The following is a 131,807-nucleotide window of genomic DNA, read 5'->3' as shown; positions in this document are numbered from 1 at the left end:
CAGGATGTGCCAGACTCTGCATTCCTTTCTTATTTTCCTCCCTGACGCTGCTGCTGGGGCTTTAAACATCAGGTTAGAGGGGAGGACATCCAAACCCAGAGATGCAGCAGTGCCTTCCCCAGGGCCTCCCTGGGATGGGGCAGCAGGGCAGGGACCTGCAGGGGCTGGTGACAGTCATCACTCTGCACTCAGGGGTACCCAGGGGATGGCTGGGGATGCCTGGTGAGGGCTCTGGGCAGGGGGATTCACCTGCACCTGGAGCCTCAGCAGCTCCTCGCCCCCAGAGCTGAGCTTGCACCTGGGCTCTTCGGAGCATCCCTCTTAATATTTTCAAGTCAGGCAAGTGCTGGCCCCTGCTCATGTGTGTTAATCAAAATGTCCTGTTTGGTGAGGTCTTTGATGAAATTTTATGAGGGAAAAGTTATTTTCAGAAGGCAAAAGATAATACTTTTAAAAAATAATTCAAATTTTGTTCTGGAGTGGTACATTTCATGTGTATAACTGTGGAAAAGCTGCTCCAAGCTGAGATCTGTTTGTGGCTCATGAACCTCAGTTCCTGTGCTCCCAGCTGCAGTTTCACACACTCAACGCTCAGACTTAAATTAAGTGTTGGTGAGAGCAGCCTTTAGTTTTGTTTTGACTTTTGCAGCCATAATAATTTTAACCACAGATTCACCCTCAACTCTCTTCTCAGCACTCAGCCAGAAGAGGCCAGAAAGGAGCTCTTCCGTCTCCACAGCAGCACAACTTCCCAGCAGAGCCTGGCTGAGGGGTGGAGCACTGATGGAAGTTCACTCAGTGGTCACCTGTCCATCAGATGCTTGTCCCCCACTTAAAATAAATATTGTGCTTTGCTTCTGAAAGAATTCAAGTTGGTCCAGAAGAGTGAAAACCTGGGAACAAGCATTCATAAAAACATCTAGAAACTCAGATTTTTTTTTTCCCTGTGTATCTACTTATGATGAAATAAGACCCTGGAATCTGAAGACCCTGGAATCTGAAGACCCTGGAATCTGAAGATGCAATTTGAAGAGTTGGGTTCATGGTCATAGAGGAAGAAACATGCCTTTCCATTGATTGCCACCGTTACTCATTCTTTTACTGTTATCAACAAGACAGGAATAAAATGAACAGACAGCTAAACAATAAGGCAAAGTTCTGCAGCTGCTTAAAGCCAATAAAGTAACTTGTATTGACGAGGTTATCAGAATGTCAGATGTGCCAGCTCAGCTGGCATTCTTTTCTGCCTTTTTATTAAAATCTCATAACGAAGCAGAACAGGCAAGCAGAGAGTTCAGCGTTCGGAGCCTTTCCTGACCTATTGGTTTAGGATCTCTTTTTAAGGATTGGTTTTCAATTTGCATCTGTACATAAATAAAATGCACAGATGCATGGGCACAGTGATTTGGTTTGGGGGTTTATTTGGGGTTTTTTGCTGTGCAAGAATCACATCTCTGTGGCAGATGCACATCCCCACTGTCTCTTCCCCATGGTCCCAAAGGAACAGCAGGACTGGGGACGAATTCTCTGGGTTTGGGCTGTTTGGAATTGATATTGCTGCTGTGCACAGACACTCCTTGGATGAAGAGAGGTGAGGGAAGGATGGATCACACTGTGCTCCTGCCCCTCTGCCTAGCCCTGGAGTGCTGCCTGACTCTTCTAAAGGAACTTGGCTGGCTTTTCCAAAGGCACCTGCCTGGCTCTTCCAAAGGAGCCTGGCTGACTCTTCCACGCTTGGTCACTACCCTTACCAAAATAAATGGAAACCCCCACCAAACCCAACCCAAGCACCAGCCCTACAACACCTCCAAGCTGAAACAAAGCTGCCAATGCCAAGAACCCCATCACGCCTCTGCTGCTCTCGTGAAACCCCAAAATGTGCAGTCCCAGCCCAGGTCTGGCGAGCGCCGGCACCGGCTCTGGCATTGCCTTGGCAACATTTTTTATGCTTTGATGAAGGAGCAACTGATGCAATATTTCAGGAGACAGGGGAAAAAAAGGGTTTGATACTGAGAAAAACATTCTGGCTGTTCTGTATTGTCCTTGAGGACTTCGGCGTGTGCCGTCACCGAGTGCTTAGCAACAGATTGGTAGTGGCTGCAAATCAATCTTTTCAGAGCAGAAAGCACAGTTTACAATGCAGCGTGTTCCAATTCAAGAGATGCTATTGGGGAGCTATATAAGCATCAATTATGGTTTTTTAGATGGAGTTAATTATAGCAGGGAGAACTCTGATCAGAAATCAGCTTTCCATACTCCCCCTTCTGCCTTTTAAGAATCACAGGAGAATTACTATAGATTAGCAAATTAGAAATTGCAAAAATGTAATTATCCAAAATTAAGATGGGTTGTCAGGCTGTGTTTCTGAATGGATTTCTGCCAGAAAAGTGAAGAAAAATAAACTTGCCATGCTTAAAAAGTTTTAAATTGAATTGTAATTATTCTGTGGATTTTTTTTTTTTTTTAATGTACTATAAAAATTTTTTTTTAAATTAAAACTATTTTTAAATAGGGCTCTATTCCCAAAAATATACGCAGACATCAAAATAGAAAAAAAAGTGGACAGCACAAAGTAATGTGGAATGGAGAGAAGTTAGGGAGAATAAACCCATCAGAATCAGATGTGTCCGTGAGGAGCCAGCCCCAGGCAGGGCAGTGCAGGGACTCTCCCCGCTGGTTTGCCCAGGGATGAGGAGCTGGAGCAGGCAGGGCCTCCATCCCAGGAGAGTCACAAGCTCCCACCACACAGTTCTGAGCAGTGCCTTGATCTGTATCAACATTTATCTTAAAATGGGAATTCTCAGAGTCCTGGAAGAGCAGCAGGGCAGTGAATGAGTCCCTGTGCAAAGCACCCGCGGAGCTCCGTTCTCCCTGGGCAGTGCCAGGATCGGCATTTTGGGTTTTCCACCCCGGCTTTTTTGGTGCAACTGCCTCTGTGCAGCTGAGGAGCTGCTGCAGGAGCAGAAAGGCTCCTTCCTCCCTCGGGAACCCAGAGCTCAGACACAGCTCTGCCCTCACTGTGTGCTGCTGCCTGCAGCAGGAAGAGAAAGGCTTCGAAGGAGAGGCTGGAGAGCCCTGGGGCTGTCCCTGGGGTCCCACAGGACGGGCTGAGGTGGGGTCCCTGCTGCCCAACAGCTCCCACACCCTATGGACAACACAGGGCATCCACAGCCCTATGGACAACCAGGCACCAAGTAGGATTTCTCACCCCTCTTGCTTTTGATGGGGTGAAAATAATGGAATGGTGTTTGACACTTTGAAGTCTCAGCCAGTACCTAAAGAATCCCACAACATGTGAGCTTACAAATACTCCCCTGTGACTTTAATCCCCAAAGGCTTACTTGGTTGGTTCACATTCTGGCTGATTAATAGTTTGACAGAAAGAACAAAATAAGTAGAAATTACAGTGCGTTAACATAAAGGAATCTCACTTGTGCACATGTATTCAAAGAGAATTTAATTTCTCTTTTGGAGTTTCTCCTGGTTTAAAAGCTTGAAATGGAGATTAAAAGCTTCCCTTTCCTGGCTGCATCTTATCAAACACAATTTCATATCTCTGCAGCTTTCTGGAATCCCTCAACTATATCCCTTAAATTCTGTGCTAATTGAATTTAAAATTAGTCCCCAGTGGGGACTAAGTACAAGCCAAGTAATTTAATGGTCAGACAATTAACAGCCCTGCATTAACCAGAGCTCTGAACAACAACTGTGTTCGGTTCCGCAGGCAGGCTCACACTGGGCAGGCTCTGCCTTCCTTCAGAGGAGGGACACTCACGGCTCAGAGCTATCACTGAAAAATGCCACTTTTACTGCCACAGGATGATTAAATGGTGGTTTTTTCCCAAACAGAAGCAGCTTTGTGGGCCCCCTCAGGTCGACTTTACCTTAGCAACTTCTTGCTCTGTTTTCATGTCTGATAACCATATCTGCGTCATTTTGAAGGGTTTTCATTGCAGGCTGGGCAAAACGTGCTTTTGTAGCAGACAAATGTCTGGTGATATCCTGGTATTAATTCCAGTCAGCTTTGGAAATGGAGTTTCCATCTACACTGAGCGTTCTGGAGCCATGGAAATGTCAACATTTTTAAAAACAGGAGACATCCCACATGGATGCAAATATACCAGCATCACTGCCCCTCATGTGGGTACACAAAACCACCTCTAAAACTTCAAATAAACCCTCCTGGAGAGACTGTTGCTAAGAGCTGCTCCTACAACAGAGGGTCCCTCACATCTCTCAGGGACCACGACTTTCCACACCCTCCATTCACTCCAGTTACCACCAGTGAAACCCAGCAAGCCTCCAGCCGCAGCTGAGATCTCACGGAGGATGGGACCATTCCTTTTACCCCTTCCTTAAAGGCTTCCCCATTTGAGGCACGACTTGGAATCCCAGAATGGTTTGGGTTGGAAGGGGCTTTATAGGTCATCTCATTCCACTCCTATATAGTGGTATTTAGATACCTTACAGCAAAATATTATTTCCTACCGTGGTTACAGCTTTTTATTTGCTGGGCATTTGGGTTCAGTATTGCAGCCCCTGGTCTGGGACCCTGCAGATCCCCTCAGACCACGCTGTGCCAGACCCCCCGGAGGCCACAGCTTTCAAACACTCCCAGGAATTTCACTTTTTCTTTCATTACTGCTCTCATTTATTTGGAAGTAATGAAGACAAGACACGTGCTCAAGAGCCTGAAGGGTGGAAGTCTTGCAGCTTAAAGAGTTATTGGAAGTGATTTACAGCCTCCTCCCTGCCTGCTCCACAGGAACATCAAATTCCCCTCCCCTCTTCCCAAAGTGTCAGAAACACCTTCAGACAGTTCCTTTCCAAAGCAAGGATCCAGCAATAAAATGGGCAAACCTTCAACACAGTCATCTCTGACAGCATAGGCTGCACCCCACTATAACCCTCCAGCTCTGACCACAGACAGCAAAAGTCGAAATTACTGAGAATCCTTTCATGAAATACATTTTTAAAGTCCTATTCAATGCATTATGGCTTCACCAGAGTGAAGGTGCCTTTCACACACCTGACCCATTTTCCCCCACTGACACCCCTGTTCCGGTGGCTCGGCCCTTGCTGCGGGTGTGTTCCCTCCCTGGGAGGGCAGACACAGTCCTGGGGAGCAGGAAAGCTTGCCAGTTTGGGAATGGCTGTAGAAATAGAGGTGGGACACTATCAAGGAGAGCAGCAAAAACACAACCCCTTCGAGCTGCACAAGAACTTGTCAGGGCAAGATCTCAACTGCCTCAATGCCAGAACGAGAACGTGACTTGCATTATTTTACCCAGGTAAAATAAAACTCTATTCTTTTCCTGATATCATTATACTTTGAGAGACACCATAATTAGTGATAGCAAAATTATAAATAATGACTCATTAGGAGGGGGAACAAAACAAAACAGAGCTGCCACCTCAGTTATTTCCCCCTCAGAGCCCACACGACATTTGTGGTGACCCTGCGGCAGGATCACTCTCTGTGCAGCTGCTTTTGGTTTCAAAAGAGGCAGGTTTGGGTGAATGTGACACCACCTGAGTGTCCCAGGGTCTGGGGACACCCACACGGGCAAAGAGCTGCGGTGGGCAAGGCTGGGGACATGTGGGGAGCGGGGCTGGGGTTTGTACAGCCTTGTTGCAATCTAAAACATGAAATCCCATTCCTCAGCCACCATCAGCCAAACCTTTGCTCTGTCTGGGTGCCCGAGCAGCTGTGGCGCAGAGCAGTGGCTCTGGTGGCACAGGAAGATGAGATGCCTGAGGGGAAGAGCTCTGCAAGGCCGTGCCCCACACAGCCCTCGGCCACCACATCCACATCCACATCCCACGCTGTGCTGAAGGAACAGGACACATTCAGCTGCTGAGGCAGATCTGGCAGTTAACTGCAGTCGTTCTTTAATTAGCTTAACACCTTCCATCCGTAATTAAGCAGTATGGTAGGGAATGGACGTTAAGCTCCTAGTTGTGCATGTTCACAGGAGGGGAGATAATTGAAGCACAAATGAAACAGGCTTTCCTTTAAAAAAAAAGTAAACCACTATTTTTTGTTACCCTGAAGCTCTGTCAAAGTCAGAACATGTAATTTCTGAATGCATTTATTCCCTAAAAACCCTTCAGTGCTGGCTTGTGAAGATTTCTTCTTTGCCCAGGCACAAGGAGCCATTCCTACATCCTGGAAAGGCAGTTCTCCTTTCTCTAAAAGTAAGTAGGACATCCCTTAGATACTGCCACAGAGCTGATTATTTCCCTTGCAGACCCCACACAGTAGCAGGAGGAAGAAGAGGAGGAGGAAGGAGCAGCTTGGTCCTGCTGCCCTGGACCCCCTGCCACCTTTCCTACATCTCTGCACACCTTGCTGCCAGTCCTCGAGAGGGGACCCAGCCTTTCCCCCTGAGCAGGAATAACCCCCCAGCCCAGACTCATCTGCTCAAGGCCACCCCAGGGAGCGTCCCCTGTTCTGCCCCCCTGCCCTGTATTGATTCTCCTCCCTCTGGGATTACAGCCTGCCCCCTGTAATACACTTCACAGTTACAATGCTGTTCTTCCATCCCAGTTCCACACAAAGTGGCACCAGATCGTTTCTCAGCTGCCTTGTAGGTCTGAGTGACCTCTCCCAGCCCCTCTTGACACGGATTTCCACGGTTCAGTGACCCTTATTCCCTGGTGGCAGCAGCCACTCCGAGTGCTGGGAACAGGGCTGGCACGGAGGCCCCTCAGGGACAAGCTCTGCACCTGGAGTGCCAGGAAGCTCCAGACAGGTGTGCCAGGGCTGGAAATGGTATTTTCCATAAAAAAAAACCCTGCTGGGGTTTTAGGAAATGATAAGAAATGGATTATTATTCAATAAACACCCCATAGGTCAAATCTGTGTTATGGCAGAGCCCTCGCTGTTCCCCATTCCCCATTTCACCAAATCCTTTCTCCTGGCTCCCCATGGCAGGAGCTTCGTTCCTCACGATTTTTATCCTACTGGCAGCAAGTGCCATTTATAACTCAGACAGGCTGTTTCCATTTTTACTTAGACCAAACTCCATTGGTTTCTGCAGAGAAATCCCTGAGCTACTTAGGCAAGAGGAAAACGGAGCATCTCCAACTCCAGAGATGTCAACTTACACAACCAGAGGGTTTGACCCCTGTTTTCCTTCTCCTCTTTCATCCCCTGGGCTCAGGGCTGTGAGTTAAACTCTTGGGTTTTACTGAAATGTTTATTCATTTTCCCCAGTGCCGCATCTCTTGAATGGTGCAAAATGCACATCTGAGGAATAAGAAAAGGCAAATGGAATGAGCTGAGTGCGAATGTAGGAGGTGATAAATGGGCACAGCATCAATTTTGCAGAAGGAGGAATGATCTCATGCGATGCTCTGTGCGGGCCCAGGTGGTGCAGCTTCATTTAAACCATGCAAACCCCTCTCTCCATTCCCCTGCAGTGTCCCCTCACCCTGGTGCCTCGGGGTGCAGAGCAGCATCCCCCACCCTGGGACGGGCACAGTGTTTGGGTGGGGAAGGTGCAGAGCCACCAGCGGGTCTGGCCTGGGTTTGTCACCTCCCCCAGCAGCCCCCCAGCCAAGCTCTCGGAGCAGCAGCCTGTGGTGAGCACGAGGTACATCTGCATCTCATTCTCACTGAATCCTGCATGGGCACCATCCAGCTCCAGAAACTGCCTTTGAAGCTGGAGCCTCATGATTTTATGAGAGAAGTTGGAAAAAATTGTTTCACTCCTTTGAAAATTAATGAAGATTTTGCATTTCATGCTAATGCTGGGTTTGATCAGCGTGTTCCCAGCCTCTGATAAACAGCTCCTGGTGTCCATTCACTGGAAATCAGGAACATTTTGGAGCTGCCCCAGAGTGGGTGGCCCTGCAGGGGGGTCCCCTTAACCACAGGGAAAGAAGGAACTGGAGAGAAGGAACTTGAGGGCTTTCCAAGACCTTCATAATTGTTTAATGCTTAAACAAGCTGAGTGAAACGAGCTGGGAAATCAAGGAGGAAACCAAGCTGAGTGTGCACGAAATTAAACAGGACCTGGGCTTTCTCCCCAGATCTGCTCTCTCCGGAAGAGTGGGAGTGGAAGTGCAGCTCCCCGTGGTTCTCACGGATAAATGGCAGCAGCTTTCATTATCAGAATGACTATATGCCTTGGTTGGAGATAAGGTGCTAGTGCATGAAAAATAATAGAAAACATTTTATTTAAGAGACTTTTTTCAGGTGAACTAATTTCCTTTTGCATGGCATTAATTTTTTAATCTCTCTGCTGCTGCTTTTCTTCCACTTCTCTTTACAGCACAGTTATTTAAAGCTTCAGTTTATGGTTACAATCCCTATGCAAAATTTTAAATAAATATTAATGCGTCATTAAATACCAATTAATAAATTCTTTCCACGTATCATTGCTATTAACTTCCATTTGAAGTTAGCTCTTCCCCTCTCTGCATGTAGCAAGATTTTGCATTGCAACAGCCCTGATTCGCATACGGAGCCATCTGTTTGTGCTGCTCCATTCGCAGTTGGACTGGGCAGAAAAATTCTGCAGGTTCAAAAAAATCAAGAGCCTGAGCACTGGAAGGCTCTGGGAGCCTGTACTCACTCAATATTTCAGTCCAGAACATTCCTTGAAGAAACAGCCTGTACCTGTATCCTTCTGCCTGAGCAGACAGAAAAACTTTTCCTTTCAACTGCATCGTAGTGAAACATTCTGGAATTTCCATGCCTTGGCAAGCCTATTGATCCAGAGAAAATACAGCTTTTGCAGCCAAAGTACGAATTTTCCCCTTACTCCAGGAGAAACTCGCTCCCTGTGGGGAGCTGGGACACCTCCAGCTCTTGGAAGAGCTCGTCCAGCCCTCAGAGGGTCCCAGGACCGGAGGGTCCCGGACGCTCCCCTGCAGCGATGACCATGCACAGAATTACTGACAGAAAACCTCTCTGATTACCGATCAGCCACAAAATCTGCCTCAAGAATTCTATTCTTAGCACCTCTGCTGCCAAGCTTTATGCTCAAGTATCTGTTCTGTTTTCTGCCTCCCAGCTGACAATCCATCAAGGGCAGCAGAGAAAATCCTGTAGGAACTACAACAAGCCTCATGCCAACAATAATTGCTGTCTCTGTTAACACAGGCAAATAACGCTGCCATTCATGCTGGGAAATGCAGGCTTTCGGCTGCCCTTTAAGAGAGGTGCCTTGCAGAAGCTTTTTCTGATACACTGGTTTTTAGTTGAGCTACCAGTGCAAGGAGATACGTTTACAGGAGTCACATTATTTGTCCTCCAGGGATACAACACAGCCCAATGAAAATCCTCTCCCTCTCCCTCTCCCTCTCCCTCTCCCTCTCCCTCTCCCTCTCCCTCTTCCTCTCCTCTCCTCTCCTCTCCTCTCCTCTTAATTTTTGTTACAAGACTAGGGGCTCTTCAGGCTGAGTTCTGCATGAATATAAGATTTATATGAACAGCCGCATTCCACAGTGTTGACTCTGTAAAGGTTTTTACTCTTTTATTCCCTTTGCTTTCCTCCTCCTCTCCACATACGGAGAGATCAAAGCTGTGCTCTAAGATAAATTATGGACAGTTGCTTCTCCTGTTCCAAACACAGAATTTCTGCAGTGACATCAGCAGTGACTGATGTGTCACTTACACTGTTGACAGCTCTGAGAGTGACACTACTTCAGGAATTCCTTGTGGGCACGTGCTGATGGCTTGGGGAGTTCTCCCTCCTCTGACATCCAGGACTTCAGCCGCTGTTTTCACTTCTGGTCTAATTAACTGCATCCAGTTAAATGGACCTCAAACCCTGTAGCTGTAATTTTTAGTTATTTTGCCTTCGAGGAATGGGAAGCAGAGCTGGTTGTCTGTACCTGCCATGGAGCTCTTCTCACAGGCTGTGGTTGGGATTTCAAAGTTTGGATTTCAAAAGAATTACCCATGGGGAATAATTCCAGCCTGAGGACTCAGAGACATTAGTTATTTTTAAGTGAGGTTAGACTGTATCTGTATTCATTTTGTTGCCCTTGGTAGTCAATATTTTACAATTATATTTTGGAACAATCTGTGCTCAGTTTACATGCACACAGCTTTGGGAAATGATATTTCCTAAGGGGATGTTTTCAGCTTTGACCAGGGAAACCCCTTTGTGCAGTGACCCAGAGGAAATCCAGGGTGACACAAAGACAGTGGAGCCTTGTGGAGCTCTCACTGGTGCCTGCGTATGGAGGCCAAGGCACACTCAGTCTCTGCAGGGCTCAGGTAACTCCAGCATTTATTTTTACATGATCTGGAGCAGCTGTGAATTGGGAAAATGCAGCAAAGCATGTGGCAAAGCCCAAATGGAAAGAGCAGTTTCCTCTGAATCAGAGCAGGGGAACAGAAAAGCTGCTGAAGGGTGAGGGGGGATGAAATGGGACCTGTAGGAGCAGAGCTGCAGTGACCTGGGTGTTCTGCAGAGGAACCTGCCCCAAAAGGTGGATTTGGGAGAGGGGGGGATAGACCAGGGATGAGCACTTGAAACAAAACTCCCACCAAAAACGAGCCACAGCTGAAACCCAGCCCTGGCTGTTCCTTGGCCTCATACCCTCCACTCCTAGCTGTCGCCCTCCAGAAGGAAAGGGCACAAGGGAGGCTGCTGGGGACAGTCCTGTCCTTTGGCCAGGGGAAGTGATGTCCCTGTGGCCAAGAGGGAAACAGCCACGTCCCCTGGGATCAGGGCAAGGCGAGCACCCAGCCCCCAAAGGCCAGGCAGAAGGCACAGCACGGAACAGAAGTGGTGCAGAAGTCAAATCCAGCAGAGTTTTATGCATCTGCTCTCCGTCTGTCTGAGCTAAGAGATTGTTTGCTGATAAGACAGCTTCAGATAAAGGAGCTGTGCAGCCAGTGGGGCACTTGGGAAGCTCAGCATGATTGGAAATGATTTCAGGGGACTGTAATTCACCCCACAGGAGCTGAGGGAGCACTCGGAGCACAATTGCCATGGTAAAAAGAATGCACGGGAAGTTTTCAAGCCTGAGAAAGAAACGGGCACATTAACATTACCTAAAACTGGAGTGGTTTCATTTGCTTTTAAAGACTTTAGAGGCGAGGTACAAGTCAAAGGTGAGGTACAAGTATTGCAGGGTGCCCCATCTAACCAAGCCATGAGCAGAAGAGGAAGAGGAACCTGGAGAAGATCCACAAAACTCCTGTCACTCGTTGAGTGGCCCAGGGAGATGTTTAAACATTTTACAGCTGCAGTCACTTAGCCAGGAGGGATAAATGTTTGCTCCAGATCTCATGGAAAAGTCAACAGCTTAAGACAAAAATCCAGGTCTCCCTGATTGCGTTGTCGTCAGCTCCGGGATCAGAGAAATCCCAATCTGGGCTGCTGCTGGAGCAGGGCCAGGGCTGGGGCTCAGAGCGAACGAGCTGCTCACAGGCAGCCCGGGGGAGTTGGGGGCTGTGCTGCATCGGTTGCAGGGGGCAGGGACCCCCCCGGGCAGTCGGACACAGGGACACCTCTGCTTTCCTGGGTTTGCAATTCTCACCGCCACTGGGTAACGACTTTTATTTTAATTTGAACTAAATACTTTATTTGACCTCAAACTTTGGAATTCTTTTTCATTTCAGGTGCTGATTGATAGCTAAATCCATATAAACTCTGGAAGAAAACCATTTTCAAATAGATTTTTGTGTATTTTTTTAAAACCTCAAAAGCTAAACCCCTCTCTAAAACAAGCAACCCTCATTGGGGTTTTCTGAAAGTTTTGTCCCTTTTTTTTAAAATGAAAATAGTTGGTAGCTTAGGTCCCAAACAGGTTTTATTCTCTTGAATAGAAACTTCCCACCTGAGGTTGAACAGATATTCACATATTTCTATATATTATAGAAGAAATGAGTTAAAAAATTAGTTCAGGCTTGTCCTTTGTCCTGGAGGGGGATAATCAGGGATTTTAAGTGCAAGAAAGGACCTTTCACACTTCAGCTTTTTAAATCTTTTCCCTGTAAGGACAAAGCAGATGTTTTTCAGCAGTTCAGCCTGGACACTCCATTGAAATCAAACAAATAATATCAGTTTCAGGATATATGGTTATTGCTCAGCCTGGCATGAACTCTGTACAGGGAATTGTGAATTTAACTCTTAAATAATGGTCTGAAGAGCCTCTTTTCCCAAATCTGAGGTGCACCCAGCAGGGCAGGATATAAACAGAACATCTGGGAGACACGGATAAACTCCTGGTCTACAACACATAAATAAACTTCTTTTGGCCTTGGAAGCCATTCTTCCCCTGTCCCTGCAGCCTTAGCCAAGGGTCCGTGTTATTCAGAACACTCCAAACTAGAAATCAATGTCCTTTAGGTAACCTGAAGACATTTTGATGCCAAACCATGTAAGAGAGAGGCCCTGGCAGCCAATCCTTTGGAAGGGCTTGGCATCCAGGCTGGTTTTCATGGCGTTTTTGCTGATCAGTAAACACAGTGTAATTTGTGTCACGGAGATGATTTGCAATTAAAAACTTATTAACAAAGTGCAACGATAACAAGAGGAATAAAATGCCAAGATGTGGAATTGCTTAATTATGTGAAATAGTTCTACCAAACCCAGGGCTCCACGGAACATTTTTTCCCCTCTCTGATGAACAATCAGTTCTCTCTGAATTCTAATTAGCCTCAATAATGTTGATCCCGCTCAAGTATTAAAGGCAGAAAATGCAAAGTGTTTCATTAAACCACTGCCTTCAGGTAGCAGGAGCTGTGCAGAGCTACAGCCAGAGCAGTGATGTCCCAGGCCAGCTCCCAAAAAGTCCGGGAGAAGCAGAGTTCTCTTCCAGGCCAGAGGCACCTGTGATCTGCAGGGAGCCACTGTCACGTCAGCCTCTTGCCCAATCTGTACTTTCCAAGCAGATTAAGTCTGTGAGCTTATCCAGACCTGTTTTAAAGCCTATTTGATCTTGAAATAGGACTGAAGAATCCAACAAGAAGAGGCTTGCAGGAGATTTTCTTGTTTAATCGACACTGGAAAGGCAAGAATTGGAAACTCAAGAATAGACCCCCTTCAGCACCTTCCTTTTGCCAAGATTACAAAGTACTGAAGCACTTGAAGACAAGATGACAACTGCTCTGATCTGCCAAGCCTGAACTGCTCCCCAGCCCCAGCAAGAACGAGCACAACAAAAACCACTCTGGAGAAAGTTCTGAGAATTTGGGCATTACGGATGCAGATCCCTCATCCCTCTCTCCATGTCACGTCCCCTCCTTGCTGGGGGAGATGAGCTCTGCCTCACTAATTCTGTGAATTCCCTTGGCTTTGGCGTGTGCTGCACCGCCCTCAGCCCCTCTGCTGCCCTTCCCTGTGGCCCCGGGGGTACCACGGCCCAGGGGCACGGCCAGGCTGGGACCCCCAGCCCCCCCTCGACCCCGGGGCTCCCAGGGATGCTCCCACAGCCCCACACCCCGGTGAGCACAGCACGGGCAGTGCCAGCAGCCCCGGAGCTGTGAAGGAGCATTCACACCCTTGTGCTCACACTCAGAGCTTGCACACACAAAGTTCCAGGCCAGCCTGGCTGAAATTTGCTGCTGCAAAGGAACTTCCTTCCTCTAAAGCCCTGGTTGTATTTGAGAGTCCCTAAATTCTCCTCATGCCTTAGAAAGCAAAAGCCTCACCCCCATTCTCCCAACCTCTTCCTTGTGTCTCCCCACACGGAAGGGAAATAAAATGTTGTATGAAGTGGGAGAGGAGATCTGCAATATAGGCTGCAAGAATGAGAGAAGCAAGAAACGATCATCTGCTCCTGTGAAATCCAGCACTGGTTTATTCCTGAGAGTAGGAGGGAATTTAATTAATATTTCAGCTGCCAAAGTCCAGTGTATCCATCTGCAAAGCACAGAACCCACGGGTGGTTGGTCATGTCCATGGCAGTGGGGGCTGAGTGTCCTCAGGAGCACAAGAAAGTTTTCATTTTGCCAAATTTATTACTGTGACCACCTGAGCTGGCGTGTGAGATCGTGGATGGAGTCCCACACATGGGAATGTTTGTGGAAAGGGTCTTCCCACGTATTGTGCTGGTCACCAGAGTTATTAAATCCCAAACTGAGCCAAGAGCAGATCCCATCCCTTTAATGGAATTCCTTGTGCCTGTAGGAAGAGCTGAGTTGCTCCCTCTTCCCTCGAGCACTCCAACTGGAACAAAGCTCTCTCTCTCTCTCTCTCTCTCGATCTACTTTCTCCCACTCCTCCTTGCCAGCCTGTGCTTCTTTTAGAGCACTCAAGCATTAACCCAGTGCAGATTCGCTGCTTCACATGTCCCAGCAGTGAAGAGAAATGAGCCACGTGCTAAACGAGCAACAGAATCCAGCTCAGGCAGAAGTCTGTGAGAGGACTTCAGCATTTAAAAACAAAGGGAGGGAGGACCAGCCCCTCTTGCTGTGACAATCTCTGGCAGGTCAGAGGACAGCAGTGGAGCGGTAAGAGCTGGAAGTCCCCAGGATATGCAAAGACTTGACACAAAGCTGGGAAGGAGCTGATTGTGTCTAATATCAACCCAGCCCTGCCTGCCCAGAATTCAGCCTTTGTTCTCTGGCCCAGCTGCCTCCTCCAGCCCTGAAGTGCTGCACCAGCCAACATTTTTTAGTTATGTAATGACACCAATGAGATGTAAAGCAAAGTAACTCTTTGCAAGTGGGGCTCAGAAGCAGTGGTGGGGCTCAGAAGCAGCACAAGATGAAGCCATGCTGTTCAAAGCCAGTGGACGGTGGAGAAATGTTTGGGAAGGGGCTCCCAGGGCATTTGTCCTTGTCCCCGAGGCTGCAGGAGACACGAGCCCCTGCCGTGGGGTCATTGGCATCCTGCACAGACTGCACAGGAGCTGAAAGGGTCTGGCTCCAGGTTCTTTACCTGAGTGAAAAAACAAGGCCAGAGCGGTGGCCGGGTCCTCCCCAGCTCCTGTTCAGAGCTGGAGTTTCTGTCTGCAGGGACTGGGAATGAGCTCAGCTCCCTTCCACACTGGGAATGATTTACTGAGATGGGTCTGTGCTCATTTCTTTGCATATCATTCATGGAGGCTTTCAGACTTCAGACATCCACTCCTTCCTATTGCTTTGCCATTTCAATCCCAAGTGCAATTTTCTTCCTCTCTGGGTTTTGTCCAAAACTCGTAAATTAACGTGTGTTAGCACCTAATCTGTGTCCACCTCCCCCAGCCTATTCACGCTCCTGTTTACATCACCTTGTCCAACTTCCAGCTCATCTCCCTTTCCAAGCCCTTTTACCTTATTTACCTTTCCCTTTCTCATTTTTCTTCTATTTTGAGGCTCAAGATGTCTTTGCCATTCTCAGTTTTACTTTCAACAGTGACATATGGGAAATGGAAGAACTCAGAGAACCCCAAATTTCTTTCACTCCATGTTATTGGCTCAGTCCCCTCCTGACTCCCCTACATATATATATTTATATATAGATATAGATATCAATCATATCAAACTATAGTGAAAAGGAAGGTGAAATGGCAAGGAGGAACATGCCTTTTGTTCTGGCAACTTTATACACATCTGCCAAGGATTTAAAACCACTGTGACTCCTGTGAACTCACACATCAGCAGTGAAACAAATCCCTGGATCATCTACCTTCCTGGCAAAAATTTGTGGAGCCAATTATCCAGGAGGTCAGCAGCTTTTCATTTTCATGTTGAAAAGAAAAAAAAAAGGTGTGCAAACAGTGCTCAAATCAATTATTCAGATCTCTTGACTGGCAAAGTCAGTATTCTACAATATTCATATTCTGCAGCGGCAGTTTCTGACGGACGAAGCCAGAGCAGTTCCTGGCTGTTGACATTGGCTCGGGATGAAAACTCCGAGGAGGATTCAGCCCTGAGCACGGGGTTGAACACACGCTCTGCAGTTCCTTCGCTGCTGTAGGTGACACCCTATCCCCGCTCTGAGCCCTGGCATTGGCACAGTTCTGGCTGGAAACTCACCCAGGGCAGCCACTGATGCAGAGCTGTCCCTGGCACCGCCGAGCACGGCCAGCGCCTGGATCTCACTGCACCTCTGTGCCGAGCCAGCAGCAGGGCCTCTCGGTCATCTGAGTCGGTGTACCAAAGGAGAACATTTCCTCACAATGCTTTTTTTGTTATTTTAATTTCATTTTGAGGTCTCACCTCCTAAACCCCCAGCAGAGCTTCCAGGAGAGAGTTACAGAGGAAAACTCCTGCGAGTGGAGACACGGCAGCACCTCATCCTGCAGCCACCTTTCCTCACCCTTTCCTTTGCTGCATGACAAAGCAGCTCCCAGGCTGCTGGATTCCTTCCTGTGCTTCTCTGCCTCCTACTCGTTTGTAAGGATCGTGCTGGACCCTTCAGTAATAGCACAAATAAAGGCCTGGCCAACGCGCGCTGCCTTTTCTCCGGGGCTCTGTTTTCACTGGGCACACGCGATACAAAAGTAAACCAATAACGAGACCAAAAATCAATGACAGCAAAGCCGTTCAAGACACGAGGTCACCACCAGGGCAGAAGTTGCATTTTAAAAGTCTCTGGTGCTGCTGTGAGAGTGCCCCAGGCTCGCCAGCCATGTCCTCCCAGGCTGAGGGGCTCGGAAGTTACTGACGTTCACTTGGAAAGGTTTTGCAAGGTCCCAGTTTCGGGTGGCAGAGGAGAACAGGCACCGACCTTCCCCCAGCTGGCACCCCGACACTCCTGCTCCGCCTGCTCTGCCGGGTGAAGCCTGGTGTGATAAAGCCCTGCGAGGGTTTGGGCTGGAGGGACCCTGGAGCTCAGCACGGGTGTTTCTCACGCTCCAGCTGTTCCCGGCAGCTGTTCCGGGCTGGCTCCCCGCGCCAGCCGGGCTCCCTGCAGGGCTGCCAAGGCCTCGCTACCCCGGGACGCCAGCACTGCTTTGTTTGCAGCAGGGCTGCAGCAGGGAGCACTTGTCAGCAGTTCTGCAGGGCTGCTGCTGCTGCTGCACCGGGGCTGCCAGGAGGTCACAGGCAGGGCGATGCCACTGCTCTGGCAGACGCTCGGCGTCTTCAGCGTCGCCCACGGAGAAAAGCCTAAATTTAAATGCCAAGTAGTGCTTACAGGGATGTCAGCAATGCAGACTCCCACTCTGACACAGTTTAAGGCAGGCTAACGCTGAGTTTCCTGAGATTAGAAGCTAAAACTTTGCCTGGTTTTTCCTGCTTATGCATCACTTTTTTTCCCTGAGCGTGGCTTTGCTGCGCAGAAAACGAGTGATTCTCCACCATGGACATCACGCAACATTATTTGCAGTCTGAGAGCTGCCCCTGCTTTCTCACCATGTGGGATGAATGAGAGTCACTAAAGAGTAAATTGGTCATTGAACCAAGTGGCACGTGGGACCCGAAGGAGCCATGACAGTGGGGTGAGTGTGGGGTCTCCTCTGGGGCACTGAGCCCGTCACCCCCTCGGGTTTGTGAGGAGTCGGAGATGTTGATCAGGATTCTGTGCTGGTTTTAGTGCTTGGTGGGACAGGGCCCTGCTTAGAGACCACAGGCACAGCTGGAGCACCAGCACTGTCCGGGGTGGGGGGACAGACTCTGCTGGGATGTTTAACAGGGCTCAGCTCCCTGCAGCAGCCACCCTCTCCCACGCCAGGGGTTTCTCTCTTGCTCCAAGGACTTGTTTCACTCGTTCAGGCAAAGCCAGCCAGTTTGCAAAGTTCCTGTAGAGATGCTGTGGGGGATTTGCAAAGGTGAAAAGTGATGAGCATCCCCTGCTCACTGCTGGCCCATCCAGCCTGTGGTCACCCCAGTGCTCCCAGTGCTGAGGGGCCTCACACCTGGTGATTTCTGAGCCAGGGCCCTCTGGGCTCCTTCCAGTAACGAGCTCAGCTCTTCACACTGAAACCTGTGCCTTGTTAAGCAGCGCTGTGGCACTGGGGATGAGGCTGTGTGACACAGCCAGTGTCCCTCACACCAGGGGCGGTTGTCCCTACTATCATTCCTAAACCACCCAAATCTTTTAAAGTGTATTTTTAACACAAAACAAAGGCTGGTGCTTGCAGCCAGCCCTGCCAGCAGGACACAGGAGCACAGCGTGTGGCACTGCTGGGGGGATTTTCCCACACGGTTCTTCTCTGGATAGTTCCTTTCCGAACTGCACAAACCAGTTGGTTCACAGGGAAGCACACTGAAATCACAACTGGCTGGGAAACTCCCAGCAAAGTGCACTCACACGCTGCCCGTAATCTCACACGTCCCCTTGGCAGCCAGACAGAGACTTTTCAACACGTCTTTCGTGCACTTATTTACTTTAATTAGGGACTATGTGGCCGAATGTGAAAGCAGGAATTAGAGTGTAATCCCTAAATGAGGAGAATTCAGTTACTTTGACACCTGAGGGCTCTCCCCTCTCACGTTTATCCGATCCCACCTTGCCCACGGAGCCTTTGCTGGGAAGGGCCCTTGGGACCGAGCAGGGATCCTGCATGTCCCAGCTGTGATCCCCCTCCCTGCCAGCACCTCAGCAATTCCCACACTGTCGCTGGCTGTGATCCCTCTCTGCCTCGCAGGCCCTGAGGAACCGTGGCTGTGCAGGACAGAGGAAAGACTCCAAGGTGGATTTTGTGCAGTTCCACAGCCCCTGGGTCCAGGTGCTGCCCTGTGCAGGAGCACAAGCACCTGTTGGTTCAGTTCAGCAAGCACTGAAATAAAACCTAATCACTAAAACTTTGACATGACCTTAACCAGTCTTCTGGAAATCTTGTAATCCCTTAATCTGATGAAGCATTTTGACCTTGGAGCATTGGGCTGGATTAATGCCACCACTGCCTTTGCAATAATTACTCCTCAAAGTCTCACACAGAACAAAAAATCTCAAAATGCAAAGTTTAGCCCGAACTTTTGGGGTTTTCTCTGTGGTTTTCTCTGTGGTTTTTAAACCCACACTTCATATCCCAAGCAGCCCCTACTGGTTTTTTTCTGTGGTAAAAATAAATTATCCTGGATTTTCTTTTCAACACACTTTTCCTTATATGTTACTGCCTACTGTGCCAGAGAAATTATCAAAAAAAACCCCACATGCTCATTACTCCTCTCTTTGCACTTGCATTTTATTTCCAGGTAAACATCTAGGTATTACTGGATTTAAACTCATCATTCCTAACAGAGGGAGCTTGGTTTTGCCAGCAGCAGGTAAGACATGGTTATTAGGACGCCCTTGCAAGGCTTTTGGTTTTCATCGGCTTTGCCCAATGAAAATATTGCTGTGGTTTGGATACCTGCACAAAGGAAACAGAGAGCATTTGCAGCATCCCACTGGCTGGAGAGAAATCCAGTGATGTTATCTTTGCATGGGTTTGCTGTAGGCTAGAGAAACTCAAGGCTGCAATTCAAAAATATATTTAATTTATATTCTCCTTCTTAAACAGGCCTAAGGGCTGGTCCCAAAGGGAGAGAGAACATCCTTGAGGGAGAAACTACATCCAAAAGGGAGAGAGGGCATCCTCAAGGGAGAAACTCTATTCCTAAAGTGAAGACTACATCCCTAAGGGAGAAACTACATCCCAAAGAGGGAGTGAAGCTCCCCCAGCAGCCCGTGCCAGGCATCTCCTTTCAGGGAGAAATCGTGGAATATGGTGACTCCCAGGCCCTGTGAGCTGATGTTGATTACCCCGATGATCCCATTGTTTTGTCCCTCCAGCATTCCCTCATTCCAAGGGAGAAGTGATCACGTTTGAGCACGAACCACTGCTGCAACCCTTGGTCAGCCAAAGGCCTCGTGCACCTCCTGCTCCTGGATTTCCACCAGTCCTGGTCCCTCTCCGGGCCCACAGGCAGCTTCAGCCACCTGCAGCAGAGCTGCCAAGATCCCTCGGGGATGTGTGCACAGAAATGATTGTGGCCACCCTCCCAGCTCCATGGGCTGGGTTCTGAGCTGTGTGATGGACCTGCAGAGCACCAGGCACAGCATTTCACCTCGCTGTGCTCCTGCTGCTCCCCGCAGAGCCAAGATCCCTGCGATTAAACGTCGCTTTGTCACCTCCAAAGAAAAATAGAGAACATTGTAAAATCCAGGCATTGCCAACGCTAACCCACCCTGAAGGATGGCTTTGGGGCAGCCCCCTGCTGCAGCACCGTGGGGCTGTGGGGACACAGCCCTCACTTCTTCCCATCTGTTGTGCCTCTTGTTATCTCGCTGTTCTCCAGGACCCAGCTGGAAGTTGCAATTTCCATTCTAAATTGCCAGGGTGAGCTGGGACTCACCAGACCATTCCTGTCCAGCACCCAGAGCAGCAGGGAAGAGCTCTGTAATATCTGTCTCCACAGCCCTCAGTATCCAGAGAAACACAGCGAGGGAAAACCCGCCCGGCCCCTCGGCCCATCCACACACAGTGAGCAGCCAGAGGGCAAACCTTGTGCCATGGCCCAGCCTCTGCAGCTGGGCTGGTCCTGCTCTGAGCCGCCAGCTCTGACCAGGACTTTAATTCATTCCTGTTTACACCATCTTGTGCCGTTTATAACATCCTTGGACTGCACCCTGGAGGAAAGAGGTTTTGTTTGCCATTGTCGTGCCCGTGGTGCCCAGGCACGTTCCAAGACCACAGCCTCCTTCCCCAATTAATTCCTTGCTTCAATAACTGTAAGGATTCCTCAGTGGGGAATAGCAGCTACAGAAAGATGATCTGATTGATTACAACTTGATTCTTGTATTACAGTGTTTGAAGAACCAAATACACAGCTCCAACAAAATGAAGGTGCACAGAGCCCCAGACTGTTGGATAAAGGCTCACAAAGGGGCTTTTGTGTTATTTTGGCATTCTGCTCATCTCACACAGACCTATTTTCTGTCTAAAGCACCCTTTTATCCCAATCTGATGCAGCACACACAACATCTGGCTTTGCCCACACACCTGGATGTTCTCAAAGCAGTTTTTCACAGAAACATTTGCTTTGCAGCTCCGAGGGCAGTAGGTAAGCTCCTGTGCTCCCAGAAGGAACCTGCCTGTGGGGTGGGGACCCTGCAATCCAAACTGCACCACCCTCTACCCCTGCCTGAGCAGGGGAGGAACTGAAGTTAAACCGGAATTCTTCCACATTCCCTTTGGGGGACCCGAAGTTTTCTCCTACAACCTGAGCAAAATTATTCAGGGAACATTTTCCACTTTCACAGGCAGCAAAGGGGGGATCCTGCGGGCTGTGCTGTGTCAGGTCAGCAGGGATATCTATCCAAGTTATGCCCTAGGAGCCTGTGGGCAGTGCAGCATGTGGGGATCTTGGGGGGCTGTTTCTCCCGACCTGGGCTGCTCGCCCAGCACTCCAAGGTGCCTGTGCGGGGTCACCCTCACCCAGCTGGGACTCAGGAGCATTTTCCATTCTTACCATGCACTTTTCAGCACAGAAAGTAGGACTAAGATCCATCCTACGTGAATGGCTGATTACACCTGGAGACACACCGTCTGTCATCCTTCAGGGATCCCGTAAAATCCCGGGTGCCGTGAGCTCAGTCCTCCCAGGAGCCTCCTGCAACCCTTCCATCTCCTCCTGGGCACAGGGCTTTGTTTCCACCTGTGGAGATCGTCCTCACCTGGGCCAGGTCAACACATCAACCCCGCTGTTCTCACTCCGTCTCTTTTTGGGATCTCCTGGAGAAGGCTGGCAGCCAAATCCAGCCAGGAAGCTCCTGTCCTATGGGAGGCAGGCTGGAATCTTCACTGGGGCAACCCCACCACGCTGGCTGGATTTAGGGATTCGTCTCACAGCCCCTGCCAGGTGCTGGGAGCTCAGTTACAGGCCAGGGAAAGGTGACCCCAGCTCTGGCAGGAGTCAGTGCTGCAGATGGCTTCCCAGATTCCTGCTGGGGGAAAAAAAGGTTTGATCAAACTTTGCCAATGCAGTCTTTGTAATTTGTATTGCAGTGCCCTTACCAAAAGCCCTTGGGAGGAACATTCACAGGTAAAAGGCATCGAGTGCAGATGCTCCTTAAGGAACTTGAGGGCAGAGGGGATTTTTTCCTCAGTGACTCGGTGATGTTTCACAGGTAAATCATAAATGAAATCACAACTTCTGTTGTGAAAGCCCTCTGCAAATGGGGGTTATCATATTCCAGGTTTTCCATGTCAGTCAGTGCTGAGGAAATCTTGTTGCTGTTCTCTGAAAACCCAAAGTCCCAGAATTCATTATTGGCATCAACTTCTCTCCTTGGAGCACTAAGCACCATAATTCACTTCTCCAGGCCCCACCTGGATTGAGTTCATAAAACTTTGAGGAAATATCTTTTAAAATCAAAGAAATTCAATTGAAGACAGTACTTAATTTTTATTACAAGTGGTGTCCTCTATTTGTCAAATTGGGAAGTACTTTCACCCGATACTTTGGAAATGAAGTCATGACCTTGAATAACTCCATTTAGCCTAAATGAATAAATAGAGCTGGGAGTGGATTGAAAGTCTTCCCCAGCGCTAACCAGAGGATATCCTATATATCTTGCTGTCATTAATAGCTGATGAATTCAGTTAATAATGTCAGAGGACATTGTCAAGGTTGATGGACCCAAAACTTGTCCTTGTTTTGACAGTGTTTCCATGGAAGAAGATTTTTTAGGGAAAGCCATTACCCAGACAGTGAGAGTGGTCTCCAAGGAGCAAATTTGGATGGATGGGTACTAGGAGATGGATAAAATAGAAATCTTTTTTTCCCCCCCTTTTTTAAAAATCTCAGATTGTGATTCACCCTGATGTTCAGCTCTGGTTATTTGCCAGGACTCAGTCACACCAGTGTCAGCTCAGGCCCTTAGGACTCCCCACGGTGCCATGAACAGCAGAGCAGAGCAAAGTCCTCCCAGATTTTGTCATGAATTGTTCTCTGCTCTTCTTCTGTCACCAGGCCTTTCTGACACCTTTGGCTTTTCCTGCCTGGCATGAGCTCTTCTCCTTTGCTGAATGTTTACTGCATCACCCCTGGGTTATTTGCAGAACATTTAATACCACTGCAGAGCCAGTCAGTGGGCAGGCACTGAGGAGATCCTCAATGCAGGGTAAGAAAGACAAACTCCCCACAGAGATTGAGCTGAGCCACGACTTGGAAAGGCTGCCCTGGCACCTCTGCTGAGGGGAGCGAGAAATTCCAGTGCCAGTGACGCCAACTCACCCGAGAATGCCACCAGGGCAGTGCCTGCTAATCTGACTTTCTGTATTTATCCACTGACCTGGCTTCAACCAAATGTTCCCAAGCCAGTAAAACCAGTGGGAGCTGAGCCCTGACCTCAGGGCTCCCCTGACTGAGGGGCTGGTTCATATTTTCTAATGAAACTGCATCCTAGTCATTAAATCAGGAACTCTGATTGGAATATGGGCTTCAAAAAACTTACATTAATCTTTAATTTTACAGAAAAAATACATTTATTTTGCCAAACTTTTAATCTAAAGCCACTTCACGTGTCAGAGAAATAAGAATTGTGGCTATAAATCACTCAGCATTGGTGTGGAGAAACAAAGAGATACTGGACATGCTTTTATGTTTTTCATATTATTCTGTGCAAGATAAGGTCTTACTTTATTTGGAATATATTTACCTTGAACTCCTCCATGAAATAAAAAAGCTTGGTGAAGTCAGGAGGAAAAATGTGTTTGTAGGGTGAGTGCAGATGGAAATTTAAAAAAGAACACAAACAATAAGGAGTATCAGCATGGAACCTGGGTTGGTGTTTGCTGTCTTCTGCTTCCCAGCAGAAGGTAGGGAAGGGAGAAAAATACTGAAGTGCTTGGATTCGTTTCAGATTTGCAAATATCTGTGATTTTGCAGGACCCCACAAGCTGGGATTTTTTTTTTTAATAACATCACAGAATGGTCTGGGTTAGAAGGGGCCTTACAGCCCATCCAGTGCCAGCCCTGCCATGGGCAGGGACACCTCCCACTGTCCCAGGCTGCTCCAAGCCCCAATGTCCAGCCTGGCCTTGGGCACTGCCAGGGATGGGGCACGTGGTGATGTCACCTAGAGTGGGGTCACACAGGAAAGAACCCCCACAAACCTGGGAATTTTTTCCTTCTAAGGTGAGGATTCTCTCACATTTTGCCAACAAGAGGGCTCTCTATGGAGCTTTGAATTTTGTGGCACCAGCTAAACTGTGAATACATTATAAAGTGACCTTTTACAAATTAATAATCATTAAATAAAATGCTTTGAACTGTTAAACACCATTACACAACGTGCACTCTAATTATTTAAGTGGCAGAGGCCAAACTCTCATCTCAATACCAGAACCAACTCAAAGCAATCCATTATTTAGTGGAGAATTACTTCGTCTGACATGAGCACAGCTGAGATGGAAACCTGGCCCCTGGTTTTCCAGCTCTAATGAAGTTCAATTGTGCAGAGCCCTTGAAAGCTTTTTTCCTCCAGTCTGTAGTGTGTACAATCAGGAACATTGGTAATTTAAAAGATAAGAAAGTTAAACACCAAACCTAAACATATGTAGATGTTTAGGCCACCGGGAATAAAATTCTCCAATTAAAATACTAATAAATGCAGAATATCCCCTCCCTTAATTAATTGGTTAAATAAACAGTGAGACTAGGTGAAATACTGCCATGATTATTTAACATGGAGAAAAATCAAGAAGGTTGACTGAATAACAATTCCTCAATTAACACACAATGAAGAACATTTGAGTTTTAATTAATCCTTATTGGCACTGCAGTAACTTCCACGGAGAATCTATTCCGACTCATTTCATAGGCAGGCCTTTCAAGTTTAGGTAATTTTAACATTTGGTGTCCAATATAAATCTCCTTATTAAACTGATACAAATACAGGGATTAAACTCAGACCCCAAGGGCACTTGGGGAGTTGTTTCCTCGCACGGAGCATTGACAGAACACGGCTCCATTTCCTGCCCTGCTGATGAGAAATGCTTTGCAGTATTATTATTATTGTTATTATCATCATCATCATCATTTTAAATCCTTTCTTGTGAATGGTCAGGAACAGATAAACTGATCTTGGTGGAGCAGCTGTGGCTGCCCCTGGATCCCTGGCAGTGCCCAGGGCCAGGCTGGACATTGGGGCTTGGAGCAGCCTGGGACAGTGGGAGGTGTCCCTGCCATGGCAGGGCTGGCACTGGATGGGCTTTAAGGTCCCTTCCAACCCAAACCATCCTGGGATTCTGTGCAATGAATAATTTTAGTTTCTGGGGTTTGTTGACATGAACATGGATAATATAATGGAAAAAATATTTAGACATACTTAATGACAAGATTGTTACAAGTAGGACTGGGTAGCAAATATTTTAAAAGCCCTTTCACATAAGGTCCAATAACTCCGTAACTAAATGTTGCCCTTATGAAAAGCACCTGCAGCAGTTTTGCTGTTGTGCTGCATTTCAGTCCTCAAACCAATTTCTGAGTTGTGAGTGAGGGAGCTGACAAACAGCTCCTTGTCCTGCAGTGATACCACAGGTGTTTTTTAGTTTTATATTCTGATTTTTCATAACCTTAATTTATTTTTCTTGCTCAATGAAAGTCTTTCTGTTTGGATTTATAACTATCTCACAGAATTATTTTTGTATTCTTGATCAGATAAACAAAGGGAAACTCATTGAAGTGTGTGATGTATTGTACAGCTGAGCCCATCTAGAGACAGGATCGTGCTGGACAGGGCTGGGAGAGTCTGGACATCTTCTTATCTCCCAGAAACGCAGCAAGGTGAGGGTTGTTCCCTCCTCACAAACAGAGAATTCCTGTGTTTTCCTTGACTGATCTTGGTTTTTATTGTATGTTCACTTAGGGCCAAGACATGCTCAGGCCATTCAATAACACATGAATTTCAACACCATTCGAATTTCATAAACAAGAGCAGGATGAGGGCAACAGAAGAGCAGAGAAAGTCTCCAGGAAAGTTGCAGAGAGCAGATTTTCCCCAAACTGGAATGCTTGGAAAAGAGCCCATTTCAAAATGAAAATCTCTCATTTCTTTAGCTCCCGATGATGCAGCCCAGTTACCTCACTTCAAACCCTCTGTGGAGAGGAGCTGCTGAGTTTATCCAGAGGTCTGATCAGGGAGCAGAAACATTCCCTGGCCTGGCTACCAGCCCAGGAGCACACAGAGCCCGTTTTGAGGGGCTGTGCTGATGTGGTGCTCACTTGTCCTGTTTCACGGACTCTTGGAATGGTTTGGGTTGGAAAAGACCTTAAAAATCCTCTACTTCCACCCCCTGCCATGGGCAGGGACACCTTCCACTGTCCCAGGCTGCTCCAAGCCCCAGTGTCCAGCCTGGCCTTGGGCAGTGCCAGGGATCCAGGGGCAGCCCCAGCTGCTCTGGGCACCCTGTGCCAGGGCCTTGGGCGAAGCCTTGGCTCTGGCTCCAGAGCCCTCTCTCCTCAGCACGGGGAGATGTTGCTCGAGCCCCAGGGCAGTCACTGCGCGTTGTGGCACCGCTCAGAGGAGCTGCCCAGCGCCACGGTCCCCTCAGACCCAGCCAGGAGTCCCGTCCGTGCTGCAGGAGCTCTGGGGGTGGCACGGGCTGTCCCAGCCCTGCCGTGCCCCTGCCGGGAGGGCAGAGCCTGGGGCTGGCTGTGTGGGGTGGAAGCGATGACACCAGGTGGATTTCAGTTCACTTGTTCCAGGCAAAGCCTCGTATTTGCACAGCTGCAGCTCTTTGCTAAATACGAGCACTTTCTGAGGGGCTCAGCATTTTCACCTCACCCTTTTTTTTTCAGGAAACCTAATGCCTAAATGGGAAAGATGAAATTATATCCATAGTGGGGAATGGAAATGCATGAATCGAATCGCTCCTTCCAAAAAAGGGGCTTTTGTACAAGAAATGCCACAGCAGAGTTATGTTATTCGGGCATGTTTACATTAGAGATGAAAAAGCCTGTCTCATAATCAAATGGGAGCCAGAACATGGCTCTCTCGAAGGCTTGTCTAGACAGCCCAGCAGCGGCCAAACCGCAGCAGGGCCGTGGCAGCTGCGGGGCTGTCACAGCACTCCCAGGCTGTGCCCTTGCTCAGCCTTGGGGCTCAGGGAATCACAGGACCTGCAAGGGACTCACAGGGACCATCCAGTCCAACCCCTGCCCTGCACAGACACCCCAACAACCCCACCCCGGACATCCCTGGGAGCTCCTGGAGCTCCGGCAGCCTCGGGGCCGTGCCCATTCCCTGGGGAGCCTGGGCATTGCCCAGCACCCTCTGGGGAAAGAACCTTTCCCTGAGATCCAAGCTAACCCACCCCATGCCCAGCTGCAGCTGCTCAGCTTCTGCACTGAGGGGGAGCAGAGCTCCCTTTGCGCCGCAGCTGTCGGGGCATTTTCTCTGAGATGTGATCCCAGCATCGCTGAGCTCACACGCTGCCAACGCTGCGCTCTGGGCTGGCAGCAGGACCTCAGAACCTTCTCCAAAAAGCTTGAACTTTGTTATTACACTTCATTAAGTGTCCTCAAAACCTAAAAGGAGAGGTGTGTGAAAGGGTTTGCGAGCAGCAAAACACTTGACGTCCATCCTTGACTGAATTTGGTGAAGATCAGGCATGAGAAAAGTCATTGGCTTCTCTGGGAGCACAAATGTTTTAGGAAGGAAGGCTGGAGAAGCAGCCCCATGCCCAGAGCACTGTGAGCCTCCAGCACGGGGCAAACCCCGTCCTGGTGTCTTTATTCCCACCCTGCCTGCGAGGGAGGAGCTGGAGTGGCCCCAGCCAGGAGCTGGCTCTGGCACAGGGAGGAGCAGTGGGATGAGGAGGTGCTGCTTCACCCAGGCCCTCCCAGCCATGCTAACTCTCAATCCTGCTTTTTTTTGGTTATCCATATGCAGCATAGAGTGATTCATTCCACACCCTGCCTTGCATCCTCATCCTACCAAGCTCTGGGCAGGATTTTTACCGAGCACCAGCAGCAGCCTGTGTTGAATTACCGAGTCTAGAAGAGCCTGTTCAACTCATTTTACTCAAATTAGTCCAAAAACTGCACATGCTCTTGGAGTGGGAACCTTTTTTCACTCTGCTTTTGCCTTAATACTGCTGGATACCTTAATTTCAAAGTTCGTTTTGCTTATCCTTTACTCCCAGCTCTTACACCAGAACATTCCCCCTCCTCAATCTCCACCTGGAGCTCAGTGATTTGTTCATTATCTCCTGCCAGTAGCAGAACTGAGAGCTGAACCCGTGCAGAGCTGCTTCCACAGTTTAACACAGTTTGGAGAAGATGAAGTGATAGATTTGTTAATGTCTGCTCTCATTCTGCACCCTTTAAATGTTCAACAACTGGAATATGAGGTTAGGCACATCCAGTTTGGGGGCCCTGGAAAGGGAAATAAAATCACAAAGCTACTTCTAAAAAAATCATCTTAAGGTAGCTCTAAGCAGATGAAGAGATCCCAGGGACTGTGCTCTGTGTTCTGCCCAGGCTTCCAGGCTGCAGAGGAAATGGCTTCGTTCCCTGCAAGTACAGCACCAAAGCCAACAGTGAGGAATCAGGAGGACACATTGGGATTAGAGCAACCAGAAACCTCCTCAGGTGTTATTCTCAGGGTGGTCCATCACCTCCCTCTGGTTTGCACAGGCTGGCACTGAAGGAACCCGAGGTGATGGGGAGTTCTTGGGCTCACCAACAGCCCAGAGCTGCCTAAACACAGGCCTGGCACAGGACTTGTGCAGGTCATTCCCCCGAGCCATGGAAAATACCCTTTCCCTGTTGAAAACACCTGGAACCTGGGAAGTTGCAGCACGGAATAACCCTGTTCAACACCCACAGCCCTCCCAAGGGGAAATGGAATCCGTGTCATGGTGTGTCAGAGCTCCAGAGATTTGCCAGCCTCAGTCAGGTTTGGGTGATGCGTTTTGGGGTGAATGTGGGAGCAGTTTGGGTGTGCAGAGCACTCTGCCTTTTGCAGGGAGGCTGCAGGAACAGTCTACGAAGAGAACATGAGAGTCAGACCCTGGAGATGGAGCTGTGAGGGAAGATTAAATTCCCTTTGTACTTAGTCATGTGCACGAGGAGGGAGGGATGCTCCCGAAGTTTCTGAAGTATTAAAAGAACCTGGGTCCAGGCCCAGCAGGGACCTGTCATTGCTTGCCAGAGGGTCACAGAAGTCAGAAAGGATTTCTCTCTATCTCCCAGCCATCATGATAACATGAAACAGCTTGTGGGGAGGATTCTCTTTTATTTAAGGGTGTCCTCCAGCTGCTCGGCAGCGGCAGAGCCGCATTCCTGCGAATCCTGCCTGTAAATGATGCAGCTCCTTGCGTGACCAGAAATTGTAAAGAAACCCATGTAAGGGCAGGCAGGCAGCACTGAATGCACAAAAGCAGCACCAGATTTTATACCCTGGTTTAAGGCAGGAAAGAGCCTGTGCCTGGAAAAACTTTGTTTGCTCGTGCAAAGCTCTGATTCCAGCAGAGGACCCAGGGACGGAGCCCGGTCCCGGGCACAGCCCGGCAGGCACCTCCTGCCTCCCGCACGCTGCTGCTGGAGGGTGCAGCTCTGTCCCTGCTGTGGTTGGTGAGGACAGAGCCCTTTCCTCAGTGAGCCCATGACACCGCAGCTCAGGTGTCCCCAGGCGCAGCACGGCGGGCAGGGGCCACTGGGGGCACTGAGGGCACTGGGGACACTGGGGACACTGGGGACACTGGGGTGTCCCCTCCTGCAAACAGCCCCAGCAGCTCTGACTGGGGCACCGGCACAGCGGCAACACTACGGCAGTTTTGGTGTCAGGTGACAAACGACTCCCAGAGGAGGCACATAAAGGCATCTGGTGTGCCATCAAAAAGCTCCAGCTTGAAGAAGTATCCCTGGATTTCCCCAGAGGTCTCAGGGTGACTTCTGCATGTTTCCGTGGGCAGGAGTGTTTATGACAGCTGCATAAATCAGAAATAACCGGAGATACTGCAATGCTGAAGCTGAGGAATGAGATATTTGACCTGGATTTGAATGCCAACCATCACATTTAATAACTGCGGGGAGCCTATTTATTCCTTGGGCTTTCCCAGCACCCATGGCAGCATGATCCATCCTGTGTGGAAAAAAGGGGGATGTTTGTGTAGACTCTCAAGCTGTGAGCCAGCAGATTAAATTATCAACCTCTAGTTTTGGCACTGCACCAGGAACGTGAATATTTGTTCCTTCTCCTCTGCTCGGTTCCCAGCGCCGGGCCAGGGGCACGGCACGCACACAGCTGTCTGCATCTGCACAGACCAAACCCTCCCTGCCGGAGCATGAGGACACGCAGAACAGGAAGATAAGGGGGCTTGCCACATCCTTGAGCTGCGTTTAATGTTTCTGCAGAGTCAAGAAATCACGGGGAAAGAAATTGCGACTCAGGTCTGGCAACCACCAGCACAGCTACACCCACTTACAACCTATCACTGCATTTCCAGCCTCATTTCTCCAGCCTCTTGGTCTCATTCTGCTGGTGCACACGCTATCAGTCCATCAATAAGTGTGACTTCTTTCTGTGGTTTGCAAACCCAAAGTCAATTGGTTTTCTCAGCCTCCCTTACCAGCATCTTGCCCCCAAACAGCAGTAGCAGCATCCCCCTCACCGCTGGTGACGGCTGCAACATCCACAGGAGCACGGCCCAGGAGCAAAACCCTTTCGGTAAACAGGGCTGGATGAGTCATTCCTACTAAAGCTTTAATTTAAAAGGAAAATAAATTAAACACCTCCTCAGAAATTAGGGGGTTTGAGGCCCTAGCAACAACAAAGTGCACACGTGTGTTCTGATGTAGAACAATGTTGGGCTCCATCCTCATCCTTTCCTGGTTTTCCTACTCCCAACCTCTGCAGGTTTTGCGGGCACCTCTGAGCGGTGAGCTGGAATTGTTGTGAAATGACCCCGTGTGGCCCTGAGGCACAATCACAGAATTGGTAAGGCTGGAAAAGGCCTTGGACTTCATCAGGTCCAATTGTCAGCTCAGCCCCACCACGTCCACCTTGGAGCTGTGCTCCTACAGTGGAGCGAGGCAGCCTAAATCCCACCTCTGTCCAGCCAAGCCCAGCCATGGCTCTGTCCCTGCAGCGCAATTCCAGCAGCAATAAAATGTAAACCCTGCAGATTTACAGCTCTTCCCCAATGTCATTCTGTTAATTGGACCTTACGTCACCACAGCTAAAATAGTTCTGTGACCGGGCAATTCATTGCTTCAAAAATAATTATAGAAATTACATAGTTTTCCCCCCTATTACATTTCTTGCACACCTGGTGATTTTAACTCCCTGGCAAAACACACCTCAGAAACTTTACTGCGCTGGTTTGGCAATACTTGGAGTCAGATACCAATCAATCTCTTTCCTCAGGTTCCTGTTGGTTTTATTGGACAGTTTATGGCCCCTCTGTCCCAGCTCAGTGCCACCATTCTGCTTGTCATTGTCCCCCAACACCAGGACCAGCACTGTTCCCTTTTATCCTGCTAACAACACATTATCAGTGGCAGCAAAGTTTTTTTATGATTGGGCTTTTTTTATGATTGGATTATACAACCCCAAATGAATTTACATACATTATCCTAAGCCAAAAAGGAAAAATGAAGCAGGATGTCTTCCAGCCAGTTAACAAAGATGATTAATTAAGGAGCAATTGAAGAGTAGGAAAACATCTTTTTGCTAAATATTTTATTCCAGCTGAGATTTTAATCAAGATTCTAAAGAACGTCTCTCCTGAGGCTTCACAAGTTGCTAAAAAGATTTGCATAGGTAAAACCCACCAAAAATAGTTGCTTTTACCTGTCACTAATATAAATATTTTCATTCTTAGCCTTTTCTTTTTTGTAAGGATGAGTTTGTGATGTTTGTAAGACTGTTGTGCCGTGCTTTGAAAGTCAAGAAGGCAATGCCCCTCTAAAAACAGCAGAATAAAAAAAAAAATCTGGCCTGATAAAAGCCCAAACACAAACCAGCACAAACAATTCTGGAATCATCCTCAAGCACCAAGAAATTCCCAGGTCAGAAATCCTCCCATCCCACCTCTGAGCCACAGGAAAACCAGCCCTGCCCGAGCCAGGGCACGCTCTGTCCTTCAGAGAGCTCTCACAGCCTTCCATGTTATTTTTGGGGCTATTTTTGCAGAAAAGTTTGAATTCCCCACAGGTTTTAGACATGAACGTGCAGAATTCCTTCCCCAGGGTTGACTCATGAGCTTTTATAGATCCAGTGGCAACACTTTAAAATAATGGCCAGGCCATTATTCACCGCTATGACATTTATTTTAATAACATTAATCATAATGAACTCATTTGGTATTAATGCAGGTGTCACAAGGCCTTTTATAGAATTCCTCAGGCATTCATTAGGCTGGTCCATTATTTTTATTATTTTTCTAAAAGTTAATTTAACTGTGCCTGAAAGGTGCTGGACTGGCAGAGCCTGGTTGGGTTCCCTGTTTACCCAGGGAACAAATATAAATCACTTCCTAAAGCTCAGAGGCTTTTTGGCTGGATTTGGGTGGGACGTGGGGCCAAGAATCATTTCCCTGCCCAGTGCCCTGCTGTGCCCCAGGCCCACTGTCACCTGCTGGAGCCCAGCACAGCTCCTGGCATCCAGGAGCTCCTGAATCTGTCACTCTCTATATTAATAACCTTTTCTCCCAGGCAGGGCCACATTGCCAAGGAGCTGAGAAATGGTGCCAAATGCTGCATCTCTGCAGGAAGCTGTAAAACCACAGAATTCCAGGATCACGGAGGTTGGAAAAGAGCTCCAGGATCATCGAGTCCAAGCTGTGCCCAAGCCCCACCTCGTCCCCAGCCCAGAGCCCTGAGTGCCATGTCCAGGAATTCCTTGGACACCTCCAGGGATGGGCACTCCAAACCTCCCTGGGCAGCCCCTGCCAGTGGCTGATAGTCCCTGCCATGAAGAAATTCCTCCTGAAAAATGAGCCTCTCTTCCTTTGGGCTGCTCTTTAGGCAAGCCTGTCCTGTGGACTCAAAGCTGGGATGGTGTCTCAGAGCACAGCCAGGGCTCCTCAGAGTCTTTCTCTGAACCAGATAAGCAAAGCAGCTGATCCAGACTCTTCATTCCCTAATGCAAACACTGCCTTGTCCATAAATATTTGTGTTTTAAAGCTCCTCACTTTGCCAGGAGCTCGCAGGGAGAAGGAAAACACTCTAGACATTAAAACTACAGACTAGAAATCCTGAGAGAGAAACCTGCTCCTCAGGGAAACCCTTCTTAAGGAAAAATGTCCCATTTGGAGCTGGATCCCTAAAGAGGAGGGTGCAGCCAGCTAATGATGGAAAACTCAGAAACACAACAGGGGCAGAAGAGAGAAATCAGTGTAAAAGCCACAAAAAGAAACCCCCAGTACTGCTGAAATCTCTTCAGCTAAATTTTAATTCAACAGCCACATACCCCTTGGATGACAGCTCCTGTAGGGTGTAACAAGGAAATAATGTGAATTCTGGCTTCCTTTGCTGCTTTATGGCACATTTCAAGGGAGAGTTTATAACCACCCACATCCTTGAAATTCTCGGATTGTCATAATCTTGGAGAAAGTACCCAAACCTCCCAGCAGTAGCACATTAAAAGACTGTTTTTCAACTAGAAAAGAATTAAATGTGAGGAGAAGGCAGCCTCCCGACTCCTCTGTGATGAGAATCTCAATTTTGGCAGTACCAAGAACACTGACATGGGAGCAGGAACGAGTTCAGCACTCACTCCTGCTGCTGCAGTTGTGGAATTACTGTTGCACAGACAGGCCCTGCTTTTACAACAGGCTCAGCGTTATCTGAGGCAGTTTACAATCAGAATATTTTCAGTTTTATATTCCAAGCCTCTGCAGAAAAAACTTTCCAGTAATAACACAGTGGATAAAATGCCTACATAATCGTGGAATGAGTCACCCCGAGAGCAGCAGATGATAACACAGGAAACCCCAAGTGCTCCCTGGTTAAACCACAGCGGGGCTCCACCTGCCTCAGCCCGCCGGGAGGAGGAGGAGGAGGAGGAGGAGGATGCTCGGCAGCATCAGGCATCGGCTCAGCCTGCCTTCGTGGGTTGGTGTTTGCTCCTTAGGATTCCTGTTTGTGAACCTGGTAACAGCAGCCTATGGCTCACACGGCCTCTACCACACGTTATCCAACAGGAATTCTCTCTCAGGCACTGCAGGGCAGGAATCTGGTGTCCATCCCATCCCATGGGCTCTGCTCAACACCATGGCAAGGAAAGGAACCCCCAGACTGCAGGGCACAGCACACCCAGATTTTAGGCATCAGGACAGGAAGCTGACAGCTTTGGATGGCTAAAACCCTATTTTTCACTCTTGGAATGAAGAGCTCAAATACCAGAGGGAAGTCTGAACCAAAATTTCAGGAAAGGCAGTTTAGTTTCCAGCACCCAGCTTTGAGCTCTGACTTGATGTCTGTCAATGCTGTGACAGGTTTAGACTGGTCTAATATTTTATGGGATTTCAAAAATTCCAACCTCCATGTGCCCATGCAGACCCCTCAAAAAACATCCCTCAGGAGCAATCTGTGCCACTGTGCTAATTTGGATTATTAAAGCAGAGGGGCACATCCATAAATCATTACCAATTTTGTACCCTTCTTTACTGTGGGAATAAAGATACCAGTTTTTGAAATTGCAGCAGGCTGGCAGAAGAAGTTGAGCCAAATCATCAGGCCATAATGAACCCGGCCATGTCATTTCCAGGGCTCGGCAGGAAAGCCAGAGATGCATTAGGTACATTTATGTCTTACATTACAGGAGGCTCAGTATTCTCTGGGTACAAGACTCCCAATACATTTAAGAACTCCATCCTTGAAAAGGTAATGGCTGTGTCAGACAATGAAGTTAAAATAAGAAATGTGAAAGTAATAAAACACTCTCCATCCGGCGCAGCAGGTCCCAGCCCTTTCACCCGCTGACACGCCAAAACGTCTCTTTCCCCCAGAAGATAAGCTGAGAGAGATGACTATTCTGGAAATTACATTTTAGCTCCAATGAATCACATTTTCCAGCTTGAAGTCACTCACAGTGAAAGCACTATGTGCCCGAGGACTCTTGATTTCCAGAAATAATGCTTGGAGTGGCTGGGAAAGGACCCCAGATTGCAGTGGCTGTAGGGATGCAGCGATGCTATTTAGATGTGCCTCAAAATTTCCTCCAAGGACCACGATCATCCCTCTATTTTTAATCCTCCAGGGTCTTTAGCAAAGGACATTTGGACTCAATCTTTTAGCCTCATGCCCAGCACAGGGTTATAAATACCCGGAGGTAACGCCAGCGCCGGGGAGAGAGCGAGAGAGCCTGGGCAGAGGAACACAGACAAATTGTCTTTTCTGGTGCTCTCACATAATTTACCTTCCCACTTTCTCTCCATACTTTGTTTTCTCTTTCTGCTGCCTTCTCCATGTTCTGCTGGCGATGGTAATTACAGTTTTAAATGCAAGATGAAAGGGATGAGTTGGTTGCGGAAAATTATAGCGCTTTATGTACTCACCAAATTGAATGTTTTCCTTTTCTTAGATGTTCACATGAGCTATTAATTTTGTTTTCTTTTAGGTATGGAAGTTGGAGCTTCAAAATAATCACTTGGCTTGTTTATTTGCAGAAGATCCTCTGATTTAATTATTTATAAGAATTATGAATTAAGAATGACGAATAAACATGCATGACAATTAATGGATTCTTTGTTGAATTCTCCTATGGAAGCAGATGGTCTGCCTGATGCATGTAAACAGATCATTTGTTCCATTTGGAATTCTGAATATTGAATAAGAAATTAGATATTTGCAGTTGAAGACCTTACCAAATGCTTAAGCTAATTCAGAACAGAACTGGGGAATGGGTTGTACATGGAAATGAACCCAGAATGACCATAGTTTAACAGGAGCTCATCACAACTGCTCAGTGTGCAGAGAAGGGAAATACTTGTCTCTCTGCACATTTTAGTCACCTCATTTTCCATCAGAAGTATTTGTTCTCTCTCTCTCTCCAGCCATGGGCTACTAATACACAAATTTTGGTGGTGGTGGCTGCCCCGTCCCTGGCAGCGTCCAAGGCCAGGTTGGACGAGGCTTGGAACAGCCTGGGATGGTGGAAGGTGTCGCTGCCCATGGGAACAAGATGGGCTTTAGGGTCCCTTCCAGCCCAGTGTGTGGCTCTGAGATGGCCCAGCTCACGCAGGGCTGTGCCCAAGCAGGGGGATGGGAAGGGCCGGGGCCCTGAGCAGCACCAAGATGTGTCTGCCCCTTGCCAGCATCACTGCTCTGCTTTGCAAGGCAGGTTTTTAAGGAAAGGAAACCACCCTGTCTGTGAAACCACAAGGATGCTGCCGTGACACGTTTGCAAACAACCACAGCAGCAGCAGGCAGCAGATAGCATCGCTGTGGTGTAACGGCCCCGCTGCAGCCGCCTCCGTCATTGATAAATAAACCAGGGATGCACCCAGAGCTCCTTCTCACTGCGCTCCCGCCGAGGGGAAAGAGGTAACTATAGCTGTGACCCTCCAGCTGCGCAGGGCAGCACCAGCACTCTAATTAATTGGCCTGGCTGATTATTCAGAGCCCGTTCTCACGGTGACCCTGGCAGGCAATGGATGCTCGGGGCAGAGGGAGGCAGTTCCCCTCCTGCTAAAGCTGCTGTGGCTCCAAGAGCAGAGGGGCTGAGCCGGGGGGTGGCACCAGCAGCAGGGCCCAGGGCTGCTCTCAGAGCCTCCCCAGCCCAGGGGATGGAGGGACAGACAGATGGAGGGACCCAGGGGATGCAGGGCAGCCCAGCAGAGGGAACTGCCCCCAGCCCAGACACCCCAGCAGATTGATCTGTTCGAATGGTACAGGGAGGAAATGACTCCTCACTAAAGCTTTCTGGAGCCCATCTGCAGTTTAATATTTAAAATGATCCATTCCAGGTGTATTAACACCTCTCAGCCTTCCCAGGGAATAAAGCTGAGGCTGCATTTGTAGCGTAGCAACATCCCTGAGGGCACAACAGGCCTGCAGCTGCCTCGGGTGCAGATCAAACCCTCACCTCGGCTTGCACCAGCTTTTTCCAGGGAAGGGAAGAGAAAAATGCCACTGGTGGGGTAAATCTGTATTGGCTCCACAGTCCAGCAGGGTTAATCTGCCCTTTCCATATGACCAACATAAAGTAATCTTATTTTCTAGGATTTCTTAGCACAAGAGTTTGGTACCTGGTACCTTGTAAAGAACCAGTGACTCTTGAGCCTCAACTCCTGGAGAATTCCTCTGTTCCCATGGCCCCAGCAGGAACCTCCTGCCCTTCCCCAAGGACTTTTCTTGGTTTTCTTTCTGTGGTGTCTTGTGATGTGGGTTAATTCCAACAGCAGAACAACACCCAGTGTCAGAGGCTGCTGTAGCCCCTTTCCTTGCAGCTGCCCAGAACACCAGATCTTTACATCCATCCCCACTGGTGGCACAGCCCTGGAGAGGACAGGCCAAGCCCATGTCAGGGTAAAGGCTGTGCTGCTCTCCAGGGGCAGGAAGTGCACCCCTGCGTTACTGCAAGTGTTAAATCTCCACTCAAAGCCCCTGCAATTCTTCTATCACTAATTATAAACCAGATTTTATCACACTTACTGGCTGTAGCAGCCACTGAGATTCAGTAGCACCTTCCTCAGGTCTTGCCTTTTACTGCCAAGGGAAAAGTTTCTCCACATCAGGTGGGAGGCAGCTCTTGGGAAGAGCCTTTTGTACCGAGGGACTGAGGGATCCCCTGTCCCGGGCACGCGGTGCCGCCTGTGCGGGTCAAGCTGTGACCCTGCAGCAGCCAGGAACTCGTGCTGGTTTTGCCACAAGGACATTTATTCCTGTGCAAACCTCACAGAAATGTGAAGAACAAGACCAGTGCTGACACCAAGCTGACAATTAAACTCTTTGATAACCCCCTTAGCAGAGAGAAAATGCAAATGGCACAAGAAGGGTGAATATCAAGTGCCCCTGGTTAAGGTCTGTCCTCTGCTGACAATGTACAGATCCTAAAATGTTTATTTTCAGCTTTGCTCCTCATCACAGCGAGCTGCATCTGCTCTTCAGCCCCAGCCTGCACTCCTGTGATATGCAATAACATTTACCTGCTTCAAAGACAATTATGACGTTTAATTAAGGACTGTCGAGCCTTGAGATGCTGGATGGCAAAGTTTATTCTTTATTATCAGAATAATCAGCCCTTAATGAGGAAAAAATGCAAACTACTGCCAATAAATCCACACATGCAAGTCCATCAAGCTTTTCTTTGCTGTAATTATTTTGCAGTAGTGCTGGGTGAAGCCTCCTCCAGCCCTGGAGCTCACACACAGCTGTCACTATCCCGGGGCTGCCCACATTCCCCACACCCTGAAGGGAACCCTCCCAGCACTGTCAGGTTCAGAGCCTGGTCCATGTTTAACACCCCCCCTGGGCACACCTGAGAGGCTCTAAAGTGCCTCAACCAGAGCAGCTCCAGCCCAGACACAGCTGGGGAGAGCTGAGGCCAGCCCAGCCCTTCTCTCCATGGCAGGAGCTGACCACGGACCCTGGGTTTGGGATCAAAGAGGATCTTGCCTCCCACAACAGCAGAAATCTCTCCAGAAGCATGGTGGGCTCTGCCCTCACACTGAGCTCAGCCAGGCCAGTCTGGGGAAGGACAGGACTGTCAAGGCCACTGGTAGCAACTGGAGAGCCAGGACAGAGCCCTGGCAGGGCCAGGAGCTGCTCCAGCTGCCCACAGGAGCAAACCTGCTGAGGAAGCACAGCACAGAGCCTCCCTGAACAGGGCACAGACACTCTGTTCCCATTCTGCACCACTCTGAAGCACTTTGGTATCGACTGCAGCGCGATTTTCCTCAGCAATTACTGCAATGAAGCTATTGAAAAAGCAAGGATTTAAAAATAAACTCCCCAGCTATAAAAAAGTAAAATATCAACTAGTTAAAGTATCATTAGTGATATAAGTCACAAAGATTTTCACAGCTTTTAACTATAGATGCAAGAATGAAAATTTTGTCTCTTATTTTGAGGTTTGGGAGGGTCTGAGGTCCAGCTGGGATGATTGGAGTCAGCAGCACCAGTGGAAATCAGCCCCTATTCAAGCATGAACACGAGTTTAAAACAGCAGCATTATTGTTTATTTGACAGCTCATCAGCCTTGGTTTTAAAATTCTAGGAAAGTCTGGGCACACACCTTGAAGCCCCTGTTCCTGAGCCAAGGAAATCTGCCTTTGTGGGACTGTCTGGGCAGGAAGAATCCAACACTGGGTACACAAGTGATTGGTGCAAATGGATGTCCTGGGATCAAATGGTGCTCCCTTTCCCCCCTCCCCACACCCAGCAGCTCCAGTTGTGTCCCACTCTGCCGTTGCAAGAGAAAACCCAAGCCCAGTTTTCCTGTGGGTTTCTTATGGATTATTTTTAGCTGTACAATACAAATGATAAATAGTAGTGAGCAAGTGCTGCATGTGACACCCCCATTAAGTGTGGCTTTGCCCTGCAGTCACACACGGGGTCTGTGCACTCAGGGATCAGCGGGCAGGAGTTCCCTTTAGAGCTGTGCCTCAGGGCACAGAGCAGATCCCAGGATCGCTGAGGTTGGGAAGGAGCTCCAGGACCATCGACCCCAACCTGTGCCCTGTCCCCAGCCCAGAGCTCTGAGTGCCACCTCCAGCCCTTCCTTGGGCACCTCCAGGGATGGGCACTCCAAACCTCCCTGGGCAGTCCCTGCCAAGGCCTGAGCACCCTTTCCATAGGGAAATTCCTGCTGCTGCCCACCCTGAGCCTCCCCTGGCCCAGCCTGAGGCTGTTTCCTCCTGTCCTGTCACTGGTGGCCTCAGAGAAGAGGACAAGACTCACCTGACTACAACCTCTTCATCTTAAAGTTCCTTAATCCAGCAAGTGGAGAAGCTCACTGTGGGGGTTTTATTTTTACCTGTTTCGTTTTCATTTCTAACTTTCCTTCTTGCTGTCTGAAGAACTTCAGTTCCCTTTCAAGCACAACATATCCCAAGCAGCCCTTGGGGCCGTGTCTGTTGCTGCAAAGCCCCACACTGACTCCTGGCTCCCTGATCCCAGATCCTGCTGCCAGAGCAGGGCTGAGCTGGCAGCCACAGCCTTCGGAGAAACCTCAAAACTTCACTGAGGATTAGCTGAGGTGACATTGAGATTCAGCAGCACCTCAGCACCATCTGTTGCCTGATAAAACCCTCCCAGAGGGGAAACTCAGCGCCCAGCTCTGACCTCAGTGCTTCACTCTGAGCTCCCACGGCCAGGGGGTCCTGCCCTGACCCCCACGGGGACCTCTGGGCTTCAGACTGGATTTGGTGCCTCCACTGCAAAGGGAAACCTCAGCCAGGCTGCTGGGTCTTTGTCAGGTGTGTTGTTGTTGCCCTGGGGTATTTGGAAGCTGAAGGCTGCGGGCAGCAGTGCTGGGGGCTGGAGCAAAGCGGTGCCATTATCAGAATTGAAGTGATTAGCTGAGCTCAGGAGATGCAGGCACCTCCAAAGCAACTATGAATATTCAGGTAAATATGTTTAGCTGAAATATTGAGTCATCAGCAGACACTACATGCACAAAATGTACTCCTGCCTATTTGTCCTTAATTTCACCACCGTGCTGGCCAGCACTGCTGGCAGCTGCAGAGCTGCACTCTCAGGCAGGTTTGCCTTCCTCTGGCATTCACAGAACACAGGAGGTACCAGCTCCACACGCAGCACCCAAACCTGGATCTCCACAGAGGGGAAATAAGTGGGGCTTGGAGCCCAAGGAGAGGAAGAAAGAGTTGGATATCCTGGTTTTCCTTACAGAGGAAAGAGTTGTTATTGTTATTGCATATATCCCTCTCAGATCTCTCGTTTCTGCTGCATGGGATCCGTGCTTTTGCTCAGCTGTTGCTGTGGGACCATGGCTCTCTCCCAGGGTGAGCACAGCCCTGGGTCATTCCATGCTCAGATCCCCACAGGAATACCTCTCCCTCTGTGCAAAGCCTGCCCTGCTCTGGAGAACATCTCAGCACCTCAGCTCTGCTGCTCCTCCAAGGGCAGGTCAAAACCAGCTGCTCTGCATTTTCCCAGTAACCCCTTGGGAAGGTGACACCAGCAGAAGCAAAACCATTCTCTTACCTGGTGTCACCTCTTAGCCCAGAACTCTTCTCCCGTGCAGCTGCTGCTCCCTGGTTTGGGAGGAAGGGAGCTGGGGATGAGAGGGAGGGTGACACGTTCTGGATTAGGAGGGGATTGCTACAAAACTCCCATTTCTTTACCAATTCCTAGCACAGAAATCCAGGATTAGGAATACCAGCCTGGAGAAGTGTCACAATCCAGACAAATGGTTAAAGAACAAGCTTGCAACAGAAAAGGGCAAACCCAACACCTAAGCACATGCAAACTTCCATTAAAAGTCTGATTTTATCCAATAGTTAGTAGAAATTCAGCCAACAAAACGGCCAAGGGAAACAAGGAATGGGTAGGAATGGCTGCAGTTTTCCAAGCACTGGTTTCAGTGCAGCACATGGATAGTGCTGCACTGACTGGGATCTCCTCCCCCTTGGCAAGAAAGCTGATCCCTTTTCCTCCCACAGCTGTCAATATACATGACCTGTCCTTTTTCACATGTCTAACGTCTAATTTAATGCCTATTAAGTGTTCTCCATCAGATACCACTTCTGTCACTGCACAGGGGCAGAACCTTATCAAGCACAGTTTGGTCACAGCACCAAATCCCAGAGAGAATCCCAGAGCACCAGTTCCTGGTGGGCTCCCACCTCTGCCACTGGGTAAAGGGGAACTCAAAATGCCTCGCAAGCAACACTTTAAATGTAATACTTTGGTTTCATGCTTTTCCTTTTAACTTAACAATATGAGACAGGATGATCCCCTGGTCCTCACCCTGGGGAATCAGACGGGCCCTTGCCTGAGCTGCCCCCAGTAACCAGCACTGGGAGCACAGCGGGGTTTGGTGGCCACAGCATCAGCCACACTGCCACTGACAAGAGCACAGCCCCAGCCCCCAGGAGCTCCCTCTGGGACAGAACATGCGAGGGGAATGCTCAGAGCTGTGCCAAAGCCCAATCCCGGGGGCACAGCACCGCTCCCAGGCCATCCCTTCCCTGGATTCCCATCCCCTCCCGCCGGGAGCGGCCTCTCTGCTCCGTTTGCCATTTCTCATGCTGCTGCAATATAAACAGCCCCGACTCTGGGTAAATGTTAGCTCTCTCTGACAGCCCCTGTACATATAGATTGCATACAGTTTACTCTGGCTGTTTTGGTTAGAAGGTCACAGGAGTGCTCAAATATTTGGAAGAGGCACGAAATTTATAGCACCTAAGAAATTACAGCACATGGTAAACACACATACACCTATTTATGTGTCTATACACACAGACAGAAACAGCACAGCCTAGGCAGGGAATTTGCTCCTGCTGGCAGCAGGAGCCAGGCAGGGAACTCCTGTTCCTTGGCAGCTCCTTCACTCTGTGGCACACAGCGAGCCGATGCAGATTTCTGTTTACATTATCTTTATTTAATTAAATGCTGCTTTTCATACACACATCCCATGCAGCTGACACTCACAGCTCTCCCTCTGTACCGAGGGAAGTTTCCTCTCTGTGGCCCCTTCTGCAGATGTTTGTCTTTCAGAGGATGCAGGACTCACCCAGCAGGGGAGAAGCGAGTGGGGTGCCCAGGACCATCCCAGCTGCCCCTTCCCCTGCCAGGAGTGTGTTCCTGCCCCAGGGCTTGGCAGGGAGGGGGGCAGCAGAGGGGCTGGCAGTGACCGCAGCATTCCCACGGGGGCACTGCAGCCGGCTGGGATGAGGATGGAAGCCCGTGCTGCCGTGGGAATTGGCCAGACCCACCCCAGTGCCCTCCCTGCCAGGGCTCTCCTGACCCACCTGGCCCAGCCAGCACTGGGCAGCTCCAGGGAAGCTCAATTATAATTAATAAAAGGATTGCAGCTGCAGCTTGGATTTTGACACAAACCCCTCCTCTCTCCAGTGGTTCCAAGAACGACTGAAGTTCACTGATCTCTGCAGCGCAAACGCTGGCCCTGGGCAGCCGCAGCTTCAGCCACAGCAGAGCCTGGGGGTTTTGCAAGGAGAGCAGCTGTGTTGAGTGAGGCCACCAAAGCAAGACTGGGTGCAATTGTTGTTGCTGTTATTATTAAGAGAAAAGACTCAGTTTCAAGAATTGGCTTTCACAACACAGAACGAGTGGGAAAAGCAAAGGAGTCGAAGCTCCTGACCCAGGTGACGAGGGACAGGGAGGGCAGCCAGGTCTGGACATCAGAACAGTGCAGCTGGATGAAGATTCCCTGTAAAGCCACTGGTTGTAGTGCCAAAATGTAATTAATTGTTACCCTTTGCCTACACAAACACCAGCCCAGAGCCAAGTCCTGCCCCAGCACTTACAGATCAGAGAATCCCAGACTGGCTTGGGTTAGAAGAGACTTTAAAGCCCATCCAGTGCCAGCCCTGCCATGGCAGGGACACCTTCCACTGTCCCAGGCTGCTCCAAGCCCCAGTGTCCAGCCTGGCCTTGGGCACTGCCAGGGATCCAGGGGCAGCCCCAGCTGCTCTGGGCAACAGAAACCGAGACATGGAACAGCTTCTGTTGCTCTGGTTGGTCCCAAATTCCAACGTTAGGATTTTCTCAGGAAGATTTTTAAGTTAACCCAAAGATGAAGTTTTTCCCTCAGATGGAGTTTTAGGAGTGGGATATTCCGTTTCTGAGCAGGACCCCCTCACAGACTGAGCTTCTCTCTGTTCTCTCCCAGCTGCTCAGCCCCAGCCTTGCCACAGCTGCTGCCCAGGGCTTCTGGAAGCCTCCCTGCAGTGCCCAACCATTCTGGGCTCAGAGTTACAGACACAAGCAAAACTCACTCATAAACTTCAGAATTCTTCACACAGAAAGCATTTAAATTTCCTCATAATTAAAATAAAATGTGGTCATTTTTATGTACATCATCTTTTTCTCCTTGGTCTATTTTTAGAACTTTAGTTGCCATAACAACATATTTTACCATATAGCACGTCCTGAAATGAGTCTGGGCTTCCTCCTGGTGTGCAGCAGAGCCCTGACCACCCACACAGCCCGAGGGGGAGGGAGCTCCCCTGTCCCAGGGCACCCCTAGCCCCAGCACTGGGCCCACCCAGAGCAAGCCCAGGAGCCAGACACACAGGGAACACGGCCAGAGAAACGGCTCCAGCAGCACCAACCAGCTCTTCTCTGGTTGTCAGTACCACACAGCCCCAGCAGCCCCTCTCTCGCACCCCAACACGCCAGAAAAAGCCCTTACCTGCACCCAGTGCCCTCCCTGCGAGCAAAGCAACCCTCAGAGAAAAAGGCAGAGCCCCCCTGGCTGCTCTGATAAGTGGGAAAGGGTGGGTGGGGTACAGCTGGGGCATGGGAACACCTGTGGGGATGGGGGACACTGGGAACACCTGTGGGGATGGAGGATACTGGGAACACCTGTGGGGATGGGGGACATTGGGAACACCTGTGGGGATGGAGGACATTGGGAACACCTGTGGGGATGGGGGACATTGGGAACACCTGTGGGGATGGAGGATACTGGGAACACCTGTGGGGATGGGGGACATTGGGAACACCTGTGGGGATGGAGGATACTGGGAACACCTGTGGGGATGGGGGACATTGGGAACACCTGTGGGGATGGAGGACATTGGGAACACCTGTGGGGATGGAGAACATTGGGAACACCTGTGGGGATGGAGGATACTGGGAACACCTGTGGGGATGGGGGACATTGGGAACACCTGTGGGGATGGAGGATACTGGGAACACCTGTGGGGATGGAGGATACTGGGAACACCTGTGGGGATGGGGGACATTGGGAACACCTGTGGGGATGGAGGACATTGGGAACACCTGTGGGGATGGAGGATACTGGGAACACCTGTGGGGATGGAGGATACTGGGAACACCTGTGGGGATGGGGGACATTGGGAACACCTGTGGGGATGGAGGACATTGGGAACACCTGTGGGGATGGAGAACATTGGGAACACCTGTGGGGATGGAGGATACTGGGAACACCTGTGGGGATGGAGAACATTGGGAACACCTGTGGGGATGGGGGACATTGGGAACACCTGTGGGGATGGAGAACATTGGGAACACCTGTGGGGATGGAGAACATTGGGAACACCTGTGAGGATGGAGGATACTGGGAACACCTGTGGGGATGGAGAACATTGGGAACACCTGTGGGGATGGGGGACATTGGGAACACCTGTGGGGATGGAGGATACTGGGAACACCTGTGGGGGTGCAGTCATAGAGTCACTGACTGGTTTGGGCTGGAAGGAGATGATCTGTAAGGTCCCTTCCAACCCCTGCCTTGTGTTCCCCTTTTTGCAATGACAAATGGCAATATTCCTTTCAAACCAAAGAAACCAGAGGCAGTGGCAGCAGGTGACCCCCCCTGGCTGCTTCTGCTGTTCCAGATCCCTGTGGAAAAGCTGTGCCTACAGCAGCTCCTCACCCCGTGGGGAAGGACGTGCTCAAACCAGCACAGGGCTGAGGGAAGCACGTTCCGTGTTTGAGCAGCTGAAGCGCTTTAATGAAAACCAGGGGAAAGAGTTTTAAGTATAGAAAACAGTATTTCTCCAAAATTATTTGCTCTGCTTGAAAGCTAATGCTCTGTTTAAAGTCTGGTTTTATATGTCTCTTGGACTTGAGTTACGGCACATTAATTATGGCCAGAGGCAATGAAGAAGTGTTATTTCTTTACAAAGGAGATGGAGAAATTCAGTTAAAAATAGATTATAAGGCAGTGCTGTCAGGCACAGGCATTTTCCTGCTCTGCTGGATTTCTGTTTTCCATCGACCAAGGAGGACTTTGCTTGCAGAATATAAAGAATTTTTTATATTACTCAGCACAATTAAGTGTAGCTGCTTAGATGACTGTGGAGGTCACTAGAACAGCCAGTAACTTTTCCCTGCTAGGGGAAGTGGCAGTTGGCCAAAACCCATTATCTTCTCCACCCCTTTCTGGTTTTTTAGCATCCTTGCACAGGATTTGGAGCTTCTGTTGGGAGGATGAGGAGGAGCCGGGTGCACACAGGCCCTGTGGCCCTGGGCTGCACCCCGGGGTGGCACAGAGCTGCTGCAGGGGCTGAAATCAGACCTGAGTGATCCTCTGGACTCTTGTAGGACCTGGAGACATTGCTGAGCTTTGGTCAGCAGGGACAGAGCCTGGGAACAGAAAGTCTCCTTCACTTTCTTTAACAATGCCATCCCTGCATCAGGAGGGAACTTTGGATAATTCACAGATCAAAGGGAGGCTTTCTTCCCGTATGCTCTGACACACTATTAAATGTCTCAAACACATCTCCAGTGAGTATCCAAAAGCCCCAGCTCTGGGTCTGTCTGCTGGGCTGCTCCCCAGCGCTGCTGAACGGGGGCTCTGCCTTGGTGCCCTCCCAGCTGCTGTCCCCTCCTGCGGCTCCCCGGCCCTGCTGCAGCTCTGTCAGCGCGGAGCTCCTTCGGCTGCGGGTGAGCCCAGCCAAGGCAAAGCAGAGCCGGGCGCTGCAGGAGCAGCTCCTGGGCCGGCTCCCGAGCCCCGCTCCGGCGCTGGCCCCGCGGGGAGTGCCCGGGAGAAGGCAGCGGGGCCGGGAGAAGGCAGCGGGGCCGGAGAAGGCAGCGGGGCCGGGAGCGCATCCCGGCTCCATCGCCCAGCAGCGCCCGGCCGAGCGCCCGGCTGGATGCCCGCACTGCAATGCGCCGGTTGCCATCTAGTGGCACCGAATCTGGGCTCCGAACCCCTGTCCCCAGCTCCGGTGGCCCAGGCTGGGTCTGTGCCTCTCTGCGGGGCTGCTCTGAGCTGCTCCCAGCCCCCGCCTGGAGCAGGGACCCCGCCACTGCCATCCACAGCTTGGGCGCCGAGTTCCATTTGCTCCTCTTTCTTCCCTTGTTAACCCCGTCTTTTAAATGTTCAGGATGGTAGAAATAAGGCCAAGGAGTGCCTCTGGCAAGAAGGCCCGTTGTTGGTGCTGCTTGTCCCGGGTGAAACAGCTCTGAGGCCGGGGATGCTCTGCCCGTACTCTTTGACCACCAGCTCAGGGACAGCCGAGTGACCAAAACCGTCCCGTGTGTGCCCAGCGTGGCCAGCCCTGCAGGGCCCGGCGTGCCCGGGCTCTGCTGACCACTGGGCCGGGCACTCCTGAGCCTGCAGCCCCATGGGAGCACCAGGTCCTGCCCATTCGTGCCTGGTCTGTCCCTGCTCCCAGTCCCGTGTCCCCTCCACCCCGCAGGGATTCCCAAGGGACCCGGGCTCCCCTTCTCGGTCACAGGGGGTGCCTCACCTGGCATTAGAGCTTTAGGATAAGGAAAGAGCCACTGCCTGTAAAGCCTCGGATGAGTTACTCATCTAGGGACATCTGCCCTACAGATCTGTGCCTGACCACGAGAATCCCACTGGAAATGTGCTGAAATAAAGCCTGGAAACAGTGAGGAGTATCGAGAACCACAGCAATACAAAAGCAGTCAGAAATAGCTTCTTGGTTCAGAGAATGATGCAGATGATTGCTGATAATGAGATTAATGAGCAAAAGGTAAAGACACTCTGTTGTGCTGGGGTTGTTTTCCCAGCAGAACTGGGGGCCTGGGCTCAGAGGCCTCCCAACAAACGTTCCCCTTCTCTGTGCCTCAGTTTCTCCCTCTGTCCTGCAGAAATTACAATGACAATTAACCAACACCTCTGTAAGCTGCTCTGCAGGGAGAGGGGTCGGTGCCCAAGGGCTGGAGGTGCTGGGTGGGCACGGGGCTGTCGAGGCTGCCCGAGGAGCTGGGCAGGAGCTGGCAGTGTTCCTGTACCTCCAGCACCTCCAGCACATCCGTGCCCGGCTCACTCCCCACGGAACGGGCACAGCTGGGCCCCAGCTCCCTGCAAGGGCTCCATCAAGCGCTGTCTGAAGACAAACCAGGGCCGTGGCAACCAGGCCAACAGAGCTGGGTGGGATCTAAACACCGAGCCCGTCTGCAGCTGAGTGCAGTGAGTTGTTTGGGGGATCACACTGCAGGTTTCCATGGAAAAAGCTCCCACAGAACAGCCTTCCAGACAAATTACTGGGTAAACTGCAGAGGTTTCAGAGCTTCAGCCTGATGTTTTTAATGGGTGTTATCTCGCTGCTGCCAGCACTTTATAGGTCCAAAATTCAGCTTCCCTCTCTTTCCTCCAGGGTCCAGAATTGTGCCTGTGTTTGCTTTGAAAATAATGAAGGCACAAGAATGGGCCTCTCTGGTTATTCCATCACTTGCTCAGCAATCCAGGAATGTGCAGAGGCAGAAGCAGGGAGAGAGCTGAACAGCAAGCTGAACAGCAAGCCCTGCTGGTCCCCAACAGGAGACGTGCTCTGTGTTCTGGGTGACCTCTACAGCTCCCTGGGCTTGCTGAGGACTCCCCTGGCCCCTCTGTGCCAGCCCCACAGCTTTATTTCCTCCTGGCACCCTCTGGACAAATCCCTGTGATGGCAATAGACCCGAGGAGCAGTGAGGGGGATGCAATCCCATTCCATCCATTGGCTCCGTCCCGGCACAGCCACCCCACATCCTCCCACCCCAGGGGAATTGGGGCCCATTAGTGGAGGCACTGACTGGGTGGAGAAACTGTCCCCAGCTAAGATGCAGGCAGGAGGGTAATTTTCAAATTTAACCTCTACATTCAGGTCTGAAACAACACTAAGAATAGACTTCAGGCAGAATTAGGCCTTTTAAGGTCAATTAAAGCTCAGGCAGAACATGAAGATCATCAGCACACGAGTGAAGATCTCTTGATTGCTGCAAATTTATTCTGAATTAACAGTGGTGGGAAGGAGGGAAGAATTAATCCAATGATGTGGGCTTGGACTGATCAATCATTTGTAATTATTGTCTTCTCTTTTGTCCATATGCACACTGGAAACTTAATTCTGATGCTGTATCCAGCAATGACAGGGAAATCACCAGGGATGAAGTGAAATGAGGAGAGGCCCAAACCATTAAAAACCAACACCCCCCCCCCCCCCCCCCCCCGACCTTGATATTTAAAGCAGATAACTAGATAAATGAACAGAAATAAACTACCCCACGGTGTCAGAATTGTCATCCTGACTGTGCAGACATGTGAATACATCAATGCATTCCAACAGAAGATGCTGAAATCAAGTTCACATGTAAGTCTCTCCAAGCTGTCACTGACTTACTGGGAATTCCCAACTCCAGATCAAACCTAGTTGTTTAGAGAAAAGAATTTAGAATGTAAGAATTCTAGGAGAGTATAAAATACCAGAGAAAACATTACAGACAAGGGCAGCTAATTGAGCAGATGCTCCTTTTGTGGAACCATTTCACTGCTTGAGAACACATTCTGTCAGGAAACTCTTCCTGAGGATCCTTCCTGAGAGCTCACCTGCGTGTGTCACCCAACAGCTGGAAAGGCAGTGATTTACTCAGGGAAAAATAAATTTATGTACAGAAAACAAAGAGACTTCCTGGTCAGGTAAAGATAAAGCTGGTCAGAAATATTCCCTGTCATCCAAAGAATGTGACGTAGCAAACGTCCCCCATTCCTGGGAGGGATCCCGGGCACTGCAGCATCCCCTTCACGGCTGGAATGAATCCCTTCCCCTGCCCAGGGCAGAGACTCAGCTGGATCCGTGCTGTGACCACCTGGGAATGTCACTGCTGTTGACGTGGGACACCAGCAGGGAGGGCAGGGGGAGGGAAAGGCTTCCCAAGTCCTGCTACAGCAGAGCAGCAGCTTTGAGTGCAGCAGAGAAATCGTGGTACTCAGGTGTCTGTAGCACATCATTGCACTATGAATCCAGGAGGAATTTCCTCGTGGAAAGGGTGGTCAGGCACTGGAAGGAGCTGCCCAGCGAGGTTTGGAGTCCCCAGGGAAGGCCTGGAGGTGGCACTCAGTGCTCTGGGCTGGGGGCAAGGTGGGCATCGGGCACAGGCTGGACACGATGGGCTGGGAGGGCTTTTCCAGCCCGAGTGATGCCGGCAGTCTGTGCCCGGGCTCCCCGGAGCACATCCGGAGTCCTGCAGGCCCACCCAGTGGAGAAGCTGCAAACAGCAAGCCCCGGCTCCCGCAGCCCGCGGGCTCAGCTGGAGGCAGCAGCAGCACAAGGGGAACACCACGACATCCCAGAGCATCCCGGTGCGGCCACACCGGGGGCACGGGGGGGCTCGGGAGAGCTGCTCCGGCTCTGCCCCCCGCGTCTGGGCAGAACCCCGGCTGTGGTACCCAAAGCTCGGGCAGTTCTGCAACTCCCACAGTTCCTAAAAGCAGGAACAAACCTTGAACGCTGGTGTCGGCAGAGCTGAGGCACCACGGGAGCAGCAGCAGCAGGAGGTGACCTCTCCCAGCTATGGCCTGGGGCTGCGCCCAGCCCAGCCCTCACCCCTCAGGACACATTCCCAGCTGCAGCCCTTGGAGCCGCAGCCCCAGCTCCTCCATGCACAGAGAATCCAGTGGAAATGTTCCAGTGCTCTCCCTGGAGCCAAGCCTCGGGGTATTCCAGACCCACACAGGTCACAGACAGGCACAGGAGCACATTAAAAACACGGCCTTGGCACAGGATGTGCCCTGGAATTTGCTGGTACAGAAACAGAACCAAACGGAGCCGGGGGCAGCAGCTGCCTCACAGCACAAGGGACCTGAAAAACAGACCCACTGTCACACCATCAACAGCCTGGGGAGACACATGAACAGACTGGGAAAGGTGGCTCTCAACTCTGGCAGGGCAGGAGATGATTTCAAGTCTGGGGGGATAACAAAAGTGGGTTTAAAAAGGCAACTCCAGCATTTGTTTGAGTGCTTTAAACTGAGCAACACAAGAGCCAAAGCAGGATGGGAGAAGTGGTACTGGCACTTCATCTGAAACCCAGGTGAGAAGGATGGGGGGACAGACTATGGGGGAGTTCAGATGTGGAAAGAAAAGTCCTACTAATTCTGAAAGGCAAATGTGGGAGTAGAGAACTACAGTCCAATCCTGACATTCTATGGGATGGGGAGATTGAATCATCTGAAATGTAACTAAAATTGAACCAAAGGACTAGGACAAAACTTCATTACAGAAAATCAATAGGATTGATTTTGGAAAGGCAATAAAGAGTCAATGCAATCACATTAATTAATGTACCAGAAGTTTGGGATATTTAAGACAACCACTCTAGACATAACACTGTTTTTATCAAGTCCTCCATGCAGTCAAGTGTTTGACCTCCTGCTCTCATCTGCTTCTCTCTGCTCCCCAGAGACCACTTAGAAATCCAGTTACAAACTGCTGCATTCTGTGCTGAGGAGCACAAAATGCTCCTGGAAACTCCTGGGTCAAACCTCGCTGCTGGAGCAGAACGTGCAGTGTCCTCCACTGCTGACTTTGTGAGCATTTAAATCTAAATAAATCCCTTTTCCTATGGTTTCTCCAAACTCAGCAGCTCTATTGCCAGGGCAACACTGAGTTGTTTTTCCTGTGCACTGAAGTTTGCTCATGCTGTGGCAAAAGAAAACGTTATTTTTAAGAGTTTAACACCCAGGTGATCACCCTGGAGAGTACCTAATTAGGCTCATTGGTAATCAATGCCATTGATCTGCATGGACACAGGACAGGGGCTCCTTCCTGCTCTTCACTGACTGAAGCAAACACCAAATCCACCCAGTGAATTCAATTTTAAATGTGATTTTGTTTCAACATGAAAGTTTCTATTTTAGTAAGTGAACATCAAAAATAAAGATTAGGAAAATCAAACACCTTTTTCAAAATTTAAGGAAAATTTAATCAATATGCCTTAAATTATTTTACAGTAACTACAATACTGACGAGCATAACGTTTTCCAAATGGTGTTTTCCTTGGAAGTACTGCGAGAGAGATTCCTCTTCATCCAGCAGAATGTGCACCATGAGGGAAGGAACCTCTGTCGAAGTCCTTCAGAAACCCCAGTTAACATAAAGCTACAGACACCCCAGTGTGGTCATGTTTCAAGTGTGACAGAATTACAGATCCCTTTCACTTTTAAGCATCTGTTTTCTACTTCATAATTTAAGTATCTTAAGTCCTGAAATACTCTCATAGCAAATGAACAAATAACTGAAACTGAAGAGCTTAGGAGGATGTTGGTTAAAACACAGGAAATACTCTAATTACTTTTGTTCATTTGTGCATTTTTGGTGAGAGGGGTCAGGAAACAGCTTCCTCGTTCCTGCAGATTTATCCAGAGTCCCCCAAATCCACAGCAGCTCCTTTAACTGTTTTGGATAAAAATCTACCAATTTATAACTGCAACCCTTCGCCCTCCCCTACAAAACAAAACGAACAAAAATCACAACCCTCAAATAAACAACCAAAAGTTACTTTTTTTCTAAAGGTCTAGGAATGGGAAAGAAATCACAGGAACTTGATAAGCATGAACATGTATTAAAGCTCTGGACTCCCCAGGTCATTGAAAACAGTATTCAAAGTCCTAAAAAAGTGAACACGAGACATTTTCCATTGTTCCAGGTGATTCAAACAGGTCTAAGTTTCATGATAGCAACACGAGACAGTTGTTTGCAGCTGTTTCTGGTCCATGTTCCAAGCTGGGATTTTCCTTTTGGCCCCCTGGAGTCCCCCAGAGTCTGTTCAGAAGACGGAGATGAGGGCGAACACTCCATACAGCAACGCACAGGGATAGGCTACGAGCAGCTGCTGGCCCTCCATGGCTAAGGCAGAGATAAAGATCTTGGAAGCAGAAAAGCTGCACCAGCCAATAATTCCAGCCGTGAGAATAATCCCCATCATCCCCCTGGGAAGGCAGAAAGAAGAGAATTCCTGTGAGCCTCGTGTATATCCACCTGTAGGAGTCACACCTGGACTCATCCAACAGCGTGTGCAGGTTCTGGGATGAATTGTAGCATTTGGCAGTAAATGAAATATTCCCACTAAAAGCACTGGGAAAGCACTGGCACAAGCTGCCCAGAGCAGCTGTGGCTGCCCCATCCCTGGAGTGTCCAAGGCCAGGTTGGACAGGGCTTGGAGCCACCCGGGACAGTGGAAGGTGTCCCTGCCCATGGCATGGGGTGGGACTGGATGAGCTTTTCCAACCCAAACCAGTCTGGGATTCTAGAATTTTAGAACAATATCAGTCAATTATGACAGTAGAAAGCCCCCTCAAAATTAACTCTGTGCATATGAAATGTCAAAGCAATGAGTAAAAGAACTGTGCCAAGCTGTTTCTTTTCAGTCTCTAAGCTCACAGAGCTAAGAGGAATCATTCTCATTTTCTTCTATTTGTAAAATCCTAATTTGCATCTTCAATAATAATTACTTTTAGACTTTACAGGTACTGAGACCTGTCAGATTCAGAGCTGGCTGAAAACAAACCTGAGATTGCTCTTGAAGTTTACGTATTCAAAAGATGTTAATTGACTTAGAGGTAAAGCCAGGATTCACCCCCCTTTCCCCAGTAAGTACCTGAAGCCATTAACAATTAATTCTTGCCCTTACTAAAGATTCCTGTCATATTCAAACTACACACACCTTCAGCACTGAACGTGAAAATTCCTTTCAATGATTTCCTTCCCATCTCAGGAGGAATCTCTGCCCAAGGTACAAATGCAAGCACTTACTGCAGTGAGAAGACGATGGCGAAGGAGGAGAGCAGGATCATGGGCAGCAGGCAGTAGCCCAGCACGCTGGCCACGCAGCCGAAGGACACCCCGGTCATGCTCATCAGGTTCAGGAGGCAGAACATGCCCAGGCAGCCGATGGCACTGATCCCATACACGTACCCAAACTGGATCTTGCCAGCCTGCAGCCGGGCACAGGATGGGGTCAGGGAGCAGATCTACCCACCCTGGGACACAGCGGGTGGTGGGCACAGGCACTGCCCCCAGCCCCCTCACTCCCATGCCACAGGGAGTGTTTCCCCCAGCACACCTCACGCTCCAGGAGCCTGGAATTTCTCCTGTCTCTATGGATTTTAATGAACAGGTTCTGATCTGATTGTTATTCTCTGATCTCAGCCCAGGAACTGTTCAGGGTTTAATCAAGGACTTCTCATGCTGATTGATTACTTGCAATAATAATCTTTACAGAACTGGTGTGTAAAGACAACAAAAGCGTAATTCAGGAACTTTTTGACAAACCCAGAGCTGAAGTCCTTTAATTTGTGGCAGAATGCACAAAGTTACAGCACAGGGAAAATTATTTTAAAAATCCCAGAAACAGCTGAAGCTGAGCTGCCAAGCACTGGGTGGGAGCTCAGGCTTAGCTCAGGGAGATTTTAAAAAGCCAAAGCCAAACTTTGCTTGTTCACAAGCACAAGGGAAGCATGTGTGGGTTATGTCTGTGTGTTTAGGTCATCTCCTGGTTTTCATCTCCTGGTTTCTGGCTGAGACTGATGCTTCCCTTACAGCACCTGCCAAGGCACCCCTGCAGGACATGGGGCTGTGCAGCTTCCAGGGTGTCCCCCTCCAACAGCTTCCAAACTGAACGTACTTAGACCCAGCTCTCCTGTTCCCCAGGCAGCACAGGAAGCAATCACACCTGCTGCGACCTTTGTGCCAGGCTCAGCCCACTTCCTTTCACTACATTCCATGGATGTTTTTAAAAAGCACACAGGAGAAATAAATTCTTAGAAAAAGAAAATTCAAACATATCTATTATAAACATGTTCATTAATTTGACTGGCCTAGTTTCCATAAATAAAAGTTACTTACTAAAGTAGGTTTGAAGTCCCCTTGGTACCAAAGTGTGTTTTAACTGTCACAGCAATGTGCAATTTTAGGCAGAAATTAAAAGCAGTGCCTGAAGCATCTAAAGCTGAAACAGATTAAAACCCCTGAAGCTTTCAATGCCAAGGAAGAATTTGCTGTCATCTCATCATTGACACCCATGAGTCATTAAAGCACAATCTTATTCCAATTAAGCTCAATTAGAAAAACTTGTCAGGCTTCAGCAGTGCCTGGCCCATTAAACAATACAAACAGTGTGAAAGCAGGTTTGCTCCAGAGTGACCTGACACTGCAAGTCACACCTGATGTGTCAGTACTCATCCATCCCAGCAGTGTGAGAGGCCCTGGTGCCTCTTCCATTCACATACAAATGGCTGTCCTGTGCAGGGCGAGGAGCTGGACTCTGATGATCCCTGATCTCTGATGATCCAGCTCAGGACACCCCATGAAAGGGATGTGTTTTCCTGGCCTCCACACCAAGAACTGCAGTAACCCTCCGGGTAATGCAGCCCCTGTCCCAGCGTTCCCCAGCACATCCCTGCCCAGCAGCCCCTCTGGCAGCGTCTCACCAGCAGCAGGGTGGCTCCAAAGGCCAGGCAGAAGACCATGGGCCCGGCCAGGTCCGTCTCGTTCATGATGCTGCCATCGGCCACCTTCAGGGGGTGCAGCACCGTTAGTGTTTTCTGCCAGATGTGGTCAAAATTGATCCCCAATTCTGCAAGTGAAGAGAACATGGATTTCATTTCTTCCCTTTCTGGCTGCCCCACTTGCTCCACTCTTTGTCTTCCCTGCTTCTGCACTTCCCATCTCCTCCAGATCCATGATGGGCACCAGAGAATTGAGCCATCCCCTCTTTCCTCCTGCTGCCTCCACACGTTCCGGGTCTCAAGTGCTGGCAAGTGCCCAGGTGGTTTCTGAAGGACCAGGTAAGAGCCCAAGCACAGAGTTCTGGGTTCACAGAGGTCCCTACAGCCCAGTTCCCTGATCCTGTTTCATTTATGCAAATAAAGTAATATTTTTAATAAAAAAGCCCTGAGGTTGGAAGGTATCATGCCTGGGGACAGGTGTGACAGATGCCTGTCTCACCTCCCAGTAAGAGTGAGGGTTTATTCAGCTGTTTGGAACTGAAAAAATAACAGAAATAAGCTGGAAACTGATCCCAGCAAGCCAGACTGTAGCTGAATATCCAGCCTGGCACTTTGCACGGGCTGTACTCCACACAGGCATTTCTGCAGTGTTTAGCATTCCTTGTTAGCAATGAAACATTCCAGGTCTAACCAAGAATCAACTCAAAGGACCTGCAGCCACTTATTTTACAAAGTGGGCAGTTACAATTATTGTTTGCAACAAGAGAATTATTAAGTGTTTTGTCACAAAGTCAGGTCTCCCAGTTAATTGAGTTAATCTGCCTCAGAGCAGCTGGTGTGAAGCAATAAAGTGAAATTTACAACTGCAGAAGTTCGCACAAGAACAAGGATTTCACATGCCAAAATACAGGTTAAAAAAAAAGCAATGAGAATTTCAAATTTACTGAGCACTACCAGCAGCAGGGAATCCACACACTGCTACCAACTTATCCCCAAACTAGGAGGCATTTTGGATTTAGGCCATAGCAAAGTTATACCTTCTAATAGCGGAGGCTCATCCTCAAAATTGCTTCCATAAAAAGACTGTGCTGAGGCTGGAGTGTAGCTCTGTGGTGGCTGGTAGATCTGCCCCGTGTAGGGCTGCTGATGTTGCATCATGTCAGGGGAGACAAAGCCACCCTGCTGGGGGTACTCGTAGCCTCCATAGTGCCTGCAAAGCACAACCCCACATTAGGGCACACCTGAGCTGCTGCTGCAACACCTCCTGCAAGGCAAAGCTTGTTCCAGTCAATACATCACAGCAAACCCTTCCTTCTGACTTAAAAAGTCCCATTACATGGTCCCATACCAGGTCCTCCATGAAAAAACCCAATCAAAGCCACCCTCTGCCCCAAACAGAGTCTTCAGGTATTCTTGCCACTAATCTTTCCCACGTCTAACCACAGAGATTTCCATAAACATCTCCAAAATCTTTAACTATGGAAATAGAAAGAAGGAAAATGCAGAACTCCTTGTGTTAGCAGAAGCCAGCCCCAGCACAGCCCCGTGATCCTGTCCAGGTCACAAATGGCACTGACCTGCTCCGTCCATCTCAGGGATCACACGGAGGGACCAAAGCCCTCAGCCCGAGGCTGGATGTTCACACAGGATCCCCCCTGACCCAGGAACACCCACCACACCTCCCTGCTGCAGCCTGGGAGTCACCTGGACATTGCAGGCTCAGTTAGGTGACACTAATTTCTAGTCCCCAAGTGAGTGACTGGAGATGGAGCGGCAGAAGAACAGTATTTCTTCTCCCAAGGACATGCAGATCACTCACATAATTAAGATTATTCATGCAACTTGTCCTTCAATCATCTAGCACTTGCTCTAAAATCTACCAGGCAGAGAATTCAACACAAAATTCCTTCAGGTCTCCATTTACAGACAGTGAGTTCAGCTCTCCCTCAAACAGAGCAACTGGGACTCATTTACAGAAATCAGCAGTTGGCTGAAGTGCCAAACCTTTCCTGGATACACAGACTGTCCCAGAAGTATCCTAAGGAAGCCTAAAGGAGAGCTGGAGAGGGACTTTGGACGTGAGCCTGGAGTGCCAGGACAAGGGGAATGGTTTCCCGCTGCCAGAGGGCAGGGTTAGATGGCATATTGGGAAGGAATTGTTCCCTGGGAGGGTGGGCAGGCCCTGGCACAGGGTGCCCAGAGCAGCTGCGGCTGCCCCTGGATCCCTGGCAGTGCCCAAGGCCAGGCTGTTCACTGGGGCTTGGAGCAGCCTGGGGCAGTGGGAGGTGTCCCTGCCCGTGGCAGGGGTGGCACGGGCTAAGAGTTCAGGTCCTTCCCCCCGAGATGCCGTGACCCCGCGGGCCCTGCGGGGCACACGAGTTACTTGCTGTACGGCCGCCCGCTGTAGTCGTAGGGCTGCGCCTGGTCCTCGATGCTGTAACTGGTCTGAAAGAACTCGGTGTTGAAGCTGTCGAACCCGGACATCGCCTCCTCTGCAAGAGAACAGCGAGGCGGGTCCCGACCGCTCCCGAGCCGGCACCGCGCGGCTCTGCGCGCTGACCCTCCCGCCGCTCGGCCCCGTCGCGGCCCCGGGACCTCCCGCGGGCCGTGCGCTGCCCCGGGGCGCCGTCCGCCGCTCCGCCCCGTTCCCCGGGCTCCGGCCCGTCTCTGCCCCGCGGCCCCGGCCCGTCTCTCCCCGCGGTCCCGGCCGGCCTCCCCCCGGGGTCCCGGCCCCACCTGCGGCCCCGGCCCGGCCCCACTCCCGCCGCCGCGGCCCCTGCGACGTGTCACGGCCGCGTCTCCACTTCCGGGACAGGGCGCGCGGCTCCGCGCATGCACGGGACCGGCCCCGCCTCAGCCCCGGCCCCGGCCCCGCCTCAGCCCCGGCCCCGCCTCAGCCCCGGCCCCGCCTCAGCCCCGGCCCCGGCCCCGCCTCAGCCCCGGCCCCGGCCCCGCCTCAGCCCCGGCCCCGCCTCGGCCCCGGCCCCGGCCCCGCCTCCGCCTCAGCCCCGGCCCCGGCCCCGCCTCAGCCCCGGCCCCGGCCCCGCCTCAGCCCCGGCCCCGGCCCCGCCTCAGCCCCGGCCCCGCCTCAGCCCCGGCCCCGGCCCCGCCTCAGCCCCGGCCCCGCCTCGGCCCCGGCCCCGGCCCCGCCTCAGCCCCGGCCCCGCCTCAGCCCCGGCCCCGCCTCAGCCCCGGCCCCGGCCCCGCCTCGGCCCCGGCCCCGCCTCGGCCCCGGCCCCGGCCCCGCCTCCGCCTCAGCCCCGGCCCCGGCCCCGCCTCAGCCCCGGCCCCGCCTCAGCCCCGGCCCCGCCTCAGCCCCGGCCCCGGCCCCGCCTCAGCCCCGGCCCCGGCCCCGCCCTAGCCCCGGCCCCGCCTCGAACAGGGCCCGGCCCCGCCTCGAACAGGCCCCGGCCCCGCCTCAGCTCTGCCTCCACCAAGGCTAGGTTTAGCCCCCGGAAGTCGGTTTGCTTCAAGTGCAGCCTTTTCACTCCTTTTCATATGTCCACAAGAAATGTTTTCCTGAGGCCACACAAAAGCTTTGCTAGAGCTGTGAATCTTCTTGTCTTTATTACAGCCCGGCTGTTGGCCCACCCCTCACAAATAAGCTGCAGGAGCTGGGAATGTGAGGGAACTGAGGAAAACATGACTGGCACTGTGAAGACACTCTCATGTGAAGAAGGTCCTTTCGGTGTCACTCACTGTTTATGCCCAGGGCTGGGGAAAATGATTTTAGAAGCCTTTAGAAGCCTGTTAATTAGAATTTGTTTTCAACTCTCTCATGTCCCAGAGCTGAGCACAGGGAAGAGCGACCGTGCTTTTCTGGCTTGGGTGGGCTTTGAGATGACAGGGAAAACACCGACTGAGGAAGTGTAGCTGAAACTTCAGAATGAGATGCATCGGGACTGCTGCTTTATCCTTGTTTTACACCTCACTGAAGGGGTGCGTGGTGATGAGGTTCAGAACTACACCAGAACCAGTTTCCTTCCCATATTTGATGTACCCTGAGCTCTCGCAGTCTCTTGGAGCCGAGCACCAGATGTGTGGGCACACGAGATTTCACAGGCCGAGTCCCTGGTTTAATGTTTTTCCTTTTTTAAAAATTCATTTTGGCTCAGGACACAGTTACAGTCATTTTGTTGCAAACTTGTGTATGTAATATTCTGCTAGTGATTACTGTATTTAAATGACAGCCCTGTTCCAAGCCTCTCCTGCAAAGCAGATCTTACGGTGCAGAGTCCGTGGTACTGCCGAGAACAGGCTCCCGGGAAATGTGTCACTTTGTAGAGCTGAATGGGATAACAGTGGAGAATTACAGCCATGGATAACAGAGATCAGTAACTGTGGCATAAGCTGCTTCATGCAAATTTATGCTTTAGGAGAATTAGTGTTTGAAGGCTGAGAAGATCCCAGCTTTCATGCAAGACCTGCACAGTGTGCGGGCTGCATCTGATGGCTGTGACTTAGTGCCACTTGTCTGAGCTGTGTGACTCGCTGCAGCTCACTGGGCAGGGAAATGAGACCCAAATCCCAGGCACTGGGCTGTGTAATTGGGATCTGCTGGGGAAACACTCTTTGTCGAGAAATCTGTTTGGGTTTTCTTAGATTATTAGAATTTCCTGACAGCTTAGGTCGAGCTTTCATTAATGAGCTCTCTCTGCACCAGGCATCTCAGCACTGCTCTAGGGAATCACGTGTAGGATGAATTCCCAGCCCTCCGGAGCAGGGTGTGCTCTGACACAGCCCGTGGGTTCAAGGGGAGGGCAGGCACTGCAGCTGCACAGCTGCTCCTTCCTGATGGCTCGGGAAGGGCAGCCCATGGACTGCCTGGAGCTGCAGCCTGGGGAGGCACCAAACACCAGACACCATCCCTTTGCTGAGGCACCAGCTCCAGCTGCACTGGTGGCTGTCACACAATGCCAGAATCCCATGCTGGTTTGGGTTGGAAAGGACCTGAAAACTCATCCCATGCATAGCCCAGATTGCTCCAGGCCCCACCTGGTGTTGAACACCACCTGGACAGGGAATTTGGGTGTTCAAGAGGTCTTGAAATGGCTCCAACCTGGGAAGAGTAGAAGTACTCATAAAAGTACTCACTTAGTACATGGGCTACACAGTGCTGGTGTCATGATAATGCTACCAAAGCTTCTTTTTAGCTGTAATGTTAAAAAGCACACTATAACTACACCAGTATTAATAACAGGATAATTTGAATCAGACTGAGAATAAAAGTATTAGTCAAAGAACTTTGGAGGAATGGGAGGATGGGAAAAGGGAGAGGAGGAAGATGAAGGTTGCTGAAATAGGCCTTGTTATGGCAGAACTTGAAAGGGAGGAAGGGAGTCCCTTGCAGAGGGGACACTGAAAACAGCGATTTTTGTTTGATTTTAATCCTTGGTTGCTGATGTGAGTGTCCATGAGGTCTCTGCCTGCCTGCACATGCTGCGTCTATTGCAGGGTCAGGGCTGTTTGTGTAGCAGATTGCTTTGTTGAACAGTGGCCATGGAATTCCAAAGGAGTTGTCAGCACACATGTATCAATTATTCTCCAGAATGTTCTCTGATGTGCAGTGATTGATATGGAGATCCCCCTTAATGTCAGCTTTTGGAAAGCTCAAACCTTGTGCTGTGTATGTGCTGTGGGTGTGGTGTTTGCCAGAAGGAGAAAAGGGATTTCCGTGCAAGAGCTGTGACCCCTCTCTGTGAGATACACGATGGCAAAAAGCGATGTCGTGTCTCCATTTGAGCCTCGCTCCGAGCCTGTGCTCACATCCTGAGCAGCTGGGAATGCTGCTCTTCCCCTTTGCTTGTTTTGGATGAAAATACATTATGCACTTGAGTTATGAATAAAAGATCAAGGGCAAATCTGTGTAATGCTTTACTCTGTATTTATGAATAAACCTGGCTTCATGGCACTCACGCTCTGTGCTGGAAGATCCTTTCTCAGGGATATCCAGCCATTTAGTGTTGCTTTATGCTTTTTCTTCAAAGTGAAAGATTTGTTAGGGCTTCCCATTCCCACATACTGCTGGATTTGAGCAGATGAGAATTTCACTGTGTGTAATTCACACTGCTGGATCAGGGATAATCTCTTATTTAGCTTGGTATCACTTGTTCTTGCCTGGCTTCACTTGCAGGGAGCTCAGTCTCTGGAGCTGAGTGATGAGAGGGCCACTCCACTCTAGGAAGGATACACCCCTGTTGGACAGGTGTCTGTCTGGGTTAAAGGGCTGGAACCCTGCAAGAGCCTGGAACTGGTTCATCTGAGGCTCTGTTTTTTGCCATGGATTGAGTTTGGATTGGCATTGATGTCTGGGAGCACCGGTGCAGAACACGGTTTCTGCTTCTCAGGGAAACCATTGGCCCTCATGAGAGGCCCAATCCAGACATTTCCTTGTTGCTCTGCCATGCCACCATTCTCAGAAACTGCCCTCTTCTCACTGGCCTGATGGAGTTCTGCCCTGGAAAACATTGCCTGGGCTCAGTACTCAGACACGAGCCTGATGAGAAGCACAGAATGTTACAGGGAACAGGGCTGAAGGATCCTTAGGTGGCACCTTGAAGTTGTTCCTGAATCAAAGTGCAAGCCTGGAACTGGAAGTACTGTTCTTCTTTCTCCCTTTTTTATTTTAGCTGTTGTGTGTAAAAATCACACAGAGCGATGAAAGTTCTCATGTGGCTTTTTAGGTGGAGTCTTATGTCCAAAGTCCAACTTGGATATATTTTTTCCCCAGAATTACTCCTTCAGTTTCTGCTACTTTCAATTGCTCCTTCTCCAAGCACCTCAAAACTCTCCTTGGTGTTTGTTGCTGATAAGCAGCTTCCACGTTTCTCACTATGTGTGGGTGACTTGATTTGAATTTCCAGCCTGCAAGTTCCCACTGGAGATGGGAGGTGGTACACACACACACTGCTACTACAGCCCAGCTAACACTGCCCTTCCTTTCTAGCACTAGTTGCTGCTGCTTTTCAGACACCTATTTCTAACACCCACCAAATTCAATAAAGTCAGTTGTTCCATGATTTCCTGAAAGGCCAATTTAGCACTTTGTCATAAGGAATGACCTCAGACCTCTGAATGATGTCACAGCATTCATGGATTGGCTTTCAGCACAGCTATGCTGGGACTTTTGGAACATACACTTTAAGCTCAGGCTAAATTTTCCCTTGCCTGTGCTGAAGGTTATGAAGGCATCTGTCAGAAATGAGAAGTGCTTCATCCTCCTCCCTTTGATGGATGCTGCTTTTCTTTTCCATCAGAACTGTAGCTGCTCCTTGGTCCTGACACATATTTTACATTTAGGTCACCATGTATTTGGCCCAGATTTTAAAGTTTCACTCTCTCAAGCTGCATTTTGATGGATTTGGCCCATGGCTTGTATTTAGCTGGGGAGCATTACGTGATGCTTTTACTACTGAAGTCATTTCATCAAAGGAAATTGTGTTACAGTGAAATAATTGGAATGTCCCATGTAAAGAAATAAGAGCAGGTGCTGAATTGCTTTCATTATTATTTGAAAAGTGCAGACGCATTTCTAAAGCTGTTGTGATTAAAATTCTAAGGTTTTTGTTCTTTTCAAAGGGCAGTTCTGATGATAATGTTCCAAAATGACTTAGAGCTTAGAGCTGTCTGTATTGGCTAATCACACAGAATCTGTGCCTGATGCTTGGCAGAGCTTGTCAGGAGTCACAGGTTTGGGTAACTCCTGCCACCCCCGTTCACTGAGCACCTGCACATCACACTCGCTGTGGTGTCCTGGCCCTCAGAGCACCGCCCGGCTGAGCTCCACCCCCAGCCTTGGGCCTTTGGTTGTTGACCTGGGAACATCACAAACGCTTCCGTGCTGGTTTGAACACCATCAGTTTTTACTGGGGAGAGGGAATTGATTCTTTGAGCCCGGCCAATATGGCACCTCTGCCTTTATGAAAATGGATTTTAATTAGATTGCAGCATATGAACTAGCATGGAAAATTAAAATATTTGCAAAAGTTGATGCAATTCTCCCTGCTTTGAACAGGGACAGCACTGTCAGCCCCAGAGGCAGCTGCCATTTCTTCTGGCTGGCCATGCAGATGTTAAATCCTGTCCGCACCAACTGCATCAGGCTCTTAAAAAAGTAATGAAGACATTTAAGTGAACATGATCTCACATCCCACCTTTAAATCCTCTGTGCAAGGGTTATGGAACTCTTGACCTGCACTGCTTCCACTGCTCTGCAGAGCCACAAGAGCAGGACACAGGACTTGGGCTTTTCTGAGGCACAACCAGCACGCTCTGTAGTAGCACCAGATCCTGCTGGTTTAAAAATAAGGATCCTGAAATAAGAGAGATACTCTGTTCAGGAGTGCAGCAGTTGCTTCAGAATTAATGAATTAAGGTAAAAATCAAGGGTTTGATTTACTGTTCAGCTCTCAGATTTAATTTGAAAAGTCCATAGGTACTCAAATAATGACTTACTGTCAGCCTGGAAGATTATTCTTTTTGGCTATTTTGTTTTAAATTATGGCTATGGTTTCAGAAGCATCTCGGTGAACTATCTGCGATCTCAGCTGGTCAGAGCATGGTGCTAATGCACCAAAGTCGTGGATTCAATCCCCATGTGGGTCATTTACTTAAGAGCTGGACTCTTCTAACTCACAATATTCTGTGAATCTGTGAATTTAAGTGCAATCAGTAAAATCTACCCATGCATGGTGACTCCGTCACACAGAGACTTCACTCTAAAGCTTTTGGTCAACGTTTGAGTAAAAGGCTTTCTTTTCTCATATGTTTATCATTCCGAGTAGAGCATTTTTGCCCAGAAGTGGTGTGAGCTGGCACAGGGCTGTGCTGGCCCGTTCCCGCGGATGCCCGGCGGTGTGGGGTGCTCCGAGGAGGCGCTTCTGCAGCTCCTCCGCTGTGTTTCGGCCGCCGGTCGGGTCCCGGCTCCACTCTCCGTGCCCGCAGCGCCCGGGCCGAGCAGCAGGGACGGACACGAGGTGGCGGTACCGGCGCGCCCGCGGCTTTTCCCCCTTAGAGACCCACAAGCAAAGCGGGTCCTCCGCACCGCCGGAGCCGCCCCCGGTCCCTCCTCCTCCCTCCCGCGCCCCGCGGCGGGTCCCCTCCCTGCCGGCTCCGGGGAGATGAGGAGCGGCGGCAGCGGGAGCGGACCCCGGTCCTGCCCGGCAGCCGCGGCCGCGCGCACCGGGAGCCCCCGCGCTGCCCGCCCGCATCGCCGGCTGAGACCCCGCGGAGCCGGGACAGGCACGTTGCGGGCGGGCAGGGGACGGGCGCTGCCGGCCGAGGGGACGGAGCGGGAGGGACTTCACCGCAACTGGAGAGGAGCGGGCGGCAGCGCTGCCCGGCCCCGCCGGCTGCCGACCCGGCGAGACGGTGACCGGCGCTGTCCGCGGTGCTGCTGCTGCCCGCGGTGCTGCCGCGCTGCCCGGCTGTGCCCGGCTGTGCCCGGCTGTGCCCGGCTGTGCCCGGCTGTGCCCGGCTGTGCCCGGCTGTGCCGGTGTCCCGCTGTGCCCGTGTCCCGCTGTGCCCGGCTGTGCCCGGCTGTGCCCGTTCGCGGCGCTGCCCGGTGCCGGTGCGGGACGCGGGCGCCCATCCCGGCCCGACTCCTTTAAGATGATGCAATCGGCGGCGTCCTCCGCGCTGCCGACCCCGCGCCGCTGAGCCGAGCCCGGAGCGCGCAGCGGGGCGGAGCGCAGCGCAGCGCGGGGCGGCCCCGGCGGTGCCGGCGGTCCCGGCGGGCCATGGGGGAGCCGCCGGCCGCGCTGCCGCCGCGGGAGCCGCCGGAGCCCGGCAGTGCCTAGCGCAGGCTGCGGGCTTTCTGCAAGTCATTGGGGCCGGCGGACGCGCCCCCGCTGCCCTCCCGCTCCCCCAGCCCAGCTCATCCACTCGGAATTTATTTATTTATTTGTTTGTTTATTTATTTATATTCCTCCGCCGTGCTGTATGTACTGATTTCCTCGTCACCCGCCACGGTTAACTTCCTAGTGACTCAGTTTAACACTTGAGACCTCCGTGGATGCTGCTAAGAGCACTTCTCTTGCCTTTGCTGTCCCTTGCTGGGATCGGATTGACACTACCCGGACCCTGTGTGCCTGTATGTGTGTTCTGAGTGTCTTGACAGTTTGGTTTTCTTTACAAGAGCTATGCATTAATTGTAACCAAGGTAAGACTCCCTGTTCTTGTTCCCTCACGTGCATGTCTAATTTAGATGTTTCTTTAAAGATGAAGTGTGCAGTTTCTTTTAAACAGTGGAGTCATATGTAACCATTCATTGATGAATACTTGTGAAATAGAAGCGTAGAACTTGCCAAAAAACAGAGACCTATTTAGCAGATTTAGCTTGGCTCTACAAACTGCTCTGCTTTGCTCTGTTGCAGCAGCTGTGATGCTTAGAAGAGTAATTTGTGCCTTATTTTGTTTTCCCTTTTCAGAGACCTGCGAATGACTTGGCTTGACCTTGATTTTGATGGCTTTGTTGGAAGATCTAATGATGTGATTGCATTTCATGAGGTGGTTTCTCTCCAGCCTCTGTGGCTCAGTGTATAAACCACTTCTGCCACACTGTCACTCATGGACAATTCAGATTTTTTTTTAAACAAACCTTTTGGCTATTTTTATTTTCTCACTGCTCCTTTCCCCCTTGTTTCCCCTTAATGTTGGGAGCCTTATTCTACCCTCTGATGTGATTGATAGTCCTGCTGCTCCGTGCTGCTGATTTCCAGTTTAAACTACAATGGCTCTAAGTGGCAACTGCAGGACTTACCTTCCTCCTCGGGAGCAGGGGACGGGGCTGCACTCCTTCCCTGAGGTGGTGGAGCTCAACGTGGGTGGCCAGGTTTACTTCACTCGCCACTCCACCTTGGTTGGCACCCCTCACTCCCTGCTCTGGAAAATGTTCACCCCAAAGAGAGACACAGCCAACGATCTGGCCAAGGACTCCAAGGGAAGATTCTTCATCGACAGAGATGGTTTCCTTTTCCGCTATATTCTGGACTATCTCAGGGACAAGCAAGTGGTTCTGCCTGACCACTTCCCAGAGAAGGGAAGGCTCAAGAGGGAGGCTGAGTACTTCCAGCTCCCGGACTTGGTCAAGCTCCTGACTCCCGACGACAACAAGCAAAGCCCTGATGATTATTGCCACAGTGACTACGAAGAGGCGTCCCAAGGCAGTGACACGAGAATATGCCCCCCATCGCTCCTACCGCCGGATCGCAAGTGGGGATTCATCACCATCGGCTACCGTGGCTCGTGTACTATTGGCAGGGAGAGCCAAGCAGATGCCAAATTCAGGAGGGTCCCAAGGATTTTGGTTTGTGGAAGGATTTCTTTGGTCAAAGAGGTTTTTGGAGAAAGTTTGAATGAAAGCAGAGACCCGGACAGGGCTCCAGAAAGGTACACCTCCAGGTTTTATCTCAAGTTCAAGCACCTGGAGAGGGCTTTTGACATGTTGTCCGAGTGTGGATTCCACATGGTGGCCTGTAACTCCTCGGTGACGGCTTCCTTCGTCAACCAGTACACAGACGACAAAGTCTGGTCCAGCTACACCGAATACGTCTTCTACCGTAAGTACCAGGCGTGTGAGGGGCACTGGGACCCCGTGCTGCGGCTGCTCCCTGCCGCTGCCCGTGCGTTCCCGCAGCGCGGCGAGCGCCCGTCTCCCCGCGCCTGCCGCGGGCGGAGGCTGCGTTTAGATGCGGGGGGATGCATTTCCTTGTGAGCTTCGGAGGTAAAGCGGGGCTGAGCCCGGCGGGTCGGGCCTGGCTAGGTGGCAGCACAGACTGCCGAAAGCGCCGTGCCCGTGCCTGGAGGACGCGGTGCCTCTGGCGCTGTAAATCAGCACCCGAGTGCCTTGCACGATTCCCGGGACGTGTGGGACTCAAAACGAGGGTGCAAACACTGTGGAATTCATTACAGAAAACCTTCGACTGGGATTCACTTTGCAAAGGTAATAGCGGCTTGATAATCATCAGGCACAAGCAGCCAAGCCATCTGTCAGCAGCCCTGACATGCTTCCACGCAGGGAAGGGAAAACACAATTCCATCCCTCTGGCCGCATTTCAGCGGGGCCCTCTCAGAGGCAGCTGCTGTGCTCTGGAATGGGGGCTCAGAGCAGAGAGGGCCAGGGGCTCTGCCTTGTTACACAACACGCCCGTGGAAAACCGAGTGTCCTCCCCAGGAGAAGTGTGTGCCCTGCTTCCTGCCGTCACATCGGATCCACTGCTCCGCTGGTTTGAGCTGCGAGTGCTCAAGGGCTCATTAACTTCTGAGCTGATACCCAGGTACAGGCTGGTTACCAATGGTAACACCAGGGTAATCTGGACCCTGTGAGTCTGTATCAGAAAATCATTCCACAACTGCTGTGCTGAAACATTTGAGAGGCTCATGAGGCTGTTTTCCTCCATTTTCATTTGAGGAGGATGAAGGATGGAACAATTGCCCCATCCATCAGCTGTGGCCAGCTGCTGCTTTGGCTGGTGGCCTTAGGATAGAGGGACAGAGGGATAGAGGGATAGAGGGCTAACGCTTGGCCAGCAGAGCTGCCGCCCTGGGTGTGGTGCTCACAGTGAGCAGGCTCCTGGCGTGGGGAGCTGACAAAAGTTTTCGATGGAAGATGTATCAGGAAGTGAACAGTTCGGGTGTAATTCCGTGGATTCAGCGCCATCTACTCTTGTGTGGGGCTCAACAGGCAGCCCTAATCTGCTTATGCAATGAAGCTTAAGTTAGCATCCTGAAAAGCCATCTGGGTTTTTGACATCTGTAGATTTACTTAAAATTAGTTTTCGAGCTGGATTTCTTAGCAAAATAGTTCTAAGGTCATGGATCCGCTTATATTCCAACAGGGATAGATGATTTGTGTTATTAAGAAGCTTCTGCTTGAAATTACAGTGTCTTGTACAAGTTCTGGGGGGAGAATTAATGTAGTTAAAGGAATGGATTAGAACAAATTGTGCTGGCATTTATATTTAAAATAAGGAAAAACTGTAAGTTCTTTATAGGCACAATCACCTCTGCTAATTGAAGAGAGGATGAATGTGGGTTTTCCCTGAATTAGCAAACACAGACTCCTGATTTTCATATTTCTCAAATTTTTACCTTCAAGGATTGCCCACTGCTCCCACATCACTACTGCCAGGGTAGGGACCAAGAGGAGAGGTACCTTAGAAATTCTGGAGAATGAAAGTCCATAGCAGGTGTCACAAAATCTTCTCTCATCAGTTAAATCCAATTAAAGTTCCTGGAAAGATTCCTATCCAGTTCAGCAGGCTTTGGATTTGGCTCTGATCTGTTTTGTGGGGTTTTGACACTGGTACAGTTTCAGAGATGGATTTTTCAGAGGGTCCTTCCCCAGGTAAAAGCCAAAGCCGTGGTGCCAGATGACTCTTTCTTGTCCCAGTCACTCTTGTCCGAGTGGTTCAGTTCTGCCCGGTGCTGCTGCTGCTGTGCTGGAACTCCGGCTGCAGATCTTCCCTGGCCCCACACTTGGGGCTGGCTGCAGCTGATGCACCTGACAGCAGGCTCCAGAATTCACCTGGAGCAAAAGAATTCCCTCTCCAAATCTCCTGAAATAATTTCATTCCAATTGTCCCAAAGCCATTTCATTTGAAACTTTGAGGACCAATAAAATTGACATCTGGCTTTGCAGTGGAACATGGCATCTCCTCTGCAGCTGCTTAGCCATAATTATTTGTTTAGATGCTGCCAACTGTGCCTATGTAAGCATTAATCTGTCAAGCTGCTGTGAGCAGGTTAATGGGCCTGAACCTGGGAGGTGTTTAATACAACTGGGGAGGCAGAGGCAGAGGTGGTCTTTGCAGGGCCGCTCAGGAACTCCTGTGGAAGGCCTGTTGGAGGGAATCTTCCCAGCTGGAAAAGGATGATTAGTTCCAAAGAAGGAAGAATACAGGGAGGAATGGTGTTTTGATACACCCAATATATTGTATGCTCCAAATAGCACTGGGAAGGTAAATGCCTGTGGTTGGCACGAAGATAAAGAACATTTTTCATGTGCAAATCCATCTGAAAGTGGCTCAGATGGACTGGAGGGGGTGTGAGCCGAGCAGCTCTCACACGGGTACAGCGTGTGCTGGTGAAGCACTGCACCATCAATCTTGCCTGGCCTTTTGTCCCCGTGGTCCGATTTTGGTGCTGTTAAGGGTGCGTGTAGATCAGTGTGTGTTCCCTGTGGAAGAGGGTTTCCCAAAACGCAGCCCTGCAGGATGTGCCTGGCACAGCCAGCCCAGACCTGTTTGCTGAGGAGAGGCTGGCCAGGCATGGAGACAACAGGGGCACAGCTGGGCTCCAGCCAGCCCCAAGTGGGCCGAGGCACAGCAGGGGCTGGAGACAGGCTGGGATGGGCCAGTGGAGCCAGCCCTGAACAGTTCTGTGTCACACAGCTCCTGTGGGGGTGGGCACAGAGCACTGCCGAGCTCCTGCTCACAGGAGGTGAGGGGGGGTGAGAGCTGGGGGTCTGCTCAAGCATTTCCTTTCCCTGCAGTTTCTGCTATAGCAAAGACATTTCCTCAGATTTTCTACTGGCTGGATTTCTGACTGGAACCATTTTGTGGGTTCTCCCCACCATTGCTTTAATGATAAAGTGAAACCTCTTCTCCAAACCCTCTCATTTTAGAAGAAGGTGAATAGCCCGTGCTTGGGTCTTCATTTTCACCTGTTTTCAGTCTTTACAATGTGATGAACTGAAAGTGTGCACTTGAACATCTGGTGACCATGGTGCTGGGGCAGGGGGTGTGACAGCAGCTGAGCTGGCTCAGTCCTCCATAGCCCGGCCCTGTTCCTGGGCCACGGCAGCACCGTGCTCCTCTCCACCATAACCCACAGATCAGCACTCTCTGCCTCCTTCCAGTCCCACAGCTCTGCCAGCACTGTGGGTAACACCCTGCACGTGGCTGCTGGCATTGCCAGGAGAGCAGAACAGCAGGGTGGGAAGGGAGAATGCTGGGCTTCGGACAGCAGTGCTGTGACACAGCAGGATGTGTGTGCCTGTGCCTGTGGGGCAGCTGGGACCTCAGTGACACGGCCAGGGATGGCATGGCATGGCATGGCATGGCATGGCATGGCATGGCATGGGATAAAACTGCCTGTCAGCCCCATTTCCGCATGGCTATTGCCACAACACCCCGAAGACGTGTCCCTTCTCTCTGAGAAGGGCTGACAGTGCAATGGGCTCTCTGAGCCACTCACAGTACAAAGGGGACATCTTGTCTCCCCTGTGTCACACCAAGCCCCTGCTCCTGCAGGAACCTGTGCTGGCTCTGCTCGCTCCAGGGGCCCTGTGAATGCTGGGGCCTCACCTTGCTCTGTACAGAAGGAGCTGGCTGGGTGTGCCTTGCAGCTGCTGGCAGGAGACTGATGTGCAGAGACATTTGTCAAGTAGGTTTCAGAGTATCCTGGGATAAACAGATGAATCTTCTTGGGTGGGGATGTGCAGGAGGAAGGAGAAATGTCTGGTGATATTCCCTGATGCCCATCCATTGGACACGATTCCCTGGGATAATCCTGGTGTCTGTTATACAAGAGGATCCATTTGGGATTGCTGCAGCCAGCTGGGGCCTGTCACTATGCATGTGTGACTTAGCTAAAGGATCCCATACTGATGTGCCTGCCACTGACTCATAAATTCATTGTGTGGCAGAAATTTGACTCACAAAATGGAGCACTCTTTGCACAGTGACACCCACAGCTGTGCTGTCAAATGGGCAAGATGGGGGAGAGGAACATCACCCAGTTCTCTTTAAACTGGTACTGTCACATGATCCAGTAGCTGCTTCTGTCTGGTTTTAAATCAGTGAAGATCAAAATGACCGCAAAGTGAGCAAAATGAAGTCTAATCCAATGAATAATGCAAGCTTCTTCCCCGCTGACAGGAGATGTTTCTGTTTCCAGGTAATTATTGTCATCATTGATGCCTCTGGTCCCTCTTGCCGAAGCAAACCCTCTCACCAGGATGATCATCTGCAGGTGGTGGGCTGCAGTCAGCCAGGTCTGTCAGCATGTTCATGGCTGAAGGACCTTGCTCCGAGCTTTTTTGCTCTCCCAATTTGTCAGGGCAGACTGAAAAACCTGCAGAGTTGTTGATTAGAGTTACTCCACAGATGAGAAATGCTGTTATTTATTGGAAACCAGTTGTGTCAAATCTGATTGTCAGATTAGGCCAAGAATCTGCTGCTCAGTGAGTAAGCAAAGCAAAACCTGATTAATGAGTAGGTTGGATTTAGGGCTTAGAGGTCGCTCTAACAGTACATGGAAAGTGATGTTGAGGAACCAGCAAGGACAGCTTGGGCTCCTGGCCTTTGTCTCTGCCCAGTATTCACTGACAGCTCGTTACCTGCTGACCCCTTGGGTACGATCTTTATGGCCTGCGATGTTTCTGGCAGATGTGAGCAGGACTGTACAGAGCTGTTCCTCCTGCTCCAAGCACCTCGTGGGGATGGGAGCCCTCCCTCTGCCACAGCAGCTGCGGGGCAGCCAGGCAAGGACAAGCCTTGTCCCTCTGTCCCGTGCCTGTGCCTGTCTCTGTGGGGGAAGGAAGGGGCTTTGTGGCTGAGGACATAAATCAGCACTGCCTGCAGAGGTGTTGAGCAGGCTGTGGCCTGGAGTTTGTGTTTTCCCTCTCTTCCCAAGCTGCCAGGAGGGCAGGGTGCCGGGGGCACTGGAAACACTCCCGTGGGGCTGGGTGGAACCAGGGCCTGGCCGTGGGCACAGGCTCGACTGGAAGCACGGCCTCCCTGTGGCACTTGCAGTGCTGCTGCTGCTCTGTGATCCAGAAAAAGACCGTAATGACTAAAGGATTGACCAAGGAGGGCTGGCATTTAGGAGAAAATATCAATGTATTTGAAAGTGCAGCCTTGAGCTGGCTGTTTGCCAGGAGCAGCACACGAGGTCCCAGAGCCCCATTTCAGGAGCTGAGCCGGGTTTGCTGTGATGAAAGCAGATCAGGGAGGGGATGTGCCTGCTCTGCTGCCCTGGGATGGCAGAATCCCACATGGAGGTGGCCCCGTGTCCCTGGGCTGGGCCTGAGGGATGGGTCCCACCAGCCCCTTCTTGCAGCTCCCTTCAGCCTGGTGAGGTCTGGCCTTTTCCAAAGTTTGTTGAAATGTAGCTGTAGATCTCAGGAAAACAGAATCAGAAAGAGTGAAGGAGTGTAAATAAGAAAACATAACACAAGATTTGCCATTCAATAAATACCAGCAACATATTGTGCACACAGACAAACACTTCCTTGCAGCAGGTCGGGTTTTTTCTGTCCAGCCATCCTGGATTTGTTTAATTTTGTAACCACAATATTTTCTCAGTTTCTTCCCTTTTTTTTTTTTTCCGGCTTTTCAAGTTCAAGGCTAATGTACAATAAATATAGAGACATGAAGCAAAATCTAAATTACATCTTTGCACGCAGAAAGAAGAACCCTTTTTTCTTTGATCTTTCTTGTTCAAAATTGTATTTTTTGTGAAGGAAGAAAATTAGACTAAAGTGCTTTAGACTTGGTGGAATCACTTCAATTGTCACTGAGGGGTAATGCTGCCTGAGCTGGCCAAACCCAAGAATCCTGTGGCAGAGATTCCCCTGCTACTTTCAGACTACTCAAGTTAATTCTGGAATGCACTCGAACATTGCTGCCATTATTGGGCCTCCTAATGCTGCTTCCAGTGCTTAAGGAACAGTGGAGCTCAAGCTCCAGATGTGATGGAGTACGGGAGGGTGGTGTTTGGATGATTTGGGAAGTGCTGAACACCTGGAATGCCTCCTGGGTTCATCCGGAGCCACTCTGAGGACTCAGGTGTGCTATAAAAGCTCAGTGCCTGAGGTGAAGTGTCCCTTCCCTGGCTCAGTGCAGGAGCCTGGCATTATCCAGGCTCATGGTCCTGACTGACTCCTTCCCAGCAGCTCTGGACTTATGGAGAGGGACTTTTTAGCAGGGCATGGAGTGACAGGACTTACAACTCAAACCATTCCATGGCTCTATGATTCTATGACTTCTGGAACAAATGTCCCTTAGAACGAATGTTCCTTGGAGTGATTGTCCCTTGGCTTTGTCTCTGATAGCAGGGGCTGAGTAAATGAAATAGAGAATGCCCAGCAGAGTCCTGGGTGGGCTGTTTTCCTCAGTTTTCCCAAAGCAGCTTGCCAAGTTAGCTGTCTAATAATGTCTGAAGGAGAGGGAGAAGTCTGGAGTTGTTAGAATTGCTTTGCATTTCAGTAGCTGCTCCAAGCTGTGTGGAAATGCCCATAAATGTAAATTGGTCAGTTGGAGGGTGACCCTGGTGACCCCTCTCTATCGACTCTCACTTATGTCCTTCCCATCCAGGAGCTGTTCATACATCACTTACGTTACAAATTTCCCTGCGCTGCCTCTGAATCTCCTAACGACGTGATTAACGATTTCCAGGAGCTCATTGATTAGCTGTTAGGGCAGCTAAAAGATTCCTCTACCAGAAACAAAGTGGAGAGAACTGTGGCCATCCTGGTTTGCAATCCATTCTGGAAATGCTGCTGCTGCGATGCCCCTGCTGCTGCCACGATGCTGCTCAGAGCCAGGGCTGCCTCGGCCCTGGGACCACGGGGCATCCAGCAGCAGCAGGATGGATCCAGCAGCTTGGAACTTCTCCTTTAAATCCCTCTCAGTTTACTGTCTCTCAGATCAGTGGAATCACATCATTCCTGCTCACAAAGTTTGTGGGTATCCCGCGTGTCAGTGAAACTCCTTGGCTTTGATAAAGCACGGGATTGGATGGAAATCCTTCCATCAGGGATGTTCTGAGCAGTTCTGTAGAAAGGACTCGCCTGATTTGGTGGGGTTTAGGGGCTTTTTGTTTGTTGGGAGATTTTTTTTGGTACAATTCCTACATTTATGACTCATGGTGGGATTCTTGGGGTTATCCTCTGCAGGGCCAGGAGCTGGACTTTGGATGATCCTCGTGGGTCCCTTCCAACTCAGGACATTCTATGATTCTATGAAAACCTTGAAAATAAACTCCTTTAAATCCACCTTGGAATATCTCCAGAGCTGTGCTCCAGCACAGGGCTCTGGAGTGTGTTGGAAAGTGAATACAACATCCCCAAACACTAAATTCCAAGGAGAATGATCCTGAGCTTTGGTGCATGTTCCTGGAACAGTCTGGAGGGAGCAGCAGTCTGAGGGATGCTCCCACCCTGGATCTGAGCAGGGGCTGCAGCTGGGAACAGACCCAGCACTGCGCTCCTGGCTTCAGCCTTTGGCCAGGGCCTCAAAGTCAAGTTTAGAGAAAAAAAACCTGTCTGCATATTTTGGAGGAGACTCATTTCAAGACTTCAGATTGAATTTCCATCAAACTGAATCAGAGTGTATTTTTACAGTGGCATTAAATCAGGCTGAAATAGAACCCAGTGGAACATGCTGATTTTGACTGAATTTTGCACTTTAAATATTTTCAAAGCCAAAAACTCCAAGCAAAGCTTGAGCAAAGACCACACCACCAGAGAGCTCGGGAAAGTGTTTGTGCTCCTACAAGGGGAATGTCACTGGAAGCTCAGAGCTTTCACTGGTGTGGGCGAGTCCAGCACTGGTCCCACACAGGATCTCAGAGGCTGATCCTGAGGCAGGGAGATGAACATGGCTTATTGCAAATCTGCCGTTTGATGCTTCTATAAAAATGTGCTTTTTGACCACCACTGACACTAAATTTACCACCAGGATCCATGATGGGGCTTTCATAGACAGCTGGAACAGAATTCTCTCTCCCAATGCCATTGCCTCAGTGTGTTGTCATGTGGCAGGTGAGTGTAGGGGAAACACTGAGGTGCCTCACTGAAGGTCTCAAACCCCCTTGTTCTAACCTGCCAAAATCAATAACAAGGAAATTGAGGAGTTACTGCTTGTTCTAAAAGTATGTTGGCTTTGGTTTTCTTTGGTTTTCTCTCCTGATCATCAGTCAGTGCAGGGAATTGGGACTCCAGAGGCTGCCTGGTGCTTTTTCCTTTGGTTTGATATTGCAGCGTAATTGCGGGGAAAATAAATGACCACTGTCCTCCTGCGGAATTACAGAGGGAATTCTGCTTCTGAATTAATGGTCCAGTGATGGTCAGTGGTAACATGATTTTTATGCATAAATAATGCCATTTATTATATTATTTATGCCCTTTCTTGTTGAGGCTGTATTTATAGGCAGAAGAACAGCTCTGAGGAGCTCGGGTTAATGGCAGGAGATGTGCTGAGCCCAGCAGAGCTGCACCAGCTCCCCCAGAGCAGACCTGGCCCAGCATTTGTGCAGCTGTGCTGCTGCTGGCCCTGGCAGTGTGTGCTCCCGTGGGGGCTGGCTAATTGGAAAGGCTGCCATGGAAAATCTCTCCTTGTGACACGGGGAATATATTTAATGTGCTTTAGTTAAGTGTGGCTGGGCTTCCTTGAGAGGTCACTGTCAGAAAAATGTTGCTGAAAACTTCTTGGAAGTTGGGTTCCTTCTGTCTCAGGAGTTAGACCGTGACACACTGTCACACACTCACAGAATCCCAGGATCCCTGAGGCTGGAAAAGCCCTCCCAGCCCATCGAGTCCAAGCTGTGCCCCATTCCCACCTTGTCCCCAGCCCAGAGCACTGAGTGCCACCTCCAGCCCTTCCTTGGGCACCTCCAGGGATGGGCACTCCAAACCTCCCTGGGCAGCCCCTGCCAAGGCCTGAGCACCCTTTCCGTGGAGAAATTCCTGCTGCTGTCCACCCTGAGCCTGCCCTGGCCCAGCCTGAGGCCGTTCCCTCTCCTCCTGTCCCTGTTCCCTGGGAGCAGAGCCCGACCCCCCCGGCTGCCCCCTCCTGTCAGGGACTTGTGCAGAGCCACAAGGTCCCCCCTGAGCCTCCTTTGCTCCAGGCTGAGCCCCTTTCCCAGCTCCCTCAGCCGCTCCTGGGGCTCCAGACCCTCCCCCAGCTCCGTTCCCTGCCCTGGACACGCTCCAGCCGGCAGGGCCAGAGCTGGGCACAGCACTGGGGGTGCCTCAGCAGTGCCAGCACAGGGGGATGGGCACTGCCCTGGTCCTGCTTTAACCCCAGTGCTCTCTCTGACCCCTCTGCTGCTCCTGCAGCACTGGACACAGTGACGTTGTCTCAATCCTGCCATCCCCTCTTGAGCCACAGCCTCGTGGCTAGAGAGGTTTTGTACCCAGGGCCTGAGGAGACTCCCCGGGGCACTGTTTAACCCAGCCCACGAGCAGGCGTGGGTGGCTTCACTCTCCCTGGCAGAGCCACAGTCACCAGGATGCAAAACCTCTCCTTTCTAGCTGGGAGAAAAGCGGTTTCCAGGTATTCTTGATTTCATTAATTTGTGAGCATTCAAGAGAACAAACCCTCTATTCTCTCAAGTCAATGCACTTGTATTACGTGAGGATTAAATCATTGCCTTCCCTCAGAGCAGAGTCTGCAGACAGAAACCTTCTGTGCCTTCCCTTGCATAGACAAAAGAGTATTTAAATAAGGATGCTGATAAAAATGCTTTCACTGGTAAAGACTTGATTAAAGAATCTGCTGCTTTAGAGTCCTGTAGGTGAAGGCAGAAGTCAAGAGGTACCATTTCTTGCAGGGGGATTGAAAAGCTTGTCTTGGTCTGAGGGAAGAGTTTTCACAACTCAATGACATCTCCAGTGCTGGGGAAAGCCCAGTTCCCAGATCTAGTGGAGGTCACTGATGGGGAGGATCCAACCCTGCTCCATCTTATTTCCATTTCTAAATCTTAAAAATACTTGACTTGCTAGGAAGCATCAGTGTTCACTTTATACAAGTTTTCTGGGTTTAAGAAGTCCAAAAAATCTTTCCTGTGCTGAAACTCAAAGGACTGGAGCTGATCCATTTGAAACTGTTAATAATTGCATCCCTTCCCTCCAGCAGCAGCCCACGTGTCCCAGGCAGGCTGGAACGAGGCAGGTGGCACGTTGGCAGCCAGGCCCTGCTCATGTGGGAGGATGACAGATTTGCCCACCTCTCCCTCAGCATCTCCACAGCCTCTTTGGTTCCAACAGATAAACCGAGGGATTCAGGGCTGGCTGAGGCTGCTCTGTTCCCGTCCCTGGGGTGGCTCCCATCCCTGTGAGTGCCTGTTGCATGCTGTGCCAGGCCCAAACAAATTCACTGCAGGAGCACAGGGCCCTGAGTTTGCGTATCCAGCAACAACAGACTCGGGATCAAACATAGCCTGGATGCAGGCAGGCAGCAGCCCTGGCTCCCACAGCGTCCCTGGCTGCTGGCAGCAGAGCAGCCTGGACTTCGTTTGAACTTTGCTTTTCCAGCTTTTGCTCATGGCTTTGGTACAAACACCATCAGAATTCCAGCCTGGAGCAGAGAGGCTTCAGGGAGACCCAACTGGGCCCTTCCAGTACCTGCCCATGGCAGGGCAGGCGCTGGATGGGCTTTAAGGTCCCTTCCAGCCCAAACCATTCCATGGCTCTGTGACTCCACGATACTGAAGAAAATTCACAGATTTTCTTTGCAAGAAGACAGTGAACCCACAGACTGTGAGGGAAGAGCAAACCCTCCCCCAAACCCTTTGGAAGCAGGCTCTGCTGATGGAAATGCAGTGGAAATCCAGCATTCTCCCGAGGAAAGCTAAAAGCTACATGGCAGATAGTAAATAAATAATTGCAGGGAAACATTGCACATAGATTTCTTGGAGAACAGAACTTAATTAAATTTTGTGAACATGCCTACATAGTTCCATTGATCAGGAAAAAATGGATATGGGCTACGTCTGTAAGATTTACTTGCTTGGTTGTGTTTTGCCTTTCTTCCCTCCCTCAGCTTCATTCACTTTATATCCTGCAGTGGTGAGGGAGCACATTTCTGGTTTTCCTCTGTGGAGAAATTGATTCTGAGCAGCACAGGACATGATGTATGGTTTGTAACTCTACAGTATTGCTAAGCAAAAAAAAAATCACTGAAGAAGGCCATGCAGATATTATATTAATTTCCATTCTAAGATGGATTTCTTCCCACTAGGACCAATAAAAAATATGCAAAGACTTTCAACAGCCTCTCTAGTAGTCATTAATTAAAAGATGGGATAAATCTTGCTAGGCTAATTTAGCAAAGTAGGATTTTTTAGACACTTTACAGGACATTTTTTGCCATTGAATCCAAACTTATACCTGATTTCACAATACCAGCCACTCTAGCTCTGGCTGGGATCTCAGCATCTGTTTGTCATCACAAACAGAGTCAGGGAGGTGAGGGTGGCTGGTGCCAGGCGGAGGAGAAGAGGGACCAGACACTCAGAGCCTCCCCCATGCCAGCACAGGGACAGGGTGGGGCCAGGGCACTGGACCTTCACCACGGTGGTGACAGATTCCCTTTGGAAGGGCTGAGCTCTGCTCTGGAAGGGCTGATCCCTCTTCTGGAAGGGCTGCATGTGCTGCTGACTCTGCAGGATGGCAAATGGCTGCTGCTGTGGAGAACAAAATATATTCCATGAGAACCCAGGGGATGTTTTTCTGTTTATATTTTACTGTTGAGATGTCCTGCCCAGATTTCCATCGGGGCTGTGAGGGCTCTCTGGGTGCTGCTGGTGGCCTGGGGCTGCTTCCCCCACTCCAGGGAGGAGAAGCCCCTGGTTTGCTTTGCCCTGAGCCGGCTCCAGCTCGTTCCCCTCTCAGTAAAGCCCAGCCCCAGCAGGTGGGTTGGGAAGTGAGGGGGCTGCTGTCCTTGCTGCAGGATTGGGAGCTGGCATATCGGTGAGGCATTAAAATTCCAATGGAACAGATGGTGTCAGGATTTTAACTTATGCTTATGAGATGCAGATGGTCCAAGGAGTGAACTTGTACAACAGTTATTTTTATTTTGAACAGGTTAAGAACAAATTACTCTCTGACTATTGTTGTTACTGCTCTGCTTGTCATTTCTTCTTTCCCTGTGTGTGTTTGTGTCTGTGCATATGTACAAGTCTCAGAATCTCTTTTCCATGGAGTGGCAGATTGAAACACCCCAATTTCTGCCTTAAACTCCTCTCTCTATATTTTATTTACTGTTCCCATGTGCTCAGCCCAACCTCCTCTGGAAAAACTGTCCCTGTGCCCAGGGCAGGTAGGCCCTGCAGCAGGCTCATGGGGCAGCAGCACTGGCTTCCAAACCTCCCATGACTCTGCGCCCCGAGGCAGGGCTTGCACACCTGGGGGGAGTGAAGAAGGCAGGGCAGGTTCCTGGTCTTGGTTGCACTGGAATAAACCCAGACTGGCCCCACTTTCATGCCCGTAAGGATGTGATTATCTAACCCTGTCATGAAACATGGGGTTGTATTTTTGTCATAATTTATAAGCTTGTTTAATTTTTTATAGAAAGAAAATACATCTACTGCTACAAATTATTAATGTCCACCTGAATATTTTACACCCACTCCACAGCAGTAATTTTCATGCAAAGGCCCCAGCGTTTGGCACAGAGCACCTGTGTACATTTGCCAGCCTGGTCCCCTGCCCCGTGTCACCCAGGAGCTCCGTTTCAGGCACGTCCCGCATGTGCCAGCCTTGGCTGTGCTTTGGCTCCGTCTCTGCTGGGGCTGCAGCTGGTGGCACCTCCTGGGAGGGGTGAGGTGTGATATGGCACACTGAGCTGCCTCTTGCAGGAGGTTTGCTGTGTGCAGCTGGTCACAAGGAGCTGGTGCCAGCTTGTGTTGGTGTTTAATTTAGAGCCCAATCCAGAGAGCAGGAGAGTCCCAGAGCCCCCTGCGGTTGAAACAAGCTGGAGGTGTTTGAGATCTGTAGATTGGGGAAAACAATATTTCCCAAGGGTTAAAGCATTGAGGAAGTGTCTGCCCAGCTTACTCCTAACAAGGAACGTATCGCTGAGGCCTGACTGTGATCAAGTGGCTGGGCCAGCAAAAATAAATCTTCGTCTGTTCCCTGTCCTTGGTGCATTTCCTGTGTCCGTCCTGGAGCACGGCTGCACGGAAGGGTCCCGCAAACCCCCACACAAACATATGGACAAGGGCAAAGGCAGCAGTGCAGGTGTGGGGTAATCAGGTTCAGTTATTCCTCCCTCGTGCCTGCTGCCATTACTCATCCTCTCTCTCGCATGCAAATGTACAATCACAGATCTCCCTGCTAAAGCCCACGGTGCTTTGATGGCTCCGTTCCCACTCTTCAAATGCAGCAGGTCTGGGAATGCAGCGCTGAGGGGATGGAGGCACCCAGGGACCCCTGATCCCCCCCTTGCTCAGGGCTCTCGCTTGCCATTTTTTCTGCTTCCTGGGAGCCTGGTGGAGATGTGAAGGGTTTTGGAGGGTGCAGTGGGGCTGGCTGAGAGCTGCAGGGAGGCTCAGGGGTGCTGGACCACATCTCCAAAGGCTGTGAGCTGCCTCGTCCCCGCAGGGCTTGCACGTCCCCTCCCGTTGGGGCAGCCATGCTGATGCACCAAGGGCTTTTGGGATCCCCTGGAGCACAAAAAGTCACCCTCCCACCTATTTCTGATAATTAGTATTTTCCATAATTATCCCGGATAAGATGACATTGACTGAGGAGGCCATGCCATAGCCAGAGGTGTCTGAGCTAATTTGGTTTCCCTCAGAGCAGCCAGGAAGGGCAGGGACCGAGGGGCTGCATCGCCACTGCTCTGCTCCGAGGCTGCAGTACCAGCGGGGGCTGGGGGAGCGAGGGTGAGTGATGAATATTTCATGGGCAAACATTACAGTCCTGTGAACGAGAGCTACTGACTCCCATCACATCCTGCAGCTCCTCCCTGCCTCAGACGCCGGGGTCTGGCTCTGTGTACCTGGCAGGAGCGTGGTGGGAGCGGCTCCCTGTGCCCAGCACCCACACCTTCTTCCTCTCAAGCAGAAATATTTGGAAGTTCCTGTTGCTGCTTCTGAACGAGGGGATTAGAGAGCTCTGAAATGTTAACTTCTTGCACTTTACGCTGTGTTTGAAACCTTGTCTCCAAACCCAGAGCCCCTCTGGTCTGCGGGATGGGAGGGGTTACCCTCTTCCCCCAGTGTTGATCCCGTATCTCCACCCCTCGGGAGACCCCCAAGCTGGAGGGGCCTCGGTCTGCCTGCTGCCCCCAGGATGCTGCAGGGAGCAGGGTACGGCCCCACACTGCTCCTTTTCCCCGGAGACATCCCACGGCACAGGGCGTGGGTGCTGCTCGCCCTCTCCTCCTGCACTGAGCTGTTCCCGAGCTGGCACTGGGCTGCTCCATCCTCCCCAGACATTCCCACATTCCCTCTGCACACACTCCGCCCTCCTGCTCGCTCTCTGCCAGCCGTGTCCGTGGCATTCTTGTCCCACACAGCTCTTCCCACGCGTCACCGCATCTCCATCTCCATTGCCATCTCCATGACTCGGAGTCAAGCCAGGCCTGAAATCAGTGTCAGTACGTCTGCCAAAGAAAGCAAAACTGAATTTCAAGTGTCCACTGTGCTGTTTGGTGACATGGGCCATCACCTTGGGGCCAGGGAGATTGTCCTGTACCCAAATTTCCTGCGCCTGACCCTGCCAGGTTTCTCCACTGCAAGGAATAATAATCAGTATGTTTTGTGAGTCAAGTAAATGGAATAATAAGTGAAATATCAGAGACACTGGAAAGTGTTTGCTCAGCTGGAGTGACAGCCTCAGTCCCACACTATTTTTTGTTTGCAGATGAAGCTTTTACAGACCATGGCTATAGGACAGATTAAATATTGTTTGAAAAAGTGATCAGAGATTTTGTTTGCAACCGTGCTGTAGCTCTTCTCCAAATATTGGAAGGATTTTAAACTGGTTTGTATTGATAATGGCACTGTAATGCCTTTCCTTGCTTATACAGATCATCAGTGGTTTAATGTGCTTATTCCCAAGGGATGCAGTGACTGAAAAGAAGAGATTAAGATAAACCTTAAAGAATGTTTTGTGGGGAAAAATTGTATTTCCTTTAAACAGGCTTTGTGTAAGGCCTTGGCTTGTATTTGTTAGTGCTGCTGTGAGCAGTGGGCATGGCCAGAGCCTGGTGATCCCTTTCTGCCACACTCTCAGCCCCAATGCAGAAAGAAGATCCAAGTCAGGGATATTCCAAGAGCCTTTCAGAAAAGGCTGTTCCCACCATGTCCTCTCCATGGGCTGTGCCCACACGTTCCTGTGCCTGTCCCTGCGTTCCCAGCAGGGCCAGGAGGGAGCCGGGCTGTGGGGAGCCCTGGGGCTGCAGGTGCAATCCAAACCTTGCCCTCCCAGCTGGAAATGCAAGCAGGGAGCTCTGGGCTGTGTGTGCTGCAGCGCTCTCGGTGGCTCTGTCACGGCCGGGGCTCTCCTGCTCTGTGCCAGCTCTGGGACACAGCCACTCCAGAGACTCATCCGCCTGGATAAATTCGTAACGACACCGTTTGCCAGGAGCTGTTTGGATGAACAGGAGTCACGTCTTTACTGAGCTGTTCTGAACACGTCCACCTGGATACAACCTCTCACAGAACAGGCCCCTTCTGCAGGACAGGGACACATCCCATATGTCCCCAGAGGAGCTGAATCCACGTGATGAGCCCTCGCTCATGGCCCCTGGAGCTGATGTGTTCCAGCCACGAGGTCCTGAGGAAAAATGGATGAACCTGTCTGTGGCAGCAGGACCAAGATTGCTGAGCCCATCCACCAGTGGGGCTAAAATAATTTCAGTGAGACCTTTATTGAGTTTTCAGCCTTCGTAGCTGAAGTTTGGGTTGGTGTGTGTTGCACACCCTGACAACAACATGCCAAATAACACCTGTGTCACTGTGACCATCCCAAAGCCACCAGCAATAGTTCTGTTTTCTCCAGCAAGGGAAGGTCTCCTTGGTTTTGGAACTGTTGGTTAAATACAGGATGACACAAACCTGTCTTGTCACTGTGTTTTCTTCTCCATGCCCTTGGCTCTGGGCAGCTGGATGGGGACAAAGCTCAGCTCAGGCCAGGCTCAGGAACAGCCCAGGAGCTGGCAGTGCCATGTGGATGTGACACAGGGTTTGTTTATTGCAGTAAAAATACGATAATAATCCCACATAACCAATACTTCAGCTGATCAGAACTGGCTTATTTGTTGGTTTTTATTGATGCTCTGATCTCTGGTGAGAAAATAATTGGCTTAAGCAGCAGAAGCCTATTCCATCTAAACCCCGTGACAGCTTTGTTCAGTGACAGCAGTAGGTGACCCTGCTCTGAGTAAACAAACAAACATTCTCACTTATGTACCAATTATGTGTTATGGAATGGAAACTCTGAAGTACCCGCTTTGCTTTGCTCTAATTATTGTGCTGCCTCCCTGCATATGTCTCCTCTTGGTTAATTGCAGTTTTTAAACTTTGGACTGCACTGTGGGAAATGGGCTGGTCAGAGCTCTCTGGGAGGGCAGCCGTGCCTGGCAGCAGCTGGACATGTGCGTATATATTTCAGCATATTTATATATATTTTATATTTCTACATTTAGCCACTGGCATTGGCTCAGCTGGGCAGAGCTTGGTGCCAGCAATGACAAGGCTCTGGGCTCAATCCCTGTATGGGCCATCCACTTAAGGGTTGGACCTGATGATCCTTGTGGGTCAATTCCAATTCAGAATATTCTGTCATTCTGTGATTTATCAAAGGTTGAGCTTGATGATCTTGGAGGTCTTTCCAACCTTACTGATTCTCTGATTTAACTCACAGCCAGCCCTGGGGAGCACAGGGCAGGACTGAGCTCTGTTTTGTCCAGGCTCAGGCAGGGAGGGTGCAGAGGCCACCCCTGAGCTCTGCAGTCCCTCCCCAGCTCCACGGCAGTGCCAGGGCAGGGTGGCAGCGGTGCCTCCCCAGTGCCAGCACCCCCGGGGACACAGAGTCACAGCCCGAGTCACTGGGTACAGTGAAGTTATATGAACTGAACAGGGAAGGATTCATCTTCTAAAAATAAATGGCTTTGTTTCCCCAAGTCATTATTTTTGATAGATGGCTCAGCCGTGCGTTTGTTTAGCAGCAGGACAGAGCTCCTGCAGCCCCCCGCACTGCCAGAGCTGCTGGGGCCTAAAGGAGCTGATTTCAGCCTTCTGAGGGTCTCCAGGTCCCTCCACTTGTGGCTTGAGCCGAGCCTGTCTCCACGTGCGATGGGAAGCAGCCCCTGCCCTCCCTGCAGCCCACCGCCCGTGGGGCACAGCTCTGGGTGCAGCCCTTGGTCTGGGGGCAGCGCTGGCCAAGGGGCGGAGGAGGCTGGCTTGGAGGGAAGGTAGGGGTGGAACTCTGCTCTTACTTGGAATAGGCATTCTTGGCTGCTTTGGGTATTTATGCCAGGATTTTTGACCTGGTTTATTATCAAGATAAACTGAACTTGAGAGGTTTTTTGTAGAGAGTAGGTTCTGTGCCTGTTCGCATAACCTGGAAACATATGAGATACATTCTTGTGGTTGTCCTGTGCGGGGCCAGGAGCTGGACTTCAAAGATCCTTGTGGGTCCCTTCCAACTCAGGATATTCTATAGCTTTAAGTTTCATTACTTTATGATTTTATTACATGATCAGCCGAGTTATTCTGCAGATTGAATACATTTGATGCTCAGATGGGAACACAAAGAGCAGTGCAGAAATTCAATTTTCTGTTAAGATAATCTGCAGGCACCTACAAATGCTCCCTGAGAAAGCCCAAGGTAAAGGAGCTGGGGAAGACAAGCTGCCTGTCCCTCACCTTGCAGGGAGGTGCCAGTGAGCCACTGTCACCCAGCTGAGATATTTGTCCAGCTCCAGCTGAGCCCTGCAGAGCCCCCGGCCCCTCTGAGGGGCTCTGCCCCAGGCCCAGGGTCCCTCAGAGCCCTGGGCAGGGGGAGGGCTCAGCCCCCCATAGCTGCTCCTCAGCCAGCCCAACCCCTTCCCAGCTCTCCCTTTAAACCACATCTGCAGGGAGACGATTATTTTCCCTCAACAAAGTCCAACAAGGCTGGGCTGTCTCACAGAAGCAGTTTTGCTAGACTTGTACTTGCATCTCTCATTCTCCCTCCAGTGTGAACATTCCTCAGATAACACAGCTCACATGAAAAGACTTCCTCAAATTCTTTAAGTGCACATTAAAATGCAAATCGGCCTTCTTATTAAAGACTTCTGGAAGTTCTCTGACAACACATTTAAATGCAAATCAGTGAAACATAGACTCAATATTAAAATCCAAACAATTACTTGATCCACACGCTGAAATTAAAGTGGGACCGAATTCTATGTCTCCTTAAAACCAGTGGCCTTTTCGGCAGCACACGGGAGGCAGCTCCGTGTGGGGCTGCCCTGGCTTTCTGAGGGGCAGGAGGGGGCCCAGGGTCACTGAGCTCCCCTGTCCCACCATGGGGATGTCACAGGGTCAGAGCTGTCCTTGCGACGCAGCGCTCCCAACACGGCTGTGGGCTGGTGCAATGCCAACACCCAGCTGGCATTTCTAATAAAGCCACCCTGATGGCACCAGGACCTCTCTTGGTCCGGTTTGGGTGTCACCAATGTGCAAATCCCCCTGGCAGGAGCCGAGGCACAGCTCTGGAGCTCTGCAGGTGTGGGCTCATCCACATCCAGGAGACATTGGAGTGGGAGTGTGTGAGGCAGCAGCACAGACCATTAAAATGCCCTTAGTAAGTAAGAAGCCATAGCTGGATTTTGAATTTTTCCTCAAATTATGCACTCTGAGGTTAAAGCTCTGCCTCCAGCCAAAGTGCTGGTAATTATTTGATGGAGTTTTAGTGGGCATGGGCTGAGGCCAGGTCTAAAAGCTCAGGGTGTCAGGGGAGGCAGCTCAGCTGAGCACATCTGATCTGCTTTATTTTAAAGTATGATAATCCATTAGGAACTTTAACTGTCTTTAAATCTGAATGAGGCCCTTTTGCTTTTGCTCTGCTGTGCTTGTGGTGCTCCTGCAGAAAGACTCAAGAGGAGCAAAAGGTGCTTTTCCACCACTCTTTTTTTCCCCTCTCTGAATTCATTTGGCTGTTTCCCCCCAGGCTTGGCTTTCAGAGATCAGCGGGTGAGCACTCACTCGGTGTGACGGCGGGGCAGTCAGTGCTGGCACTGCAGAGTGCTGCCCACCACGCCATGGGAAGCAGTTCTGTGGTGGGTTTTTTCTCCCGGTTTCTCTCAGACTTTCCATTTGGAACTTTGCTGTTTTGTATGAAAATATTTTGTCTTATTTCTCAGACAATGTTGTTTGGAGGACAGTGAGGGTATTGAGGTACGCCAGGAATATGGGACTGATGTGTTTGGGAGAAGCACTGCCTGCAGGGTGGGCTTAGAGGTTGATAGGACAGCCCCTGGTGACTCTTGGGCCGGTTATTCACAAATAGTTGGAATTATTTGCATTATCATCTTGAGACAGGCTGAGGGGACAGGAGACACTGCAGGGTCACTCCTCCCACTTGGTCAGATCAGTTTTTATTGCTGACTGGTGTGTAGCCACATCTGAGGCTTCTCCAAGAGAAAAGGGGGATCCTTTTCTCTCTTGGAGATCCCACAAACAAGCTTTGCCAACACCAACATTTTATTTATTCAAGGTATTTGAGGGATCTGAAGCTCAGCTTTTGTTTGGAACTTTTATGTCATTTCATGTGCTAATCAGGGCTTTTTAACTTGACTCTGTCACTCAAAAGCTTCTTGATGATGATGAGCAAAATTAAGCTGTTTCACTGCTGAGTGTGTATCATAAGTGAATTTTAATTTTAAAGGAAAAAGTGAGAATTTTTCCATTTTTAAAAGTGTGATTATTTTAAAAAGGACTCATAGTGGTATTAGATAATCTTCTAAGTAAAATGGAATCCAAAGTACAAAATGGATCTGGTTGTTCCCTCTCCTCCACATACCATTTATTACATGAAAATAAATGTCATACCCAAGTAGATGTGAGTGATGCACAAGGACAAGGTGTCCTGTAGCTGGTATCCATCAGTATTTGAAAAATGGATAGAATGGGAAGTGTTTCAGCTGGTGATGTTCATGGGTTCCTTGTCTCTGCTCCACCCTTGATTGCGAATATTTCAGTGTTGGGGAAAATTGAAGATCAGGTCATGAGCTGTAAATGAAAAGGAATTTTGTGAGTGGGTGGGAGCCTTGGGGAAAAGAAGAAGAATCACAGAATCACTGAGGCTGGAAAAGACCTTCACGGTCATCGAGTCCCAGCTGTGCCCGATGCCCACCCTGTCCCCAGCCCAGAGCACTGAGTGCCACCTCCAGCCCTTCCTCGGGCACCTCCAGGGATGGCCATTCCAAACCTCCCTGGGCAGCCCCTTCCCGTGCCTCTAAGAGGTCCCAGGGTGTGCAGAGAAATCCGGAGTTTCTCCCGTGTGGAAGCACAGCCACCTGCTCTGGCGGCGGGGGTGATCCCAGCGCAGCCGGGCGAGGAGGAGCGGGACTGCAGGGATGTGGCGGGGGGAGGCAGGTCCACGGAGGAGCTGTGGGATGCTCCTGAGGCTCCTGTGGCTCCTGTGGGCCTCGGGCCGGTGGCCGGGCTGGGTCCATCTGCACTCTGAGGCTTTTGCTCTGATGGGAGGCAGCCAGGCAGAAGTCCTGCCCCTTGTCCCCCACAGGCAGGCGGGGCTGGCTTTGGGAAGGGTGGGGACGGTCCCTCCCGTCCTGCACTGCCGGCCCGAGGAGCTGCTCCGTCGCTGGAAGGATGGAGCCGCTCTCTCCGTGCTGCCGGCTGGGAGCTGCCTCCGAGAGCCGCCGTCCCCGCAGAGATCCGCACTCGGGGGCTTGCACTGCACAAGTGCGGGGCTCTGGCTGCTACAGCTTCAGCCAGCGAGGAGGAATCGCTTCTGCCACTGCCTGCGGGCGCTGAAACCCCTGGCATGTGCTCTTTATTATGGGCTTAAGAAGCCTGGGAAATCAGTGCCTTGGCAATCGCTCAGCACAATGCACGTTACTGCAGCCTACAGCGCAAATTAGAGTGGAAAACCGCGTTATTCCTGAGCTATTCGTCCATGGGCTTTGTTGCGAAGTTGGTGCTTTCTCATTCAGAAGGAGACAAATGCAAAGTACCCGTTTTCCGTGGGTGCTTGGATCCGTGTGGAGAACATCTGCTTCCCACCACGAGCACTTGGCTTAGCTCTGTTCTACTCCCTGCTCAGTCCCCACATTCTGTATCAGCACTGGGAAGGGTTTTCAATACTGGGAATGTGTACAAATTCCCAGAAACAGCCCGCTTTTGGGATGCTGGCCCTGGGAGAGCTCAGCCATCCCACCCACGCCGCGCCGCTGGGAACGGGAGCGGCTCCGGGAGCCGGGGAGGGCTCTGGCACGGACACGGCCGGACGCTGCTTTGGGGGCTTAAAACTCAATTTCTCACCCTCCCAGAGTACATTTCTGATGCTCCTCTTTAAGAGCTGTTTAAGCATTTGCCGTGGCATGGTGCTCAGCCGTGCTCTGCCGCCCGCAGCGGTGCCGAGAGCATCTCTCTCCCGGTGTCCCGGCTGGAGCCCCTCTTTCCCGTCCCATGCGGGTCCCTGAGAGCCCAGCAGTGGCTGCCGCAATCCCTGCTGGGTTCCTTATTTCCCTTCCTCCCCTCTCCCTGTGACTTTTTTGTCCCAAAGTCACCTTTCCACGGGACCGTTCCCCCTCCCGGTTGCCCTGCTCTCGCTTTCCCCTGTGGTGCAGTAAAAGATGTTTCCATTTTCCTATTGAATTTCCACTCTCTGCTTGACCCAGCGTAGGAAACTGCTACCCTTGGGCTTTGCTGGAGAGTTTTGGGGGAGGAAAAACCCAGCACCAACCGAGCAGTGCCCGCTTCAGCGTGTCCCACTTCCCCCTCCTCCTTGCCGGGGTAGGAAAGGCGTTTCTCCCGACAGAAACTGCCCAGCCCCCTCGACATGCCCTGGAAAACACATTTTCCATAATGATCCCGGAGCAGCAGTCAATATTTAACAGTAGCTCTTTCAAGCTGCTTTCTGGGCTCCGAGGAGAATTCCTAAAGAAATAGTTTGTAGGAAATGTATCGGAAAATTAACTTCGTGTTCATCAACATGTCGTTAATGGCTTTCTCACTCTAACAATCGAATGTCCCTGATTGTTCCCATCTTGGAGAAAGGTGAAGGCTGGCACCAGGCAATCTGTTCTCCCATCATTTGCTCGTGGCAGTGCTGGTCCCGGGGGGCCGCAGGTTCCTGATGGGGGGGCAGCGCAGGAAAAGGCATCTGCTGTGTTCCTGAGCCTGTTTACAGCACCGAGTCCAAAATCTGTATGGGTTGGAAGTGATGATTTTTTCAAAAAATTTGTTTTTACAAGAAACAGGCATCATTCATGATTCCCTTTTGCCATTCTCAGTTTTCCTTGCTTCTCCTTCCCAGTCTCCTCCGCCAGCCAGTGCCGCTTTTCATCTCTTCCTGCGTTTTCTGGCATCTCTTCATTCTGTGTCAGCCTCCTCTGCTGCACCAAGAACATAATCTTTTATTCTATTTGGTTTTGGATGCTGGTTCCCAAATGTATGATTTGCCAAAGTTTAGTTTTTCTTTTACTTGCATGGGATCAACGTGAATTCAAACCACCCCCACCACCCCCACACAATATTTTGAGTCATGAGTGAGTTGCCTTGGAGCCTGCAACTTCTCTCCGTTGCTCCCTGCGAATAGTGACAGCCAGAATTGTGGGATAACTTGGCTGATGGTCCCCACAGCCACACTCCTGAAGGCTGGCAGGGCTGGTACTCGCAGGGATGAAGGGCTTGGAGCTCCTTCCCCACACGGTCACTGCTTTGGGTGTCAGGATGAGGCTCTTCCCCAACAGTCCTGGGGAGGCCACACGTCCCACAGGGGTCTCCAGGGGAACAACCACGGATGCTTCAGCCCTGGAAGTGTTCAAGGCCAGGTTGGGGCAACCTGGGATAGTGGAAGATGTCCCTGCTCATGGCAGGGGCTGGAATGGGATGAGTGTTAAGGTCCCTTCCAACCCAAACCATCTTGGGATTCTGTGATAACCACAAACCCCATTTCAGGAGAGAGGAAGGAGGTAAAGAAGTTTATGGTTTGAGGAAGAGGAAGCAGAGAAAGGGTTTGCAGGGAGACACTGAGGTGACACCAGGGGCTGTGACCTTTCCCAGGATCTTCTGGCAGCATGTGAATGGCAGGAAGATGGAACAGCCAAAGAGAAGAATTTAATAACTATGGAGATGGGATTTTGTTTACCAGGAAATAGCAGAGAGGGCATCTTCAGTTCTTTGGCCAAAGAACTGGCATGGTGTGGGTGCAGCCAGGCCATCCCAGCTGAGGGTGATGCCAAACCACGGGACTGAGCTATTTGTATGATCAGGATGTTGACTCCAGTGATGGAGAGAAGGGTGTGGGGAGGCTGGAAGGAGAGAGGGACCTCTCCAGTGTCCCCAGCCCTGCAGGACAGGCCTCCCCAGCGCTGGGAGGGTGCCTGGGTTTGGGGGTTGAACTGAAGGAGAGGTGTCTGGAGCTGAAAGATGCATCTGTGAGTCATCAGCACAGAACTGTTAATTAAAGATGTGTTGAGGGATGAAATTACGCAGAAACGAATGAGAAGCAAAGACAAACAAGACAGTTTGAGAACTGCACAGAAAGCTAACGAAGCTGTGGGAGAGGATTCTCCAAATGATGGCTTTCAGGAGGGATTTAGTGTCAGGATGCGGGGCTTGGCAGAAAGGAGCTGTCTGAACCCCTGTGTTGGAGGGTTGACAGAGGTGCCTTCTCTCCTGTGGGCACAGCGGGGGCAGGAGAAGCTCCAGCAGGGTGTGGTGGCCAGGACTGAGACTGAGAGCTTGGGCTGGGAGTGAAAGAAAGGACATCTCACAACTGAGACACCATCTGCCGGCTTCTAATGACCTTGGAGAAAACGGGGACAGTGAAGAAGCAGACGAGAGGTGTGGGGGGTGACAGGGACGTTGTTCCCTGGACAGTGGGCTTGCTGGTGGCAGTGGAGGACTGGATCTGTGCTGGGAAATGGGGTGGCAGAGGAATTCAGGTGGAGGGGCTCAGCCTGGCCGTGGAGTTGGTATGGGATACCTCTCCCTGGGCAGGAGGAGGTGCTGCCAGCCTGCTGCTCATTTCCATTTTGACTGCATTTTCCCTCGAGGGAGAACACACCAGGTAATCTCCTGTTTTGCTTATTCTGATGTTAAAAAGGGAATAACAATAGGGTAACAAAAAAAAAAAAGATTAATTTTCAAACAGTAATTGCCTTTCTGTTGATAGCACTGACAACTCCCAGGCACCTTCCAATTACAGCATCCATGTCTTCCCTTTGCCTCAGCTCCTGTGGCTCCGTGCCTGGAACAGGACCTGCAGCATCAGTCACCAGCTCGTAATTTCCCACTGTGCCCCCTGGTCTGGTGGGACAGGGAGTGTCCAGGTGGGGGATGTGAGGGCTGAAGAAATCTCCAGGTTGTAGCAGTGTTGTCTCTGTCTGGAAACAGTGACCAAGGGGGGATGCTGAGCTGGGACAGGTGTGTTCTGACTGGGCTTCATGGAGGTATTGGACACACTGGACATCAGGAAGAATTTCTTCCTGAAAAGGGCACTGAAAGGGGCTGCCCAGGGAGGTTTGGAGTGCCCATCCCTGGAGGTGTCCAAGGCCGTGGCACTCAGTGCTCTGGGCTGGGGACAGGATGGGGAAGGGGCGCAGCTGGGCCTCGGTGCTGTGGGAGGGCTTTTCCAACCTCAGTGATTCAGTGACTTTTAAGTTCCTTTGCTTCCTAAGGGACAGGGTGGGACAGGACAGCAGGTCCTGGCCATGACAGGCTAACGTGCGTGTCCTGGGCTCGGGGTCCCTGTTGTCCCCTGGGCTCAGGCACTGTGGTGGGGACAGCAGTGCCTGTGCCTTGTGTCCCTGGGCTGGGCAGGCCTGGGATGTGGTCTCTGGGCTGCTGTCCCCAGGGAGTGGCTGTGGGTGTTGTTACACCTCGGCTCAGGTGAGCCCAGGTCACTGCAGGGAAGGTGAACACGTCCCCAGTTTAACACCACGGACCTGTCTTCTCTTTCACTCCTGTTTTGATTTGCATTTATAACCCAAGCAAGTGTTCAGGGCCAATGGATGTAAACCCAGAAATCAGTGCCTGTTACTGCTGTTCTGGAGAGGCCGCAGGCAGCCCAGGAGCTCTTGTGCTTGAAGGGGCCTTGAGGACACCAACAGGTTTGTAATGATGTCCCTTACATTTGGGGCTCGCCTTCTGCATGCAGTCCCTCTGTCCCCTTCTCGTGTTTTTGCCCCTTTAATGGTGACCCCGGGCAGGGTCTGGGTGTGCTGGGAGTCCTGGCATCCCTGAGCCCCGATGCCATGGGAATGCCAGGCCAGTGCTGACCGTGGGGCTCATAAACAGAGACTGGCACCATGGTGGTGGTGCAGGTCACACCCAGCAATGCCAGGCTGGTGTTTGCAGCCACCTCTGCTTTTGCCATGTGGGCGCTGCCTTTTCCCTCGGTTCCATGAATCCACTGCTTCAGCAGCTTCCAGGTGAGCACCTTGCCGTGGTGCCTGCAGAAGGAAAGGGGTGCTGCCCTCCACTCACCTCCCCCAACATCAGTCCTGTCTGGCCTTGGGTTATTGATGAGATGTAAAATGGAATAATCTGAATAGCTCTGTAGTATCTATATTAATAAATCCCTCTGAGACAGGATAGCAGTGATAGTGAAGAATAAGCTTGTAACCATATGCAGTTCCTGCTCTGGTGTTTATGGCTGCCACAATCACACAAACTCCGTTCACAGAGCACTGATGATCCAGCACTAAGATGAGAATAGATTTTCTTAAACTTATTTTCTGTTGAAATGGGGTGATTTCCTCCTTGTCCCTGCTTGTGGCATCGCTGTGATGCACACGACAAGCACGAGTGGTAGGAGCAATATGTTGTCCGTGGGAAGCGTTGTGGGTGATGGTAATGCTGGGAGAAGTGTGCGAGGGCTGCAAGGAGCTGAAGAGATGTAGAAATGCACTTTGTCAAGTGTAATCCATCCCAGGATAATGCAGGTACACGCACGGAATGGGATTCTGGGCTCTGGCCCTTCGCTGCGCTGCGAGGGATGTGTTGTAAGCTGCTCTTCCCACACTTGCTACGTCCCCTGTGCCTGTCATGGGCCACCCCCGTGCCTGTCGTGGGCCATCCCTGTGCTTGCCACTTCCCTGAGCTCACCTCCCAGGCTGGGATTTACCTGGCTCCCAGCCCAGGTGCTGTGGATGCTGCAGTTCTGCACATGCAAACATTCCCAGCACATCTGAATCGTATTTCTCCCCATTTCCAGCAGCCTTTTAGTGTTGCCATTTTATGGGTGCCAGTACCTTCCTGCTCAGAGGGGAAAAAAGCCCTTTATAGGGAAAGCGGAGAGGATGGAGGGTTGGTCTGCATTCACTGACTCCTCTTTATTTCCCTTTTCACCACAAGAAAGAACATGTGAGAGGGGCTGGAGTGACAGGGAATGACGAGCAGAGCCCGAGGCTGCTGGTGCTGCTGAGAGCGTTTTGTGAGCAGGGGAGTGGCTGGATCGGGAAGCTGGGGGAAAGAAGGAGTTGCACAAGTGGCTCCACAAGCCAACAAAACCTGATGAAAGCTGCCTTTTAGGAAGAGCTGGTGTTGTATTTGTGGTCTGCAGTCGTTCACTGCTTTCACTCCTGTTTTATCACAGAGAAGGGTGTGTTTGGATCCACAGAAGGGTGGATATGGAGTTACTCGTGTGCAGGGAAAATCACACGAACTTTAAAAGCTGCATCAGGCTGTGCCTGGGTGATCAGACCCCCCACCAGCACTGAGCTCTCAGCTCCTTTGAGTCACTGCCCATCAGCACTGCCCAGGGCCCCCGAAGCCCCTGTTTGCTTTGACTCCACGTTCTCTTTGGAGAGAAACTGAGAGAGCGCATCTGCCAATACCTGGGCACCCAGAGCCAGGAGCTGAGGCGCTGGGAGCAGGGGCTGAGCGGCAGCCCCGTGTCCCTGTGCTCAGGAGGGATGTGGCCCCGAGCCCGGCAGCAGCTGCACACCCGTAGGTTCTCTGGGAGGCCTGGCGCGGTGAGGTGGCAGGAGGTGACAGTACAGCACCAGTGTGAGATGGGGGGTGCAGACGCTCAGCAGATGCAAACATGATTGCTAAAGGTGAATTCTAACCTCCTTTTTCCCCCTCCATTCCAAGGCGAGCTGTCGTGGCAGGGCTGTGTACCCCGGGTACCCCCGGAGAGCTGCAGCAGTGGGGCTGCAGGTTTGGTGCTTGTTTTTAAATGCACATCACGAATACGACACTTTTGGATGTTCCCCGTCATTCGGGGCTATTTTAGGCTCTGCATTCCCGTCGCCTGGGGTCAGCCATGGCGAGCAGGCTGAGCTCCCGTGGGCACCTGGGCTGCTCTGGGTGCGCGATCCATCCCCCGCCGCTCCGGCGCTAGGGAGTGATTAATCTTCTGTTTGCCGAAGTTCCCCGTGTGAGGAGGCTGCGGTGAAGCGCATCCTGCCCCAGCAGCCATCCTCTCAGCCCGGCGCTGCTGCTGCCGGCGGCTCCGCTTCGCCGCTCCCTAACGAGGCGAGCAGCGGGGCCGGGGGCTGCGGGCGGCTCTGCCGCACCGAGCGCTGCCTCTCCCGCCCCGCACGCCGCGCTTTCGGTGCCAATTACACTAGAAATAATTATTTAATTACACAGTTCTTCGGTAGCTGCTTTGTTCTCCATCTTGTCTTTGATTGCTCAGGAGCGTTTCGGGGTGACATGATTGCATGTTCAGGGAATTTGCTAGGAAGGTGGTAATTATTAATTTCCTCATCAATTCACGTTCCGCGTGCGTTTGGTGCATGATGGGCTGGGAGAGCAGCGGGTCCTGCCGGGGAGCGGAACACAGGGATGGGGGCTGCTCCTTCCCTGACGGGATCCTGGCTTTGCTTTACTGCAGTGCCATCATCCCGGCCCCGGGCAGCCCCGTCACTCCTCGGCCTTAACCCATTCCCCTGGATTTCCTGCGCCTTTTCAGCTGGCTGTTCCTGTAATCCAGCTGCCTCCGTGTCTTTCAGTTGATGACTCCGATTTATTAGTAATGATGTGCTAATTATTCTAGTTCCGTGGCTGTTGATAATTGCTTCAGGCTATGAGAATATAGAACCATTAAGGTTGGGAAATACCTCCAAGGTCATCAAGCCCAACCTTTCACCAGTCATCACCTGGTCAACCAGACCACAGTACATCCAGCCTTGAACAAAGTTCGAGAAATGACTTTTAGTCGTTTAAAGTAGTTTGAAGTTCTTGAATAATAGGAAGCTTATCTCATGCGCCATCATTAACCTGTTCTGAAGCCCACTGAAGAATTTAAACTCAGTTTAAATCTCCCGTTTCTTGAGCAGAGGTGATGTCTAGGTGTGAGGAGTGTGACAAATCCTCATCTCCACCCCTCTCTAGACTCTCCAGCAAGTGCCTAATTGTTCTTTCCCACAATTAGGCCCAATCTGAATTTCCTAACTGTGAAATTTAAAAATCCAGTTTCTTATGTCTCTTAAAATTATGTTGATGAACCTTTTGTGGATGCAGGAGAGATGTGGCAGGGGAGGCCCAAGGCTCCCTCCTGGCCCTGACGCTGCATCGTGAAAGCAGAACTGGAGAAGCCACTGTCACTCTGCTTTATATTGAATTTCTGCTTGGGTCTTCTAGTTAGCAACCACTGTGAGTTTCCATAACTATTGGGGTAAATTTAAATTTTAAAGAAAATTTAAAATTGGGATGGAAACACTTTGGAGGAAGAGAACCAGTTTGGTTACTGATGGGGGAAGTGCAGGGAAAGTTTCTGGGGCACAAGCGCCGGTGGGACCTCACAAGTGCTTCGGAGGCAGATTAAGTCCTTGTTTCTTCCACAGGCAGCTCTGGAATGGGCCATGGACAGGGAATAGTGTCTGTTAGAGACTTACATGTGCTGAAACATGGAATTTTATATGCTTCATTTATACCCCTGAATCCCTTGCTTACCAAGGTTCCCAAATGCAGGGATGTGATGTGTTCTGTAACAAACAGGAAACAAATAATGATTTGGAAAGGATTTAATTAACCTGGATGAATTTAGTTAAGCAGTATTAAAAGTTTTGCCCAGAGTATTTTCTGTCTTATTTTTTCATTTCTATGTAAAAAGGTCCCTTGCTGGGTTTGTGCACATTACCCTGAGGTTTTGATTAACTTCTGTGTTTTCATGAGGTACCTGTAATTAAATATTTATGGCACAGTACGTCCACGTTCCTGCACGGCACTGACAGCAGAGAGGAAGTGGGGCTCAGGTGATGGAGAGCTGGGCTGGTGCAGGAGCTGCGGGGGTGTAACCCCGGGTTTGTGCCGTGCTGGGGTTTGTCGGCCTCTGGTTCTGCTCCATCCAAGCTCTCTTGCCAGGCTGGGGGCTCTGACCCCCTGAGAGCCCAGGAGCAGCTGGCTGGGGAGGGCCCAGAGCAGGAACAGCAGCGGCTTCTCTGCAGTTGGTGCCTCCTCTCGGGCTGTGCACGGCTCATCAGGAGCAGGGAGAATTCACCACGTCCTCCTAAATCACCTTGTCAGTGTTTGTAATTTGGGCTCATAAAACTGACAGGAATTACTTGTGTGGGAGACCTCGGGGGCCGTAAAAATTGGGAGCTTAAGTTGGATTTAATTAGTGACAAAAAGTAGTTTTGTCAGACTCTTTCCTTGCAGAACCCTGGCTGGCAAACCCCCCCCTCCGTGAGCCTCGGGAAGAGACTCCTGGAGCTCGGGCTCCTGACTCAAACTCCACAGATTAATTTATAAAAGGGGCATCTTGACAAAGGGAAGGGGAAATCTCCTCAAGTTGCCTCAGGGAAGTTTAGATTGGATATTGGGAAAATTCCTTCATGAAAAGGGCTGTAAAGCCCTGGCACAATTTGCCCAGGGTGGTGGTGGAGTCCCCTCCCTGGAAGTGTGGATGTGGCACTTGAGGACACGGGTTAGTGGTGAACCAGGTGATTGATGATCACAGAGGTCTTTTCCAACCACAAGGACTCTGTGAGTGCAGCTGATCTTGGACAAGGCAAAGCGTTCACAACCCAGTTTTGCCTTGCTGGGTTAGAACAGAAAAGGTAGGATCTCTTTCAGGCCAGCAGCTCAGGAGCTATTTCAGCAAGGCTTTCTCTGTTTAAACAAGGAATGTGGTTTTGCTGGAAGCGAGGGAAGCACGGACGATTTGTTGTTGTTCAGCAGTCAGGGTGGTGTTAGCAGCTGTGTAAATTGGTTTAACTTCACTGGCTTCCCCAGAAATGAACTGATTCTTCTCCACTTCGAATTTGCTTCCATGGGACTAAATTGATTTTCAAGCTGACATTTTTATTAGGAATAACATTTAAAGTTCAGATAATACTCATCAAATATTTGCTTACTGGTGCTCACACCATCCTGCCTAGGTAAATAAGGTTATTGTGTGTATAGAAATCTGGATAAATAGAGAAAAATCTGGATATTATGTTTATAATTAACTAACAGTAAGGTGGGGAATGTGAGGCTGCCTGAGGAGAGCTGTGATCAGATTGAGCTGCCAGCACATCCTCAGGTCGGGGAGCTGTGTCATTGTCACCTGAAATGAGGTGGACCAGTTCCCAGGGTTATGAAATGCTCCTCAAGGCCACAGAGGTCAGGTCGGTTTGGTGAACTCGAGCACCCAAGAGTCTTCAATCTTCAGCCACGCAGAACATCTGCATGTGCTGTACATACCTGTTCCTATGATATATAAAATATGCATGAAGTACCTGTTGTATCAGGTGATTGCTGAATGGAGCAGGGGGGAGGCAGGAAAAGCCCCAAGGAGGGACAAGTGTCAGATCAGTGCTCACTGCCGGTGTTCAGTCCCTGACTGTAGATACAGTGGCAGATGTAAAATACTGGCTCTGGCACCAGAAAATTGTTCCTTGAGTAATTGTATTATGTACTTCAATGCCTCTTTGATAAGGAGCAATTTGTGTGAGGAGTTGGCAAGTCAGTAATCCCTGGTTTTCCCACGGCATTTTACAGGGAACATGGCTGTGGATGAGGCTGTTGATGAAATCTGGGGGGAGAAATGGGCTCCTTTCAAGGGGGGAAATGTAACAGCTGAAGTAAGGTGAGCCTTGTGTTTAAAACCTGATCCACTCAAGTGGTTGGAAATGTCAGGGATGTGGGAGACTTTGAATCCCTGCCTCTGATAAGATTTTTAACTTCACCATCTTCACCATTTTGCCTCCCAGCTGAGCCACAGGAGCCAGGCAGGGCCCCAGTGAGGAGCCAGGCAGTGCTGGGTGGCCCCATCCTACAAAGTGTCCCCCAGGATGACTGTAGTGCCAAACCCCTGGACCTCATGGAAATACTCGTTACAGCTCCTCCCTGTTCATTATTGCCAGGACAGGCAGCCTGAGGTGCCTCCAGGGCTGGTGTTTGCTGTCAGTTTAGGATCTTTGTGGTGTCATATGCAGAAATAACAAACCCAGGCAAACACAGGTGATGTCAGGTATTGTTTTCCCTTTTATTCCTGCTGTACTAAATGCTGCTCCTCTAGAAACAAATGTGTTGTGCAATAATCTGGTTGAGCGCCAGGAACAGCATCTGCATTTGCATTCCGTGAATTAGAAAGCAATCTGTTGCTAGAGGGGAGCTGGTGTAGTCATTTCTAGCTCAAAGTACTCCTGAGATATTTCACCAAAAATACTCTGTGTCTGAGGCTGCTGCTGCCTCCTGTCTCGGATAAAAATGGCCACACAGGTGCTCTTGGAAAAGAATCATTCATAGCTATTTGTGTCACCTACCTCATTTTGCTCCAGAGAAACAACCACCATGCTTCCAAGGAAGATGGATTTATTTTTTTCTATGAAGCTTTTTTTAGTAAAATGAAATGCTTGGGTTGTTTCACCTTTCTGTTCAGGAAATGGCAAAATTCCACCTGCAGGAGGGTGAATTGGGGGCGATGCCGATGCACATGCTGCTGCATGATTACCTGGAAATGCCATGAGCCTTCCCAATCACCTCTGGAATGTGCTCTAGATCTGATGTTGTACAACAATGTAAAATTGATGAGGTTATTCTGTGCGAGGGGTTTGCAGTGAAAGCAAGGAAAGCTTTACACACAGTTTTTTCAGGGCTGGGTTGGACAGGGCTTCGAGCACCCTGGGATAGTGGAAGGTGTCCCTGCCCACGGTAGGGGTGGAACTGGATGAGCTTTAAAGTCCCTTCCAACCCAAACCAGTCTGGGATTCTGTTGTTCTGCGATCTGCAGGGGTCTGGAGGGGAAATCCTGCTGTGCCACCTCCCTGTGTCCCCCGGGGGACCAGAGCCAGCCCAGCCCCGTGCTCCTACAGCCGGGCAGGTCCCAGGGGTGAACTCCTCTCTTCCATGTGGGTTCTTGGAGATGCCCTGGTGATGATGCCCTGAAAAGTGCTCAGCCGGTGGTGCCAAGAGCTGAGAAACTGCTGAGCGTGGGTTTGCATGTGCTCTGTAAAATGGAAATCAGAGCCTGGACCTGTCAGGAGGAGCTGGGGCCCGGTGCTGCTGCAGTGGTTGTGGAGCTGCTCCGGGCTGGAGGGACCATCCGTGCCCCAGAAAAGCAGGTGCTGAGTGGGGGCTCTTAAAGCGGTGCCTGTTGCTGTTTTGTCCGGGAAAAAAACCTGTGGGGATGACTTTTCCTGCTGACCGAGGCTGTCACTCGCAGCCTCGCTGGCCAGGCTGTCTCAGATGGCAATTTTGAGCAGCCTTGATTGAAAAAAGCAGTGGAGAGCCTGGGAGCTGCTCCGACTGTTCTCCCCTGACTGCAGGCGTGTTCCTGGGAGTAGCTTTTCCTCCCCCTCTTTCAAATGCAATAAGCAATCCATTGTGACGGACTGAATTCACGGACCAAAAGGAGCGGGGAACAAAGGCAGCGGTGCCCGGTGAAAGCCAGCCCGGGGCAATGGGCACCTTTTAGATCGTTCTCTGCTCCTCTGTCCTCTCTGCTGTATCAAAAGATGAAAGCTTTCCATCTCGGCTCAGGCTGGCTAATTAAACTGCTCCGCTGGGCTCCCAGCCCGGCTCAGCCCCCACCTCTGCTCGCAGCCGCTCCGGCGCTGCTCTCGCACATGAAGCGGGCTCCGCGCAGGGCTCGAAAGTGCTGCATTAGCGGCCTCTGCTTCCCTGGCAGCGGGGATCCGAGCCAGCCAGGCCTCCCTGCGCCTCTCCCTCGGAGCCCGGCTGACCTTCAGACAAAGACAGGGTTAAAGCAAAGACTGAAAATCCTCCGTGCGGGGAAATCGCGCGGCTGGAGGCAGCGGAGCTGGGAGAGCAGGGCAGGGTTTGGCCTGGATGTGCAGACAGGGAAGGGAGCAGCCCTCCTGAAGCACATCAAAGTTAATCGTTATGCAAAACTGGTTCGTGTTTTCCAGCCCTCCAAGCTCTGAGCTCGTCACTTCCCCAGAAGAAGAGCAGCTGGCCGGTGTTCCTCGCTCCTCCCGGAGTGAGCGGAAAATGAAGGATTTCCATGCTCCCGGGGGGAACTCTGACAGAGCCACTCTGAGCGAACCTCGGCTGCTCCCAGAGCCCCTCGGCACCCGCCGGGAGCGGGGCTGCCGTGGCACCATCCCGGCGCTTCTTGCGCTCCCGTCCTCTGCCGTGGAGAGGGTGGGCTCGGGTCCCAGGGCGAATTTGGCCTGGCAGGTTCTGCAGAGGGGCTGCAGTCGATCCCTGGACCTTTGGGGGCCATCCAGAACCTGCGGAGTCGGTGGAAGGGGTTCAGTGAACTTTGAATCCTGCTCCAAGTGCTGGGTTCTTTTCCCCGTGGAAAGGAGCAGATCCTGATTTTAATGCCTGTTTTTGTCAGCATCCCTTGGAGGTTTTATTTCCTTGAGCTGCTCTCGCTGCAAACGGCGCTGATTCGTTTGGCTGAATCCTCGTCGAGGCGCTTGAGCTAAAAATGAAATGCAAATGTACAGGAGCTATTCCTGTTTTTTTCAGCTGTAGAAAGCAGGAATTGGAAAGATAAATTACCATAGTTCCCTTTAAGCACATATTGCTGGGAAACAAACACTAAAACATCAAAATAAAGCCTTTTTTTCTTCTTCCCTCTTTTTAAAGCAAGAATATAATTATGCTCCGTGGATCTCACCAGAGCACAGATCAAAGTCATTAAGTAACTGCTCTTGGCTTTTTTACTGTGGCTCTGGGTGGCACATCCAGTGTTTATACAGGAGCCACCGGCTGTAGCTGGCACTGCAGGGAGCAGCCCCGGCACCCCGGCAGGGCTCTGCGGGGAAGGGGCCCCTCTGTCCCACCCACCCCGGGGTGCGGAGGGCAAGAGGAGCAGCAGCAGCCCCTAGAGAGGTGCGGGGGTCCTGCCCTCAGCCCCTGACCGTGTTTGCCAAGGCAAAGGCTGGGGTTGGGGATAGGGAAATGCCTGCAGGCTGGTGGCAAAGTGGATGCTCATATCAAGCCACTTGTAGCTTCAGTGTCTGCTTGGCTTGTTCTCATTTAGGATAAAAATCTCTCTCGGAAGCTCAGGAGCGCCTAAAATGCAACTCCCCTGACTCACACTTTGCAGCAGGACAAATTGGATCCAAAGCACTGACAGCCCTCAGTTTGGAACTTGGCAATGGGCACCGGGTCATTTTCCCTAGCACAGCCGGGAGATTGTGCAGAGATAAGACTATCCATCATTTTTAACACGGGAAGGCTTGGCAAAAAAAAAAAAGACATTTCAAGACTGAAAGCAATTTATATTTCCCCACAGAAATGTTCCCCTATTTTAAAAATACAATAGTTCCCTTCTTGCCTTACTTCTGCCTGCATGTCCCTCTTCCAGGGCGTGTTCCAGCCCCGGTTTGTTTGACTGCAGGGAAAATTCCCATTTCTGACCCACGGTGGGATTCCCGTGATGGCTCCTGCCACGGTGCTCCAGGTGCTGCGGGGTGTTGAGAGCGCAGGTCCCAGGCTGCAGCACAGCTGAGCTCGGCGTGGGCTCAGGGGAGGGTTCCGTGCTCAGGGCTGGCTCCGGGCAGAGCTTCCAGCCCCTGCTTCTCCACTGGGAAAGGAACAGCCCCAAGAGAAAAGTCAGCTCTGGAGAGGAGACATGAAGAGAAAGGATGAGGAAAAAAGGGAGTGATCCAAGTGGGGAAAAGATGGTGTCCCTTGAAGGAGTGGGAGCTGCAGCATCACCCAGGTCCTGGCCAGGCTCAGCTTTAAACCTCACATTCAGAGAAACTCACCTGTGGCCAGGTTAATGCCACACCACATTTGGCCAAGGCCCAGACCAGGTCCCAGATACACAGGAATCCGCTTTGATCCATTTTTTGGTGGAGTCTCCATCTCTGGAGGTGTCCAAGGAAGGGCTGGATGTGGCACTCAGTACTCTGGGCTGGGGACAAGGTGGGCATCGGGCACAGGCTGGACTTGATGGTCTGGGAGGTCTCTTCCAACCTCAGTGATCCTGGGATTCTGTGCCCCATGTGCCACGTGACTGAAAAGCAGCTTAAAACACCCCCAGTGAGGTGTGTGTGTGGTGGCAGCGGGGCTGGCATCTACTCGAGATGTCTTGGAAGAATGACTTTGGAGAGTTGTCATGGTGACCTCCCCAAAAATTGCACATGGACATTTGTGACACTGCAGAAAAGGCACCTTTGCAATGAGGGTGTGGGAAATAGATCACTGCTTGGCTTGGGTTAGGTCCAGAGGTTTTGTTTGGAAAAGAAGTTTTCAGAAGACAAGAACAAAGTTTTCCTCAGCAATGTTCTTTCTCATCTGCCCTTTCCCCAGGCTGCAGGAGGAAAACTCCCCATCTATGCTATGGCTGCTATTGGGTCGCCAAAAAGCAGACTTAGAGCCAGAGTTCCCCTGAAATGAACCAGGATATTAATTAAAATCCATAATTGCAGAGCTCCTGAGCCAGTAATGATAGGATGTGCGAGTGTTTCTCTGTGATTCCTGTTAATCAAGGGGAGAGCCAAAGAAACAATACGTTAATCACAAAAGTGAAGATTTCTGAGCACATAATGATTGGTAAGGACCCAACTGCCATTGATCATCCCCGGGAGTTTCACACACAACGGCCTTTTGTGCCTTTCAGAATCTGCCTGAAACGGAAAACCCACAAATCCTCCCGGTGTGGGCACCGAGGGAGGGGTGGTGATTTGTCTGCTGTAATTGCAGGGAGCTTTGGTACCGGGAGGGGCTGAGCTTCGATCTGGACACCTGCAAATCTTGAATCCCTGCCACTGCTGCTGGTTTGCTGAAACAAAACCTGCCTGCCAGAGAGCCTGGCTGGGAACAGCTTTACCTTACCTGATGCAGGTGATCCTCTGTCTGGTTCCACCACAGCCCTTCCCAGTGGAGCTGGAGATTTTTCACTGGAGTCCCTGTGCTGAAATTGCCCTCCCTGCTCTCCTGGAGGGACTGGGGATCCTGTGCTGCCTATGGAACTGAGGGATTGCATCTGTGCTTTGAGGTTTAAACAACTGCCTGAGTGCCCATGGGGGTCAGCTGCAGAGGCTGCCCAGGGCTGGACTCTGCCCTGTGACCGTGGGACAGGGTCACATCGTGTGTCCCTGTTTGGCACGAGCATGGCACCATGTGTGTGCTTAATGGCAGCCCCGTCCCCAGGCTGAGCAGTACCAAGGAAAGGGAAACCAGCGAGTAACTGCTTTGTTTTAGGAAAACCATCTCCAGCAGAACAGCTGGAGATGAATCTGATAGAACAAACCTCGGCTGAAATCCTGCAGTGGGGCTGGGGGAGCTCAGTGGGCACTGCCCAGCTGGGCAGGGCCTGGGCAGCTGTGGCCTTGCCTCAGGGCAGTTCTTCGCTCCCAGGGAAGAGCAGCAGAACAAACCCTCTGACCAGACTCGGTAGGAGCTCCTGGTGCCTGTGCAGGGTGGTGGATCCTCTCGCGGGTTATCTGGGGCGCTCCTGATCCCTCTGTTAATTCTCTCATTCCGTTTGTGCTTCTGGTTTGAGATGCATTTTTTGAGCAAGCAGTAAATCTGTCACTCCAGCAAGTGCTTAATTGAGCTACTCTGTCCCAGGAAGTCTTTGTTTCCTTTCAGAAGATAAATAAACACTATCCACCGCAGTATTTCTTCTTCCTTCCCTCCTCCCTTTTCAAACTAAACGTTTTCAGGCACTGGTGTGCGTCACCCATTCCTCATCCCGTGCTGTAGGTGAATCCCTGCGGCAGAGCAGAGGGTGGGAGTGCAGGGATGGCTGCAGCAGATGCCCTTGCTGCTCCCTGCCCACCCTGTGCACACCAGGATTGCTCTGGGGGCCAAACTGGAGCAGTCCTGGCACTGTCTGAGGATAATGGGAAGGAACACGGGGTGGGTGTAAATCCTTGGGTCTCCTCTGGTTCCCTCCATCTCGGTCCCAGCCTGAACCCGGGGCTGGGGCCATTCACTGGGCCAGTTTCTGCAGGAGGAGCCAGCCTGTGCTCCCACAGCTCCCTCAGGCCTGTCCTCTGGGCACATCCCGTGTGCTGTGCCCAGCCCCGGGCAGAACTCTGCCCACAGCACCTCCTGGGGTGGATGTGGGGCTCTGGGGCCGCTGCCCACGTGCCAGTGCGGAACTTTGGGAGCTCCAGCTGGGACGTGGGACCTGGGACCTGGAACCTGCCAACAGCCCTTTGAAAACAAACCCAAAAAATCCCAGCACAACAAAAAGCAGGATGTTCTTCTCTTGCTGCTCCTGAGATCAGTCAGGACACCAGACCCAGGAAGGGCAGGAGCAGCTGGGCACTGGCTGGCAGCGCTGGCTGGGCACCGGCAGCTCCTGCAGCAGACGTTCTCTCCCTGCCTGCTCCTGCTGCCGCCCGCGGTGCTGCAGGGGGACAGGCTGCAGGTGATGGGTCGTGGCTGGATTCAGCTCTTTGCTCTCAGGAGAAGGTTGTGGAGAGGTGAGAGCTGCCTGCTCTGGAGCAGGATGGGGCTGCTTCACCTGTGCCCCCTGCCTGCCCTGTACCTCTCCTGTCCCTGCATTGGAAGGCTGTTTGTGGTGACCTGAGCGTGCCCATCCCCGAGCTCCAGCCGGGCCACGCGCCTGTTCCGTGATCCCCCATGTCAGCCTCACTGGAGACTGATGCTTTTTGATGTTACCATAATTCTCAGTGTCAGATGTTTTACAGCTGAGCTCACGAGACTGGCTCTAATGCTGGTTTTGGCCTTGAAATAAATTGCAGTTTCATCAGTTGCAGGATAAATCACTTAATGGAAGTTCCCAGAAGTTTTAAAATTAGGTTTATATTATCCTAAAAGAATGTCAGGCTCGTTGCTGTGATGGAGGAGCTCTCACAGTTTACTAGGAAGTTAAACTTCTTTCTTTCTAGCTGGAAGCTGCTGCTGGGCTCCTTGGAGAGGGGCTGAGCAGGGTCTCATCTGGGCCAAGTGTGGCACCTGTGGAAGCACCAGGAGGTGTCTGACAGCGCAAATCCCAATGGATTTACATTCCAAAGCAGCATGAGCTGCTGGCAGGGGGTGGGGGGGTTAGGATGCACTTCCAGGGTATTTTTTGCTCTGCTGAGGAACCTCTCTGACCCCTCTGAGGGTGGCTGGAATCTCCTGTTCCTGTAGAATGAGGTCACTGCCCAGCAATTGGATTCTGGTGGGAAGGGTCCCTGGGGGAGTCTAGTGACTGTAATGTGACCCTGAGAGAGGAGAATCTTGCTCCAAGAGAAAATCCCAGTATTGCCAGCCAACCTGTAATGAAGAAACAAAAATCAGTTGAATAAAGGTTACTGTGGGGTTTTGGTGCCGTGGGAGCAAGGGAAGCTCTGGGCTGGCTTTTGTTTGGTTTGGATGTGGATGAAGTGCTTGTGCTGGGCAGTTCACGGCTCTGAAGGGGGATGTGCTGGGCCCAGGGGGTCCCCAGGTCTGAGGGGCAGTGCCCAGCAGCAGCACGGAGGGGAGGGGGGATCAGGCCCCAAAGTACCGGGGGCATCCTGCTGTGGGGAGCTCAGAAGAGCTGAGCCAGCAGGGCTTTGATTCAATAACCACCTTGCTGTGATCCCTTTAAACACTGCCCTTGGCTCTGGACCCGGTGCTGTTTGGAGGCACACGGGACGTTAGGACTCAGAGGGGATTCAGGCGATCGCTCTGCAGCGGCAGCGCTGCCTCGGAGCGGGGATGGAGCTCAGATGTGCTGATGCATCCAGTGCCTGCTGGATCCGCCCTTGGCTTTCGGGCTGGGCCACTGAGCACTGCTCCCTCTGGGCTCCTCTACGAGACTTCTCAGAAGTGCTCCAGGATCCTGTGGATTCACTTTCCAGCGCAGGCTCTGAGCTGACTCTGCTTTTCCCAGGATGTTTATGAGTTCCAGAGTCTCACAGCTTTTCCTTCAGTTCACCATCAACATGTTTTAAGCAAAGGTTCCCAAATGAGGATTGGGAAGGGATGAATGCACTTCTGGCATGAGCACTGCTCCCCTGAAGGCCTAGGTGTCACGAGGCCGTGTGGTGGGAACACGCTGGTGGATCTCTGGATGAGACCTGGCCTGGCCCCGTTGAGCCTTGAGCCCCAGCCAGGCTGAGGGACTCTCCAGGGCCAGGGCTGGCTGCACCTCATGCTGCCAGGTCCCCGTCCTCATGCACAGCTGGAAGGTGCTGGGACGCAAATGCCTTTTGCTACCCTCGTGTTCCGACTGCCACAGCTCCGTGTCCCACACCCCGGGGCAGAACTGAAGGGTGTGGGACTCCTTTGGACTGGGGGGCTCATTTGGGGTGTCTGGGCTCATTTGGGGCATGGGGGCTCATTTGGGGTGTGTGGGCTCCTTTGGGGCACGGGGGCTCATTTGGGGCTTGTTCAAAGCAGGGGGACTCGTTCGGGTGTGGGCAGTGGGTGCTGGTGGCAGCACGTCCCAGCCAGCCCTGCTGGGATTCCTGTGTGCTCCTCTCCAAGTGTTGGGGCTTTTCCATCATTCCCAATGCTCTCCCAGTGCTTTCATAACCGTTCCAGCCATGCCATCAATATTTAAAGAGGCTGCAAGTGCTCATTTCCAGAGCTCCCTGGTGCAGGCAGCGGCTCCAGCCAACTGCAGCCCTGCACAGAAAACTTCTGCTGGGCTCTCCGCCCTTCCTTTTCCTAGGGATGGATTTGACTTTTATTATGGATATTCTGAAAGGAGGATACCAGAAAACATACATTAGACCAATAACCATATCATAAATATGTATTTGCACTGGAGCGGGCAAATTTATCTGCAGAATGATTTTTTTAAAACAAAATAAATTCACAGGATAAATTATTCAATGATTAATATTTGACCAGGCACAGTGTATGCAGAGTTACCTTAATCTGTTTGGAGGCCTGGTTAATGCACAGCATTGTGCAGGATTTTTACAGCTGTTAAATATTAAGGGCCTCTTGGTCATGTGCACGGGGGCCCCATAAATCATTTTGTCTCTGTAAAGGGGCCTTGAAACACAAGTAAATCACTTTGCTGCTTGGTTTATGGCCCTCATATGCACCAAGAGAGATCTAAAAAGGCTTAATGTGTAAATGAGGATCTGACTCTGCTGGTTTGGGGTTTGTGATTCGTTCCCAATGCCAGACTCCCTGCGGGAAGCAGGAGCGTGGCCGGAGGCAGCACCCGCCGAGGTGGAGCAGATCCCTGGCCTGTCCCATGGGCTGGCAGGGTTCTGGGGGCCTCCCTGCCCTGCCCCAGCCCCCTTGGCACCCCGGCCCACCACGGGGTGAGCCCAGTGCCGGCAGCTCTGCTGGGTGGACAGGGCAGCCCAGGGCTGCTCTGCCAGTGCCGAGGTGTCTGTTCAGCTCATCCACCGCTCATCAGACTGTGATTGAACTGCAACCAAACAGGAGCCTCTGTCCCAGATACTGCTAATGCTGCTTTTAATTTTATTGTTGCTTAATGTGTAAGAGAAATCTCTTAAACTCAGTGAAATCCATCAGCTGGCAGAGTGGAAACTGCCGGAGCCAAGCTGTCACTGTGATATCATAACTAGAGCAAATGGCTTTTGATTTGGTGATGGCAACGAGACAGACCTTTAGCTGTAAATTATTCATGTACAGGACTAATACAGCAAACATTACAGACCATGCCAAAATACTACTTGGATATTTGTTATGCTTGACTGCGATGCAGACGAACGGTTCCTTTGTCGTCGGCAGTCGTTGGTGAATCCCAGATCTTCAGCTACTGCTTATCACAGCACAAATGCAAGTACCCATGAAATGAAATTTCACCGTATTAATTAAATATTTTGTGTTACAGATTAATCTCCCACACTGAATAAGAGTTAGTTCTATTTTCTGAAGGCAATTGGTTGAACTTTGAGAGAGAAATACAATATCAAGCCCCAGCAGGATTAATGCTGCTAAGCCCAGCACCCTCCATGAGCATCCCAGAGCCCAGGAGCCCATGGCTTTTTGGGTGGAAAAGGTGCTTCCTCCTCGGACAAAGCTGCTGAGCTGCTCCCTCCTTCCTGCCCAGGGCCCAGCTGTACCCACTGCACCCCCACGGGCCCGTCCTGGCTCCGCACCCTGGGACCCCTCTGTGCCACCCTGGGACCCCCGGCGTGTGGCACCCACAGCTCCCAGTAGGAATCACCCTGCTGGAGCTGCAGCTTCCTCTGATGGCTGGAGAGCAGAGTTGTGGGGAGCATCAGCTGCCCGGGAAGCAGGAGGTGCCCTCGGCTGGGTTCAGGGTGCCTGGGAGCAGCTGCACGAGGGGGCAAAGCCACCAGGGACGGTCAGGATGGGGCCCGTGGGACACAGGCCTGAGCAGCTCTCAGGAAGCTGAGCACGGTGTGAGCAGCTTTTCTCACTCAGTCACATGTTGAGCTGAAGCTGAAACATTTACACTCTTTTAGTTTGGGCCTTTCTCCTCTGTTTATCCATCCCATCTCTGTCTCCAGCACATGGGTTCCCTGCTGGCTGGGCTGTGGTTATGGCTGAGCAGGGATGCTGGGATGGGGCTGATGCAGCCCTTGGGGGCCAGACCCTGCACCTCCGGGGTTTCCCCATGGCCGAGTGTGTCCCCCCCTTAAGCTCCAGCCTGGCTCTGAGAGCTCCAAGCACCAGCTCCAGACCTCACAGTAGGCCAATCAATAACGACCATAAAACACCACAATGAGCCTCTTGACCAGCAGGTCACGCATGCATTTACAGTGTAATTTATCTTTCCTCAGCAAAGGAGCTGGGCTGCAGCATTTGGTTTTCACCAGATAAAGCTGAAATAAAGCAATAGGTGAGACCTGAGCAGCTGGTCCGTGTGTCAGCATCCAGAAATGCCTCCTGAAAATGAGCTCTAGAGCATTTCCTTATGGCCGGGGGCTGAGTTGAGAAGAGAGCTGAGGGAGCACTTTTAAACCATGGGCTGCTGAGGTTTCCTCCCCTTCCCCACCAGAGAAAGCCCCTCTGCCCTGCTGGGGTCAGTCTGTCCGTCAGGATACGGGGTGCAAAGACCTGGTTGGGTTCTGTGTTTTCTTGTGCCACGGAGCTGCCTCATGCCTTAACAAGCTCCTTCCCCGACCAAATGACTTTGTTTCTGTAGCTGATTTGATGGCAAAAGGGCCCAGGAGGGTGCAGGAGGGAAGGGAGAAAGGAAATGTCTCAAGCAATTAGTGTGATTAGAGCAGCTGAACACTCTGCTTGCCGCAGCTTCCGCGGGAGCCGTTCCTGTGGGAGGGCTGCAGCAGGGGGGACACGGGCAGGGCTGGGGACCCTTCCTGCAGAGGCCAGGCTGGGGCAGGGCCTGGCCCCGGGCCATGGCTGCGCTGGGAGTAGTGACAAAGGCCTTGGTAAGGTCATCTCATTTCTTGGATGCTGCTGAATGCCACCTGTGAATCCTCCTTCTGTAATTCCCTTCAGTTTTCAAGTCAAATCCCAGAGTCACTGAGGTTGGGAAAGACCCCCAACACCATCGACCCCAACCTGTCCCCAGCCCAGAGCACTGAGTGCCACCTCCAGCCCTTCCTTGGGCACCTCCAGGGATGGCCACTCCAAACCTCCCTGGGCAGCCCCTGCCAAGGCCTGAGCACCCTTTCTGTGAAGAAATTCTTCCTGAAGTTCCTCTGGAATGACTTTGCAGGTGGCACCTCATGAGGCTGGTGGAGTGTGTGCAGTGCTGGGGGCGAGGGCTCCTGTCTGCCCCTGCTGCCCCTCCTGTGGGCAGTGCTGGGAGCTCTGCATTCAGTCACTCCAGAAATGTGTTACAAACACTTCTGATCAAACAGAAAAAGAGGAACAGAAGTTAGGAAAACACAAACTGGATTTTCAGTTACTCTCGGCTCCACCACTCAAGCAACCCCAGTTGCTCCTCCAGGGCTGCTCTGGAGCCTCCATCCCACAGCCTTAATGCCATGGGGGTGAACCGGCTGTCCCTGTTGGTGTGTCCCTGTCAGTGTCCTGAGTTCCTGCCCGTTTCCTGCCCCACTACAACGTGGAGCTTCCCTCTGCAGCACCCGAAGGCCATGTGGTGCCAGCACAGCCGTGACCCAGGGGGCAGAGGCAGGGCACTGCTCCCCGTGACCTGTTCCTGCTTCCTCCTCTGAGGAGGAATTATTCCAGCTTGGGGAAGCCTGACATATCAACCCTCAGATTAACTCTGGATATCAATTTTTTCCCTGTGAAGTTTCCTGGGGACTCAGGCAGCCCTCACAAGGTGCACTGTGAGCTGTGGGCAGCGGCGAGTGCGGCGGTTCTGGAGCAGTGAAGGGTGTGTGAGGTGAGAGCACAGAGCCTGCAGCTCCTGGGCTCTTCTGGAGGCTTTTCCAGTCAGCAGGAATGCTCACATTATTTCCAGAGGGATTAGGATCACGTCTGTACATAGCTGAGAGCTTACTTAAATTTTCAACATTTCTTCTAGGTCAAAGGACAGTTAGTCCAATTTTTCCATGTTTGATGCGTTTCCATGCTACAGTAGAAAACTCCTTCCATTGTTGTGACTTTGAATACATTTGTAATGCTCAAAGACTTCTGGGAATACAGGTGGATACACAGAGGTGCTAGACTCACAATCATTCAGATTTTCTGCGTTCCTATGGAGAAGTTTGATAGAAACCTCTAATTTCACCACAAATTTTTGCATCCTCCTTTAAAAAAAAAAAAAAGAAGAAAATATCAAATGATCTGTAAGATTTGGCAGGAAAAAAGAAGTATTTTCTTTTGCAACTGCAGGGCAGAGCTGCAGACTAGTTAACCCAAACCAGTTTAGTTTATTTTCCCCAAACCTATCCAATCCAGTGTGCCCATCTCAAAAAAAAATCCAATTATCCTTGCACTCATTAGGGAAAAGTATTTCAGGCCGTGGTAGAAAGCCCTCCTCAGGGGATGTGTGTGCAGCTGCTGTGCTTGGTACCGAGGGGTGGCACTGCTGCAGGGTTGGTCATTGGATCCCACAGCCCAGGGTCCCACAGCCCTGACAGCCTCTCGGTGCCTGCCTCCCCTCACTTCCCAGTAAGGATTTATCCACTCCAGTGTATCCCAGTGCATCCCCTCCATCCCCGAGCATGGACACTGTGCCATGCTTCCCACCTCTAAATGTCATCATCCCACACTTCACTTGGAGTTGCTCCCAGGGAGCCGGTTCTCCAACGTCCTGTTCCATTTTTGGGAATTGCCCATCCCCTCCCCGCAGCACCCTCTGTGAATTCAGAAACAACGGGGCACCTTAGGCTTGGGCTGGCTTCTACCTTTATTCTTTTCAGACCTTGCAAAACCAGAACGAGCCGGGTGTTTTTGGGTGATGCTGTACAAGAGGAGAGCTCAGGGAGCCGGGGGCCCTGCAGTCCCTGCCCAGCACCGTGGTGCTGCCCCCGACCTGGCTCAGCACCCTCCTCATCCCCTCAAACCCTCCACAGAAGGGAAAAGCTTCTGATCCCAGAGCATTTAGGATTGCCCAGGCATGGGTAACTTAATTGGTCTTGAAACCAGTGCTGAAAATGTTTGGAATAAAGTAGTGTCTGGAGGGTCTCCCACTGCCTGCATTTATTTGATGCAAAAGTGCTTCGCTCAAGATGCTAAATCAGATAAACCAAACCATTCATTTCTGAAAGTTCAATTCACCACTTAGAGGATAGAAAATAAACCAAGCTAAGCCACAGCATCACTGAACAGTGAGATACAGGGTTTAAGGCAAAGCCCACTGTGCCTGGGAATGTTTCTCACATAAATCAAATTTATCTCTGTAGAGCAGAAGCCCAGTTTATGAGGTTCAGACAGGGAAAAAATAAGAAAACTTCCAGAGAGAGTGTCTTAAATAGCTCATAAAAAACGAGCATCTGCCCCTATGGAAAGGGATATCTGATAGTCCCAGAAAAGCGACAGCTCCGATGCAGAGCTCGGCACCATCTGTGCTCCTGCTGAGGGGTCGGAGCATCCCTCCTTTCCTCTGGCAGCAGCAGCTCTGATCATGATCATGCTCCAAAGAATTAATAACCAGCAGCCCGCCAGGGCTCCTTTGTCCCTCAGCCCCTCCCTGGTTTTCCATGGAGCCGCCGCGGTTCCTCTCGCTGGCAGGAGCAGCAGCCGGCGGGGCAGGGTGGGGATGAGCCGCTGTCCCCACGTCCCTCCTGCTCCGGGCTGGCAGCGCTGCCCCGCAGCACGACCCTCTGCTGCCTCTGCCAGAGCCACACGAGGCTCGTCCTCGGGAGGTGCTTGTGGAAAATGCAGCTGGTTCAGGGCTGGGAAATGCAGCCAAGCCCGAGCTGTTTGTCAGTGCCTGTGGCTGGGGAAAAAAGCCACTGTCATCCCGAGGGATAAATAACAAGGGAATGCCCTGTGGCACTGCTGGGCAGTTCCTGCGGTGCCTATGAACCACAGAATCCCAGCATGGTTGGGTTGGAAGGGTCCTTAGGGATCGCCTTGTTCCCACCCCTGCCACGGGCAGGGACACCTCCCACTATCCCAGGTTACTCCAAGCCCCGTCCAACCTGGCCTTGGACACTTCCAGGAGTGTGTCCCTGGAAGGACACTCCACCACTTCCGTGGACAGCCTGTTCTGATGCTTAATCACTCTTTCAGTAAAGACATTGTCCCCAACAACGGGATCTGAACCTCCCCTAGGGCACCTTGAGGCCATTTCCCCCTGTCCCATCCCTCATTGCCTGGGGAAGAGGCTGATGCTCCCCTCGCAAGAGCCTCCTAATTAGGAGATCAGTAATGGCTTCAAGCAGGAAAGAGGGAAGTAATTTCCAAAGTAATTGTTTTCATAAGCATCTTTTTCAGCTGGATGTCTCAGCAGAGCCATTTCTGGCTGCTTTGCTGCCCTCGCCCCTGTCCCAGTGCCCAGCCCAGATGCAGCAGCCATGGTCCGTGTCCCTCTGTAATAGGGACATACATCATGTCACTGTTCCCAGTCAGAAGCAGCTGTTCCTCCTGGCTCTGCCGGTGCCAGGGGGGCAGTGCCAGCACAGGGGCTGAATGAGGCAGGGAAGAAATAATAAACTCATTGTGGGCTGATGACTCCAGGCTGCTCCTGCAGCCCCTGTCACCTGTGCAGGTCTGCTCAGTGGTGCTTTACAAGTGGCTTCAGCCGGTCCAAATGGGAGAGACTCCCTTCCAGGCCCTGGGGTACACTGGCAGAGCTGGAAGAGCTGGTGTGCTCCATCTGCCACCCTTCGCATGGCATCCAGCATGGGCACTGAGCTTTGCCAGCTGGGTGGGTGTGCCAGGAATGGGGAAGCCTGGTGTCTCCTCCTTGGGTGTTCCTCTCCCAGGACACAGCAGGGCCTGGCAGTGGAACCCCTCCTCCCTGGGAGGCTGCCCAGCCATCCCCTGAGCTGCCAGGGTGAGCAGCAGGGTTGCATTCACTCACCTTTACCAATCTTGTCTTTAAAGTCAAAGCATCTCCTCCCACCACCACCATTTTTCAGCAATCACGTCAGTTGTGTGTTACAACAGCTCACTGCCTGCTATACAGCTTAATTATTGATTTATAGCCCTGTTATACAGCTTAATTATTGATTGATAGCATTGTAATCCCCTGCTGTGCATGTGGAAGCGAAGGGAAGGGACTGGTAAAGCAGAGACAGGAAGCTGATAACCCTGAGGAGAAGGAGAACTGGACTGCAGAGCCCCGGAGGGCTGGCCAAGGAGCCCCTGTGAGCAGCTCCTGGGAAGGGTGACTTTTGGGAACAGCACTGGAGCAGAGACAAAGGAACAAGGGGAGGATACTCCAAGAATAGCAAATCACTTGATACTGAGAGTAAAAGATGAGAGAGAAGAAACTGGAGCGACTGCAAGAACAGAACAAATGAGAGGTGAAAGGGGTGAATTTATCCATGTGATGATGGCATGCAGAGGCCACCGCCAGGATCCAAGGAGACTCAGATTTATATATAGTGTCGATGAGGACCAGGTGGGAAATGAAAGGGAAGAGAGTATGTGATTAAATCATCGGGAGAAAAAAGTGGAACTTGGGTGTTTTAAAAGGAGACCTGGGTTTGCTCCAACCGTATCCAAAATAAAATGTCATGAAAAGACAGCAGAACTGTAGCTGGGTTAAAAAATACCTTACTCGTTGGCTGGAACCAGCGCTGTTAGCAGAAACTCCTCATTTGAGAACTGGTTATCTCTTAGCCTGGGGATTTTCCGCCGTGCCATGATGGAATAGCCTGTCAAGCTGGTGCCCGTCACAGGGTGACAGTGAGTGACAGACTGGCTGTCCCTGAGCACGGGTCCCGCTCCTCAGCTCCCCCTGCCCCTGAGAGCTCTGTCCCTGCTGGGTCTGCCTGCTCCAGCACTGCAGCAAACGCCCGGCCTGTTGTTGAACTGTTATTTAGGTTATTTGATTTTCATGTCAAAACCACTCTGTCGGGATTTGGGGCTGTTGCTGTAAAGCCAAACCAAACTGCTGCCCCCATTAAACCCATTCCAAGCGGCGTTTCCTGTCCCCAGGGCTGTCATGGAATCAGAGAGCTTGGCTAGGAAGAGGTCTTAGAGAAAATAGAGTTCCAACTTGTTAAAATAGAGTGATATCAGAGCTGCCATTTTGGCAAGTTTTAGAGGTGGAGCCCCAAGAATTGCCTGTGATCCCTTGTCTCAGCCCTTATCTCTTCCCTTTCTCAATCTACAGCTCCTGTGTTATTGTACCTGCCAGGGGGACAGGAGGAAATCAGCAGTCAGGTTCCTGCTCCTCCTTTACTCTCAGTTTCCTGAGATTTCTTTGCACTGATGTCATTTGTGGTGGGGGTAAAGGGGAACATGCAATTTATTCTCCATTATGTTCAGAGTAATGACAAGTCTTAAAATAGCTCTCAATTAGTGATTGATTGCAATTAATTGGAACAACATAGGCTGACATGATAGCTCTGGATCTCCAGAGCATTTCTGAGTTCATGAGCTCTAATTTTCAAAAATTCAAGAATTCTGGCTCCCACATTACCACAACCATCTGTCAGCAGTTTCTCACACAGGTCTTTGAGAAGCAGGAGCAATAAACACTTTGGCTTTGCTAATTAAAACAGGTGTCCAAAAACGGGGCTCATTTATTGTAAACTGGGGGTTCCATATAGGTATGGAAATATCCATATATTGCCCAGAGAGGCTGTGGGCTCCCGTCCCTTGGAGTGTCCACAGCCAGATTGGATGGGGCTCTGCTGATGCTCCCCTCGTGCTGCATTGCTGCAAAGCTCCTGTGGGTAATTCCAGAATTAGGGCACTGTGAGAGGATGTGTTTCCTGATTATTCAGACTAATTTGGTTGTACCTGTGTTTTAATTAATGCATGATTGGAGTTTCTTTCTTAACAAACATCAGGAATACGTCAGTACAAACCAGCAGTGGGGTTCAATCCATGATCCTCCTGCATCACTTCCCTGGACTGTGGCTGCTGCTCTGCTGGCCGACCAGAGGGCTTCGTGTGTGTCTGTGCAGGTCAGCCTGGCCAGGGGTCACTCCAGGGGATCATTCAGAGAGGACAAGGAAAGCCCTTGCTCCTTAACTCAGGTGGGTTTCATTCCATCAAACTTCACTTTCAAGGTCTTGAGCATAAACTGAAAGTAGCAGAAAGCAAAAGGAAAGGCTGTGTTAAGATACGGTGTTAATATGTCATCGATAAATAAAAATTATTCAGAAAAGTCTTAAATTTGAGGAGGCAAGGCTGAACTGGAAGAAGAAAGGTGCAAATAGTGGCAGCTGTGAATTCTCTGTGCTCCAAACTTACCCAAGCTGGAGTTGTTAGGCAGAACAGAAAGAGCAAATGCTGTGGGCAGCAGAAAACTTAAGTGTCAGGTTTTCATATCAGCACCATTTTCCCAGAGGAAAATACACTGAAATGCCTCAGTCCTGATGGCCAGATATTATCTCTACTCACAGTCCTGGGAAAGGGGAGCACCAAGAAAGGGAGCCAGCAGCACTGAGTTATTCCTCGAGGTACTTCTGTTGTACCGGAATGCTGAATGCTGAGACCCCTCAGCTCTTCCCCCAAAGCAGGCTCATCCTTCTCCTGTTCTCCTTCAGGCAGAGTCCTTGCTGAACCACCAGTGAAAACCCCAGCGAGAACTGGAAGGGCAGCACTCAGCTCTGCTCCTGCTCCAGCCTGGCCAAAGATTTGCTCCGTGGATGGGAAGTGAAGGGCAGGAGGGAGCTGGGGGTGCAGCCTGGGGGTGCCGGGGCTCGCAGGGAAGGGTTGGCTGTGCATGGGGGCACCAGTAGAGTCCAAAATGTTCATTGCACAGGGAAGTGATGCCCGAGACAGGGGACTGGCCACAGGAGGAGTTTTCCTCTCTAAGGGCTTTTGTTAGGAAGGGTGAGGAGCTGTCTGTAGGGCCTGGCGTGCCCCCCAGCTCTCAGACAGTCTGGCAGCGCCCATGGCCACAGTGACCGGCTTCTCCCCACACTTCCCGTGGCTCACCATCCTGCTGCTCACACTTCAGGCTTCTCCCTCCTCTCCGAATTCTAACTTCACCACATGTTACTTTGAGAAGATCCATATATAAATATTTTGGCTCATTTAATATGCCTTCTGGTATTTTAACACCAGGTCTCTTGTTTTTCTCCACCATTTGGGGAACTTATTTTTATTTTCAAACAAACTTGATACTCTTACAGAAGTTCACTTCCAGAACTGAGTGTTTTAGGGAAGATTTCAGGAGTGCTGGTAAAATGACAACATGCTGGGAGGCTCCTGATGAAGTGTGTGTGCTGCTGGGGACTGGCTGAAAATTGCTTTGCACGAAAAAGAGAAACCATGGGACAATTCTGGGGTTTATATTGGGTTGGCAGGTTCACAATATTTAAATGGAAAACACTTTGAACTAGAAATTTTAAATTTTAATTTAAATTTCAATTGAATTTAAATCAGACACCAGGTGTCCCCAGCTGCCCCCACAAGGGTAAAAAATTGTGTGAGCTTCCTAAGGGGGCTGGAACAGCCGCAGGATCTGCCTGTTCCCTTCCTCCTCCCAGTTCCCATCCTCCCTGGTTCCCTCCTCTCCCCAGATCCCTCTCCCCCCACTCACTGCTGGCTTTGAACATATGGGAGGGTTCAAACCAATGGTGTTACTGCCAAGTCCTTGCCTGGGTTTGTCTCTCACTGAAATTTTACTGCAGATACTTGATCCTAAAAGCAGATAAATCCAGCAGTGTCTGTCCTGTGGCCAGGACAGATCCTGGAGCCCACCAGTGCCTGGAATTTGTCATCATTCCTCAGCTTTACCTGGGTAATTTTATTTAGACGGGGGCATTTTCTTCTGATAAATCTGGGCCCATTACCAAGTCAGAATGTATTCGTTAAAACACCAGTTAGAGCATGGTCTCTCATCAATCACAACCCCCTTAATTCCTGCACGGGTGCAGAGCCGTGGGAGGCGCTGGGCACGCCTGGTCTAAATCAAACTGTCACTGCACCAACGTCACCCTGTCCTCAGCCCCGCGGAAATCCAGCTGTGATTGACCATATGAACAATGGGGGAAGTGTTTAAAAGCTCCAACACTTCATTTCTGGGTGTTGGGAGGTGAACAGAGGGTTCACAAGGCTGCAAGCACAGAGGTGACAGGACTCCAGTGGGATGGAGGTGATGGGGAGCTGACCGGGGGTTGCCTCAGAGTTCCCCCCGCCCACCCTGCCTGCCTGGGCACGGTGGTTAATTAGTGCTCAAACGGGGATCAGTGAGGAGGGAAAGAGGGAGGAGGAGGCAGCAAAACCCCGAACAGAGGAGAGGTGAAAGTCATGGGACAGGAAGGAGAAAAGGAGCATGAAATAGAAATAAATCAAACCAACAACAAAGCCCTAAAGCAGAAGCAGGAAAAGGAAGAAAAGGTGAAAGGACAACATAAATGGACCAGAGTGGATTGAGAACAGGAGGAAAATGGCTGAAGTGATGATCACAGACTGGGAGGTTGGTACAGCCACACACGTGGAGGTGAATGAGTGTCTGGATACAGAAAATATCTCTGTGTGCCTCAAAAACAGGCACCAGATGTGTCTCAGCTGCTGCCTGGGGATATTGTCCCTTCCCAGCCGTGACACCATCCCCAGAGCTGCCCACAAACCTCAGGAAAAAGGGCTGTGAAAACTGCAAGAGCTGAATAAAAGGAACATTATTCTGAGAAGGAGCCTGCAAGGGCAGAGCTGTGGGAGAGCTCAGTCCCCATCCCACTGAGTGCCCTCCCACAGCTGGGACTTTCAGTCCAGATTCAGGAGGGGAAAAAATGAAAATTTTGAGATTTCCTGGAGAATGGAAATTGGTAACATTTGTTCTGAAATATGACAACATTTCTGGGCACTGGGCCTTGGGGCACTTTTAGACCCCTCAAAGTGTTCCTGCAGCCCCCCTGCCATTGGGGTGCCACTGCTGGCTGGGGGGGGCAGAGAGATGGGGGGCTCTGCCCTGTGCCCCCAGAACTGTCAGTATTGGGCGTTCATCCCAGGCTCGGCATTTCCCAATCCAAGCACTGGTCAGAGGTGTCTGAGCTGGGGAAGGGTCCCTGTGCCATCTCTCACCATGAAAACTCTTCGCTGGCTTTTGTCAGTCTTGGTTTCTGTCTCCATTCCTCTCTCCTCCCCAGTTTTCTCACAGCATCTGTCCCCCTACACAGGGATTTCCCATTCCCTCCTTGCAGCCTGTTTGTTGGGAAAGAGGGAGAGGAGAAGGGGAAAACTGGGTGGCTGATGGTTTGTGTGTCAATTATACATCAGAGGCTTTGCTGCTGCTTCAGAAGCTTCTAATAATAATTATTATAATTAGGGCACTGGGAGAGAAATGTGCTGAGATCAGGGAGGAAAGCAGGAAAGCCAGGCCAGAATTAATTAGCCACTTTTATCTAAGAATCTCAAAGCATTTAGACATTAATTAATGAGTGCTGTGGTTAAGTCAGCACGATGCTCCTTTGCTGCCGTTGTCATGCCAGGCTCGGGCTCAGCCCCCTCCCTGCCCAGCCCTGGGGTGCCGCTGCTGCTGCAGGTGCTTCCCCAGCACTGCAAAACACAGGAATAGTTCTTTGATCCCTTTGGTCCTGCCTGTCACCCTGACAGCTCCAGGGCTGGGCTGAGGAGACCCGGCCTGGGCAGGTTTGTGGTGCTGGAGCTGTGCAAGCCCCCAGCCCGTGCAGGGCCCTGGCACACTGGGCACCGGTGTTCCCCTGGGGAACAGAGGCTCCCTGCTGACCCCAGCCCAGCTCCATGAAACCCTCAGTGCTGAGATTGGCCCTGGGGCTCCAACGAAACTGTTTATTCATGGCAAAATCGTCTCTGTCTCCTGGCTTACCCGTGATGTGCCCATTGTTGGTGAATGTTCATTAAGTGAAATTAGCATCTAATAGGTCTTAATTGACTTATAAAACCTTGTTTTGTGCTAATGAATTCTGTACTGTAGCTGTGCCTGATGGCAGCTGGGGGTCCCTCTGCCCAAGCTGCCACCTCGGAGCCGGGTCAGTGGGGGCACAGGTGGCTCAATCCCTTCTTCTTCCCCGTAGTCCATGGAAGATGGTGGCTGCCCCATCCCTGGAAGTGGTCACAGCCAGCTTGGAGAAACCTGGTCTACTGGAAGGTGTCCCTGCCCATGGCAGGGGGACTGGAATGAGACTGAGATCCCTTCCAATCCAAACAGCCCCGGGACTGTGGGACAGCCATGAAGTCACGGCTGGGAGCAGGCTGTCCGTGGCCTGAGCATTGTGTGCAGTTTGCAGAGTGTCACTGATGATCACGGCAGTGCCCTGGGCCCCTGCAGGGGCAGATGTTTGGGGTCAGGTGAGCTGTTTGGGTTCTCGAGGCACGGTTTGAGCTTTGCTTGGCTGGGTAAGCGCAGCCCTTTGGGTTTCAGCGGCTGTCCCACCGCTGTGAGATGTGGGTATCAGCTGCAGTAAGGAGCTGGAATCCACACAACTCCTGCAAGTGCTCTCAGAGCATGTGGATTAGGGTTTTGTAGGGGCTCAGTTCATAATGCCTTTGTCCAAGCCTAGAAATTGATAAAAAAATTCAATTTAGCCATTTTTGACAGTTTTCAGACAAGACACAGGACAGCTTTGAAGTGAGTCTGTAAATTAGAGTAGCCCTGCAGCTCCCAGACTGAGACACTCCTTCACCATTGACAAGGAAGAGGAAGGAGGAGATAAGGAGGCTTCCTGATCTCTGGTTTTCTGCCTGTTCCTGTAAATGATGTGCATGGTGTTCCTAGCTGGGTAAGGACGGAGACGCAGGAGAGAGGGGCAGTGACAGTCAGGGGCTCTGTCAGTGCTCCCAGCCCCTTCCCCCCTTCCCCTTCTTCAGGGGCCGCTGTGCTGCTCCGAGGCTGCACAGCTCAGTGGTGCTTCCCTTGGTCTGGGGATGTTACCGCGCTGCAGCAGCTGGGAGTGGCAGTTCTGTGTTAGTGGGAAGATGGATGCTCCCCGATGGCCTTTCTCTCCGTGGTGGCTGCGCTGGCGTGGTCAGGGAGCTGTTGTTCCCGGTGCCAACTCTCCCCTTTGTCACGGATTACTGCGGCTGGGCAGGTCTCCAGCTGGAAAAGAAAACCTCCAGCCCTGTGCCGCAGGAGTCAGGAATAGGCACTGTCCTGGGCTTCCCATGGCTGGGCTCGTGCGAATGAAGCAGCGAGTGTCCCCAGAGCCTCTGGGCTGTGTGTGACCAGGCCTCCTGTGGGGGGAGGCTGCTCTGAGGGATGTCCCCAGGGTGGGGCTGGGCGAGGGAAGGGGATGTTGGGGGTGATGCCCACCAGGACAGAGGCTGGCAATGCTGGCTGCACCAGCTGGCTCTGTGGTGGAGCCTCAAAGAAGAAACAGTGTCTGGAGAAGTCAGGGGGGCTCCAGCCATGGTTGCTCAGTTGGGTTAAACACTGGATCGGGTTAAATGTGGTGGTTTCTCCCTGAGGATCTCAGAAGTTTCAGCCCATGTTGGGTATTGAGCAGCACATGGCAGCGAGGTGGATGGAGGAGCTCCAGGGTTTGTGGGCATCAGCTGCTGTTGGGCCCCGGGGGATGTTTGCTGGCAGTTGTGGTGATGTTCAGGGAAGGTCCCCATGAGGGTTCCTGTGGCCCTGGCTGCCCTCCCGGTCCTGGGGGGCTCAGCAGCCTGTCCTGGGGTGTGTGGGGGTCTGGAGCTGCCGTAACCCCGGGCTCTCTGTCCTCCTGCAGGTGAGCCCTCCCGCTGGTCCTCATCCCACTGCGACTGCTGCTGCAAGAATGGCAAAGGCGACAAGGAGGGTGAGAGCGGCACGTCCTGCAACGAGCTGTCCACGTCAAGCTGCGACAGCCAGTCCGAGGCCAGCTCCCCCCAGGAGACCGTGATCTGTGGCCCTGTCACACGCCAGCCCAACATTCAGACTCTGGACCGGCCGGCCAAGAAGGGGCCGGTGCAGCTGCTGCAGCAATCCGAGATCCGCAGGAAGAGCGACCTGCTCCGGACTCTCACCTCTGGCTCCCGGGAGTCCAACTCCAGCAAGAAAAAAGCAGTGAAGGAGAAGCTCTCCATTGAGGAAGAGCTGGAAAAATGTATCCAGGATTTCCTCAAAATCAAAATCCCAGACAGGTTTCCCGAGAGGAAACACCCCTGGCAATCCGAACTGCTGCGGAAGTACCACCTTTAGGCTTTGGGTGGGGAGAGCACACGACCTTGTTAGGTTAGAGCCAGATCCTAAGTGATACAAAAGTAATTCCCAGTAATAACTATTTGTTAGGTCACCAAAACCAAAATCCATCTCTAGTACTGCCTAATTTGCCTATTTCACCTTAACATTTCTAGTCGTAGGGGAATGATATTTTTGCAGTCCTGGAAGCACAATGACAAACGCTTTTGTTTGTAAACTTGGAGTCTTACACAAGCTGAAAACCTTAAGGGCACAACCAGACCCACCCCAAGGGATGCTCGTGTGGCCCCAGAGCAGGCAGGGTGGGATGGTGAGGGCTCCATGCCCTCTGCATCCTGCTCAGAGCACGCGTGTCTGGAGGGAGGAGCACAGCACAAAGCCCAAGCTCTGTCCCGGCAGTTTAAGCATGTGTATTTATATATGTGCATATATATATGTGTGTATATATATCTCTGTGTATATATATATGTATATATATATTAATATATATTGCTTAAAGATTTTCTGGCTCTCTCCTTATAACTGCACTTTCTCAGAAAAGAGCATTTTTTAGCAGTCTGTGGATGTCCCGTTTCTTCTCCAGGCCTCTGAGGGCTGAACAGTAGAAATCCCTCTCCCTGTCTCTCTCCTGCTCCCTCTGCCTGTCCTTCCCCCCTCCCTGGGGCACTGTGAATGTGTCTCAGTGGAGACCAGGGTGCAGTCTGTGGGTTTGTGTTACCATCAGCAAAATATTCCGTTTGTTTGGGATGCTCTCGTCCCTCCATGTCCTCCCCACACCTCTTGTATTTTTCAAGGCTCTCTGGTGCCAGTGGGTTAAAGGTGTGCTGATCCCAGCTGGAAAGCCTCAGGGATGGTCCAGGGCTGTGTGGGGATGCTGGGGAGGATGCTGGCTCCTGCAGGTGCCAGGTGTGTGTGCCAGGAGCGGCTGTCCCAGCTGGCAGGGACAGCTGGCACCGTGCCCCCTCCGCCACAGAAATCACCCCCAACCCTCCAGGGGACTCTGGCCGTGGGGAGCCGCCGCTGCAGGAGGGAGCGGGGCTGTGCCAAGAGAAAACACAACCCCGGAGGAGGTACCCGCGTACCCTCCCGCAGGTGCCATCGGTGCCAGCGCCAGGGTGGCACAGACAGCAAAGCGCGCCCTGTGTCCCGTGCCACCCCCGGAGCCGTGGGAAGGGCTGGGCTGGTCCTGCACTGCCCCCGGAGCCAGGGGAAGGGCAGCAGGGGCTGGCCAGAGAGGGGCCGGGGCTCGGCAGAGGCGTGGGGCAGCCAGAGCTGGGGCAGGGCAGTGCCAGCGGCTCCGGCTGCTGGGGCTGGCCAGCCATGGAGAGGCGTGGAACACTCCATTGCTCCAGCTGTGGTGGCCATGGCTGGGAACAAACCAGCTAGAGGATTTGGGATAAATTATTCGTTTTCTAAAGGCACAGGAAGGAGATTTATATATATATATATATGAATATAAAACTGTGGGCAGTGACAGTGCTGGTAACACAGAATGCTTGGATTCTGACTTATTTAGTGTCCTGCAGGTTCCAGGGCTTCCCCCTCCCGAATTCCAGAAGCTGCTGTGGGAGATGCTGTCCTGCCTGCACAGGTTCTTTCTGTGACACTCGTGCGGTTCCAGCCAGGGGAATCTTGGTGCCTGCGGGGCTCCACTGTGCCGGGCTGGGACAGAGGGGGTTGGCAGGGAACCGTGAGGTCTCCACGAGCACACAGCTGTGTTTGGGGTTGCGTGCACCTTTTACCAGCTAAAAAAGGAAGCAATACTTGTCCAGAGGGATCCATAAGCAGGAGCTGGCTGTGGGGAGGGGGAACCCTCCCGGCAATACATCTCCGGGTGGCTGGGGAGCAGGGCTGGGCTGTGCAGCTGGGGTCACCTCTGCCATGCTGCAGGGGGAGGAGGGGCTGTCCCTTACGGAGCTGTCCCCTCTGTGCCGGTGCCACAGAGCTGGCGCTGGGCAGGAGAGGCTCTGCCTGGGAAATGCTCAGTGAAGAGACTCAGCACTTCCTGGGATTGTGCTTTAGAGCCAGTTCAGGGCTTAGGACATTCCCTCACGCTGGAATTCAGGCCCGGCTCTTGTGCCACCCTCTACTCACAGGCTCAAAAAGCACATCTTCCCACGGAAACCAATGTTTTGTACAAGCCCCACAGATGAGGCCCTGCTTAGTCATTTCATGGTTAGATTATAGCATTTTTCTCTCCCTACTCAACATTTCCTGCATCTTGCTCCTCTGGCTCTGGCACCAAGAAAGGACAGATAGGGCTCTCCTCTGGATTTCCAGCAGGGCATGGGGTTCAGGACAGGTCACCTTTGTTCCTTGGCAGGAAACTGCAGCTAAAACCTCATGCTTTCACTACAGATCTTTCCCTGTCTCTTTTTAATATCCCAACTCTTTGGGGTCTAAGCTGCGTGTGCCAGAGTGGACGAGCAGGCATTGGGGGGGGGGGGGGGGGGTGTGTTCCCAGGCTGACGTCCCGGGGCTCGGGATTGCTCCATGATTAATAACTGTGGACAAATTAGACCAAATGAAATGCGCCCAAGTGGGCTTGATTTATGTGGCCTTCATGTCTCCAGTTTGAGATGAAATGGTTATTTTTCTCCAGTGCTACAGAAATAACGGTCTTAAACTGCAGTAATCACAGGCAGGCCCAGCCTGCTGGGAAACCCAGTCTGGGCTGGGGCCGGAGCAGGGCAGTGCCAGGCGTGGGGCTTGTGGCTGTGTGTGCTTGTGTGGGTTCTGCTGCATCTCTGAGGGACCTGCTGCTGGTCTGACTCCATGGACAGCTGTTTTATGAGTAGCTTGTGCAGAGCTGGGGCTGTGCCAGCAGGTTTTGTCCTGCTCAGAGGGACTGGGGGGCTGTAGGTGGAGCACAGGGGCCCCGAGCGGTGCTGGAGGCTGTCACACCCCTGGTGGGGTCAGCAGCTCTGCCCAGCATCCTCCCCCTGCTTCCCAGAGCTCCCCTTCTCTCCCTCCTCACTTGCTGCTCTCTGCATCACCAGTGCCCCCCAGCACCCTCTCCACCTTTGGGGCACTCCCTGGGACGCTGGGAGAGGGGATGGGGGCACCTGGCAGTGGTGCAGAGAAACCCTGGGCAGGCTGAGACAGAGCAGGGGAATTAAAAATGCTGTTCCATGATGGCTCCATAGTTCAGCTGTGGGTGGCAGTGGGTCAGGAAAGAGCAACCAAACCTTCTTCAGGCACCAGGATGGTGGCAGGAGGGTGACCTCACACATTAACCCTGGGAGATCCCTTCCCAGCGGTAATGCCCTGCACACACAGATGCACAGCTGCACACACATCCCTGCCGTGGGTGGGACAGACTCACAGCCTGGGGTGCCTTTCTGGCAAGGCTGTTTTCCCTCTGGGACGTGGCACCTCTCCCTGCTCCCGGGGCAGGCCATCTCTGCCGTGGGTGGGTGCTGGAGTGGTGCCTTGGGGCCAGGGCCACCTCAGCACGAGGAGGGGAACGTGGCCCGTGCTCGGCACACCCGGCCCCTTCCTCCTTCTGGGGCTTTCCCTGGGGCTGTGCAGGGAAACTGAGCTGGGAGGGAGGAAGGGAGACAGAGGCAGCACAGGGCAGAAAGGAAACTGGAATGAAAGATTGATTACCTGAAAGAGAGCTGGGTTTGGGCTACAAAACATATTCTACTCAAATTCGACTTTATTTCAGTGAGAGAACCTGTGTGTCTCCCTAGGAAAGGTTTTGTAGCGAGCCAAAATTAAACTCAGCTCACAGAGTACTTTATTCTTTCTAAAATATCTGGGGAGAAAACTGGATTTTGAGCTACTTTCCACAAGTGACAAAGACCAAGTTCTGTTGAAACTAATTTGTAAACTTACCTTGACTGCAGTGGGACTGAGACTCGGCTCCCACCGGCAGAATTCCCGGTTTCCAGGGGCTTTGTCACCCCAAACCCCCTGAGACACCTGAGCGGGACTCAGCATTGGGAGGACACACAGAGAACGTGGGGAGCAGCTGATTTGGCTTTCTCCCTAAACCATCTGCACACACAGCACCCAGGCCTCACAGTGCTCTGGAGAATGTTTTGTGTTTAAGTTTGCTGAGTCCATTTGTTAATTTTATTTGCGAGCTGTGGGCTGAAGGACAGGACAAGGTTGGGTTTCACTGGCAATGGCCATCAGGTACCCGAGGCCGTCAGCCGTGTCCCGCTCTGCTCTCCCAGCCCTGGCAAGGCAGGAGGAAACTTCCCAGCCCCTTCCCCTCCCCACGCCCTCCCCACCACTGCGAGTACAGACTTGGCTTTCAGAGTACTTTATGCATAAGGCCCCATGTGTATCATGGTACAAAATAATTGTCCAGTCTTATGGATAGTTTATGCCCCAACGGGGTTTTGTAGATTAATAGTAAAAGAACAAAAAAAAAAAGAAAAAGCACTTTTAAATTATTTATATTATAAAAAGACATTCTTTATTTTTCTTGGCATTGATGTCACTTAGCTAAAAAGTCCGTTTATAAATAGGATATTGCAGATTTTAAACTATAGCAATGCTAAGCAAACACGATTTCAGAATTCCACAGAGAAAATTACCGAGGTGAAGCAGGAGGGTGGCAGGGCCCAGCTGGCTCCACGGGTGGGCGTTGGAGTTGAGGGAGATGATGTCCCTTTGTGGTCCCCTCTGGCCGTCCCCAGCCGGGGATGGCAGGACTGGACCCCCCAGGCCTTTGGGGTTGTACAGAGGTGCTGCCAGTGCAATATTTCCCAGCCCATACGGGATGCAGAGGGGGTTTGGTGCCATTGGGATCTCTTGGGGCCTTGCTTACGTTACATTTTCGGACCTCATTCAGTACTAAATGACTTCGCCGAGGCTGAGTCAGTCTGTTGCACATTGATGTAGATTAAGTGGCACCCACTGAATTACCTCTCGACTTTCCAACGTGGTTCACTTGTACATAAGTGTAATGTCAAACTGTTTACAGGTTCTTTTGTGCGTAATTGTGGAAAAAAAAAAAAAAAGTTTTAACTACAAATTTAAAGGAATCGATTTTACTGGAAGGTGTTTAAAAAAATGAATGCGCTTAATACAGTATAGACATCCTTGCTAATGGTCTCACCTGAATGCATGTATCCGTGTTGTCAGTCCCACCAGTGAGGTTATTGGCAATATTCTGCAGTCTGTGAATAGCAAATATGCATAAACTACTGTGACTCTGACAAATATAACTCGGTAACTGTTTCTACTGTGGTATGTGAAAAAAATCCTGTAGCTTTTAGCCTGCTGTATTTCCCTGGGGCAAAGAGCACCAGGAAAGAGAGAGATCTTGGGAAAATGAAGTCACAGCTGTGACTTGAGCGGGGTTGTTTGTGCGATGGCCCCGCCGGGTGGCTGTGGTACAAGCGCTAAAAATGCCATTTGCAGAGGCTGGCAGGTGGGAAGGGAAAGGAAGGGAAGGGGCTGCAGCTGCCTCCTGCCCTGGCATCGCTGCTGGAGCAGAGCTGGCTGCGGGCTGGGGCTGGGGAAGGCAGAGCCTCGGGGCAGGGCCGTGGGACCCTGCGTGGGGGGAGCTCAGTGGCGCTCCGGGAGCGTTGGGCGCTCACAGCTGCAGCCAGTTTGTGTTTGCCATTCCAGTGCAGCAGTGAATGCACGCTGGGAGAGCACTGACCACAATAAATGAGTCGGTATCCTTCAGCTGTCACACGCAGAAATGCATCCATGGATACATCCAGGCTTTCTTGCACACGGGGATTTAGCATTGGCTCATGTAACCACTTCCCTCCCTGCTGGCTGGGCGTTATTCTCCCTGGAAAGTGGTGGGGTTTTCCCCAATTTATTTCTGGGTTTGTTATTATTTTTAATTTGTGGTACTTGGCTGTGGTTGAGAGGAAGCCCTTTCCAATGGCCCCTCCCTGGCAGAAGGTGAAAGATGCATCTCTGCAGCATTTGCCCCACATAGGGCTCCCTCACAGCCAGGATTTGGATGTTGCAGGGCCTGCACAAGTGGAAGGCCGAGGTTTGGGAGCTGTGCCTCCTCAGTGGTGAGGGGGACACTCACTGAGCTCCCCTGTGGCACCAGCCCAGCGCTGGCAGTGCCACGAGCCAGGTGATGCCAGGATTCCCATCCTGGGAATCTCAGGGACACTGGGCAGCACCTGCAGAGGGGCCCCATGTGCCTGAAGGGCCCTCCCAGCTCTGGGACGAGCTTCTCCACATTAACTGCCCCTCGTCAGGAGCCCAGGGGCTGGGGGACAGCACAGGGTGAGCTGAGGAGACCCTTCTGCTGCTGCTTCTGGGCAAACCTGGGGCCTGTAGCCCTGCTCCCTCTGGCTGGGCTGGGTCTCAGGCTCCATCTCTCCACCCAGCCAGGTTCCACGGGAGGAGAATGCGCGGGGGCTGCTGTGGTCCCTGGTGCGGTGACAGCTCTTCTCCCTGCCAGGACACCCCTCAGTCCTGAGCAGGGCCTCGCCTCTGTGGCTGCCCACTCGCGGTCCAGAGCAGGAAGCTGAATTTGGTTATGCCGAGCACTTCTGAGCACTGTCTTGTCTGCTTTTCATGTCAGGGCAGATGTGAAAGAGCAGTGGGTGTTGGGGTAGAACACCTGCACAATAATTACTGAGGATGTAATTACCTCCCCTACGCAGCACTGGGTGATGTGCATGGGAAGTAGGAGAGATTCCCTTTGATACCAGGTGATACCAGAAAATGATTTTAATCTGCCTTACAACTATATAATTAAGAGAGCTTATATATAGAAATATATATATATATATATCCCCATATGTGTATTTCTTGTCCCTGCTGGAGCTGCAGCGGTCCCGGCTGGGAGCAGGGGGTGGCACCCGGGCTGGGCTGGGCCTGCTCCCTGCCAGCCGCTGCCGCAGGGGTGAGCAGGCTGGGAAGAACCGGCTCAAAGCTTGTCCAAAGCCTTTTCAGAGGAGAAGCCCCCCCTCCCCAGGGGTAGCCCCTGCCCCCCCAAAATGCTGAGCTGTCCCAGCACCTGCTCCTGGGACGAGGCGTGGCCGGGAAGGCTGTGGTCAGTCCGTGTCACCCCTTCTGCTCCCTGAGCAGGCAGGTGGGGGGTCACCCTGCAGCTCGTCATGGGCTTGCCAGGATGGGACTGAATTATCCCCATGCCCAAAGCCGGGCACAGGAGGGGCTCGGCCGCTCCCCCCGGGGTGCCCAGGGCAGAAGGTCCCTCCCCTGCCAGGCAGGACGGGGTGGGAGGGCAGGGCCGGCATCCCCCAGCCTGTCCCGCTGTCCTGAGGCAGGGCAAGGAGCAAACCTGCTGCAGGAGAGGGGACAAGGAGACAAGGGGACAAGGGGACAAGGGGACAAGGGGACAAGGGGACAAGGGCACGGGCTCAGGGGAGGGCACAGGAGTCACTGCTCGCTCCGCGGTTCTCTCCCGGCGCTGCTGCCGGGAGCCGGAGCTGCCCGGCCCCGCTCCTGTGCCCCGGGGCCCGGAGGGAGAGCTCTGTAAATACAGCAGGTTAAAAACTGGCACAGTATCAGCAGGTCTGTATTTAATGCAGATGTTTCCCATGTTTTGTAGTATTGTTTTATTGATAAATAAAAATCAACCAAAGACAAAAAAGGCCTTTGGCGTCGTCTGTGTGAGCGGGACCAAGCAGCTGTGGGCACCCATTTATCCGGACTGTCCTGGCACAGGGGGGCTGCAGAGCCCTCAGCCCGTCCCTGCCAGCGCTCCAGCCCCGGGAATCCCCCCAGACAGAGACCCTCGCCCATGGAAAGGGAGGGGATGAGCAAACGTCCCTGAGCTCCCCGGGAACAGGAGCCCTGGGCTTGTCACCGTCCCGGGTGTGCCCTGCCCTGCCCCGGCTCGGGTGTGACACTGAGTCGCCTAACAGGGCTGTGATGACACAAGTAGCGCTAATGGCTCCAAAATGATCCCGAAACACTCAGGATTTTTAAAGCACAGCAAGAAAAGCAAAACTCGCAGCAATTAAACTGCATCTTAATGAGCTGCCTCCCAAAGAAAAGCTTGAGAAAAATGGGTTCATCAGAGACTCGTTAAAAAAAAATCACTAAAACCATTAATACTATAAACATCCTCTCCGTAGCATAAATTTTGCATGTTTCCAGATGTATTTTTATTATTATGCCCATTTTATGGGAGGAGAAAACGAGACGCAGCTCTTTGGATTGTTTTGTCCCAGGGATGCTAGCAAGCAGCAGCCAGGAGGCACAAAACCACCTGCTCTTACCAAATTCCTGGGCAGGTGTGCCTGTGCCACACCAGGCTGCCACATCTAAACCCTTTAGCAAATTTTATTTGGTCTTTACCAGGGCAAAACATTCCTGATTTTGGGACTTAGTGCTGACTGAAGGGGGAAGTGATGTCTGTGATCCTACAGTGGCCACTTGCCCATGAAATAGAGCTTCAAGAGCAGAAAGAATTTGGACAGACTCTGCTTGGGATTTAACCCCTTGAACTGCCTGGGAAGGGTTTGCAGAAGCTTTCCAGCTTTAGGCAGCGCAGGACTGTCAGAAGTCCTCAGCACTCTGCAGTGGAAATGGGTTTGAGCAGCTGGATTTGCTGAGCTGTGGAACAGAACGTGAAGGGGCCATTCCTGCCTTCACTCCGACATCCCAGAGCTCGACTACAGCCCTGAAACCTGGGAGGTGACAGCACTGGGGATCCCAGCCCCGTGTGATGGGACAGGGCAGGGCAGGCCTGAGCTCTGGGGGCAGAAGGGAGAAGCGATGCTGGATTTTGGAGAGCAAGGGAGGGAGCGGGGCTGGGAAGAGCCCCTGTCCCCCTGAGCTGTGCTCCACCGCCCCTGGCAGCCAGGGGCAAAGGGACACTGCCCCCCCTGCAGCAGCTGGGGTCATGTCAGTCCAGTCCCCCTCACTGCAGCATCAGTTCCCCCCCGGGTCCCTCGTCATGGGCTGATATCAAATGCAGATAAAGCTCCAGCAGTGACAGGAAAAGGGCTCTGCGTGGCTGAGGGACCGCACGTGCTGATGGCACCAGCGATGCCCTTGGCCGAGCCTCCAGGAGAAATCCACAGTTCCCTTCCTTTTCATGCACTCCCAAACATTCACCTGAGCTCCATCCTGCTCTGGCCCAGCCCCTCTCCTGAACACCTGGAAGCCAAAATGTGAGTTCTGCTTTCTCTGTGGTCTTGCCTCTGCTATTGAAGTTGTTACTAAGCCACCCTAATTATTTTTTAAGTCCAATAAAGACATCTAATATGTGCAATTTTACCATAATGTGTTGGGAATAGTAGTTTAGTGCTATTACCAGTGCTAAAATCAATGTCTCTACTCATGTAGCTGTGAGCTTTTATTTTCATCATTAGCCCATAAGAACAAGTCTGTATCTGTATCTGTACCCATATCCTTATTAATACGAAATATAATAATATAAAATTTAATAATATAAAATATTGGTAATTATTCATTAGAACCATTACACCTGACCCCTTCTCCTGCTGACCATATGACATTTGCTGTGTTACCCTGAGCCTTGTGAGCAGCCCTGGAGCACTCCTGGCATGCTCTCGGTGGTGTGTGGTGGACAAGGACAGGCAGGGACAGGTGGAGGAGGTGCTGGGTGGGTGGCACAGCCCAGGCCAGGTGAGACAGAAAAACAAATTTTTCCTGTTGCCACCAGATCTGTCCCTGGCCTCTGCATAATGAATGAATCCAACCCAACCTTTCTGAGGGTGCTGCAGGCTCCTCACTCCCTCAGGCCCTGCACCGAGCAGGCAGAGGCTGGGTCAGAACTGGGTACACACTAGAGCCAGTAAAATGCTCTTTGGGTTCCTGACTTCACTGTGCCAAGCATAATGAAAAAATTGCTCTTTTAAATTTCTGTTGGGATAGATTGATCAGCTCTGAAGACCCCCCTGTCACTGTGGTATCTGCATCTCCAGAGTGCCTGAAGGTTTAAAGTTAATAAAGGACAAAGT

General features: G+C 51.3%; 2 protein-coding genes across 3 annotated transcripts; one reads left to right on the top strand and one right to left on the bottom strand.

Annotated features, from left to right (window-relative positions):
• Positions 1-51,586: 51,586 nt before the first annotated feature.
• Positions 51,587-57,979, bottom strand: YIPF5 (Yip1 domain family member 5). 2 transcript variants are annotated; one of them, XM_048320123.1, is made up of 6 exons: positions 57,870-57,979; positions 57,517-57,625; positions 56,171-56,343; positions 55,116-55,261; positions 53,440-53,621; positions 51,587-52,616 (listed from the first exon to the last, which is right to left on the bottom strand). In XM_048320123.1, exons 2-6 carry the CDS (start codon positions 57,615-57,617, stop codon positions 52,454-52,456), a joined length of 765 nt encoding a protein of 254 aa, XP_048176080.1. In that variant the 5' UTR covers positions 57,618-57,625; positions 57,870-57,979; the 3' UTR covers positions 51,587-52,453. The 2 variants fall into 2 exon arrangements, with proteins under 2 accessions (XP_048176080.1, XP_048176081.1); XM_048320124.1 differs by lacking the exon at positions 57,870-57,979 and having other exon boundaries at positions 56,171-56,397; positions 57,517-57,578.
• A 6,873-nt stretch (positions 57,980-64,852) lies between these two features.
• KCTD16 (potassium channel tetramerization domain containing 16) lies at positions 64,853-129,466 on the top strand. Its single transcript, XM_048319800.1, has 3 exons — positions 64,853-65,292; positions 65,561-66,691; positions 121,463-129,466. Exons 2-3 carry the CDS (start codon positions 65,863-65,865, stop codon positions 121,912-121,914), a joined length of 1,281 nt encoding a protein of 426 aa, XP_048175757.1. The 5' UTR covers positions 64,853-65,292; positions 65,561-65,862; the 3' UTR covers positions 121,915-129,466.
• The last annotated feature ends 2,341 nt before the right edge of the window (positions 129,467-131,807 follow it).

The sequence above is a fragment of the Corvus hawaiiensis genome, chromosome 15 (genome assembly GCF_020740725.1).
Source record: "Corvus hawaiiensis isolate bCorHaw1 chromosome 15, bCorHaw1.pri.cur, whole genome shotgun sequence".
In the NCBI taxonomy this organism is placed as follows: Eukaryota; Metazoa; Chordata; class Aves; order Passeriformes; family Corvidae; genus Corvus; species Corvus hawaiiensis.
The sequence above is the reverse complement of the archived record's forward strand: the minus strand, read 5'-3'. Positions and strand labels throughout refer to the sequence as shown.

What these genes read in the sequence shown, in the direction of transcription:
- YIPF5 (XM_048320123.1), bottom strand. Translation starts at nt 57,617, where the DNA reads ATGTCCGGGTTCGACAGCTTCAACACCGAGTTCTTTCAGACCAGTTAC. An exon ending in AGCGGGCGGCCGTACAGCAA is followed by an intron (nt 56,344 to 57,516) that starts GTAACTCGTGTG and finishes TGTGCTTTGCAG; the next exon opens with GCACTATGGAGGCTACGAGT. An exon ending in TGAGCCTCCGCTATTAGAAG is followed by an intron (nt 55,262 to 56,170) that starts GTATAACTTTGC and finishes CTTCACTTGCAG; the next exon opens with AATTGGGGATCAATTTTGAC.
- KCTD16 (XM_048319800.1), top strand. Translation starts at nt 65,863, where the DNA reads ATGGCTCTAAGTGGCAACTGCAGGACTTACCTTCCTCCTCGGGAGCAG. An exon ending in CACCGAATACGTCTTCTACC is followed by an intron (nt 66,692 to 121,462) that starts GTAAGTACCAGG and finishes GTCCTCCTGCAG; the next exon opens with GTGAGCCCTCCCGCTGGTCC.